The sequence below is a fragment of the Dendrobates tinctorius genome, unplaced genomic scaffold, assembly GCF_039654945.1.
Source record: "Dendrobates tinctorius isolate UK_male_01 unplaced genomic scaffold, ASM3965494v1 ptg000250l, whole genome shotgun sequence".
NCBI lineage: Eukaryota > Metazoa > Chordata > Amphibia > Anura > Dendrobatidae > Dendrobates > Dendrobates tinctorius.
Window position 1 is genome coordinate 22,216,858 of NW_027361917.1, and position 144,179 is coordinate 22,361,036.

The 144,179-nt window shown below is 44.4% G+C and overlaps 1 protein-coding gene across 2 annotated transcripts; it reads right to left on the bottom strand.

Moving 5' to 3' along the window:
* Positions 1-25,478: 25,478 nt before the first annotated feature.
* NLRC4 (NLR family CARD domain containing 4) lies at positions 25,479-118,845 on the bottom strand. Of its 2 annotated transcripts, XM_073557516.1 has the most exons (11): positions 118,731-118,838; positions 54,312-54,366; positions 46,226-46,248; positions 42,725-42,985; positions 42,517-42,570; positions 38,272-40,185; positions 37,184-37,276; positions 31,433-31,600; positions 27,354-27,446; positions 27,108-27,275; positions 25,479-26,701 (listed from the first exon to the last, which is right to left on the bottom strand). In XM_073557516.1, coding segments are annotated over exons 3-11 (3,084 nt in total). In that variant the 5' UTR covers positions 46,227-46,248; positions 54,312-54,366; positions 118,731-118,838; the 3' UTR covers positions 25,479-26,369. The 2 variants fall into 2 exon arrangements, with proteins under 2 accessions (XP_073413617.1, XP_073413616.1); XM_073557515.1 differs by lacking the exon at positions 54,312-54,366 and having other exon boundaries at positions 118,731-118,845.
* Between the last annotated feature and the right edge of the window lie 25,334 nt (positions 118,846-144,179).

Genomic DNA, 144,179 nt, shown 5'->3' on the forward strand with positions numbered 1-144,179 from the left:
TGCCCAACCCTCCACTCCACCGCCCACCACCTCTTCTGCCTCCCACATGTCCACCCATTCTGTATCTTTTTCCACACCATCACCTCTAACTGTTCCTTCCCCACCACGATCCCAGTCCTCTCTCCACACTCCCATTGTCGAAGTGTCCCGCAGCCCCTCCAGCAGTATTTCCACCCCACACTACACCGAGTTATAATGTTTTTTTTGTAATAAAAATGCCCATTTGGTTGGTTTCAAACCTTTATTAAAAAAGTTTTTTTAACTTTAAAAACAGTTTACACAAAAAATAAATATTTTAAATAAAAGTTAAATTATTGTTTACACTGGTTGTCTGTCATTTCTTTCTGCGGCGAAATATGTTTAAAAAAAAGGTTAAATACAGGGTATTTAAAAGGTAAAAAGGTATTCAAAACAAGGTATATAACTGTGGGTAAATTTTAGCTTTTTGCCACAGTTGTGTTCCTGGTTGTGTTTGAAGCAAAGTATTTCACCTGAAAAGTTGTGTTTATTGTTGGCGATTTCCTAACAATGTACACAACTTTTGTTAAAAGGTGAAATACTTTGCATAAAACACAACCAGGTACACACCTGTGGCCTAAAGGTAAAAATAGTAAGACCATGACAAGATAGCCAACTTTGGTTGGCAAAGGTATATACTGTTGGTCCAGAAGGTACACAAGTTTGGTTAGGGCACAAATCTTTCACACTCTGTCATCCTGCCAGTGTACTCTGCCTTGAGGTGACATAAAGTATAGTGCAAAATTGTCCCTCAAACCGTCACAGAACTTCTAGTGGTAATATTTCCAATGACAACATCCATCTTCGCCAGTAACTTGCTCTTCTCTCCAACCTGCACTTTCTCCTCTACAACCTGTCAAAGAAGGGCTGTAGGAACATGCTATATATAGTTTTCCAGTAGCCAATCCCGTTCGGAAGGCCACAAGGGTCAATTTTAAAAACCAGATCCGGCGTAATCCGTCGAAAAACGGATAGAAAAACGGATGAACCGGATGAGACGGATCCGGTTTTGTCTGTCAAGAGCAAGACGGATCCGGCAGAAAACCGGATCCGGCACATCAGGTTTTACAAAACATTTGCCGGATCCGGCATTCCGGCACGACGCCGGATCGCGCCTGACGCCGAAAACCTGATGTGTGAAAGTAGCCTTAACCAGCTACCTTTACAATCACCTTCAATGTCTTATAGGCCCTTTTGTATGGCTTTGCTTGCAAGATAAATTTAAGGCTGTAATGAAAATTATTTCTCCTGTATCAGAAATGTAGTACAATACTGCCACCTGCTGTTCACCTTTTATTTAAAATTTAAAGCTGCTGTTCCTACAACCTTTCTAACTTGCTTATATCATATTGCAAATATTTATTTTTACATTGCAAGTTATGGATTTACCTAGATACATTCTTGCCTATTTTCAGTATACAATAAAAACTATTGCTTAAACCAGAAATACCTCTTTAAACTTTGTCCCTTAAAAGTTAACTGGTATGTAGTGACTAGAGACTGTGGGTGCCTACCCAATCCCTTGAACTAGGGGGCACCCTAGTCTATCCCTATTACCTGGATTACTCCTGAAGGTGGAGGTGCAGGGGTCATGTGATTTGCTATGCTCCTATATTAATCCTTATGTGTTCTTTCTCCCACTCAGAGAAGTGAGAGGCCGAAATGTATAGGATAACACTAACCAGACAAATAAGAGAAGACTTTAAGGGATGAATGAAAATAATCATACAAAATATACTCACCAAGCAATAGAGTGAAATACAGGGAAGTTATAGGAAAGTTAAACCGAATAGGAGAGGATGAGGATGAACACACAAACTCCATGCCACAATCTCCTGATCAACTCTTCAAATGCCTACTCCAATCATGAACTTCACCTCCAACTCCTAACCACACATTAAGAACTATCATTGGCAATTCCTAAGTGCCAGTAACAAGCATATACAGTGGGAAAAATAAGTATTTAATACACTGCCAATATTGCAAGTTTTCCAGCTACAAAGAATGGAGAGGTCTGTAATTTTTATCATAGGCACACTTCAACTGTGAGAGACAGAATCTAAAAAATAAAAAACAGAAAATCACAATTTAAAATTTTTAAATAATAAAATTGCATTGCATTGCATGAAATCCGATGTACAATACAAAATAATATTGTGGTACCGTGTTAGCCAGAAAAAAAGATGTAAATACTTATGTCCCCCAAAAAATTGAGAAAGGTATTCAAGGAGTGATACCTTTATTGGCTAACCAGAGAAATTATATTTGCAAGCTTTCAGGGCTCAGAAGGCCCCTTCATCAGGCTAAATTCCAAGTGAATTACTGAGAAGAGATGGCAACATTTAAATAGGAATTACAACAGGACATGAGGTGATACAGGCCAAGGAAATCAAATTAAGGTTTTTGTTACACATGCAAATGAGATGGAAATGTTCGATTAGAGATCTGAAGACCTTCTTGTGGAGGTGTGAACTGTGTCCATGTAATAAGTCATGAATCCAGGTGTCAAATTCAGTCCTATTGTTAGAGATTGAAACATATTTATAAATTTGAACTCCCAAATTTTTCTTTCTCTGTCACTATTAAAATGACCTTTCAATATTAGGACTTTTAGATCTGCCAAGCTATATCCAGGTCTAGAGAAGTGTTTCCCTACAGGTGTGTCCAGCTCATTTTTTATCGTATGTCTATGCAGATTCATCCTTGTTTGAAGTTTTTGTTTAGTTTCTCCTATGTATGTCCCTGCATTGCACCTTGTACATTATATCATGTACACGACATTGGAGGAGGTACATGAAAATGTACATGGATGTACATGTCATCCTCCCTACTGGACCTAAAACCAGGCAACCCCCAAATAGGTACCTTCTACATGTTACCTAAATACACAAAGAAGGTAATCCGGGGAGACCCATCATCTCTGGTATTGGGACATTAACTGAGAATATCTCTGGCTTGGTGGAGAACATTTTGAAACCCTTGGTGAGGCAAACACCCAGCTACATCCTGGACACCACAGACATTCTCTGCAAAATGTCAGCACCATCAGGATGATCTAGATAAGACATGGGAGAAGGTCATTTGGTATTAGGCATCTGGTTCCTGTCGCTGCACAGGAGGAATCCCAAGCTTTGACTTCGGCGGTCTCCCATTCCTCTCCAGCCTCAGTGGAGCTTGCTCAGTGGACTCGTTGATCCCAGCGCTCTGCTCACACCAGCATTGTTGGTTTGGTAGCTGTTGCCACCTCTGGTCCAGCTATAGCAACACATGCTGGTCAGCAGCATATGACTCCAGGGACTGTCCTCCTTTTGGTCCACTGAGCATGCCCGTGGGATGATCTCTCATTGGAGATCGGAGGTCACATGTTCAGGTCCTTCTCTAGCTTGGATTGGACCATCAGGAAGGCCCCGCAAGGACGCTGCTATAAAAGGTTCGCATGGCTGCCCCGCCATGCGCTATGATAGACATTGAGTCTTTTGCTTTAGCGGTGTGTCTGATGATGGATGTATGATTCGGGTGACTGACACATTAAGATCCCCCTCCTCGGTTGTGTATGAGTTAGGGCCTTAGGGTTAGTCTCTGCATCTAGCACTAGTACTGCTTAGCACCGCAGTGCAGTTAGCTCTGGTTCCATTTGCGCCAGTGGGTGTCAGACAGTGCACACACCACAACTCCGCAGTTACCACAGCGGCTATCCGTGCGGTGCTGTGCGCAGTTACTAGGGCTTTCCAGCACTGTTCTCACGCTGGTAAGTGGCGACTGCCAGGGGAGTCGTAGCACCCGCTCTGTGTGGTGTACTACTCCCAGTCATGTCCTGTGAAGTTTAACAGGGCACGGTTATATGCCAGCTATTGCAGACTCTGTGAGGTAACAGAGTCCGCTCTTGCAAGCACCGGGTCAGTGGTTACCCACCAGTGCCCAGCTTCCACCTGTTATATCATATCTGTCATTGTCTTGCAGCAGTTTCCATCGCTGCATGGTGGAATCCAGGCTGCAAACGCACCTCATTAACATCTTTATTATTTGATGCGTTCCGCCAGCCTAACATCATAGCGCCAGGGTGTGGCTAGCAATGGCGGGCGATCAGCGTCTGCAGAGATATATCCAGCAGTAGGAGGACAGGTTGACGGCTCTTGAGTGGTCAACCTCAGCGGCGGGTGTCACTGCAGTCGCTGCTCAGGCAGTCGCAGAGGTTGTCTCCCATGCCTCCACTTCCATCCCTGTCCCGACATTGTCCCGTCTTCCACTGCCCGATAAGTTCTCAGGTGACAGCACCTCCTGCCGGGGTTTCATGAGCCAGTGCTCTATTCAGCTTGGGCTGCTGGCTACACGTTTTTCCTCAGAATGGGCCAAGGTGGGATTCATTATCTCCCTCCTGTCGGGCAGGGCTCTGGAGTGGGCCACTCCCCTGTGGGAGCGTGTTGACCCTGTGGTACAGAGTGCCGCCCAATTCCTGGTATCCCTGAAACAGGTCTTTCTGGGGCCATGGGTCACACATGATACCGCTCTCCAGTTGTTGGCACTGGTGCAAGGATCTTCCTCAGTCAGCCATTATGCCGTCTGGTTTCGGACACTGGCTTCCGAGTTGGAATGGCCTGACAAGACGCTTATACCAGCCTTCTGGAGGGGTTTGGCGGAACATGTCAAGGACGCTCTGGCCGCCAGGGAGGTACCATTTTCTCTGGAGGAGCTTATCACCATCTCCACCTGTATAGATCTCCGTTTCACGGAGTGGGGGTTGGAGCGCTCCCAGTCCAGATTGAGGGTTAGATTGGCTCTAACCTTCTCTAAATTCCCGGATCGAGCCTTCTGAGGCCATGGAGGTGTCTCGCACGGACTCCAAGTCTCGCTCGGTGTGCGCCCCCGTGCTTTGTTTCCAATGTCGACAGCCTGGTCACCTGGCTAACAGGTGCCCACAGTGGTCGGGAAACACCAGCATCTAGTGGTAATCGGAGGAGGCCTACTAGACACTGAAACTGTCTCCTCCAAGCTGTCCTTTAAAGGGACGTTAGAGTGTGGTTCTTCCACATTGGTGGTAGAGGTTTGCGTGGACTCCGGGGCAGAGGGCAATTTTATGTCTTCAGCCTTCACCCAACGGCATGCAGTCACATTGGTTCTGCTACTTCACACCGTTACCATCAGGGTGGTGAATGACTCGACACTACCCTCACAAATCACACATCAGACTGCTCCTCTTAGGGTCTCGCTGTCTCTGTCCCACCACGAGACCTTGTCTCTCCTCATTATGCATGAGGGCATCCATCAGGTTCTCCTAGGAGTTCCCTGGTTGCGTTGCCACTCTCCTCACATAGAGTGGTCCTCGGGGAGAATTCTTGGCTGGAGCAAGTCCTGTGAGGGTAGATGCGTGAGGGAGTGCGTTCAGGTTCAACTCCGCAGTTACCACAGTGGCTATCCGTGCAGTGCTGTGCGCAGTTACTAGTGCTTTCCAGCACTGTTCTCACGCTGGTTAGTGGCGACCGCCAGGGTAGTTGTAGCATCTGCTCTGTGTGGTGTACTACTCCCAGTCGTGTCCTGTGAAGCTTAACAGGGCACAGTTATATGCCGGCTAGTGCGGACTCTGTGAGGTAACAGAGTCCGCTCTTGCAAGCACCGGCTCAGTGGTTACCTGCTGGTGCCCGGTTTCCACCTGTTATATCGTATCCGTCATTGTCTAGCAGCAGTTTCCATCACTGCACGGTGGACCCCAGGCTGCGAGAGCACCTCATTAACATCTTTACTATTTGGTGTGTTCCGCCAGCCTAACATTTGGTCAGATGAGACCAAAATAGAACTTTTTGGTGTTAACTCCACTCACCGCGTTTGGAGGAAGAAGAATGAGTACAACCCCAATAACACCGTCCCAACTGTGAAGCATGGTGGGGAAAACATCAAACTTAGGCAAAAGGGATAGGATGACTGCACAGTATTTTAGGCATTTCAAGGTCTTGGAGTTGCCTAGCCAGACTCCAGACCTGAACCCAATAGAAAATCTTTGGAAGGAACTGAAACTCAGTGTTGCACAGTGACAGCCCTGAAACCTGAAAGATCTGTAGAACATCTGTATGAAAGAGTGGGCCAAAATCCCTGCTGCAGTGTGTGCAAACTTGTTCAAGAACTACAGGAAACATCTGACCTCTGCAATTGCAATCTGTACCAAATGTTAAGTTCTGTTTGACCATTGAATCAAACACTTATTTTGTGCAATAAAATGCAAATTAATTATGTAGAAATCACACAATGTGATTTTCTGTATTTTTTTAAAGATGCTGTCTCTCCCAGTTGAAAGGCACCTACGATAAAAATTACAGACCTCTCCATTCCTTTTAGGTGGGAAAATATGCAAAATCAGCATTGTATGAAATACTTATTTTCCCCACTGTATAGTAGAGAGGAGTCAGCAACACTGAACAAGAATCAGAAAGTAGGAGGCAACAACATCTAATGGATAACCGCATATAACAAAAACCTGACCTGCACTTCCATATAAACAGGTGCCTACAGCAGTGAAAACATAACTTGCAAAAAGGAGGAATGCAGCAGCAGTCTGTAGAGACCAATACACATGCAAACACAAAATCTGTCATAATTACTGAGTAAACTCTAATAAAAAGTAAAAAAAAATTACTTTTTATTACAGTTTACTCAGCAATTATGATAGATTTTGTGGTCTCTAGAGAGTGCTGCTGCGTTCCTCCTTTTTGCAAGTTATGTGTTCATTGCAGTAGGCACCTGTTCATACTATATGGAGGTGCAGGTCAGGTTTTTTGCTCTATGCAACTTTGCAAGTCTGTAACAGCAGGACCTGAAGTATTAAATAGAAGATTAGGAATAAATACTGGATGCAAGCCATAGTTATTAAAAAATGGGCTTTGGAATGTAGAACTGTGTTTAGAGTTATTATAGGCAAATTCTGCTGTTGGTAGATAATCCACCCAGTCATCCTGTAGGTTAGAAATAAAACAGCCAGGTATTGTTCAAGGGTTTGGTTTGTTCTTTTAGTGTGGCCACTGGATTGTGGGTGGAAGGCAGTATACAAATTGACATTAACTCCTAACACTGTACAGAAGGTTTTCCAAAATCTTGATGTAAACTGAACACCTCTGTCAGAAATGACAATGTCAGGAATTCCATGCAGCATAAATACCTCTTTGACCACTAATTTCGCGGTTTGTTCAGCAGTATGAATTCCTTTAGTCAGAATAAAATGGGCTATCTTTATGAACCAATCCACCACAACAAGGATAACAGTCATTTCTTTTGAGGGAGTTAGGTCCATAATAAAATCCATTGAGATTGATCACCAAGGCCTAGATGGAACTGGAAGAGATTGAAGAAGTCATTGAGGAGAAGATCGTGGTGTTTTGTTCCATGCAGAGCATGGCCACATGTGTAAAAGGTGTACAGAGCAGAGCCTCATGTGTACGAGGTTTACGGAGTGCAGCCATGTGTGTACTGAGTGGAGCCGTGTGTGCGAGGTATACAGAGCGGAGCCGCGTGTGTACAGAGGGGAGCAGCATGTGCACGGGGTGTACGGTGCGGAGCCGTGTGTATACGGAGTGGAGTCGTGTGTGTATGGAGTGGAGCCGCATGTGTATGAAGCAGAGCCACGTGTGTGCGAGGTGTACAGAGTGGAACCACATGTGTACGAGGTGTATGGAGCAAAGCCGCAAGTATACAAGGCTTACGGAGTGGAGCCATGTGTGTACAAGGAGTACAGAGCGTGGCCACGTGCGTAAAAGGTGTACAGAGCAGAGCCGCATTTGTACGAGGTTTACAGAGTGGAGCCATGTGTGTTATGAACGGGTACCCCAGGAGGAAATAAAAAACAAACAAGCTAAGTCTCAGAAAACTAAAGAGGTTAGTAACTATGCAGACTGCAGACCCCTGATCCTAACACGCAACTAGCAGCAGTCGTGGAGCGTTCCTACGGTGGTCCTAGACGCCTCGATGTATTGATGGTTAAACAAGATGAAAACACAAACAAAGGCAGGAAAATAGGCTGAGCAAACGATGGGGCCAAACTAACTAGAAACAGGATTAAGAATCTCCAAAATCCTATAAGGTCCAGTAAATCTTGGCTTAAATTTTGGAGATTCAACATTCATAGGAATATTCTTAGATGACAACCAAACCATATCACCCACTTTAAACCGGGGACCAATGGTCGTATGCCGGTTGGAAAAACGCTGGGCCTTTTCCTGAGAGAGTGACAATTTATCCACCACTTGGTCCCATATCTGCTGCATTCTAACAACCACAGTGTCCACACCTGGGCAGGACGAAGATTCCACTTGCCCTGAAGAGAATCGAGGATGAAACCCAAAATTACAGAAAAAGGGTGACATCAAGGTGGCAGAACTAGCTCTATTGTTCAGCGCAAATTCGGCCAAGGGCAAAAATGAGACCCAATCATCTTGATCAGCAGATATAAAACATCTTAAATAAGACTCCAGGGTCTGGTTTGTACTCTCAGTCTGTCCATTGGTCTGGGGATGAAACGCAGAGGAGAAGGATAACTGAATTCCCAGATTGGAACAAAAGGCTTTCCAAAATCTGGAAACAAACTGGACCCCTCTATCGGACACAATGTTCTCAGGAATCCCGTGTAACCGAACCACCTGTTGTAAAAACAAGGGTGCCAACTCAGCGGAAGATGGCAACTTTGGGAGTGGTACAAGATGGACCATCTTCGAAAATCTATCACAAATTACCCAGATAACAGTCATTCTCTGAGAAACAGGAAGATCAGAAATAAAATCCATTGAGATATGGGTCCATGGCCTCTTGGGCACTGGCAGGGGCATCAGCAACCCACTAGAATGAGAACAGGGTTTAGACCGAGAACAAGTCCCACAGGACTGTACAAAATTCCTGACATCACGAGATAAGGCAGGCCACCAAAACGACCGACTCACCAAATCTCTGGTACCAAAAATACCTGGATGACCAGCCAATGCGGAGCAATGGACTTCAGACATCACTCTCTTTCTCCACTGGTCAGGAACATACAATCTTCCCATAGGGCAACGCTCAGGTTTATCCTCCTGAAATTCTTCTAGGGTGCATCTCAAATCGGGCGAAATGGCAGAAAGAACTACCCCCTCACCCAGGATAGTAGTAGGCTCGGTCACATTAAGAGAATCAGCAAAGAAACTCCTAGAAAGGGCATCTGCCTTAACATTCTTAGTGCCCAGAAGAAAAGAGACCACAAAATTAAAACGCGTGAAAAACAAGGCCCATCTAGCCTGTCTAGGATTCAAGAGTTTGGCCGACTCCAGATAAGTCAGATTCTTTTGATCGGTGAGGACCACAAATTGATGTCTAGCTCCCTCCAACCAATGTCTCCACTCCTCAAATGCCCATTTCATGGCCAACAATTCCCGCTTCCCCACGTCATAGTTGCGTTCAGATGGGGAGAACTTTCGAGAAAAGAAGGCACAACGATTCATCTTATAAGTCACAGGGTTTTTTGGGACAAAACAGCTCCTGCACCAATCTCAGAATCGTCTACTCGTCTACCTCCACTTGAAATGGAAGTGAGACATCAGGTTGCCGTAAAACTGGAGCTGAAGTAAACCTCCGCTTAAGCTCCTGAAAGGCTGAAACAGCCTCAGGAGACCAATTCAGCACATCAGCTCCCTTCTTGGTCAGATCAGTCAGTGGTTTGACAATACTAGAAAAATTACCTATAAATTTACAATAGAAATTAGCAAAACCCAAAAACTTCTGAAGAGCCTTCAAAGAAGTACAGTAAGCTGAACCCAATCATAAATGGCCTGTACCTTGGCCGGGTCCATTTCAATAGTCGATGGAGATAAGATAAATCCCAAAAATGAAATCATCTATACACCAAAGAGACATTTCGATCCCTTAACAAACAGGGAATTCTCCCTCAAAATCCGAAACACAGTCTGGACATGTGCCACATGGGGATCCCAATCACTAGAAAAGATCAAAATATCATCCAGATAGATGATCAAAAACTTATCCACAAAGTCTCGGAAAATATCATTCATAAAGAACTGGAAGACAGAAGGGGCATTGGAGAGCCCAAAAGGCATCACCAGGTCCTCAAAATGTCCCTCCGGAGTATTAAATGCCGTCTTCCATTCATCCCCATGCTTGATGCGAATAAGATTATACGCCCCCTGAGGTCAAGCTTAGTAAACCAGCAGGCACTCTTAACTCTGGAGAATAAATCAGACATCAGAGGTAACGGGTACTGATATTAAACGGTCATCTTGTTAAGGGAACGATAATCAATACACGGTCTTAATGAACCATCTTTCTTGGCCACAAAAAAACCCCAGCACCTAAAGGTGACGAAGATGGTCTAATATGACCCTTCTCCAACGACTCCTTAATATAGGATCGCATAGCATCATGTTGGGGTACAGATAAGTTAAAAAGCCGACCCTTGGGAAATTTACACCCAGGCATCAACTCAATTGCACAGTAATAACTTCTATGAGGGGGCAAAGACGCAGACTTACTCACACTAAATACATCAGAGAATTCAGCCAGATAATCAGGAATATCGTGATACTGAGGAGAGGTGGAGAAAACTGGAGCGTCCCTAAGAACACACTGACAACCCCAACTCACCACAGACACAGATTTCCAATCCAAAACTGGGTTGTGAGCTTGCAACCAGGGGAACCCCAGAACAATAGTATCATGCAAATTATGCAGCACCAAAAATTTGCAATTTTCCTGGTGGTCTAGGGCAACTCGCATTATCACCTGGGTCCAAAACTGAGGTTTATTCTCCGCCAAAGGAGTGGCATCAATACCCCTCAAAGGAATAGGCTTCTGCAGAGGCGTCATGGACAAACCACATAATTTAGCAAAGTCCAAATCCATCAGATTCAGAGCTGCTCCTGAATCCACAAAAGCCTTAGTGGAAAATGTGGACAAGGAGCAGATCAGAATAATTGCCAAAAGGAACTTAGGTTGTATACTGCCCACAGCAAATGTGTGTGCAAACGTTCCTCTCATTTAGGGCAGACAGAAATAGTATGAGAGGCGTCTCCACAGAAAAAACACAGCTTATTACGCCTTCTAAACTCCCGACGTTGCGCCCTAGACAAAACCCCATCACATTGCATAAGTTCAGACATTTGTTCAAAAGGTGGCAGCGCCTCCCGTGTATTTTTACGTTCACGTAAACGCCGATCAACTTGAATGGCTAATGCCATAGAGCCATCCAGACCAGAGGGAACAGGAAATCCCACCATAACATCTTTTGCGGTCTCTGATAAACCTTTCAGAAAGAGGGCTGCCAATGCACTATCATTCCATGTAGTAAGGACTGCCCACTTTCGGAATCTTTGACAATATAACTCTGCAGGATCCTGACCCTGGTTTAATGCCAACAGGGTTCTCTCAGCTTGATCAACGGAATTAGGTTAATCATACAACAACCCCAAGGCCTGAAAAAATGCATCCACATTAGTCAGAATAGGATTTTCAGGTGTCAGAGAAAACGCCCAATCCTGGGGATCGCCGCGCAGCAAGGAGATGACAATTTTAACCTGCTGCGCAGAGCTTCCCGACGAGTTAGGCTTCAAAGCAAGAAATAATTTACAATTACTCTTAAAATTTAAAAATTTAGACCGATCCCCAGAAAACACATCAGGAGTAGGGATATTGGGTTCAACAGCATGTGACTGAGCGAGATAGGCGGAAATTCCCTGCACTTCAGCAGCGAGCTGCTCCACACGATCAGACAATTGCTTAATCTCCATTAAGAAAAAAAAATCCTCCTACGGCCCCAGAGAAAAAGAGGAAAAAATACATATAAAAAAAAAAATTCTGACACTTTTTTTTTTCCTTTTTTTTTTTCCCTGCTTTTGAGTACCCTAGAATCTGCGGTATGGCTGGTGATTCTGTTATGAACGGGTAGCCGAGGAGGAAATAAAAAACAAACAAGCTAAGTCTCAGAAAACCAAAGAGGTTGGTAACTATGCAGACTGCAGACCCCTGATCCTAACATGCAACTAGCAGCAGTCGTGGAGCGTTCCTACAGTGGTCCTAGATGCCTCAGTGTATTGACGGTTAGACAAGATGAAAACACAAACAAAGGCAGGAAAATAGGCTGAGCATACGATGGGGCCAAATTAACTAGAAAGGACAGAAAAGGAAAGATACTGCCTGCAATCTGCCAAAAAACCCTACAAAAATGTCCAACACAACTGATAGCAAAATTAACCCTGAAGTCACTAGACTTCTCCCACTATATCAGCACTCTGAAATATTCTGAGACAGAGCAAAAAGAAGCCAATCTAATAAGGGACCAAAAAGACAATTTGGCAAATAAGTGTGGAAATTCAGCATAGCCCAGCCGGGCTGGCTGACCACACAAAAAACTGAAATGACCACCAAGAGCAAGTGTGAACATTTGCAAAAAACAAACTTATCTTAAGAAGACTGGAACAGAGCTGTGTCCTAGACCTGAGAAGAGACTGAATCACCAGCACTGGGATAGGGCGTCGGCTGTCTCATATCCATTCTGATCCTCCAGAGATCCAATCGTTATCTTCCTCACCAGGTGGCAAATCACTACCACTTAAGCCAACCACTCTACCTCCTGTCACCACCAGAGGGAGAACGGAAGAAATCTCAACTGGTGGAGCAGAAAATGAGCTCATAACACATGTGTGTGCGAGGTGTACAGAGTGGAGTCACGTGTGTATGAGGTGTATGGAGCGGAGCAGCATGTGTATGGGGTGTACGGAGCAGAGCGGTGTGTGTACGGGGTGTACGGAGTGGAGCTGTGTGTGTACGGGGTGTACAGAGCAGAGCTGCGTGTGTACGGGGTGTACCGAGCAGAGCCGTGTGTGTAGGGAGTGGAGCCGTGTGCGTACAGAGTGGAGCCACATGTGTATGGAGTGGAGCTGTGTGCTGTGTGCGAAGTGTATGGAGCCGAACCGCCTGTGTACGGAGTGTATGGAGCAAAGCCGCATGTGTACAAGGTTTATGAAGCGGAGCCATGTGTGTACAAGGAGTACAGAGCGTGGCCATGTGTGTAAAAGGTGTACAGAGCAGAGCCGCATGTGTACGAGGTTTACGGAGTGGAGCCATGAGTGTACAGAGTGGAGCCACATGTGTACGAGGTGTACGGAGTGAAGCCGCGTGTGTACGAGGTGTACGGAGCGGAGTTGCGTGTATACGGGGTGTACGGAGCCGAGCCGCGTGTGTAAGGGTTGTACGAAGTGGAGCTGTGTGTGTATGGGGCGTACAAAACGGAGCCTTGCATGTAGGAAGTGTACGGAGCTGAGCCGTGTGTGTACAGAGCGGAGCAGAGCCGTGTGTGTATGGAGCGGAGCAGAGCCATGTGTACGGAGTAGAGCCACGTGTGTGGAGTGGAACCGCAAGTGTACGAGGTGTATGGAGCAAAGCCGCATGTGTACAAGCTTTATGGAGTGGAGCCATGTGTGAACAGAGTGGAGCCGTGTGTGCGAGGTGTACAGAGCAGAGCCTTGTGTGTACGAGGCATAAAAAGCGGAACCGTGTGTGTATAAGGTGTGCAGAGCCATACGTGTATAAGGTGTATGGTGGGGAGCATCCATACCTCCCAGCGGGACAGTCCCAATTTTGAGAGAGAGTCTGCCCCTCTGCCCCGGCTGGGAGCTTACTTTTCCCGTGGACACAGGAGTACACGGCGGAGCCCGAGGAGCACTATAATATTCGCACATGACGTTCCACCGGAAGTGACTTGCTAGAAGCTAACTGGAAATTAGGTAATTTCGGAAGGAGATTGTGATGGATACATGGAGGCACTTCAGGGAATGCTTCAGATCCATCAACGTGTCCTCCTCTGACAGTGTGGACAGCGGGATTGCCATGGACTCTGGGATGCCGGCCATATGAGCGGATCATGATATATCCTGCATCTGGAGGCTCAAGTGCGCACTGCAATGGAGCCGGGCTGCTGTAGTATCTTTATAGAATGTTTCTTTCTCTCTGTTCTTTCTTTCTCTGTCTAATCTTTCTTTTTTTTCTTTCTCTCTCTCTCTGTTCTTTCTTTCCTCTCTTTCTTTCACTTCTTTCTTTCTTTCCCTCTGTTCTTTCTTTCTTTGTTTCCCCTCTTCCTTTCTCTCTCTCTCCCTCTGTTCTCTCTCTCCCTCTGTTCTTTCTTTCACTCTGTTCTTTCTTTCCCCTCTTTCTTTCTCGCTCTAATCTTTCTTTCTTTTTCTCTGTTTTTTCTTTCTCTCTCTGTTCTTTCTTTCTTTCTCTCTCTGTTCTTCCTTTCTCGCTCTCTGTTCTTCCTTTTTCTCTCTGTTCTCTTTCTTTCCCCTCATTCTTTCGTTCTCTCTCTCTGCTCTTTCTTTCTTTCCCCTCTTTCTTTCTCTCTGTTCTTTCTTTCTCCTCTTTCTTTTTTTCTCTCTCCTCTTTCTTTTTTTCTCTGTCTCTGTTCTTTTTTTCTGTCCACTCTTTCTCTCTCTGTTCTTTTTCTTTCTTTCTCTCTGTTCTTTCTTTCCCCTCTTTCTTTCTCTCTCTGTTTTTTCTTTCCCCTTTCTTTCTCTTTCTCTCTGTTCTTGCTTTCGCTCTGTTCTTTCTTTCTCTTTATTTCCCCTCTTTTTTTCTCTCTGTAATCTTTCTTTCTCTCTCTAATCTTTCTTTCTCTCTCTGTTCTTTCTTTCTCTCTCTGGTTTCTTTCTTTCTTTCTTTCTTTCTTCCTATTCTCTATTCTTTCCTTCTCTCTCTCTCTGTTCTTTTTCTCTCTCTGTTCTTTCTTTATTTCTCTTTCTTTCTCTCTCTGTTCTTCATTTCTTTCTCTCTCTCTGTTCTTTCTTTCTTTCCCATCTTTCTTTCTCTCTCTCTGCTCTTTCTTTCTTTCTTTCCCCTCTTTCTTTCTCTCTCTGTTCTTTCTTTCCACTCTTTCTTTCTTTCTCTGTTTTTTTATTTTTCCCCCTTTCTTTCTCTCTCCCTCTCTGTTCTTTCTTTCTCCTCTTTCTTTTTTTTCTCTCTCTTTTCTTTTTTTCTGTCCACTCTTTCTATCTCTCTCTGTTCTTTCTTTCCCCTCTTTCTTTCTCTCCCCTTTCTTTCTCTTTTTCTCTGTTCTTTCTTTTGCTCTGTTCTTTCTTTATCTTAATTTCCCCTCTTTCTTTCTCTCTGCAATCTTTCTTTTTTTTCTCTAATCTTTCTTTCTCTCTCTCTGTTCTTTCTTTCTCTCTCTCTGTTCTTCCTTTCTTTCTGTTCTTTCTTTCTTTCTTTCTCTCTGTTCTCTTTCTTTCCCATCTTTCTTTCTTTCTCTCTCTGTTCTTTCTCTCTCTCTGTACTTTCTTTCTCTTTCTTTCTCTCTCTCTGTTCTTACCCCTCTTTCTTTTTCTCTCTGTTCTTTCTTTCCCCTTTCTTTCTCTCTCCCTCCCTGTTCTTTCTTTCCCCTTTTTTTCTCTCTCTCTGTTCTTTTTTTCTGTCCCCTCTTTCTATCTCTCTCTGTTCTGTTATTTCTGTCTGTTTCTTTCTTTCTTTCTTTCTCTCAATCTCTCTTCTTTCTTTCTTTCTTTCTTTCCCATCTTCCTTTCCCATCTTTCTTTCTCTCTCTGTTCTTTCTCTCTTTCTTCCCCCTCTTTCTTTCTCTATCTGTTCTTTTTTTCACCTGTTTCTTTCTTTCTCTCTCTGTTTTTTATTTCTTTCCCCTCTTTCTTTCTCTCTACTTTCTTTCTTCTCTTTATTTTTTTCTCTCTCCTCTTTCTTTTTTCTCTCTCTCTGTTCTTTTTTTCTGTCCACTCTTTCTTTCTCTCTCTGTTCTTTTTCTTTTTTCTTTCTCTCTGTTCTTTCTTTCCCCTCTTTCTTTCTTTCTCTCTCTCTCAGTTCTTTCTTTCCCCTTTCTTTCTCCTTCTTTCACTCTGTTCTTTCTTTCTTTCTTTCTCTTTATTTCCCCTCTTTCTTTCTCTCTGTAATCTTTCTTTCTTTCTCTCGCTAATCTTTCTTTCTCTCGCTGTTCTTTCTTTCTCTCTTTGTTCTCTTTCTTTCCCCTCTTTCTTTCTCGCTCTGTTTTTATTTCTTTCCCCTCTTTCTTTCTCTCTCCCTCTCTGTTCTTTCTTTCTCCTCTTTCTTTTTTTGTCTCTCCTCTTTCTTTTTTCTCTCTCTCTGTTCTTTTTTTCTGTCCACTCCTTTCTCTCTTTCTGTTCTTTTTCTTTCTTTTTTCATTCTCTCTTCTTTCCCCTTTCTTTCTTTCTCTCTCCGTTCTTTCTTTCCCCTCTTTCTTTCTCTCTCCCTCTCTGTTCTTTCTTTCCCCTTCTTTCTTTTTTTTCTCTCTCTCTATCTGTTCTTTTTTCTGTCCCCTCTTGTTTTCTCTATCTGTTCTTTCTTTCTTTCCTTCGCTCTCTTTATTTCTTCCTTTTGCTCAATCTCTGTTCTTTCTTTCCCATCTTTCCCCTCTTTCTTTCTTTGTTTCTTTCTTTCCTTCTTTCTCTCTCTGTTTTTTATTTCTTTCCCCTCTTTCTTTCTCTTTTCCTCTCTGTTCTTTTTTTCTCCTTTCATTTTTTCTCTCTCCTTTCTTTTTTCTCTCTCTCTCTGTTCTTTTCTTCTGTCCACTCTTTCTTTCTCTCTGTTATTTTTCTTTCTTTTTTCTTTCTCTCTGTTCTTTCTTTCCCCTCTTTCTTTCTCTCTCTCTGTTCTTTCTTTCCCCTTTCTTTCTCTTTCTCTCTGTTCGTTCTTTCACTCTGTTCTTTCTTTCTTTCTCTTTATTTCCCCTCTTTCTTTCTCTCTGCATTCTTTCTTTCTCTCTCTAATCTTTCTTTATCTATCTGTTCTTTCTTTCTCTGTTCTTCCTTTCCATTCTGTTCTTTCTTTCTCTCTGTTCGTTTTCTTTCTTTTTTCTTTCTCTCTGTTCTTTCTTTCCCCTCTTTCTCTCTCTCTGTTCTTTCTTTCCCCTTTCTTTCTCTTTCTCTCTGTTCTTTCTTTTGCTCTTTTCTTTCTTTCTCTTTATTTCCCCTCTTTCTCTCTGTTATCTTTTTTTCTCTCGCTAATCTTTCTTTCTCTCTTTGTTCTTTCTTTCTCTCTCTCTCTCTGTTCTTCCTTTCTTTCTGTTCTTTCTTTCTTTCTCTCTCTCTGTTCTCTTTCTTTCCCCTCTTTCTTTCTTTCTTTCTTTATATTCTTTCTTTCTCTCTCTCTGTTCTTTCTCTCTCTGTTCTTTCTTTCTCTTTCTTTCTCTCTCTTTGTTCTTTCTTTCCTTCCCCTCTTTCTTTCTCTCTCTGTTCTTTCTTTCCACTCTTTCTTTCACTCTCTCTGTTTTTTATTTCTTTCCCCTCTTTCTTTCTCTCTCCCTCTCTGTTCTTTCTTTCTCCTCTTTCTTTTTTTATCTCTCCTCTTTCTTTTTTTCTCTCTCTGTCCTTTTTTGTCCACTCTTTTCTCTCTCTGTTCTTTTTCTTTCTTTTATCATTCTCTCTGTTCTTTCCCCTTTCTTTCTTTCTCTCTGTTCTTTCTTTCCCCTTTTTCTTTCTCTCTCCCTCTGTTCTTTCTTTCCCCTCTTTCTTTTTTTTCTCTCTCTGTTCTCTTTTCTGTCCCCTCTTTCTTTCTCTCTGTTCTTTCTTTCTTTCTTTCTCTCTATCTCTCTGTTCTTTCTTTCCCCTTTCTTTCTCTCTCTGTTCTTTCTTTCTTTCCCCTCTTTCTTTCTTTCTTTCTCTTTCTTTCCTTCTCTTTTTTCTTTCCCCTCTTTCTCTTTCTTTCTTTCTTTCTCTCTCTGTTCTTTCTTTCCCCTCTTTCTTCCTTTTACTTTCTCTCTCTGTTCATTCTTTCTTTCCCCTCTTTCTTTCTCTCTCCCTCTCTGTTCTTTATTTCCCCTCTTTCTTTTTTCTCTCTCTCTGTTCTTTTTTCCGTCCCCTCTTTCTTTCTCTGTCTCTGTTCTTTTTTTCTGTCCACTCTTTCTCTCTCTGTTCTTTTTCTTTCTTTCTCTCTGTTCTTTCTTTCCCCTCTTTCTTTCTCTCTCTGTTTTTTCTTTCCCCTTTCTTTCTCTTTCTCTCTGTTCTTGCTTTCGCTCTGTTCTTTCTTTCTCTTTATTTCCCCTCTTTTTTTCTCTCTGTAATCTTTCTTTCTCTCTCTAATCTTTCTTTCTCTCTCTGTTCTTTCTTTCTCTCTCTGGTTTCTTTCTTTCTTTCTTTCTTTCTTCCTATTCTCTATTCTTTCCTTCTCTCTCTCTGTTCTTTTTCTCTCTCTGTTCTTTCTTTATTTCTCTTTCTTTCTCTCTCTGTTCTTCATTTCTTTCTCTCTCTCTGTTCTTTCTTTCTTTCCCATCTTTCTTTCTCTCTCTCTGCTCTTTCTTTCTTTCTTTCCCCTCTTTCTTTCTCTCTCTGTTCTTTCTTTCCACTCTTTCTTTCTTTCTCTCTGTTTTTTTATTTTTCCCCCTTTCTTTCTCTCTCCCTCTCTGTTCTTTCTTTCTCCTCTTTCTTTTTTTTCTCTCTCTTTTCTTTTTTTCTGTCCACTCTTTCTATCTCTCTCTGTTCTTTCTTTCCCCTCTTTCTTTCTCTCCCCTTTCTTTCTCTTTTTCTCTGTTCTTTCTTTTGCTCTGTTCTTTCTTTATCTTAATTTCCCCTCTTTCTTTCTCTCTGCAATCTTTCTTTTTTTTCTCTAATCTTTCTTTCTCTCTCTCTGTTCTTTCTTTCTCTCTCTCTGTTCTTCCTTTCTTTCTGTTCTTTCTTTCTTTCTTTCTCTCTGTTCTCTTTCTTTCCCATCTTTCTTTCTTTCTCTCTCTGTTCTTTCTCTCTCTCTGTACTTTCTTTCTCTTTCTTTCTCTCTCTCTGTTCTTACCCCTCTTTCTTTTTCTCTCTGTTCTTTCTTTCCCCTTTCTTTCTCTCTCCCTCCCTGTTCTTTCTTTCCCCTTTTTTTCTCTCTCTCTGTTCTTTTTTTCTGTCCCCTCTTTCTATCTCTCTCTGTTCTGTTATTTCTGTCTGTTTCTTTCTTTCTTTCTTTCTCTCAATCTCTCTTCTTTCTTTCTTTCTTTCTTTCCCATCTTCCTTTCCCATCTTTCTTTCTCTCTCTGTTCTTTCTCTCTTTCTTCCCCCTCTTTCTTTCTCTATCTGTTCTTTTTTTCACCTGTTTCTTTCTTTCTCTCTCTGTTTTTTATTTCTTTCCCCTCTTTCTTTCTCTCTACTTTCTTTCTTCTCTTTATTTTTTTCTCTCTCCTCTTTCTTTTTTCTCTCTCTCTGTTCTTTTTTTCTGTCCACTCTTTCTTTCTCTCTCTGTTCTTTTTCTTTTTTCTTTCTCTCTGTTCTTTCTTTCCCCTCTTTCTTTCTTTCTCTCTCTCTCAGTTCTTTCTTTCCCCTTTCTTTCTCCTTCTTTCACTCTGTTCTTTCTTTCTTTCTTTCTCTTTATTTCCCCTCTTTCTTTCTCTCTGTAATCTTTCTTTCTTTCTCTCGCTAATCTTTCTTTCTCTTGCTGTTCTTTCTTTCTCTCTTTGTTCTCTTTCTTTCCCCTCTTTCTTTCTCGCTCTGTTTTTATTTCTTTCCCCTCTTTCTTTCTCTCTCCCTCTCTGTTCTTTCTTTCTCCTCTTTCTTTTTTTGTCTCTCCTCTTTCTTTTTTCTCTCTCTCTGTTCTTTTTTTCTGTCCACTCCTTTCTCTCTTTCTGTTCTTTTTCTTTCTTTTTTCATTCTCTCTTCTTTCCCCTTTCTTTCTTTCTCTCTCCGTTCTTTCTTTCCCCTCTTTCTTTCTCTCTCCCTCTCTGTTCTTTCTTTCCCCTTCTTTCTTTTTTTTCTCTCTCTCTATCTGTTCTTTTTTCTGTCCCCTCTTGTTTTCTCTATCTGTTCTTTCTTTCTTTCCTTCGCTCTCTTTATTTCTTCCTTTTGCTCAATCTCTGTTCTTTCTTTCCCATCTTTCCCCTCTTTCTTTCTTTGTTTCTTTCTTTCCTTCTTTCTCTCTCTGTTTTTTATTTCTTTCCCCTCTTTCTTTCTCTTTTCCTCTCTGTTCTTTTTTTCTCCTTTCATTTTTTCTCTCTCCTTTCTTTTTTCTCTCTCTCTCTGTTCTTTTCTTCTGTCCACTCTTTCTTTCTCTCTGTTATTTTTCTTTCTTTTTTCTTTCTCTCTGTTCTTTCTTTCCCCTCTTTCTTTCTCTCTCTCTGTTCTTTCTTTCCCCTTTCTTTCTCTTTCTCTCTGTTCGTTCTTTCACTCTGTTCTTTCTTTCTTTCTCTTTATTTCCCCTCTTTCTTTCTCTCTGCATTCTTTCTTTCTCTCTCTAATCTTTCTTTATCTATCTGTTCTTTCTTTCTCTGTTCTTCCTTTCCATTCTGTTCTTTCTTTCTCTCTGTTCGTTTTCTTTCTTTTTTCTTTCTCTCTGTTCTTTCTTTCCCCTCTTTCTCTCTCTCTGTTCTTTCTTTCCCCTTTCTTTCTCTTTCTCTCTGTTCTTTCTTTTGCTCTTTTCTTTCTTTCTCTTTATTTCCCCTCTTTCTCTCTGTTATCTTTTTTTCTCTCGCTAATCTTTCTTTCTCTCTTTGTTCTTTCTTTCTCTCTCTCTCTCTGTTCTTCCTTTCTTTCTGTTCTTTCTTTCTTTCTCTCTCTCTGTTCTCTTTCTTTCCCCTCTTTCTTTCTTTCTTTCTTTATATTCTTTCTTTCTCTCTCTCTGTTCTTTCTCTCTCTGTTCTTTCTTTCTCTTTCTTTCTCTCTCTTTGTTCTTTCTTTCCTTCCCCTCTTTCTTTCTCTCTCTGTTCTTTCTTTCCACTCTTTCTTTCACTCTCTCTGTTTTTTATTTCTTTCCCCTCTTTCTTTCTCTCTCCCTCTCTGTTCTTTCTTTCTCCTCTTTCTTTTTTTATCTCTCCTCTTTCTTTTTTTCTCTCTCTGTCCTTTTTTGTCCACTCTTTTCTCTCTCTGTTCTTTTTCTTTCTTTTATCATTCTCTCTGTTCTTTCCCCTTTCTTTCTTTCTCTCTGTTCTTTCTTTCCCCTTTTTCTTTCTCTCTCCCTCTGTTCTTTCTTTCCCCTCTTTCTTTTTTTTCTCTCTCTGTTCTCTTTTCTGTCCCCTCTTTCTTTCTCTCTGTTCTTTCTTTCTTTCTTTCTCTCTATCTCTCTGTTCTTTCTTTCCCCTTTCTTTCTCTCTCTGTTCTTTCTTTCCCCTCTTTCTTTCTTTCTTTCTCTTTCTTTCCTTCTCTTTTTTCTTTCCCCTCTTTCTCTTTCTTTCTTTCTTTCTTTCTTTCTTTCTTTCTCTCTCTGTTCTTTCTTTCCCCTCTTTCTTCCTTTTTCTTTCTCTCTCTGTTCATTCTTTCTTTCCCCTCTTTCTTTCTCTCTCCCTCTCTGTTCTTTATTTCCCCTCTTTCTTTTTTCTCTCTCTCTGTTCTTTTTTCCGTCCCCTCTTTCTTTCTCTCTCTGTTCTTTTTTTCTGTCTCCTCTTTCTTTCTCTCTGTTCTTTCTTTCTCTCTGTTTCTTTCTTTCTTCTTTCTTTCTTTCTCTCCATGCATGCCCAAGCCATTACACTGCCTCTGCTGTGTTTTACAAATGATGTGGTATGCTTTGGATCATGAGCTGTACCACGCCTTTGCCATACTTTTCTCTTTCCATCATTCTGGTAGAGGTTGATCTTGGTTTCATCTGTCCAAAGAATGTTCTTCCAGAACTGTGCTGGCTTTTTTTTAGATTTTTTTAGCAAAGTCCAGTCTAGCCTTTTTATTCTTGATGCTTATGAGTGCCTTGCACCGTGCAGTGAACCCTCTGTATTTACTTTCATGCAGTCTTCTATTTATGGTAGATTTGGATATTGATACGCCTACCTCCTGGAGAGTCTTGTTCACTTGGTTAGCTGTTGTGAAGGGGTTTCTCTTCACCATGGAGACTATTCTGCGATCATCCACCACTGTTGTCTTCCGTGGGTGCCCAGGTCTTTTTGCATTGATGAGTTCATCAGTGCTTTCTTTATTTCTCAGCATGTACCAAACTGTAGATTTTGCCACTCCTAATGTTGTAGCAATTTCTCGGATGGGTTTTTTCCATTTTTGCAGCTTAAGGATGTCTTGTTTCACCTCCATGGAGAGCTCCTTTGACCGCATGTTCCTTCACAGCAAAACCTTCCAAATGGAAGCACCACACCTCAAATCAACTCCAGGCATTTTATCTGCTTAATTTAGAATGACATAACAAAGGATTGCCCACACCTGTCCATAAAATAGCCTTGGAGTCAATTGTCCAATTACTTTTGGTCCCTTTAAAAACAGGGTGGCACATGTTAAGGAGCTGAAACTCCTAAACCCTTTATCCAATTTTAATGTGGATACCCTCAAATGAAAGTTGAAAGTCTGAACTTCAACTGCATCTGAATTGTTTTGTTTAAAATTCATTGTGGTTGTCTAGAATCAAAATTAGAAAAATGTTGTCTCTGTCCAAATATATATGGACCTAACTGTATAGCAAAAATTCACTGATAGGTGCTGATGAGTGTTATAGTTTGTGGACTGGTGGGATTTGTGTGGCAGGGCTGCATTTTTGTCTCAGTCCGGCCCTGTGCAAGGTCTATTATTGCCATTAATGACCCTTGTTCTGGATACTTCTGTGTTGTTCTTGTATGTGCGTGTGATGGCGCTGACATCCTTGTGTTTGGACACCTTTTTTTCTATTTATCTAAATCAAAATGTCCACTATTGTACTCAGTTTTACAATATAGATATAAAAATTTACTTCATGTGCGGGTGGGATGTTATTTTGCTGTTCGCCTCAGGCAGCAGAGAGGCTAGGTTCACCCCTGGTCATAGTTCTCTTCTACAGATGACATGGTATGAGAAAGAAATTCACAAGGATGAAGCTGCATTCATTCTCCAACTCACTGTGATAAAATTTCTCCCACATCAGAGTCTGAGGCATCTACTTCAACAACAAATGGCAGTTCAGGATTTGGATGGACAAGTAATGGTGCAGAAGTAAAAAGTGTATTTATTTTGTCAATACCACTTGTGCCTCAGGAGACCAAAAAAAGACTTTGGTTTTCTTTGTGAGTGAAGTAATTAGTAAAATGATTTTTGAAAAGTTTTTAATGAATCTTCTGTAGAAATTGCAAATCCATAAAGCGCTGAACATCTTTTAAATTTCTTGGGGTAGACCGGTCAACTACTGCTCGGATTTTACTGGGATCCATGCTCAGACCTTCTGGGGAGATGATATTTCCCAGATATTGAGTTCTTGCTTGTTCCTATTCAAATTTTTCAAGTTTGATATAGAGATGATTTTCCTGAAGATGTTCCAGGACTAACTGGGCATGTCTTCGATGCTACTCCAAGGTATTTAAAAATATAAGAATGTCATTGAGATAAACAACAAAAAATCGATCAAACAAATCTCATAAAACATCATTGATGAAGTGCTGAAAGGTGACAGGGGCATTGCTAAGGCCGAAAGGCATAACCAGATATTCAAAATGTCTATAGTTCTAAAGGCAGTTTTCCACTCATTTCCCTGGCGGATTCATATGAGATTAAAAGCCCTCTTAGATCGAGTTTGGTAAAATTTCTAGCAGAATGCAGTCCCTCTAGCAACTGAGGGATTAAAGGGAGTGGGTAGTGATTCTTAATGGCAATTTTATTGATTTCTCTATAATCAATACATGGCTGCAGGGTTGAGTCCTTCTTTTCTACAAAAAACAAGGGAGCTCCAGCTGGCGAAGAAGAAGGTTGAATAAAGCCTTTTTCTAAATTTTCGTCTAGGTATTCCTTTAATTCTGGCTCAGAAAGATTGTAAATTCACCCAAATGGAATGGACGCTTCAGGAAACAATTCCATGGGACAGTCGTAAGGATGATGAGGAGGCAGTCGTTACTGAGGTGGTAGTTTATCAAAATTCTGATAAGAAATCTCGGAAATTTGTTTGGAAACAGATACACTAGCATGGCAATTGTTCTTACTGTATTCAGAGGGAAAGGTAATGGTCCTCGATGCTCAGTTGATAGATGGGCTATGGATTGAAAACCAGGAAATTCCTAGAATAACTGGAAATTTTGGAGGTGAAATAAGATGAAATCTAACTGCTTCATGATGATTCAGTTCAATACAGATTTCCAGATAAATTGCCTTGTAAGTAACAGGTCGATATGATAAACATAATCCATCCACAGTTTCCATATCGATTGGCTTGGATATAGTCCTATTTGCAATGTTATCATTGTTATCATCAAGTGTGAATTGTAAGTCAATGAAATTCCCTCCTGCTCCAGAATCTAACATGGCAGAACACTGCATTTTTTTGCTCCCAATTATGACTTGGATGGGAACAGCAAATTTAGATGATGGTGACTGCCTTTATGTTACACCCGGTCCCCATTGTGGCTCTGCGCCCCGGTCTGCCGCTGCCTCCCGTTCAGGCTCCCTGTGTGTCCAATGCTGCTTCTCAGCATTCTGCTCCCTCCCCTCCTCCAGCTCCTGGCGTCCGGCCAGCAGCTCTCTAAGCAAAGCTATTAGAGCACGCGCGCGTGTTCCCCTGGCTTCTTAAAGGGACAGCGTGCATTTTTCAAAATCTGGTAATTATCCAATGGCAGCACACTGGCTATGATTTCTGGCCTCTCCTCCATAGTATCTACCATTGCTTCATCAGGTTCTGTTGCTAACCTGTCTGCGCTGCGTCTGCAGTCTCTGTGCATTCTTTCATGCTATCTGTCTCCACAGATTATCTGCATCCTGATAACCCTGGCTATCTCTGCAATCATTTGTTCAAAAGCCATCCCGTTCCGCCGACAGTCATCCGAGTCCGAGGACTGTGACAAGGTTACTGGAGCCTGCTATCTACCAACTACCCAGTTCCAGGACCTGCCTCATTACGGACCATTGTTTCTGTTATCCCTTTTGGTCCCGCTGGGACAGCTGCCATGTGTCCAGGGTCTAACTGGAGGTGGCACCTGTGTCTTCCGGGTATTCCATTCTGATCCTGTCTGAGGGACTTTACTACGGGTACCCGGGGCTCACTAGTTACGCCCCCTTCGGAGCCCCCTGACCGTGGTCCTGAGGTTCCACTTTAAAAATAAAAAATGAATGTGAACCTCACCATCTCTGCCTCCGCTTCCATTCGTTACACTTTATCTTGCATTACAGATGAGATGGTCTGCATAACCAGATCTGGCCATTCAAAAAGGTCTAAATCGCTTTCAGTCTTGGCATTTGTGAAGACTATGGTTCTTTTAATAGAACAGTTGATGGCACAATAGACATATAGAGTCTCTGTCCTTCTATACGGCAGAGAGAGGTTTACGGATTACATCAATTTGCATAGGCTCAGGAACACTCTCCATTTCCGGTTGTTTTTTTAATGCTGATTGTGACAACTTGGACTGTCAGACTGGCTGACATCAAATAGCAGTGACATTAAATGGCAGCCTGCCTATCAGAGGCAGCATGCTGATGCCTGCGGCCTTTGAAAGGCAGGCGACCTTTCAATGTTACCACTGTGTGACATCAGTGCGCGGCCTGTCACAGAGCAAAGCAGCCTGTCCCTCCTGCATTCGATGGCCATTTTAACTATCATGCCAAATATGAAGCCACAACTGGACACCGGAGGAGTGCAGAAAGGTGAGAATTTTTATTTTCTATTTCTCTGTGATTGGGCAGGGTAGTAGACATAGGGACAGACATAAGGGACATTATTAAAGTGGACATAGGGGGCCATGCTGGGGCAACATAGGGAGGTAGGATGGTGATATTATAAAAAGTGGCCCAGGATGGGGACGTTATTAAATAAAGGAACCCAGGATGGGGACATTACTAAGTAAAGGGGCCCAGGATGTATAATCTCTCTGGTGATCACTGCATTACCTGAATACTGAAACTATATACTGAACTACTGTGTATAATATCACCAGTGGTAATATTAGTGTTATTAGTATTGTGGTTTTTATTAATGATCAGTATTGTAATATTCGGTCACAATGTGGTTGTAATATGTGATGTGGTCATTATGTAGTGATATTTGTTCCTTGTATGTGGTATTATTTGGTCACTATGAGGTGGTAATATGTGATCTTGTCCATAGTGTGGTGGAATTTCTTTCTTTTATGTGGTATTGTTCGGTCACTGTGTGATGGTAATATGTGGTCTGGTCATGGTGTGACTGTTTTTATCCCCTGTGTGTGATATTATTCAGTGACTGTGGGGTAGTAATATGTGGTCTGGCCATGGTGTGGTGGTATTATTTGTCCCTTGTATGTGGTATTATTAGGTCGCTATGAGGTGGTAATATGTGGTCTGGTATTTTGCGTATGTTTGGACTGTGGCTGCTGAGGCAAGAGATTAGGTGCTGCAGACAATTGAGATGACAGATGGACATGTGCTCATCCTCTCCAATTTGAAGAAAAAAAATCATGAGAGAATACAGGAAAACAAAATGAACATTCCCAGTGGCGCTATACATGATCATGGACTTGGTTCTCGCAGGGTTTTTCTTCCTTGCATCTTTCATTTTTTTTCGACAAGGAAAAAATGTTGAAATTTTTCACCTTCTCTGTGAATCAATTTCACATTCTTCATTTTACCTATGTCCATATAATCAAGCTCCCAGTTATCTAGTTTCAATGATGATAAACATGGTAGCAACTCCACTATGGAGCACAGAGTGTGGACCTCACCACCAATTGGGTTGTATATTGCCTGTGTGCTGAGATCAAAATGTTTCAAGTTCTTGAGACTTTGAAGGGCTTGAATGAGTAAGGTCCAGCCATCACTACTTGCACTGTTATGTGATAGGTCCATAAACGAAATCTGTCCAAAACCGTTCAGAAAATGTTTCGCTGTAAAGAAAAGAAGTAAAATTAGAAAAGTTATTTCAAAGTTTTATTTATACAAACACACATTTTTTTTTAGCAAATATTGCTGTTTTACCAAAGCACAGTTATGTAGTTAGCATTACACTTAAGAGGGGTCATTAACACCTTTTTTTTTTTCAAAACGGGCCAGTGTGGAGGGAGAGAGAGCGATAGATAGAGAGAGAGAGAGAGAGAGACAGACAAAGAGAAAGCTATGACTTTTGGAAGACAGAGAGGAAAAAGCCAAAAGAGCAAATGTTAATATTAATAATATTGGGAAGCTGCAAGAAGGGGTTTATGATTTTTAGCAGCGGAGACAGTTTGTTACACATTGTCATTACTGAGAAAAATCACTACACAGAAACTGTAAAAATGTTGTAGATAAACTCACCTAACTCAGTCACATCATCATCCGTCATGTACCACCTTCTAAAGCCAAGTTTGGTCAGTCTCGGGAGTCCTTTAAGGTGATTTATCAGTGTGCCCAGGCCACACTTAACATTTGTGCCTCCAGGAAGTAATAATGTTGTTAGTGATGGCAGATGAGTCAAGGTTTGACCTGTAAAAAGATTTTTTAAGTTTGGCATCACAGTTTTTCATGACTTTAAATAACAATACATGTACTGTATGTACTTACCAAAAGTTTCCAGTGATAACTCCTCATCACCTTCCAAAAAGTTATCAGACAAATCAAGTATTTCAAGGTTGGTGAACTTTGTTAGAATGTTTGCTGTAAAAATAATAGTAGTAAAATATACATATACGGTAATTTTAATTATTCCATACATTGTATGTACATCATAGATTGTCACATGTCCTTAAAATTATCATTTAGTGATTAGACCACAATACAGTTTAATTTTATCAACTTTACTGTAATTAGATAATTTAATTATAATTGTCGTTAAATAGCAGGGGGGTAGCATTAAGAAGGCAGAGGTTGCACATGAAACTGGACTATGGTTACTGACGGGGCCTAAGTCCTCTCTACCACATATAACAACACATGGTAGGGTGAAAGCTATGACAAAGTTTACATTAGAGCCTTAAAGTTATAAATTATACCTCCACTCAACAGTCTTGGAAAATTCCCAATTAAATCTATGGGGGCTGTACAAGAAATGCAGCAGGATATCAAGTGTGCATTCTTTTGGGGGAGGGTAGCTTTATACTGAGACATGTAATATAACATGGTGTGATAAAAAGTGTTTATGCCAGAAATATTCAGAGCCCTAGATCTCGAGGTTAGAGGTTGTCCCAGCTATCAGACCCCTAGCGATTGGAACATTATCCCCTACCCTACTGATAGGGAATACATTTCAAACTTGAGAATACCCCTTTAAGCTTTCTCATACATTTCCATTCCATATATTTCACTTCCAAGATTACTAAATCTTCCCTTATGTGTAAAAGAAGCATAAAGGATGTTTAACTGAAATCATCAGTGTTTTAGTCCAAGTCTTTGGCATCATCTCTCCTATGGTAGACCTTGGGTATAAGTCTGAACACTGAATCCTCATTGTTGAACTCTAGGTGGCTTCCAAATACAGATTTTTTTTCTCATACCTGAAAAATAGTCCATGTTGATTTTAGTGAGCTGGACCCATTCTCAGTCCATGTGTCAGTTTTTACAGTCCTTGTTGAATCCATTTTTATATGAAAAATCCTTGTGATATCCATATTTTTTTCACTCCATTGACTTGCCAGTTTGATCCACAACATAGATCAAAGTACGAAATGTATCCAGGTTTTTTTTGCATGGACAAATGATCAGAGACACAATTATTGTAATGGGTTTATTATCTCTCTAAAAAACGTATAGGATAGCACACCTAACAAAAAACTGATGTGTGAGACCTGCCTAAGGTACAGGTGATCTAATAATAACTAGAAATCGATATGTGCCCACTTTGATATGTGCCCATCAATATGCGCATATCGATGCAAACTGCACACTTCATGAGTCAAGGTACTCATTTTGTTTTCATTGATTACAGTTGACCATGTAACATGTCTTTAATGACAGCTTTAGAATCATAGAATGGTAGCGATGGAAGGGACCTTTTGGGCCATTTGGTCCAACTCCCTGCCCAAAGCAGGATTCACTAAATCATCCCAGACAGATGTCTGTCCAGTCTCTGTTTGAAGACTTCTATTGAAGGAGAACTCATCACCTCTCGTGGCAGCCTGTTCCACTCATTGATCACCCTAACTGTCAAAAAGTTTTTCTAATATCTAATCTGTGTTTCCTCCCATTCAGTTTCATCCCATTGCTTCTAGTCTTTCCTTGTGCAAATGAGAATAAAGATGATCCTTCTACAATGTGACTGCCCTTCAGATATTTGTAGACAGCTATTAAGTCTCCTCCCAATCTTCTCTTTTGCAAGCTAAACATTCCCAAATCCTGCAACCGTTCCTCATAGGACATGGTTTGTAGACCGGTCACCATTCTGGTCGTTCTTCTCTGAACTTGCTCCAATTTGTTGACGTCTTTTTTAAAATGTGGTGCCTAAAACTGGACACAGTATTCTAGATGAGGTCTGATCAAAGAGGAGTAGAGGGGGATAATGACTTCACGTGATCTAGACTGTATGCTTCTGTTAATACATCCTAGAATTGTATTTGCCTGTGGCGCTCCTCTGATGCAATTACGCTGCACATATACATTAGGATTTACCTTTGTTTGCCATCTAATCATGACTATGGATTCATTCGCACATGCACTTTACTAAAATATATATCCATATGCAAAGCTGGTGTTACCTACAGGATTAACCTTTAGTTGTCATTTTGACTATGACTATGAACCTATCGGTACATGCACTTTACTAATGTATATGGATTATATTTAGGTCTGCACAGTATATGTTATATAAATTTATCCTAAACACCTCTCTATATATATCTATATGGCATCACTACATCACATTTTGTATAGGACTCCTTTTGTGATTTTTGTGATTTTCTTGTGATTTCTTTGGAATCTTATTGCATGATTTTTCAGGATTTTGGGGATTCATTCATTGACCGACCGTAATCTCGGTTCATTTTCCTTTTTTTGTTTGTATTGTACATTTGACCGAGGGCCGTTGCTATATTAGATCTAGGGTGTATGTGCACATTAACATTGTTATACTATTAGATACAAAACATATAGTGTATATATATATATATATATATATATATATATACACTCACTGGCCACTTTATTAGGTACACCTGTCCAACTGTGTGTTAAGACTTAATTTCTAATCAGCCAATCACATGGCGGCAACTCAGTGCATTTAGGCATGTAGACATGGTCAAGACAGTCTCCTGCAGTTCAAACTGAGCATCAGTATGGGGAAGAAAGGTGATTTGAGTGCCTTTGAACGTGGCATGATTGTTGGTGCCAGAAGGGCTGGTCTGAGAATTTCAGAAACTGCTGATCTACTGGGATTTTCACGCACAACCATCTCTAGGGTTTACAGAGAATGGTCCGAAAAAGAAAAAAAATCCAGTGAGCGGCAGTTCTGTGGCCGGAAATGCCATGTTGATGCCAGAGGTCAGAGGAGAATGGGCAGACTGGTTCGAGCTGATAGAAAGGCAACAGTGACTCAAATTGCCACCCGTTACAACCAAGGTAGGCAGAAGAGCATCTCTGAACGCACAGTGCGTCGAACTTTGAGGCAGATGGGCTACAGCAGCAGAAGACCACACTGGGTACCACTCCTCTCAGCTAAGAACAGGAAACTGAGGCTAAAATTTGCACAAGCTCATCGAAATTGGACAGTAGAAGATTGGAAAAACGTTGCCTGGTCTGATGAGTCTCGATTTCTGCTGCGACATTCGGATGGTAGGGTCAGAATTTGGCGTAAACAACATGAAAGCATGGATCCATCCTGCCTTGTATCAACGGTTCAGGCTGGTGGTGGTGGTGTCATGGTGTGGGGAATTTTTTCTGGGCACTCTTTGGGCCCCTTGGTACCAATTGAGCATCGTTGCAACGCCACAGCCTACCTGAGTATTGTTGCTGACCATGTCCATCCCTTTATGACCACAATGTACCCAACATCTGATGGCTACTTTCAGCAGGATAATGCGCCATGTCATAAAGCTCGAATCATCTCAGATTGGTTTCTTGAACATGACAATGAGTTTACTGTACTCAAATGGCCTCCTCAGTCACCAGATCTCAATCCAATAGAGCATCTTTGGGATGTGGTGGAACGGGAGATTCGCATCAGGGATGTGCAGCCGACAAATCTGCGCCAACTGTGTGATGCCATCATGTCAATATGGTCCAAAATCTCTGAGGAATGCTTCCAGCACCTTGTTGAATCTCTGCCACGAAGAATTGAGGCAGTTCTGAAGGCAAAAGGGGGTCCAACCCCTTACTAGCATGGTGTACCTAATAAAGTGGCCAGTGAGTGTATATATATATATATATGTATTTATGCCTGGCTGTGTCTTTGTTCTTTTCTCAGTATTTTCTGACGGCTAGATAGTAGTCACACAAATCTCTTGCTTTTCAGTGTCTAAGGCGTTGCTTTTCATTAGAAAAGGCTGATGTGACATGAAGCCAGATGATAAGAGATTCGCAGGATTCATGGTTAGCCACCAGGTACCACTGACTTGGACGATGGACCGGTGTCATGCAAATCCATCCACTCATCTCCACTTATAACCAGTCCGACCTAGATGAATGAATTTGAAAGTAACATTTGTAGTACTTACAAAGAATAATCAAAGCTTTTGAAGTCAAACAACAGTTAATAAGACAAAGTTCTTTTATTTTGTCACAGTGGGAAATTGATTTTACTACATGTTCCATGGAGCTTCCGATGTTGGGTAGAACTGACAGTTTCAAGACTTCTAGATTCTTTAAATGCGAAATACCATTGGCTGCAATTTAAGTTAGAAAAATGTATCACTTCAGTATTATACAATGCAGAAAACTGAAAAACATTTGCATCATACAGCTACAATTGTCACTAAAGCCCCTTTTGTCACCATGCTAAACACTGCTATGATATACAGTACTATGCTAAACATTTTTTGTAATACTGAATACCATATCAACCTACTTTATTAATTATTTATCCAAAAATTTTAAATCTGATGCATTTATCTTGACAATAGATCAACAATATCAGATTTGTGATGTTCTGAGTTTTCACATCCATAGAAATCAGCTGTTTGAAGGGGTTACAGACACAGTTCCCTCTAAGAGTTCATCTATATTTGATGATGTGCAGGACTAAATAATCTAAAATCAGTAGCTTTGTTTGCAGGTTGATGGCCATTTAATTGCCTGTTTACACAGGCAGACGACACTTATAATGTGTACTGAATGATTTATGCCATTGCGTGTGTGGGGTCGCACGCATCCCAGAAGAAAAGCATCACAGAACCTAAGCATCAAGAAATAGCAGTTATTCCATGGCAAGGAATTAACATCCATCTTCTCTCTTCATATAGGTATCCATCTCATTCAATCCCTGCATTGATCCGGCATGTCTTCACTCTATTCTATGTCAGCAAGAGGCCTCTAATGGTATCCATCTCATTCAACAACTGCATTGATCCTGCATGTATTCACTTTATTCTATGTCAGCAAGCAGCCTCTAATGGTATCCATCTCTGCTTGCTGTCTGCTGTCTGTCATCTGCCGCTTTACCATCTAGCAAGATATCTTACTGTGCCTGCTAAATCATTGGTATAATTCATCTGCACTGTACTTAATACACACTGTTGTATATCCATGATGGGGGTCAGTCTAGATGTTATCTGGTGGAAGGTGCTATAGCATATAGATGTAGCCAGGCTTCCAATGACTTTGATCATCTAACCACCCCCTGGTGTGCTGGCCCTAGCTGCCAAATTATCTCAAACCAGCTGCCACAATCCATCTGTAGTGGGGGCAATACATTTAGAAACCTTCTAAGGGGTGCACACATGTGTGGGGTCGCATGCATCCCATAAGCAAAGTATCACAGAAGCTAAACATCAAGAAATAGCAGTTATTCCATGGCAGTTAGTCAGGACAGGAGTCAGGTAACCCACACTCTGCTCTCCCTTTTAACCATATGCTTTATGCCTACCCTTCTGTGTTTCCTTTGCTATCCACATTCACCGCCCATCCCCCCTCCATCACGACTCATACACATCAGCCCCTCTATACTCCCCTCTCCCATATACAGCTCCCATGCACTCCTCACCTTCCTGAAAAACCTCAGCCTATCTTGCCCAATCATATCGCACAAAGAATTCTTACAATTCCAAAAAATACTTGCGCTTTATCTTCCTACTCCTACTGATCTCAGGGACATGTCCCCCAACGCTGGTCCATCATCCTTCAACCTCAACCCCTACCCTACCTCATATCGAAACCATACTAATCTTATTAATATTACTTGCACTCCCTCATTTCCTTCTTTCAATTGTGCCCTCTGGGATCCACGGTCTGTATGTAACAAGCTTCCTTTCCTGCACAACTACTTTCTGAAAAACTCTCTGAATCTGTTGGCCCTCACGGAAACCTAGATCCAGGATTATGACACTGTCTCCCCTGCTGCCATTTCCCATGGTGGCTTACAATTCTCCCATTCCCCGAGACCCACAAACAGACCTAGTCATGGAGTCGGCATACTCCTGTTCCCACAATGCACTTTCCAGGTCATCCCCCCAGTTCCATGATTCTTATTCCCTTCTTTCGAGGTCCACCCCATCAGGCTCTTCCGTCCCCTCTCCCTCAAAGTAGTGGTCATATATCGCCCTCCAGGCTCACCCACCCATTTCCTTGACCATTTCTCTGCCTGGTTGCCGCACATCAGGTCCTCAGAACTACCAACCCTTATCCTGGGAGACTTCAACATCCTCATTAATAGCCCCACTTCCACATCTGCATCCCAGCTTCTATCACTAACCACTTCTTTTGGCCTCTCACAGCTCTCTACCTCTAAAACACACAAGGACGGTAACACCCTTGACCTGGTCTTTGCCTGGCTCTGTTCAATCTCCTAGCTAGATAACTCACCACTTCCCCTCTCTGACTACAACATTCTCTCCTTCGCACTCACAAATCCTCGCCCACCCCAGCACACTCCTACCTACCACATGTTCAGAAATCTACAAGCATTAACCCTCATACACTTTCAGACTCCGTACACTCATCACTGTCTCCAATGTCCTCTTTTTCCTGTCCTGATATGGCTGTACATCACTACGACACTCTTTGAATCACCCTGGACCATGTAGCTCCCCTCACCCTCAGAACCTCCAAACACAGAGTAAAACAGCCCTGACTCACATTGCAAACTCGACTTCTCCAGTGATGATTTAGGAGTGCTGAACGCTTATGGAGGAAAACTCACTCACCAGAAAACTTCTACCACTTAAATTTATGTTAAGAACCTATAACTTTGCCCTTCACCTCCCCAAACAGACCTACTACACCACCCTGATCTCCTCACTATCCAACAACCCCAAGAAACTTTTTGACACCTTTCACTCAGTCCTCAGGCCGAAAGCACAAACCAATATCACAGATATTTGTGCTGATGACCTGGCTTCCCACTTTATAGAGAAAATAGATAACATCCATCAGGAAATCTGCTCCCAACCACCAAGTGCTGTTACTCACATCCCTCCCTGCATTTCCCCTTGTTCACTCTCCACATTTGATCCCATCACAGAAGAAGTCTCCAGACTCCTCTCTTTTTCTCGTCCGACTACATGTATCACTGACCCCATTTCCTCACATCTCCTCTAGTCTCTTTCTCCAGTCATCACAATTTATCTAACTACAATCTTTAATCTCTCCCTCTTCTCAGGCATTTTTCCATTCACCTTCAAACACTCTATCGCTACTCCATTATAAGAGAAACCCGCTCTCGACCCATCCTGCACAAATAACTACAGATCAGTCTCAAATATCCCTTTCATCTCTAAACTTTTGGAGTGCCTGGTCTACTTACCCATTACCTCTCCACTCACTCCCTCCTAGATCCTTCACAGTCCAGCTTCCTCCCCCTACATTCGATAGAAACTGCCCTCATCAAAGTGACCATTGACCTTATAACATCATAATGTAATGGTGATCACTCTCTACTCATTCTTCTTGACCTTTCTGCAGCATTCAACACTGTTGACCACTGCCTCCTACTCTCTAGGCTCCAGTCACTAGGCATTAAGGACATTAACCTCTCCTGGTTCTCTTCCTATCTTTCTGACCGCTCCTTCAGTGTCTTGTTTGCTGGCTCCACTTCATCTCCTCTTCCTCTCTCTGTTGGGGTACCTCAGGGCTCAGTCCTTGGCCCCCTTCTCTTCTCTCTCTACACAGCCCCAATTGGACACACCATCAGCAGATTTGGCTTTCAGTACCATCTTGATGCTGATGACACACAACTATACATGTCATGCTCTGACCTTACCCCCACTGTACTACAGAACACCAGTGACTGTCTGTCCGCAGTCTCCAACATCAAGTCCACTCTATCTGAAACTCAACCTCTCCAAAAGTGAACTGCTTCTGCTCCCACCATCTACTAACCGCTCTAAATCTGATATTTCCCTCTCTGTGGGTGGCATCACAATAACACTCCAGCAGCAGGCGCACTGTCTGGGTGTTATGTTTGACACCAATCTCTCCTTCACATCCCATATACGCTCTTGCCGCTTACACCTAAAGAACATCTCTAGAATCCGCCCTTTTCTCAATATGGAATCATCAAAAACCCTCACTGTTGCCTTGATCCACTCCCGCCTGGAATACTGCAACGCTCTATTAATTGACCTCCCCGTTACTCGACTTTCCCCTCTCCAGTCTAGCCTTAATGCAGCAACCAGGGTCGTCCATCTAGCTAATCGGTATTCAGACGTGTCTGCTCTTCGCCAGTCATTACACTGGCTGCCCATTCATTATAGAATCCAACTCAAAGTACTTGTTCTCACCCACAAAGCTCTCCACAGTGCAGCACCCCCTTACCTCTCCTCCCTCATTTCTTTCTATTGGCCTAGCCAACAAATGCGCTCTGCAAACAACTTTCGACTAACCTCTGCACTAATCCGTACTTCCCACTCCCGACTCCAAGACTTCTCCTGCGCTGCGCTAATCCTCTGGAATGCTCTACCCCAAGAAATTAGGAACATCCACAATTTGCATAGTTTTAGGCACTCCCTCAAAACACACTTGTTCAGAGCGGCCTATAACGATCCCTAATCAAAGTCATTTTATGTGTAAGTATGTGTGTAGCCCATTCACTATCTCGATCTATCCCCCTCTCAAGATGGCTGTACCATCATTGTAAATACATCATTGCAAATACATACCTGTACTTTGTATCTCCCCCACGTCCTTGTAGATTGTAAGCTCTCACGAGCAGGGTCGTCTTATTTTGCTTTAATTATTGTATTGTTAATGTTGTTACCTATTATTATTACTCATATTATAAAAGGATCTTTTCATCTGCCAAATAAGCGTCCTACTATTTCTGTAGGTGATCAGCGGCCCATTTCGATTTGTTCGTGTTTACTATAATCTTGCAGTGTAAATGGACCTTTTAGAAGTGATAACATTAAAAAGAAATCCACGCTGCAGAGTGAAATATCTTTAATTAGGCATGGTGACCTCATTTCTTTGTTGTTTCAACTCTTTCCAGATTGATTAGCTTAGAGGGAATATTGGCCGCAGCATTCTGTTAAATGCCATGCCACCCGCATTATTTGATGGCCATGGCTTGATACTTTCAGTACCTGTTATGTCTAGTATTGCATCTCAGTTCCATTTTAATCTCGCCTATTGTATCCTTACCCATCCCTTGTTGATTGTGAGCCCTCATGGGCAGGGCCCTCTCTCCTCCTGTACCAGTCGTGACTTTTATTTTTTTAAGATTACTGTACTCGTTTATATTTTGTATAGCCCTTTTCACAGGTAAAACGCCATGGAATAAATGGAGTTATATTAATAAATAATAATAATCATTTACTTGAATGACCCAAGGATGTAGTAAGCTGTAATGCCAGGCACAGCAGCTACTAAAAGAAGGATCGTATTGTGCCTCGTAAACAACGATGGACACATTGTCTTCACTAAAATACTAAGGGTTATTCTAATATCTCGTAACTAAAGATAGGCCACCTCACAGCTATATTTTTTTTAAGTTTGACATCTTTCAGATCCTGCTATCAGATCCAGAGAAATAATTTTTTTTTTTAGCAACTATGGATAATTTTATTTCAATAGTTTTGGAATTAAGGAAAATTGCTTTCTAAGAAAGAAAATTTTATTTTTTTATTCTGTCTTTTTTATATCTTTTAGAGCACACATCAGATGAAAGACGAAATGTTACAAAAGTGTTAATTCACTATAACTAATAAATAAAATGCACATGGCAAGAAAGCAAACCGGTCCTCTGGAAAAGCATGAGCAGCGATAATGCTAATAGTAATAATATAAGAATATCTTTAGTTGTGGTAAATACATACCCAGGATTTCACCATCTTTTTCATTTATGTTGATGTTGTGCAGAATTAACTTTTCAATTTCATAAAGCTTGTATAACCCATTTAATACGATTTCTAGAATACAAAAGACAAATATGAGCTACTGCCAACATTATTTAGTTCATGAACTTACTGGGCTTATTTAAAAATGTTTCTAATAAGAGTTGCTGTGTTATGAAGAATTATGGATCATATGATTTACATAATATAATGGCATTTTTACATTTGGCAATTCTTGTATTATTCATTAGTCTCTGAGTGAAATTACCAATAACTGACCAGTGTAGATGTAAACCAGAGATAATTGCTACAATTCAGTTTCATTGAAAAGCTGCTTCTGTAGAGAAAGCATTACTGTCCAAAAAACAATATCAATCGGTTTGTCCAACAGTGTGTCGGAGCTGCAGACAACTTATTGTCGAAGGAGATGTCCAATTTCATACTGCCGATCTTATTGCTCTCCTAAAGATATCCTGCAGACAGACATGTGAGTTGGCGGCTTTCTCATAAAGAATACAGGAGTCCTTGGCCAAGCGAACGATGCTGTATATAGGAAAGTTGGCCGAGATGGCTGTTGGAAAAATAATTGGACAAAGTATATGTCAACCAACAGCCATCTAATGTATGTGGGGTCCTTTACACTAAAAATCTGTGTAAGAAAAGTACAAATGGTTGTTGTTGTGTTACCCAACACTCATGATAGCTGTTGCCAAACACTAATATTTCTCCTATGCTGTTAGGAAGAAAACTGAAAATGATCACCAGATCCTCGTTGCTTGTAGTCACCGATTGTTCATTGGTGGTTTAAAAATGTATTCTATACAAGAGAACTCTTATTCAATTCACTCATTCAACTATCCTACTAATTTGAAATAGAACTTTCAATCCTCTTCCACATGGTAGATTGGTGTTGGGACATTTTGAGTTGGTGCACATTACCTCTTCTACATGGGTCTCAATGACCAGAGTATGGTGGAACATGGAACTCACCAGAGGTTAAAGTTTCTGGCAAAACTAAAGATGTATCACAAAAAAATAAAAAAATAAATAATTACACATTTAATATTCACCTTGTCGATGCTCTTTATCCATGTTGGAGATGCTTAACGTTTTCATATTTACCATTTCCACAATTCGTGCCTCATCATCATTGGTTAGTGGAGTGTTATTGATAATAAGCTCTCTCATTCTTCTGCAATTGTCCACAATACGTGTGAGTTTCCCAGTTATTCCAGCACTTGAGCTAATATTGAGCCTTAGATGTTTAGCGCAACAACATATTTTTCCAAGAAATTTTATATCGTATTTATCCAAATGATCAAATTTTTTTATTGTAACCTCTAATGTTTGCAAATCTTGAGTCCAATCATAGAATAAGTTGACAACTTTTTTAGAAATGTATGTTTGAGGTTCAAGTACATTTAGATCATCGTGGCATCGAACATTTATGCATCTTGTCTCTGAATTATCTTCTTTGCCAAAAAGATCTAATTTGACCAGATGCAGAGCACTTAGACACCCCGGTAGGTGCTCAAAAAACTCAACATGATGAGAACCTACATTATGCATGCTAATATGCAAAGTTTTACCAGCAAAGATGGGTTCAAATTCTGCATTCATCTCTTTCTTGGTCCCACTTTCATAGAAAAGATTAATTCCAAACTCTACAAAGTCAGAGCTGGTTTCATTCATTTCCTTTTTATACACATTTCTAATATGACAAATTACTTTCTGAGTGGCAGTTTTGGATGAACCACATGCGTATAATAGCAGGTTTTTGTACTTGTTGGTCACATCATAAATGGTTTGCAATTTATTGAGATAACTTTCTCCTGCCTTTACTTGGTCAGTTTCATCTGATGATAATAGCTGAGATAATCTTCTTCCTGCTGTGTACTCCTGGAATGATGTATGAAAAAATCTATAACTCGGGATTTGTTTTTGAGCTGAATATTTATTTAGCAGCCCTATTTTAAGCAAGATATCCTCTATGATATTCTTTAACTGCTCTGTTCTAAATTCGTACTTTTGTTCAAAAAGACCTTTGAGAGCTAAGTCTCCACACAAATTGATATTCTCTTCCACAATGTTTTCTTCTATATCTTTAATTTTGCTGTAACCTCTGTCAATCATCAAATCATACAATGTACAAAACAGAGAAGTTTGAGTGTTCATTTGAAAATCTGTTTCCCCCATCCTAAGCGCACATGCAATCACTAGGAACAGTGGTGTTTTCATTAGATTTTTCATAAAATCAGAGTCATCCAACTGATTCAACAAACTGGCGGCTTCTTTTTCCTCTAAAACGTTTGTGATCAAGGTTTGGGCACTTTCAAGAGTGAAGTCACTTGTTTCAACAATCAAAGCACCATATAGTCTCACTTCTCTGAGTGATTCAGTTCTTGTAGTTACAATAACTGTGTTGTTGAATTTATGGTTTTTCTTGATAAGGTCATCTATTTCTTTGCAGCTTTCAGAATTGAATTCATCATAACCATCCAGTAAAAACAATACCTTTTCTCCAAGGTCATTTATTTTTTGCAAGAATGCTTTTTTGTTCCAGTTGTACGTAACTGGAAAAAGTTGGTCACAAAGGGTTTCGTAAAGACCTTTTCTCGTACCACGCAAAGTTATAAAAAAAACAAGTTTATAATCTTGTAATGGTTGGCACTTTTCTGATGCCCAAAGAACAGCAATTCTTTTTAACATTGTACTTTTTCCCTTTCCAGCTTCTCCCTCAATAATACAAGGGCTCTTGAGTATGTGTAACACTTCTTCAAATTTCATTTTCTCCTTCCTGCGATTGTGTATGTCTTTCTTCCATAGTAAAGGATCTGTAAAAGTTGTTTCTAGATCAAAAATGATATCAATGCCTGTTTCTTCACCCAATGGGTAAAAGTTTTGAAAACATGGGTACCGATAAAAACGCTTCAAAAACGTTTCCAGTTCATCAATATCACTTTCCGTTATGCTTGACTTAACATCTAAAAAATAAAACAAAACATATCATAGATTATTACAATAACGATATCTTATGTAAGTAGTCTTTTTATGTACTGTAGGTGTATACATAACTCATATTTTTATGATAGGGTTTATTATTTAGCAGATTATTGCGATGCACACTACACAATCTCCTTAGTTAAATTCCCGGATGGACATAACCCGGGAAATACATTGTCTATACATACATTATCTAATTTCTGCCTGCCCTGCCATATCACTGTCATCCTAATTGCCTATGTATCCACATAACAGGCAGAGGTGACCTTGCATTTCTGTTTTGAGGATCCACTTGTAAATTTGACAAAAAACTGCTTAGCCAAAGATCGCTATATGTTGCATCATGACAATAGATCACACAGAGACCTTCAAAATTCAGGAACATGCAAGTTGAAAAAAAATAAAAAACATGTTGATTTTTTCTAGTCGTGGTCATGGTATTCTAGGGGTCATAATGCAACAGCATTCACTTGCATGATGATACAATGCAGCAGCTACACCATAGCAATATTTGGCCACACAAGCTGTGTTGCTGCCAAAGTCACCATGTAGCTCTACACTTAGGGTCCCATTACACTAAACGATGCACCAGCGATCCCGAACAACGATACGACCTTGTCAGGATTGCTGGTACTTCGCTACCTGATCGCTGGTGAGCTGTCAAACAGGCAGATTTCACCAGCGATCAGGACCAGCGAGGATGCTGGTATCCAGGGTAAATATCCGGTAACTAAGCGTGCACGTCACTTAGTTACCCGCTGTGTACCTTGGATACCTGTGTGCTGGGAGCTGGCATCCAAGGTAAATATCGGGTAACTAAACACGCGTGGCGCTTAGTTACCAGCTGTGTACCTTGGATACCAGCTCCCAGTGCGAGCACATAGGTATCCAAGGTACACAGCGGGTAACTAAGCGCCGCGTGTGCTTAGTTACCCGATATTTACTTTGGATACCAGCTCGCAGCATCTGCTTACAGCGCTGGGAGCTTGCTGATCGTTGGTCTCCCGCTGCCACACATAGCGATGCGTGCTGGCCAGCGGGAGACCAACGATCAAAAAATGGCCCAGGACATTGCTGCACAATCAGCGATATTTGGCGGGGGGGCGGTCGCTGAAGCATATCACACACAGCGATATCGCTGGCAAGAGCTCTGTTGCATCACAAAATCAGCGATCTCGCTAGCAATCTCGCTGTGTGTATCGGGGCCTTTAGTCTGGGGCTTGCAACAGGAATTTTCACACAAGTTGCACAACCAAGAACATCTGTGCAGACTGCAATCACGTGACTATTCTTTAACAAAATAAAATGGACAAATTGCAGGCAAGTCACAATCCCATACAACTTGAATTGAAGTCTAGAGCAAGTAAGTCACATGTAACTTGTGACAACCGATAGCAAATCTAAGGTTGGGGTTATTTAGTTTGGAAAATCGAAGGCTTAGGGGTGATCTTATTACAATGTATAAATATATGCTGGGGCAGTACAAAGACCTTTCTAATGATCTTTTTACTCTTAAACCTTCTTTCCTCCAGATGTAGAGGATACCCCCCTGTCCCCGTCACAGGTATAAGCATAATCACAGACGCAGATTCTTTACTGTAAGAGCAGTGAGACTATGGAACTCTCTGCCATATGATGTTGTAATGAGTGATTCCCTACTAAAATTTAAGAAGGGACTGGATGCCTTTCTTGAAAAGTATAATATTACAGGGCATATACACTAGTTTCCTTAATATTGCGTTGATCCAGGGAGCTAGTCTGATTGCTGTATGTGGAGTCGGGAAGGAATTTTTTTCCCCAAGGTGAAGCTTACTGTTTGCCACATGGGTTTTTTTTGCCTTCCTCTGGATCAACATGTTAGGGCAAGTTAGGATAGGATATGGGTTGAACTAGATGGACTTAAAGTCTTCCTTCAACCTTAAAAACTATGTTACTATGTAATCCATTTGCATCCATGGGTTGCAATTATTGTGGTAGGTTGTAGGTTGCAATGCAACATCAGAGGAAATCATTATATGCAAAGTTGTTTTACATCACCACAATCCCAATTTTTCAATGCAGTCTTAGTTTGACCCGTGTTTTATTATGCATTTTTATCATGCACAAAAAATGACATAAAGCGAGAAAAAAATAACCTATTTATTTTTATGCATTTAGATCATTAAAAAAAAATCTACAAACATAATCTTTTGTGTGAATAGGAATTAATATATTGGTTTTCATTCATAGCAAATATAGCACTGTACAAAAACAGTGTTCACCCATCCTGAAACTGACATATTATAATTTAGTATTTTAGGCTATTTTCTCACATTGATGTCTTTCTCCTTCCACTTCCATTGAACTTTCAACACGACCAGGGAAAGCTTGTGACAAAGAGAAAATAGAATTTTTACATATTTAAAGTAAATTCAACTTATTAAAAGCAAACTTTCAATAGTGAAATTTCCAATTGCTTGAACCTACAACTTACAGCATGACGTAAGAGGGGTACAGGTTTGAGATATTGTAAGTACTCACTTGGTCCATAAAGATCCCGAAAAAGAAATTGATCATATGATTCAAGAAGCTGGAGAAAACAATTGCAAGATTCTTCACCTTTATTTAAAGTCATTGTAATAAGTGTCCTTGCTGCATTATCGCTTATCTTCTCAGCAAACACACAATTCATCTCTTGCATTGAAAAAATACGTTTTTCATAAAGCTTTTCCACTATTTTTGTGGAAGTTGTTATGTTAATTTTTTCTATCAAGCCTGAGAACTTTTCCTGAATAGGTTCCACTTGGGAGGAAGAACAAAATAAAAAGAGTGAATTAATAATAAATCAAATAAAGATACTTAAATTAGAAAGTATATTGCAATAACATAAATAATAAATAATATAAGTAATTCCACCATGACATGACCATTTACTACCATGAAATACCAGACAATTAAAAATTAACTCCACTGACTCAAAATTTAAAGAGGTTGTCCACTACCCTGACGCAATTAATAGTTTTGCTAGAAAAGAGTAACCGTAATTTTAATTTTTATTTAATAAATAAATAGTACACAAGAAAATAAGCAACTTTGTAATATATCTTATCAGCGAAATTTTCTTCTTTCTCTGCCAGAATTGATCAGTTATCAACATTTTCGATTGTGAGGTAAAATATGTATTCAGTTTAGACAGACTTTCCCATTGCTGAGATAGACGAGAGCTGCTACTGATAAGATTCTATCATTCTACGATGATGAGTTTTTTAAGGAACTCACAGCAGTAAGTCATAAAGAACACAGATGCATATTACACTTCAGATCTCCTCACAGTGGGAAATCCATCACTGCTCATGTTACATTTATAGAACTCAAGCAGTGGGAGATCTGTCGTTTATATAACATATGAGACATCGAAACTGCTGTATATACATCACATAGGAGACACCGAGACTGCTGTATATACATCATATAGGAGAAATTGAGACTGCCATATACATCATAGGAGACACCAAGGCGGGTGCATAGACATCACAGGATACATGAGGCCGCAGCATACACATCACAGGAGACATGAGGCTGGGGAATAGATATCACAGAAGACACTTTGGGGCTGGGGTATAGACATCACAGGAAACACTTTGGGGCTATAGTATAGACATTGCAGGAGACACTTTGGAGTTGCAGTACAGGCTTCACAGGAGACACTTTAGGTTTGCAGTATAGACATCTCAGGAGTCACGGGGACTGATGTTGCTGTCTTTTACTGTCGGACGGGAGCACATCGCACGCTAACTCTGCCCACATACTATGTCTTGACTCTGCCTCTAGCCAGTGTGAGGATGTAACCTTTCCTTGCACATGCCTCATTGGTCAGTAGTGAAAGCTGTGTGTGGTCAGAGTAAGAAGAAACTAAAGGGCTAATGGCCATCAAAATGCAGCTGCTGGCTCAAACACTGCAGTTTTGGGGAATCTGATGTGGGTCAGAGAAAAAGGTCATCCTGAGGTACTTCAAAACAGGAAAGCAGATGACGCCAAATGCTCACATTAGCTCTCTTGACTATTTTGAACTTTCAGCTATATTCTAGGGAAGCAGATACGAAAGAAGAGGATGATTGTTGGCTTGGTCCTTGCAGTGACATTGGTATTTTTTTATTGCAATGCTCTAATTACAAGCAGTCATCATGAACATACAGTACATATAATTTGTATACTGTGGTTTTCATTCATATAAATGTGACATTTCATTGAACAAAACTATGTACACCTTTGAAGAGCCCTATTATAAGTCAGTGGGGAACATCATTCACTGCTGATGTCTGTACTGCAACAGATCCAGCATATTCTCATTTTTGTTAATAATGGAAACCACAACACAGATGTGAACAAAGCCTTATAAGTACAACCCTAGTTAGTAAAAAGTTAGGATGCAGTATACAATGTAAAGAACACAAAAATCCAATGATTTTTACATCTCTTATCTCCATATTTTATTCACAGTAGAACATAGACAAGAGATCAGAGGTTGAAAGTTAGACAATTTTTCATTTCATATGAAAAATTTAACTAATTTAGAAATTGATGACAGCAACATGCATTCAAAAGTTTGGGATATGAGCCATATATATCATTGTGTAGCATCCCCTCCTATTTTTACAATCGTCTTTACATGTCTGGGAATAGAGGAGACTGATTGCTGGAGTTTTAGGAGAGGAATGTTGTCCCATTATTGTCTGATGTAGGATTCACACTGCTCAACAGTTCCAGGTCTTCTCAGGATTTTTCATTTCATAATGTGCCAAATGTTTACTATTGGTGAAAGGTCTGGACTTCAGGCCGCCAGTTTATCACCTGAACTCTTCTTCCGCAAAGACTTGTAGTCTGTTGTTTAGCATTGCCTTGCTGAAATGCAAGACCGTTCCTGAAATAAACATTGTCTGAATAGGAGCATATGTTGTTCTAAAACATCTAGATAATGCTCGATATTGAAAGCGCCTTTCAAGATATGTAAGTTCCCATGCCATAAACGCTAGTGCAACCCCATACCATCATAAATTCAGGCTTTTAAACTGTGCACTGCTAACATCTTGGTTGGTCACTCTCCTCTTGAGTTGACAACGCATGGCGGCCATGGTTTTCATGAAGAATTTACAATTTTGATCTTTTGGACCACAAAATAGTTTTCCATTTTGCCCCAGTACATTTTAAATTAGCTTTGGCTCAGATAAGATAGCAGAGTTTTTGTATTGTGTTGATATACAGCTTCTTCTTTGCATGATAGAGCTTTAACTTGCATTTGTGGTTTGTTTGGTGATCTGCATTCACAGACAATGATTTCTGAAAGTATTCCTGAGCCCTTGCAGTGATTCTCACAACTGAGTCATGCCTGGTTTTTAATGCAGTGCCATCCTAAATCACTGGCATCCAATATAGAAAGTAAGCCTTGTCCCTTGAGCACATGAATGTCTCCTCTCTGACTCTTTTGATGATATTATGTACTATAGATGGTGGAATATTCAAAGTCTTCGCACTTTTGCCCTGTGAAACATTTTTCTAAAATTGTTCACAATGTTTAGATGCAGTTGTTCACCTCTGACCATCTTTGCTTCTGAAAGACTCTGCCTCTCTAACATGCTATTTTTAAATGCATTCATGTGACTTTGTTGAAAAGTGCCCCTACAGCTGTTTTACATAAGTGCCACTTACTTTTCCAGCCTTTTGTTAAGCCTGTCCTAACTAATTTGAAATGTGTTGCTGAAATCAATTTCTAACTTAGCTAATTTTTTCAAATGAAATAGAAAACTGTCTGACTTTCAACCTCTGATCTATGTGCTATGTTCTGGACTGAATTATTGGAAATTTCCAAATCATTGCATTGTTTTCTATAAATTTTACACAGCGTCCCAATGTTTTTAAAATTTGAGATGTATAAAGTATTTAATGTAATGCGCTATTCCAGACAACAAAAATACATATTTTTTAAATATATTTTCACAAATCACTTAAATGCACTTATTTAGCACTACATGCAGTAAAACTTACTTGTTAACGTTTAACTTTTGGTTCTGTTGAGGAAAAAAACAATGCTATTAAACAAGATAATATTTACAAAAAATACACAAATATATACAAATATGCATATATATATATATATATATATATATATATATATATGTAGTAAAGACCAAAAGTTTGGACACACCTTCTCGTTCAAAAAGTTTTCTTTTTTTCATGACTATGAAAATTGTAGATTCACACTGAAAGCATCAAAACTATGAATTAACACATGTGGAATTATATAATTAACAAAAAAGTGTGAAACAACTGAAAATATGTCTTATATTCTAGGTTCTTCAAAGTAGCCACCTTTTGCTTTGATTACTGCTTTGCACACTCTTGGCATTCTCTTGATGAACTTCAAGAGGTAGTCACCGGAAATGGTTTTCACTTTACAGGTGTGCCCTGTCAGATTTAATAAATAGGATTTCTTGCCTTATAAATGGGGTTGGGACCATCTGTTGTGTTGTGCAGAAGTCTGATGGATACACAGCTGATAGTCCTACTGAATAGACTGTTTGAATTTGTATTATGGCAAGAAAAAAGCAGCTAAGTAAAGAAAAACAAGTGGCCATCATTACTTTAAGAAATGAAGGTCAGTCAGTCTGAAAAATTGGCAAAACTTTGAAAGTGTCCCCATGTGCAGTGGCAAAAACCATCAAGCGCTACAAAAAACTGGCTCACATGAGGACCGCCCAAGGAAAGGAAGACCAAGAGTCACCTCTGCTGCGGAGGATAAGTTCATCTGAGTCACCAGTCTCAGAAATTGCAGGTTAACAGCAGCTCAGATTAGAGACCAGGTCAATGCCACACAGAGTTCTAGCAGCAGACACATCTCTACAACAACTGTTAAGAGGAGACTTTGTGCAACAGGCCTTCATGGTAAAATAGCTGCTAGGAAACCACTGCTAAGGACAGGCAACAAGCAGAAGAGACTTGTTTGGGCTAAAGAACACAAGGAATGGACTTTAGACCAGTGAAAATCTGAGCTTTGGTCTGATGAGTGTATTGTAGCAATCGGATATTTTTAAAATCTAACTATTATTTGAGGATAAAATACAAGGTGCTCAAACAAACAACACATAAAATAGTTGATGTGCTATAGTGCAAACCCAACAAATACTCTCCTCTTGTTGGAACAGATACCTTATAATGAAATATGCCAATAGGCGTAGTACATATATGCCCAAACATCAGCCCTTTTCATCTTCTAGGTGTCAAATCACGCCATAAACTCATTTATCCCGGTACCTGTATATACACAAATGTATTGCAACTACCCGTAGGCATATGGTACCTCCTAGTTGTAATGGTCTATTAACCACTTCGTATTAAACTTATCACAACCAATATAGGGATGTTGCATACAAATACAAATTCAATTATAAAGTGCGGTACCAATCTAACTTGTAATCCAGTATTGCATATCATCCTCCAATGCCTATACTGAAATATATCCACCATATATTGAAACTTCACATTTATAATATACAAAAACCATAGCACAATCAGCTTGGTCCCTCATAATTCTGAGGGATTCATTGGTAAACATATACATGCGGGCCATGTTATAAACATTATGGGATGTGTCTTCTATCGTGCACACTCCTACTTACACCGCATTCCATAATAAAGGATTGTTAAACACGAGAAGACAACCCCATGATAAAAAAGGAACGGTCTCACCAGTTTTCAGGCTTCAATCATATACTGCCCATATTGCCAGCTGCGCTACCCCTTCTCCCTACGCGTTTCGTTACACTCATCAGGGGAGTCACATGGGGTTACAGGAGCCAAGCGTCATGAGTGGCCGTTTTGTACTCAGACCGTCATGGTATGAACATTGTAGTAGCGCGTCGTTCATTTATATAATCGCGCCTTGCTTACCAGTAGAAACACTTCCGGTCTCCTCATCACTTCCTGTGGTTGAACCGCTGACGTCATCCATGCGCCCGTTCCCGTGGAACGCTCGGCGCGAAGTGAGCGGACAAACATAGCAGAGCATGCGCTACATCGCGCTGCTCCTACTGTGGGAGGAGCTGGTACGCTGACATCATGTAATTTATACCTCCCGCAGGAGACATAATGTCTTCGCCCACCGTCTAGATACAGCGCATGCGCCGCACCTAGACGCTTAGAACCAGGGGAAATAGTCATTAATATACAGCAATAGTTTATCTCCCCATGAAGCCTCTCTCCAAACTTGTAAGCAAATCAGAAATATTGACCCTTACAATTTTCTTACCAATAACTATGTGCAGGTTCCAATTCAAACATAGAAAATATTTGGATATCGGAGGCCAGGGAGGTTTTTTCAGATCGTGCGTTTGTACAGAAGAGATACACCTCATACAACGCCGCATTTAAAGAGTTAACAAAGACCTATAAGGACCAGATTGCGTCGTGGTGGGAAGTGCAGAGTTTGGACAATTATATTAGAGCTGGAATAGTCCCAAGACACCTTAGAATAACTCTTGCACCAGGCTATAGATATAAGAGCCCAGGTTTAATAGCCAAGTGGGAGAAAGAAGCCACTGATAGTTCCATTAGGTTGATGAAACTGTTATTGGAAGAAGAAAAAACTACTCTAAGTAAGCTAAATGACAATTTGAAAGAACAGATTGAGGTCACAAAAAAGTTTGTGAGTGAATCCGATTTTGCAGTGAAAGAGCTGAGCTTACAAAATAGTATTGAGAGATTCCAATACCACTTGAAAGATCATAAACACAAACTTTTTAATAGAGAATTATTGGAATTCAGAGAGAATAAAGCCTATTCTGTATCTTTGGGTTGCAATTTCAAGGTCCCTGAGACCGATATCTCCTCTTCGGAGGCAGAAGTGTCTGATACAGAGACAAGACCAAGGTATCAGAGAGGGAGAGGTAGAGGGAGAGGTGGTCGGGGAGGTAATAGAGGAGGGAATAAGAGGTCACCACAAAGGGATTTTTTAGATCAAAGTTACCCTCTGAGGAATCGACAAAATACTCACAACGCCCCTTAGAACCACAGGTCCTCAATCTCCCTAAACGTCCTCTAACGGATACAGAAATGAGTGTTCTAAGTAAAGGATTGTCTTTTGTTCCCACCACGGACTATGATTGTTTTGAAGCAATAAAAGATTTATATTTGTTTGCTCGTAAACTCAAATGGCGTAAACATTTTGTTAAAGAGGACAAAAGAACCTCGAACGAATTGGGTATAGATGATAGTCTTCTGGTGGATGTGCGTTTTTTATTCAATCTGGGAGACCTGAATCCCAATGACAAAGGGGATGGTCCCTTTACCACCTTAAAAAATAAAAGCACGAGGATGCCACCAGTAACGGGAGATTTAAACTCTATCGATGTATTCATTAATTTAATATCAGAGGAGCTTTTGGAGCTGAAAGGTTCTACCAAGGTTAAATTTCATAATCTCTCAAAAAAGGAAATGAGCAGTCTTAGGCTACTTTCAAACATCAGGTTTTCGGCGTCAGGCGCGATCCGGCGTCGTGCCGGAATGCCGGATCCGGCAAATGTTTTGTAAAACCTGATGTGCCGGATCCGGTTTTCTGCCGGATCCGTCTTGTTCTTGACAGACAAAACCGGATCCGTCTCATCCGGTTCATCCGTTTTTCGACGGATTACGCCGGATCCGGTTTTTAAAATTTACCCTCAAGGCAGAGTACACTGGCAGGATGACAGAGTGTGAAATATTTGTGCCCTAACCAAACTTGTGTACCTTCTGGACGTCATGGTGTACTATTTTTAGCTTTAGGCCACAGGTGTGTACCTGGTTGTGTTTTATGCAAAGTATTTCACCTTTTAACAAAAGTTGTGTACATTGTTAGGAAATCACCAACAATAAACACAACTTTTTAGGTGAAATACTTTGCTTCAAACACAACCAGGAACACAACTGTGGCAAAAAGCTAAAATTTACCCACAGTTATATACCTGGTTTTGAATACCTTTTTACCTTTGAAATACCCTGTATTTAACCTTTTTTTTAAACATAGTTCGCCGCAGAAAGAAAAGACAGACAACCATTGTGAAACGATAATTTAACTTTTATTTAAAATTTTTTTTTTTTTGTAAAATATTTTTAAAGTGCAAAAAACTTTTTTAATAAAGGTTTTAAACCCAATGGGCATTTTTATTAAAAAAAAAAAAATTACAAATCTGTGTAGTGTGGGGTGGAAATACTGCTGGAGGGGCTGCGGGACACTTCGACACTGGGTGTGTGGAGAGAGGACTGGAATCGTGGTGGGGAAGGAACAGTTAGAGGTGAAGGTGTGGAAAAAGCTACAGAATGGGTGGACATGTTGGAGGCAGAAGAGGTGGTGGGCGGTGGAGTGGAGGGTTGGGCAGGGACTGTAGGAGCAGATGATGTTGATGGAAAGTTGTATGGGGAAGGAGTTTGGTACGGGGAAGGAGTTTGGTACGGGGAAGGAGTTTGGTACGGGGCAGGTTGCTGGAAGTGGGGAGATGTCTGGTACTGGGGAGGTTGCTGGTACTGGTGAGGTTGCTGGTATGTAATATGAGGGGGAGGATGGAAAGTGGCTGGAGGGGGTGCAGATGTAATAGGAGGGGGAGGATGGAAAGTGGCTGGAGGGGGTGCAGATGTAATAGGAGGGGGAGGATGGAAAGTGGCTGGAGGGGGTGCAGGAGGAGGAACTACAGTGGTGGGAGGTGGAGGTTGGGAGGTAACCTGCTGTAGAGCACCGTGGCACGAATGCATTACATGCATCTGCTGGGTAGGAGATAGTGTTGCCATGCGCTCCACAACAGACCTGAAAAAGGTGTGGTTTGGCGAAGTTCTTCCTTCTGAATGCATGGTTTGCAGAAGTGTCTTCACCTCCAGAATGCTGGAGTTGATCTGCTGAAAGCCTGCGGAGATTTGCTCTGACAAGACTTTTAGACAGTTCTGGAAAGATGCATTCAGATGCAAGAACTCTTGCGCATAACTCTTTTCCTGACCCCTCTGCCGCTGCCGCCCAGTACCCGCAGGTGTACTAGAGGTGGCAGGGGCAGAAGGGTGGGGTAAAGGGAAAGCGATCTCCTCACCAGCAGCTTCATGTAATGTAGGCGGCCACGATGCTCCTGTGCTGGTGGATGGGACAGATGGGTCGAATGTGTGGGAAGGCTGGGAAGGTGCAGATGTACCGGGGCGGTCGAAGTGTCCCTCGGTGCCGGTCTCCTCAGGGATCGCCTCAGAAGGGTCCAATCGTGCAGGCTCCCGAGTGCTGCTCACCATGCTGTGGAATAAAGAGAAAAAAAACAATTAAAATACTGACATGGTATGGCCCTGGCTGAAAAAAAAAAGTTACATCTAACATTTTTTTTCACATGTGGTGTGTAATATTTACCTTCTGGTGAGCATTGTTTCCCGGAGGAACGACAGGGCTTGTGCGTACTTGTACTTGCTCCTGCGTCCTCCAGATCCACTCGGGGCCCGCATCTCTTTATTGAACTCCTTCTTGAAACGATCCCTCACAGACCGCCACCGATTCACAATTCTGTTCCCTGAAACGAGAAAGGAGTGGTTAGTATACAACATCAGTGTTTCACAAACTCCAGTCCTCATGGTCCCCAGGGGTCATGTTTTCAGGATTTCCATAGTAAATAGAAATCCTGAACACATGATCCGTGGGGACCACGAGGACTGGAGTTCGGGAAACACTGGTTTACATCAAGCAACCGGTACTGTATATACTTACGCTCTTTAATCTGGGCCCGAACATCGAGGTCCTCCCAGCGGCCCACAAGGAGCGAACAGATTTCCTCCCAGAGTCGTCGGGTAACGATCAGGTCAGCGTGGCGGCGGTCAGCCATATTCCAGAGCGGCTCCCTTTCTCTGACGAGATCGATGAGGCGGTCCACATCAATCCCTCCATCCTCACCGTCAGAGTCGGGAGCACGCTGTGAAGGCTGTTAAAGAAAAAGACAAAAATAACATAATTAGCCTCCACAAAAGAAATGAAATAAAAAGTGCAAAAAAAACAAAGCAAAAATATTTATACTTACACGCTGGTGACCGCCGCGTTGCTGTCGCCGACGACCCTGGGAGGCACTGCGAGGACCTCTTGGCCGAGCACCAGATTGGGAAGACTAGAGAAAAAAACAAAAAATGTTATGTCTTTGGATGTAGGCATTTGTTTGCTGTGTGTGGTCTGCAGAACGTTGTTTTCTATGTGTTGTGTGTAGTGTGATGTTGTGTTTCTGCGTTTGATGCAAAAAACTTACCAATTGTGAGCCCACTCCAGGTGTCTGTCCACCCCTTCCTTCTTCTTCTGGGAGCTCCTCTTCATCTTGTGATTCCTGTTTTGAAATAAAAGGCAATGAATAGACATATATTACAGAGATGATGGATTTTGGAAATAAAAACTTACCGTCAAACGCTGACGATGCGAGGGAGGGCTCTCAGAAGAAGATGTGCTGTCCTGTTGATGGCCAGACTCCATGGCTGTGGGTATTGCTGCTGCTGTTGCTGCTGCCAGTGATGCCATTTCTGCTGCTGCTGCTGCTGCTGCATCTCTTTGGCGGCTGTTGAATAAAGAGAAACAAAGGGCCAATGAATATCTTGATATTCCATGGCCCTAGTTTGGAGGAATGGGGGATTTGATAATTACCGTCTCTCATCTGCTGTTGGACTCCCCTCCTCAGCATGTTCCATTTGCTGCTCCATTTGTGGTGATGCTGATGGTGCTGCTGTTGCTGCAGATGTCTGCTGCCTTCTCCTGCTCCTGGTTCTTGGCTTGGGTGGCATGTTGGGTGTGGCTGAGGGTCCCATTGTCTTGCTTTTATATATCTCCTGTGGGCAGAGCTACTGAGCATGCTCAGACCAAAAAACCGGATCCGGCGCATTGCGGCGCTCATAGGCTTTCATTGTGTGAAAAAGCCGGACGCGCCGGATCTGGCGTGTCCGGCTTTTTCGCCGGAGACAAAAAACGTTACAGTAGCCGTTTTTTCCAGACGCCAGATCGCGACACATTGCCGGATCCGGCGAAAACCGGATGAAACGCATTGCCATCCGGCGCGATCCGGCGCAAATGCAAGTCAATGGGGGGGAAACCGGATCCGGCATTGCATTTCGCCGGATCCGGTTTCTGTCAAAAGCGCCGGATCGCGCCTGACGGCGAAAACCTGATGTGTGAAAGAGGCCTTAGAGATTTGGAGTCGGACAGCAATATTACGATTAAGCCCTCCGATAAAGAGGGCAATGTAGTGGTCATGGACACTTCATTATATAGGACGATGTGCACCACTATCCTGGAAGACAAAGAAAATTATGAAATACTAACATGTAACCCAACCAGTAAGATTGTGGGTAATCTCACAAGGCTAATTTAATGATGGCTTTGATGCAGGGGTGATCGATACAAATGAAAGGGGTTTCCTTATCCCTGCATACCCCATAATGGCCACATTTTAATGTCTTCCAAAGGTCCACAAAGGGGTTAATCCCCTGAAGGGGAGACCAATTGTGGCAGGTATTGGGAGTGTGACACAGAGCCTAGGTCTATACCTAGATCAGGTATTTAGACCTTTTGTTCTTTCCCTTAAATCATATGTATGTGATACCACCGACTTCCTTGGAAAACTGGATGGGATATGCTTAGAAAATGTTATGATATTGGGGAGCATAGATGTGGAGGTATTATATTCGTCAATTCCCCATGAAGTGGGTCTGAAAGCGGTTGAAAGCTATTTACAAACTAGGGGTTTACAGTTTCATAGACACAATGAATTTTTGATCAAAGCATTGGATTTTTGTCTTACCAACAATGTTTTCCTGTTTGATAATAAATTCTTCCACCAGCTCAGGGGCACAGCGATGGGGAGCCCATGTGCTCCCACATATGCAAATTTGCTCCTGGGCTAGTGGGAAGAGAACATAGTGTTTCATGACTCTATGGCTGATTGGAGTGAGAAAATTGTATTATGGTTACGCTACATAGACGATGTGTTCGTCATATGGAGAGGTACCAGAATGGATTTTGATAACTTTGCGAGAGAACTGAATGTTAATCAGCTAGGACTCCATTTCACCCATGAGACCAGTGAATGTGAGCTGGCGTTTCTTGACACACCTTCTCGTTCAAAAAGTTTTCTTTTTTTCATGACTATGAAAATTGTAGATTCACACTGAAAGCATCAAAACTATGAATTAACACATGTGGAATTATATAATTAACAAAAAAAGTGTGAAACAACTGAAAATATGTCTTATATTCTAGGTTCTTCAAAGTAGCCACCTTTTGCTTTGATTACTGCTTTGCACACTCTTGGCATTCTCTTGATGAACTTCAAGAGGTAGTCACCGGAAATGGTTTTCACTTTACAGGTGTGCCCTGTCAGATTTAATAAATAGGATTTCTTGCCTTATAAATGGGGTTGGGACCATCTGTTGTGTTGTGCAGAAGTCTGATGGATACACAGCTGATAGTCCTACTGAATAGACTGTTTGAATTTGTATTATGGCAAGAAAAAAGCAGCTAAGTAAAGAAAAACAAGTGGCCATCATTACTTTAAGAAATGAAGGTCAGTCAGTCTGAAAAATTGGCAAAACTTTGAAAGTGTCCCCATGTGCAGTGGCAAAAACCATCAAGCGCTACAAAAAACTGGCTCACATGAGGACCGCCCAAGGAAAGGAAGACCAAGAGTCACCTCTGCTGCGGAGGGTAAGTTCATCTGAGTCACCAGTCTCAGAAATTGCAGGTTAACAGCAGCTCAGATTAGAGACCAGGTCAATGCCACACAGAGTTCTAGCAGCAGACACATCTCTACAACAACTGTTAAGAGGAGACTTTGTGCAACAGGCCTTCATGGTAAAATAGCTGCTAGGAAACCACTGCTAAGGACAGGCAACAAGCAGAAGAGACTTGTTTGGGCTAAAGAACACAAGGAATGGACTTTAGACCAGTGAAAATCTGAGCTTTGGTCTGATGAGTGTATTGTAGCAATCGGATATTTTTAAAATCTAACTATTATTTGAGGATAAAATACAAGGTGCTCAAACAAACAACACATAAAATAGTTGATGTGCTATAGTGCAAACCCAACAAATACTCTCCTCTTGTTGGAACAGATACCTTATAATGAAATATGCCAATAGGCGTAGTACATATATGCCCAAACATCAGCCCTTTTCATCTTCTAGGTGTCAAATCACGCCATAAACTCATTTATCCCGGTACCTGTATATACACAAATGTATTGCAACTACCCGTAGGCATATGGTACCTCCTAGTTGTAATGGTCTATTAACCACTTCGTATTAAACTTATCACAACCAATATAGGGATGTTGCATACAAATACAAATTCAATTATAAAGTGCGGTACCAATCTAACTTGTAATCCAGTATTGCATATCATCCTCCAATGCCTATACTGAAATATATCCACCATATATTGAAACTTCACATTTATAATATACAAAAACCATAGCACAATCAGCTTGGTCCCTCATAATTCTGAGGGATTCATTGGTAAACATATACATGCGGGCCATGTTATAAACATTATGGGATGTGTCTTCTATCGTGCACACTCCTACTTACACCGCATTCCATAATAAAGGATTGTTAAACACGAGAAGACAACCCCATGATAAAAAAGGAATGGTCTCACCAGTTTTCAGGCTTCAATCATATACTGCCCATATTGCCAGCTGCGCTACCCCTTCTCCCTACGCGTTTCGTTACACTCATCAGGGGAGTCACATGGGGTTACAGGAGCCAAGCGTCATGAGTGGCCGTTTTGTACTCAGACCGTCATGGTATGAACATTGCAGTAGCGCGTCGTTCATTTATATAATCGCGCCTTGCTTACCAGTAGAAACACTTCCGGTCTCCTCATCACTTCCTGTGGTTGAACCGCTGACGTCATCCATGCGCCCGTTCCCGTGGAACGCTCGGCGCGAAGTGAGCGGACAAACATAGCAGAGCATGCGCTACATCGCGCTGCTCCTACTGTGGGAGGAGCTGGTACGCTGACATCATGTAATTTATACCTCCCGCAGGAGACATAATGTCTTCGCCCACCGTCTAGATACAGCGCATGCGCCGCACCTAGACGCTTAGAACCAGGGGAAATAGTCATTAATATACAGCAATAGTTTATCTCCCCATGAAGCCTCTCTCCAAACTTGTAAGCAAATCAGAAATATTGACCCTTACAATTTTCTTACCAATAACTATGTGCAGGTTCCAATTCAAACATAGAAAATATTTGGATATCGGAGGCCAGGGAGGTTTTTTCAGATCGTGCGTTTGTACAGAAGAGATACACCTCATACAACGCCGCATTTAAAGAGTTAACAAAGACCTATAAGGACCAGATTGCGTCGTGGTGGGAAGTGCAGAGTTTGGACAATTATATTAGAGCTGGAATAGTCCCAAGACACCTTAGAATAACTCTTGCACCAGGCTATAGATATAAGAGCCCAGGTTTAATAGCCAAGTGGGAGAAAGAAGCCACTGATAGTTCCATTAGGTTGATGAAACTGTTATTGGAAGAAGAAAAAACTACTCTAAGTAAGCTAAATGACAATTTGAAAGAACAGATTGAGGTCACAAAAAAGTTTGTGAGTGAATCCGATTTTGCAGTGAAAGAGCTGAGCTTACAAAATAGTATTGAGAGATTCCAATACCACTTGAAAGATCATAAACACAAACTTTTTAATAGAGAATTATTGGAATTCAGAGAGAATAAAGCCTATTCTGTATCTTTGGGTTGCAATTTCAAGGTCCCTGAGACCGATATCTCCTCTTCGGAGGCAGAAGTGTCTGATACAGAGACAAGACCAAGGTATCAGAGAGGGAGAGGTAGAGGGAGAGGTGGTCGGGGAGGTAATAGAGGAGGGAATAAGAGGTCACCACAAAGGGATTTTTTAGATCAAAGTTACCCTCTGAGGAATCGACAAAATACTCACAACGCCCCTTAGAACCACAGGTCCTCAATCTCCCTAAACGTCCTCTAACGGATACAGAAATGAGTGTTCTAAGTAAAGGATTGTCTTTTGTTCCCACCACGGACTATGATTGTTTTGAAGCAATAAAAGATTTATATTTGTTTGCTCGTAAACTCAAATGGCGTAAACATTTTGTTAAAGAGGACAAAAGAACCTCGAACGAATTGGGTATAGATGATAGTCTTCTGGTGGATGTGCGTTTTTTATTCAATCTGGGAGACCTGAATCCCAATGACAAAGGGGATGGTCCCTTTACCACCTTAAAAAATAAAAGCACGAGGATGCCACCAGTAACGGGAGATTTAAACTCTATCGATGTATTCATTAATTTAATATCAGAGGAGCTTTTGGAGCTGAAAGGTTCTACCAAGGTTAAATTTCATAATCTCTCAAAAAAGGAAATGAGCAGTCTTAGGCTACTTTCAAACATCAGGTTTTCGGCGTCAGGCGCGATCCGGCGTCGTGCCGGAATGCCGGATCCGGCAAATGTTTTGTAAAACCTGATGTGCCGGATCCGGTTTTCTGCCGGATCCGTCTTGTTCTTGACAGACAAAACCGGATCCGTCTCATCCGGTTCATCCGTTTTTCGACGGATTACGCCGGATCCGGTTTTTAAAATTTACCCTCAAGGCAGAGTACACTGGCAGGATGACAGAGTGTGAAATATTTGTGCCCTAACCAAACTTGTGTACCTTCTGGACGTCATGGTGTACTATTTTTAGCTTTAGGCCACAGGTGTGTACCTGGTTGTGTTTTATGCAAAGTATTTCACCTTTTAACAAAAGTTGTGTACATTGTTAGGAAATCACCAACAATAAACACAACTTTTTAGGTGAAATACTTTGCTTCAAACACAACCAGGAACACAACTGTGGCAAAAAGCTAAAATTTACCCACAGTTATATACCTGGTTTTGAATACCTTTTTACCTTTGAAATACCCTGTATTTAACCTTTTTTTTAAACATAGTTCGCCGCAGAAAGAAAAGACAGACAACCATTGTGAAACGATAATTTAACTTTTATTTAAAATTTTTTTTTTTTTGTAAAATATTTTTAAAGTGCAAAAAACTTTTTTAATAAAGGTTTTAAACCCAATGGGCATTTTTATTAAAAAAAAAAAAATTACAAATCTGTGTAGTGTGGGGTGGAAATACTGCTGAAGGGGCTGCGGGACACTTCGACACTGGGTGTGTGGAGAGAGGACTGGGATCGTGGTGGGGAAGGAACAGTTAGAGGTGAAGGTGTGGAAAAAGCTACAGAATGGGTGGACATGTTGGAGGCAGAAGAGGTGGTGGGCGGTGGAGTGGAGGGTTGGGCAGGGACTGTAGGAGCAGATGATGTTGATGGAAAGTTGTATGGGGAAGGAGTTTGGTACGGGGAAGGAGTTTGGTACGGGGAAGGAGTTTGGTACGGGGCAGGTTGCTGGAAGTGGGGAGATGTCTGGTACTGGGGAGGTTGCTGGTACTGGTGAGGTTGCTGGTATGTAATATGAGGGGGAGGATGGAAAGTGGCTGGAGGGGGTGCAGATGTAATAGGAGGGGGAGGATGGAAAGTGGCTGGAGGGGGTGCAGATGTAATAGGAGGGGGAGGATGGAAAGTGGCTGGAGGGGGTGCAGGTGGAGGAACTACAGTGGTGGGAGGTGGAGGTTGGGAGGTAACCTGCTGTAGAGCACCGTGGCACGAATGCATTACATGCATCTGCTGGGTAGGAGATAGTGTTGCCATGCGCTCCACAACAGACCTGAAAAAGGTGTGGTTTGGCGAAGTTCTTCCTTCTGAATGCATGGTTTGCAGAAGTGTCTTCACCTCCAGAATGCTGGAGTTGATCTGCTGAAAGCCTGCGGAGATTTGCTCTGACAAGACTTTTAGACAGTTCTGGAAAGATGCATTCAGATGCAAGAACTCTTGCGCATAACTCTTTTCCTGACCCCTCTGCCGCTGCCGCCCAGTACCCGCAGGTGTACTAGAGGTGGCAGGGGCAGAAGGGTGGGGTAAAGGGAAAGCGATCTCCTCACCAGCAGCTTCATGTAATGTAGGCGGCCACGATGCTCCTGTGCTGGTGGATGGGACAGATGGGTCGAATGTGTGGGAAGGCTGGGAAGGTGCAGATGTACCGGGGCGGTCGAAGTGTCCCTCGGTGCCGGTCTCCTCAGGGATCGCCTCAGAAGGGTCCAATCGTGCAGGCTCCCGAGTGCTGCTCACCATGCTGTGGAATAAAGAGAAAAAAAACAATTAAAATACTGACATGGTATGGCCCTGGCTGAAAAAAAAAAGTTACATCTAACATTTTTTTTCACATGTGGTGTGTAATATTTACCTTCTGGTGAGCATTGTTTCCCGGAGGAACGACAGGGCTTGTGCGTACTTGTACTTGCTCCTGCGTCCTCCAGATCCACTCGGGGCCCGCATCTCTTTATTGAACTCCTTCTTGAAACGATCCCTCACAGACCGCCACCGATTCACAATTCTGTTCCCTGAAACGAGAAAGGAGTGGTTAGTATACAACATCAGTGTTTCACAAACTCCAGTCCTCATGGTCCCCAGGGGTCATGTTTTCAGGATTTCCATAGTAAATAGAAATCCTGAACACATGATCCGTGGGGACCACGAGGACTGGAGTTCGGGAAACACTGGTTTACATCAAGCAACCGGTACTGTATATACTTACGCTCTTTAATCTGGGCCCGAACATCGAGGTCCTCCCAGCGGCCCACAAGGAGCGAACAGATTTCCTCCCAGAGTCGTCGGGTAACGATCAGGTCAGCGTGGCGGCGGTCAGCCATATTCCAGAGCGGCTCCCTTTCTCTGACGAGATCGATGAGGCGGTCCACATCAATCCCTCCATCCTCACCGTCAGAGTCGGGAGCACGCTGTGAAGGCTGTTAAAGAAAAAGACAAAAATAACATAATTAGCCTCCACAAAAGAAATGAAATAAAAAGTGCAAAAAAAACAAAGCAAAAATATTTATACTTACACGCTGGTGACTGCCGCGTTGCTGTCGCCGACGACCCTGGGAGGCACTGCGAGGACCTCTTGGCCGAGCACCAGATTGGGAAGACTAGAGAAAAAAACAAAAAATGTTATGTCTTTGGATGTAGGCATTTGTTTGCTGTGTGTGGTCTGCAGAACGTTGTTTTCTATGTGTTGTGTGTAGTGTGATGTTGTGTTTCTGCGTTTGATGCAAAAAACTTACCAATTGTGAGCCCACTCCAGGTGTCTGTCCACCCCTTCCTTCTTCTTCTGGGAGCTCCTCTTCATCTTGTGATTCCTGTTTTGAAATAAAAGGCAATGAATAGACATATATTACAGAGATGATGGATTTTGGAAATAAAAACTTACCGTCAAACGCTGACGATGCGAGGGAGGGCTCTCAGAAGAAGATGTGCTGTCCTGTTGATGGCCAGACTCCATGGCTGTGGGTATTGCTGCTGCTGTTGCTGCTGCCAGTGATGCCATTTCTGCTGCTGCTGCTGCTGCATCTCTTTGGCGGCTGTTGAATAAAGAGAAACAAAGGGCCAATGAATATCTTGATATTCCATGGCCCTAGTTTGGAGGAATGGGGGATTTGATAATTACCGTCTCTCATCTGCTGTTGGACTCCCCTCCTCAGCATGTTCCATTTGCTGCTCCATTTGTGGTGATGCTGATGGTGCTGCTGTTGCTGCAGATGTCTGCTGCCTTCTCCTGCTCCTGGTTCTTGGCTTGGGTGGCATGTTGGGTGTGGCTGAGGGTCCCATTGTCTTGCTTTTATATATCTCCTGTGGGCAGAGCTACTGAGCATGCTCAGACCAAAAAACCGGATCCGGCGCATTGCGGCGCTCATAGGCTTTCATTGTGTGAAAAAGCCGGACGCGCCGGATCTGGCGTGTCCGGCTTTTTCGCCGGAGACAAAAAACGTTACAGTAGCCGTTTTTTCCAGACGCCAGATCGCGACACATTGCCGGATCCGGCGAAAACCGGATGAAACGCATTGCCATCCGGCGCGATCCGGCGCAAATGCAAGTCAATGGGGGGGAAACCGGATCCGGCATTGCATTTCGCCGGATCCGGTTTCTGTCAAAAGCGCCGGATCGCGCCTGACGGCGAAAACCTGATGTGTGAAAGAGGCCTTAGAGATTTGGAGTCGGACAGCAATATTACGATTAAGCCCTCCGATAAAGAGGGCAATGTAGTGGTCATGGACACTTCATTATATAGGACGATGTGCACCACTATCCTGGAAGACAAAGAAAATTATGAAATACTAACATGTAACCCAACCAGTAAGATTGTGGGTAATCTCACAAGGCTAATTTAATGATGGCTTTGATGCAGGGGTGATCGATACAAATGAAAGGGGTTTCCTTATCCCTGCATACCCCATAATGGCCACATTTTAATGTCTTCCAAAGGTCCACAAAGGGGTTAATCCCCTGAAGGGGAGACCAATTGTGGCAGGTATTGGGAGTGTGACACAGAGCCTAGGTCTATACCTAGATCAGGTATTTAGACCTTTTGTTCTTTCCCTTAAATCATATGTATGTGATACCACCGACTTCCTTGGAAAACTGGATGGGATATGTTTAGAAAATGTTATGATATTGGGGAGCATAGATGTGGAGGTATTATATTCGTCAATTCCCCATGAAGTGGGTCTGAAAGCGGTTGAAAACTATTTACAAACTAGGGGTTTACAGTTTCATAGACACAATGAATTTTTGATCAAAGCATTGGATTTTTGTCTTACCAACAATGTTTTCCTGTTTGATAATAAATTCTTCCACCAGCTCAGGGGCACAGCGATGGGGAGCCCATGTGCTCCCACATATGCAAATTTGCTCCTGGGCTAGTGGGAAGAGAACATAGTGTTTCATGACTCTATGGCTGATTGGAGTGAGAAAATTGTATTATGGTTACGCTACATAGACGATGTGTTCGTCATATGGAGAGGTACCAGAATGGATTTTGATAACTTTGCGAGAGAACTGAATGTTAATCAGCTAGGACTCCATTTCACCCATGAGACCAGTGAATGTGAGCTGGCGTTTCTTGACATCCTTGTCCAAAAAATTGAGAATGGTGAATTGACAACTAAAACATATCGGAAGCCCACTGCCACAAATTCCCTTCTAAGGTGGGAAAGTGGCCATCCAAAATCCCTGAAGAGAGGTATACCTAAAGGACAATACCTAAGGGTCCGCCGAAATTGCTCTGATATACGCAATTTTAAAGAGCAGGCGGACGATTTAAAAATGAGATTCCTTGAAAGGGGGTATCCAAATAGTGTTTTGAGAGAGGCATATAATACCTCTCTGGCCACAAACCGGAAAGATCTATTGAAGCCTACATTGTCCAAAAAGTTAAAGAATGTGACACGTTTTATAACAAAGTTCTCTAACGGGGCAAAAGAGATTAGAAAAATATTTGAACGTCACTGGTCTATTCTACGCATGGACATGGATGTCAGGGAAACAGTGGGCCCCACTCCTCAGATCGCCTTCCGCAGGGGTAGATCACTAAGGGACAGGCTCGTTCATAGCCACTTTCAGTCCCAAAAGAACCAAACATGGCTGAGCTCACCACCAGCAGGATGCTTTAGATGTGGCAAGTGCAAATTCTGTGTGCATGTTTCTCCTGGTAAAACCTTTGTGGGTAACAACACTGGAAGGATTCACTCCATTAGACAGTTTATTAACTGCCAGAGTGTGGGTGTTGTGTATAAGGCAACCTGTGAGTGTGGTATGGAGTACGTAGGAAAAACAAAAAGAGAGTTCTGTAGAAGGACAGGAGAACATGTAGGAGATATTGTGAACAGAAGAGACACATCAATAGCCAATCATATCAACAAGTTTCACCAGGGTGATGTCAAGATGATCACGTTCAGAGGGATTGACAGGATTAGTCAACCTGTGAGAGGTGGAAACTGGGACCAGAGGATCCTACAGAAAGAGACTAAATGGATCTTCAGGCTACAGACTGTACATCCAAAGGGCCTTAACGACCAACTTTCCTTTGTTTCCTATATGTAGTGTAGGGACTGTAGGGCTTATAGAGAGGGAGAGCCGCCGTTGAGTGGGGACGCCACTGCGCAGGTTCTAGGGTGCCAATCTCCGCGTGAGGTAGGGTTAGGTAGACTAGGGCCTGTAGGGTATAATTAGGGCATCTATCTCCTTTTCACCCCTCGGTGTTATATATTTCCAAGGAAGTGGGTGGTACATAAAATTTACCATCACTATAAGAAATGTATATTTATTTTAGATCTATGTCCGACTCCTGTGTATCTAGCTGCTCATGGACTTACATTTATATTATATGAGATTTTTTGAGACGGGTGTCTTTTTTCTGTGTTGACGTACATCTGGGATCTTTCATGATATCCAGGGTATCATAGATATTTCTATGTTTGAATTGGAACCTGCACATAGTTATTGGTAAGAAAAGTGTAAGGGTCAATATTTCTGATTTGCTTACAAGTTTGGAGAGAGGCTTCATGGGGAGATAAACTATTGCTGTATATTAATGACTATTTCCCCTGGTTCTAAGCGTCTAGGTGCGGCGCATGCGCTGTATCTAGACGGTGGGCGAAGACATTATGTCTCCTGCGGGAGGCATAAATTACATGATGTCAGCGTACCAGCCCCTCCCACAATAGGAGCAGCGCGATGTAGCGCATGCTCTGTTATGTTTGTCTGCTCACTTCGCGCCGAGCATTCCACGGGAACGGGCGCATGGATGACGTCAGCGGTTCAACCACAGGAAGTGATGAGGAGACCGAAAGTGTTTCTTCCGGTAAGCAAGGCGCGATTATATAAATGAACGACGCGCTACTACAATGTTCATACCATGACGGTCTGAGTACAAAACGGCCACTCATGACGCTTGGCTCCTGTAACCCCATGTGACTCCCCTGATGAGTGTAACGAAACGCGTAGGGAGAAGGGGTAGCGCATCTGGCAATATGGGCAGTATATGATTGAAGCCTGAAAACTGGTGAGACCGTTCCTTTTTTATCATGGGGTTGTCTTCTCGTGTTTAACAATCCTTTATTATGGAATGCGGTGTAAGTAGGAGTGTGCACGATAGAAGACACATCCCATAATGTTTATAACATGGCCCGCATGTATATGTTTACCAATGAATCCCTCTGAATTATGAGGGACCAAGCTGATTGTTCTATGGTTTTTGTATATTATAAATGTGAAGTTTCAATATATGGAGGATATATTTCAGTATAGGCATTGGAGGATGATATGCAGTACTGGATTACAAGTTAGATTGGTACTGCACTTTATAATTGAATTTGTATTTGTATGCAACATCCCTATATTGGTTGTGATAAGTTTAATACGAAGTGGTTAATAGACCATTACAACTAGGAGGTACCATAGGCCTACGGGTAGTTGCAATACATTTGTATATACAGGTACCGGGATAATTGAGTTTATGGTGTGATTTGACACCTAGAAGATGAAAAGGGCTGATGTTTGGGCATATATGTACTACGCCTATTGGCATATTTCATTATAAGGTATCTGTTCCAACAAGAGGAGAGTATTTGTTGGGTTTGCACTATAGCACATCAACTATTTTATGTGTTGTTTGTTTGTTTGTTTGTTTGTTTGAGCACCTTGTATTTTATCCTCAAATAATAAAAGTTAGATTTTAAAAATATCCGATTGCTACAATACATATATATAGAGGTGGATATTTCCATTGCTGAGTTTATGCTTTGGTCTGATGAGTCCAAATTTGAGATCTTTGGTTTCAACCACCGTGTCTTTGTGTGATGCAGAAAAGGTGAATGGATGGACTTTACAAGCCTGGTTCCCACCGTGAAGCATGGAGGAGGAGGTGTGATGGTGTGGGGGTGCTTTGCTGGTGACACTGTTGGGGATTTATTCAAAATTGAAGGCATACTGAATCAGCATGGCTACCACAGCATCTTGCAGCTGCATGCTATTCCATGCGGTTTGCGTTTAGTTGGACCACCATTTATTTTTCAAGAGGACAATGACCCCAAACACACCTCCAGGCTGTGTAAGGGCTATTTGAACAAGGAGGAGAGTGATGGGGTGCTACGCCAGATGACGTGGTCTCCACAGTCACCAGACCTGAACCCAATAGAGATGGTTTGGGGTGAGCTGGACCGCAGAGTGAAGGCAAAAGGGCCAACAAGTGCTAAGCATCTCTGGGAACTCCTTCAAGACTGTTGGAAGATCATTTCCGGTGACTACCTCTTGAAGCTCATCAAGAGAATGCCAAGAGTGTGTAAGGCAGTAATCAAAGCAAAAGGTGGCTACTTTGAAAAACCTAGAATATAAGACACATTTTCAGTTGTTTCATACTTTTTTGTTAATTATATAATTCCACATGTGTTAATTCATAGTTTTGATGCCTTCAGAGTGAATCTACAATTTTCATAGTCATGAAAATAAAGAAAACTCTTTGAATGAGAAGGTGTGTCCAAACTTTTGGTCTGTACTGTATATATATATATATATATATATATATATATCTACTACCATTCAAAAGTTTAGGGTCACTTAGAAATTTCCTTATTTTTGAAAGAAAAGCACAGTTTTTTCAAATGAAGCTAACATTAAATGATTCAGAAATACACTCTATACATTGTTAATGTGGTAAATAACTATTGTAGTTGTAAAGTTTGGTTTGTAATGCAATATCTTCATAGGTGTATAGAGGCACATTTCCAACAACCATCACTCCAGTGTTCTTATGGTACTTTGTTTTTGCTAACTGTGTAAAAAGGCTAATGAATGGTAAGAATACCCTTGAAAACCCTTGTGCAAGTATGTTAGCACAGCTGAAAACAGTTTGGCTGATTAGAGAAGCTATAAACCTGACTTTCCTTTGAGCTGGTTGAGAATCTTGAGTATTACATTTGTTGGTTCCATCAAACTCTCAAAATTGCCAGAAAAAAAGAACTTTCATGTGAAACTTGACAGTCTATTCTTGTTCTTAGAAATGAAGGCTATTCCATGCGAGAAATTGCCAAGAAACTGAAGATTTCCTACAACGATGCGTACTACTCCCTTCAGAGGAGAGCACAAACAGGCTCTCACCAGAGTAGAAAGAGAATTGGGAGGCCCCGCTGCACAACTGAGCAACAAGACAAGTACATTAGAGTCTGTAGTTTGAGAAATCGATGCCTCACAGGTCCTCAACTGGAAGCTTTATTAAATAGTACACGAAAAACACCAGTGTCATCGTCTACAGTGAAGAGGTGACTCCGGGATGCTGGCCTTCAGGGCAGTGTGGCAAAGAAAAAGCCATATCTGAGACTGGCAAATAAAAGGAAAAGATTAATATGGGCAAAAGAACACAGACATTGGACAGAAGATAGGAAATAAGTGTTATGGACAGACAAATCCAAGTTTGAGGTGTTTGGATCGCACAGAAGAACATTTGTGAGACGCAGAACAACTTAAAGCATGCTGGAAGAGTGCTTGACGTCATCTGTAAAGCATGGTGGAGGTAATGTGATGGTCTGGGGTTGCTTTGGTGCTGGTAAAGTGGCAGATTTGTACAAGGTAAAAGGGATTTTGAATAAGGAAGGCTATCACTCCATTTTGCAACGCCATGCCATACCCTGTGGACAGCGCTTTACTGGAGCCAATTTCATCCTACAACAGGACAATGTCCCAAAGCACACCTCCAAATTATGCAAGAACTATTTAGGGAAGAAGCAGGCAGCTGGTATTCTATCTGTAATGGAGTGGTCAGCGCAGCAACCAGATCTCAACCCCATTGAGCTGTTGTGGGAGCAGCTTTACCGTATGGTACGCAAAAAGTCCCCATCAAGCCAAACCAACCTGTGGGAGGGGCTTCTGGAAGCTTGGGGTGAAATTTCTCCAGATTACCTCAGCAAGTTAACTGCTAGAATGCCAAAGGTCTGTAATTGCTGCAAAGGGAGCATTCTTTGACGAAAGCAAAGTTTGAAGGAGAAAATTATTATCTCAAATAAAAATCTTTTTTTTGAACCTTGTCAATGTCTGGACTAGATTTGAAATTTATTTGGCAACTCATTTGATTAATAAAAGTATGAGTTTTCATGGAAAACACAAAATTGTCTTGGTGACCCCAAACTTTTGAACGGTAGTGTGTATATATTTATATATATATATATATATATATATATATATATACACACTATATATCCCTTCTCCCATATGTCCCTCCAGTATTGTTCAGTCACTACAATTGGTGGAGTTGCTGCCTTTGTGCTGTTGTTCTGTAGTTGGGAGTACACTTTGGATGGTCCTTTGGAGAACAGGGCATTTATCTTCTTGGCTTTGGCTTCTTTAGTGTAGTGTATGCTTGGCTCTCTACAATGTCTACAGAACCATATGAACCAGTACATGAATCTAGCTCAGAAAGGCATCGGGACCAACACCAGAGGCTCTAAGCACCAGCTCCTAGTAGATGGATCTGTGAATGCTTGGCTCTCTACAATGTCAGCAGGAATTTAAGAACCTTCCTCAGAAACTCAATGGGGCTATGGAGAACAATATTGGAAGTCAACTCAAGACAACCAGCACAAGTGACCATCAAATGCCGCATATACGCACTGTCCCCATTGCTGTTCTGCATAGGCTTGAACCCCCTCAGCCAGATATTTACAGAGTCTGGCTATGGATACAAGTTCAAGGGAGGAAGCACCATCAGCCACCTCCTCTACATGGATGATATCAAGCTGTATGCGAAAAATGAACGAGACATCGATTCACTGATCCACCTGACAAGGATCTACAGTGAAGACATCGGGATGTCCTTCGGACTGGAGAAGTGCGGCCGGTTGGTAATAAAGAGAGGCAAGGTAGTCATGACCGATGGAGTGGAATTACCAGCAGGCCAAATATCAGATGTACAGACATGCTACAAGCACCTCGGCATCCCACAAGGATACAGTAACCATGATGAGGAGGCCAGGAAAGCAGCAACATCCAAATACCATCAAAGGGTAAGACAGGTCCTGAAGAGCCAGCTCAATGGGAAGAATAAAATCGGCACCATCAATACATATGCCCTGCCAGTTATAAGATACCCTGCTGGCATAGTGTGCTGGCCAAAAGACGAGATGGAAGCTGCAGATGTGAAGACATGAAAGCTCCTCACAATGCATGGAGGTCTCCACCCTAAGTCTAGCACCCAAATATTGTATACCAACAGAAAGGAGGGTGGTCGAGGCTTGATAAGCATCCAAACCACCATCATGGATGAAACAAGGAGTATCCAGGAATACATCAGAAGAATGGCTCCAGAAGATGAAATGCTGAGAGAAAGCCTAAGGCAGCAATAACAACAGATCTGGAAGGAAGAGCAGGAACATTAAACACCATGGCAAGACATGCCGCTGCATGGGATGTACCACCGACAGATAATGGAAGTGGCTGACATGGAGAAATTCTACCAATGGCTGGAAAAAGCTGGACTTCAAGACAGCACAGAGGCACTAATCATAGTGGCACAAGAGCAAGCACTAAGTACAAGATCCATAGAAGCAGGAATCTACCACACAAGACCAGACCCAAGGTGCAGACTATACAAAGAAACCTCAGAAACAGTCCAACACATAGTGGCAGGGTGCAAAATGCAAGCAGGAACAGCATATACTGAACGCCACAACCAAGTAGCGGGAATTGTATACAGGAACATCTGTGCAGCATATGGGCTAAAAGCCCCCCTAAGTCCGGTTGGTAGACCCCAGAAAAAGTGGTGGAAAATGAAAGGGCTAAAATCCTGTGGGGTATCAAGTTACAGAAAGATTAGCAGGTGTTGGCTAACGTGGGAATCAATATGAAAAAGGTCAAAATTGAGCATCTGATTATCTACCTCCTGATGATCCGGTTAGGAGAAACGCGTTGAGGTCTTCTTATATCAACCACCAACCTTGAGTACCCTTTTATCTTCTTACTGTTATCAATATTTTTTCTGCCGCATCTGTCAAAATGATGTTGCTGGCATAATATATGCCTTCAATATTATTGTATTGCTGTGCTGCCCTTGTTAAGCATAATTAGAGATATCAGGGATTCCAAGGGACAGCCGTCGTGGAGCGGGGGCGCCATTCCGCTGACCAGTAGGGTGCCAATCTTCGCTGACAGGAAGGCTTTCAGTCACAGGGATCAGTATAGTTAGGTACTCATTTGCTTTTGCACATGTCACTTTAATGTCTGTGTCACTTGCATTCATTTTGCACTTTCTTCTTGTTGCCTACCCAACTACCTCTATCTTGGCAACCTCTATAAAGCTCCTTTCCTGGACAATTGAGTGACCGTATGTTGCACTAACCCAGGGGTATATAGGAGATTTAGGGTACAGCCGCCGTGGAGCGGGGGCGCCAATCTCAATTGTGTTTAGGGTGCCAACCTCCGCTGTAAGGTAGTTCTACAATAGGGCTCCTATCTAGGGCCATGGTAGGTGGCACGGTTGGTTGTTTCACAGTTTGGTTGTCTTGTTTTAGTTAAAAGGTTCAATAAAGGTTATAGTTTCTATAATTTATATCGGACATTAAGCTGATGTAAGGCTCCTGGATAGTACAGGTGTTGGCTAACCAACCAGACATTATCATAGTAGACAAGGATCAGAAGACAGCAATGATAATAGATGTGGCAGTGCCAAGTGACAGCAACATCAGGAAGAAGGAATATGAGAAGCTGGAGAAATACCAGGGCCTCAAAAAAGAACTGGAGAAGGTGTGGAAGGTGAAGGCAACAGTGATTCCAGTGGTGATAGGAGTACTTGGAGCAGTGACCCCTAAGTTGGAAGAATGACTACAACTAGACTTGAGCGAAACGGGTCGAAAAAATTCAAAAGTCGCCGACTTTTGGCAAAGTCGGGTTTCATGAAACGAAACCCGACCCTAGGATGAGGTCGGCCACGAGGTCGGCGACTTACGCGCCAAAGTCGCGTTTCAAAAGTTTGTTTTGCGCTCTTTTTCAGCCAATCAGGATCCACGGACACTGTGGGCAACGTGATGACCTAGGCACGGGTCACCACCATCTTTCAGAAGGGCATGCAAGTGATTGGCTTGCTTTGGTGGGCGTAACAGGGGGTATAAAAGGGCGTGCACGCCGACCGCCATCTTACTTCTGCCAATCTTAGTATAGGGAGAGGTTGCTGCTGATTCTGTAGGGAGAGCGTTAGGCAGGGAAGAAGACAAAAAAACTGCTTCTGCTGCTAGCGATTTGGCCTGCACAACACACAAGTCACTGTGTGTGCAGTGCAAGGGGAGGCTATATTGTGGTGTATCAGTGGTGTTGGTTGTTGGGCTGCCTTTTAAGGCTTCCTGACACGCTGGCATTGCTGTTTACCCACTGCTCCGCAAACTGCTTTTTTAAAAGAAATCCAATCTCCCTTATCCACTAGTCACTTTTGTCACAGCTGTGCCATCGAGCGTGTCACATAGCGCTCAGATATCAGTGGGCCTCACACAATCCACAAGTGTCCAGTGTCCAAAAGTGTGCGCAGAGATTCAAAATCTCCATTATCCTCTCGTCACTTTGGTCACAGGCAGCTGTGCCATCGAGCGTGTCACATAGCGCTCAGATATCAGTGGGCCTCACACAATCCACAAGTGTCCAGTGTCCAAAAGTGTGCGCAGAGATTCAAAATCTCCATTATCCTCTGGTCACTTTGGTCACAGGCAGCTGTGCCATCGAGCGTGTCACATAGCGCTCAGATATCAGTGGGCCTCACACAATCCACAAGTGTCCAGTGTCCAAAAGTGTGCGCAGAGATTCAAAATCTCCATTATCCTCTCGTCACTTTGGTCACAGGCAGCTGTGCCATCGAGCGTGTCACATAGCGCTCAGATATCAGTGGGCCTCACACAATCCACAAGTGTCCAGTGTCCAAAAGTGTGCGCAGAGATTCAAAATCTCCATTATCCTCTGGTCACTTTGGTCACAGGCAGCTGTGCCATCGAGCCTGTCACATAGCGCTCAGATATCAGTGGGCCTCACACAATCCACAAGTGTCCAGTGTCCAAAAGTGTGCGCAGAGATTCAAAATCTCCATTATCCTCTCGTCACTTTGGTCACAGCTGTGCCATCGAGCCTGTCACATAGCGCTCAGATATCAGTGGGCCTCACACAATCCACAAGTGTCCAGTGTCCAAAAGTGTGCGCAGAGATTCAAAATCTCCATTATCCTCTTGTCACTTTGGTCACAGGCAGCTGTGCCATCGAGCCTGTCACATAGCGCTCAGTTATCAGTGGGCCTCACACAATCCAAAAGTGTCCACTGTCCACAAGTGTGTGCAGAAATTCTAAATCTCCCCTGTCCTATAGACACCTTGTACCTTGTTTTACATTACTATATAGTTTGTTGGATTTTGTCTACATTTCTACCAAAAATGAGGAAGGCTGGTGGAAGAGGCCGTGGAATTGGGCGGGGGTTGGCAGCTGGTAATGATGGTGTTGGTGGTGGATCTGATGGTAGTGGCAAGAGCAAAATAGGACCGAATGCAGGAGGTGCTGACCCTGCGTCATCGTCTTGCTACATAAGGCCTCGAACGCTTAGTTTTCTAGGAGTTGGCAAACCGCTTTTAAAGGCAGAGCATCAGGAAAAAGTTTTGTCTTACATTGCTGACTCAGCCTCCAGCTCTATCGCCTCCTCTTCTTCAGTTGTAAAAAGTAAAAGCACTGAGTCGTCATTGGAGGCTCATGTTCATGAACCACACCTTTCCTTGTGTCCTTCACCCCAACCAAGATTGAAGGATGACGCAGGCCATACTACTGATTACTCCATGGAGCTGTTTTCACATACCATGCCTGGATTATCAAGTGAAATGGTGAATTACCCAGGCCAAGATGAATCTGACATGGAGTGCACTGATGCACAGCCGCTGATGGATGATTCTGCAGGTACATTCACTCAGAGCACTACATTGTCCTCGCAGTGTACAGAGCCAGATTTTGACCCTGATGAGACTCAGGTGCCCCTTCCCGCACACTATACCACCATACACGGTGACACAGAGAAAGGTGCACATGACATAGAAGAGGAGGTGATGGATGACCCAGTTGTTGACCCAGATTGGCATCCATTGGGGGAAGAGGGTGCTGCTTCCAATAGCTCAGATGAGGAGCATCCACAGCAGACATCGACATCGCAACAGCTGTTATCTGGCAGGCCCGGAGCACTCCAAAGACAGGTTCCAAACATCAAAAGAGTTGCTGGACAGCTTGTCCAGAGGGTCAAAAGATCACAGCGTGCTAGGCCGCAAAATGTCTGCCAAAGTAGGAAGAGTGCAGTGTGGCACTTTTTTGAACAAAATCCTCATGATCAGGCCAAGGTTATCTGTAAGAAGTGCGCAAAGACCTTTAGCCGAGGGAAAAATCTTAAAAATTTAAATACCAGTTGCATGCTTAGACATTTAACCAGCATGCACTTGCAAGCGTGGACACAACACCAAACCTCAAGTGCCACATGTGCAACTGATCACAACGAAGGTAGTCAGCAGCGCTACATTGTTTCCCCCACTGTAAGCCCACCGGTTAGCACAGCAGCAAATGTTGAGGTGTCGTTGCAAGACCACAGCAGTCAGGGAATCCCACTGTTATATCAACGAAAGACTGATTCTAGGCCATCAGAAAGAACACCAACTCCATCACCATCATCAACCCTCTCTCAGTCCGCCCTGTCCACCGCTACTTCCACCATATGCAGCTCTCAAGTCCAGCTCACCCTCCCAGACACTATGAGTAGGTCAAGAAAGTACTCAGTCTCTCATCCGCGTACACTGGGTTTGAACGCCCACATTGCCAAACTAATCTCGTTTGAGATGATGCCCTTTCGGTTGGTGGATAGCACAGCTTTCCGCGAACTCATGGCCTATGCAGTACCACGCTATGACCTACCCAGTCGCCACTTCTCTCGCAAAGCCATCCCAGCCCTCCACCATCATGTGAAAGACCGCATTGTCCATGCACTCAAGCAGTCAGTGAGCGGAAAGGTGCACCTCACAACTGATGCATGGTCCAGTCGGCATGGCCAGGGCCGTTACGTGTCCATCACTGCGCACTGGGTTAATGTGGTGGATGCAGGGTCCACAGGGGACAGCGGTGGTGGGACAGTGCTGCCTAGCCCACGGTATAGGAAACAGTTGGCTGTAGGCGTTCGACCCTCCTCCTCCTCCTCCTCAAGAAGCGAAAGCTCGTCCACAGAGCGCAGTCGTACGAGCACTCCATCTGCAGCTGCCACTGTTGCACACGATGTGTCCCCCTATCGAGCAGCTAGTGGAAAGCGTCAGCAGGCTGTGTTGCAGATGATGTGTTTGGGCGACAGACACACCGCCGAGGTGCTGGCCGAGTACTTGAAGCGACAAACTGAGTCATGGCTGGGCAGTGTACATCTTGAGGCAGGCAAGGTAGTTAGTGATAACGGTCGTAATTTTGTGGCAGCCATAGCCCTTTCAAAACTCAGCCACATACCTTGCTTGGCTCACACCTTGAATCTGGTGGTGCAGTGCTTCCTCAAAAATTATCCGGAGTTAACAGCCCTGCTCCAGAAGGTGCGAAGACTGTGCGCGCGCATCCGCCGGTCGCCTGTACACTCCGTTCGTATGCAGAAGCTGCAGCGATTGCTCCACCTTCCCAACCACCGCCTCATTATCGACATTGCAACAAGGTGGAACTCCACCCTGCACATGGTGGAGCGGCTGTGCGAGCAGAGGCAGGCCATAATGCATTTGTGGGAGGATACACGGCCAGGCACTTTGAGAGCAGACATGGAGTTGACAGGCGTGCAGTGGTCGAAGCTGAAAGACCTTTGTAAAGTCCTTCAGTGTTTTGAGGAATGCACACGGCTGGTAAGCGCAGACAACGCCATCCTAAGCATGAGCATCCCACTTATGCGTCTGCTCATGCAAACTTTGACTCACCTTAAGGAGCAGGCGTCTGCAGCCAATGTTGATGAGGAGGAAGAGGAGGAGGGAATCCTTGATGACATTCAGCCATTGTCTGCTCAGGGACCTCTCCTGGACGAGGTGGAGGAAGAAGAGGAGGAGGAGGAGGATAATGGGGATGATTACTTAGGGGAGGAGGATGCATCTCGTGGGGCAAGTGAAAATGTTGGCGTGGCAAGGTCTGGTACAGGGTTTGTGCGTGACTGGAGGGATGTGGATTTGCCAGAAAGTGCTCCTCCACCCAGCACTCGCAGTGCATCATTGACACCGGGAACATTGGCCCACATGTCAGATTATGCCTTGCGGATCCTAAAAAGGGACCCCCGCATTGCCAAAATGATGAACGATGACGACTACTGGTTGGCCAGCATCCTGGATCCACGCTATAAAGGCAAATTACAAAACATCATGCCACAGGAGAACCTTGACCTAATATTGGCTAATAAACAAGCAACTCTGGTAAATCGGTTGCTTGAGGCATTCCCAGCACACAGCAGCGGTGATGGTTCTAACACGAGCCGTACGGGCCGGGGGCAGCTTGGCAGAGGTGTTCGTGGTGCACACAGCAGAAGTGGCGTTGGAGACAGGGGTTTCATGACAATGTTGTGGACTGATTTTTCAAATACCGCTCACACAACTGGTAATACTGCATCGATGGAAAGTGACAGGAGACAGCAGTTGTCAACTATGGTTACAAACTACTTTTCCTCCCATATCGATGTTCTCCCACACAGGTCATTCCCCTTTGACTATTGGGCCGCTAAACTGGACACCTGGCCTGAATTGGCCCAATATGCCTTACAGGAGCTCGCTTGCCCAGCTGCAAGTGTGCTATCGGAAAGAGTCTTCAGTGCAGCTGGATCAATCCTGACAGAAAAAAGGACCCGTCTGTCAACCCAAAATGTGGATGATCTAACCTTCATTAAAATGAACCACGCATGGGTTTCCAAGGATTTTGTCCCACCTTCCCCTGACGACACATAGGGTGACAGAAAAATGGCTTGCTTTGGTCCACCTCTTCCTGGTACTTCACCTATTTTGCCTTTTGCATGAGCTGAATGTCCAACATCAACATATGCCACTTTCTAAAACTCCCTAACTGTGCTGCCTCCCCCCCCATGGCCGGGGTCACCACCTACCGCACGACACCGTGCGAGTGCCGCTGCCCTGGACAGGTGGGTAGGCCGACTCTTGGGCGCAGGCACTGGCACAGGGTCCCTCATAGTGCAATCAAGTGTCTCTGACGGCGGTGGTGCACACCCGCCGTCAGACACACCGCTGTACTATGAGGGGCCCAGTGCCAGTACCGACGCCCACGAGTGGGCCCCCCTTGCTTGGGCAGGGCCCCAGCATTTGCAATCTTTACCTCTCCCTGCTCCTCCGCTGTGTAATCTGGGCCGTCAAATCCATACTGTGCCTGACACCGTCTGAGCCTGCCTCCTGAGACATATATTTTGAATGTGTACGCTATCCATACATGTTATCCGGGGATACGGTACCCTTTCTAACCTTTGTGCAATCACGTGCAATCCATACTGGGCCTGACACCGTCTGAGCCTGCCTCCTGAGACATATATTTTGAATGTGTACGCTATCCATACATGTTATCCGGGGATACGGTACCCTTTCTAACCTTTGTGCAATCACGTGCAATCCATACTGGGCCTAACACCATCTGAGCCTGCCTCCTGAGACATATATTTTGAATGTGTACACTATCCATACATGTTATCCGGGGATACGGTACCCTTTCTAACCTTTGTGCAATCACGTGCAATCCATACTGTGCCTGACACCGTCTGAGCCTGCCTCCTGAGACATATATTTTGAATGTGTACGCTATCCATACATGTTATCCAGGGATACGGTACCCTTTCTAACCTTTGTGCAATCACGTGCAATCCATACTGGGCCTGACACCGTCTGAGCCTGCCTCCTGAGACATATATTTTGAATGTGTACGCTATCCATACATGTTATCCGGGGATACGGTACCCTTTCTAACCTTTGTGCAATCACGTGCAATCCATACTGGGCCTAACACCGTCTGAGCCTGCCTCCTGAGACATATATTTTGAATGTGTACGCTATCCATAAATGTTATCCAGGGATACGGTACCCTTTCTAACCTTTGTGCAATCACGTGCAATCCATACTGGGCCTGACACCGTATGAGCCTGCCTCCTGAGACATATATTTTGAATGTGTACGCTATCCATACATGTTATCCAGGGATACGGTACCCTTTCTAACCTTTGTGCAATCACGTGCAATCCATACTGGGCCTAACACCGTCTGAGCCTGCCTCCTGAGACATATATTTTGAATGTGTACGCTATCCATACATGTTATCCAGGGATACGGTACCCTTTCTAACCTTTGTGCAATCACGTGCAATCCATACTGGGCGTGAGAACGGCTGGCGAGCTGTTAAGCAAGCTACAGCACCTGTCCAGACAAGTACAGGGATTCCCTAGCGAGGAGACTTATTTGATTGTTTTCAATGTTGGGACAGCAATTTTTGGGGAGCACTATACTCTGGAGAATGATAGATGGGGCCCACCATACACTGGAACATTCCAAAGGTGGACATCAGACACTGGAGCAGCATTTACAGGGCCCATTATACACTAGAGCATTAGAAATGGGGCCCATTATGTTTGGAGCATTATTTGGGCCCATAAGACAGTGGAGCTTCATCCATGGGGACCAACATATACTGTAGCATTATGTGGAGCTCATCATATACTGTTTCAAACATTATATGGGACCAATGATTCTGTATGGAGAAATAGATGGGCCTCGTCATGAGATGTAAAAAGTGAGGTATTTTTCATTGTACTATACCGCTATTTATCTGCCGTATCGGAACATGATGAGTTGTGGTATGTGTTAAAGGGGCGCTCTTTCGCCCAGGGCACATGAAAACCTGCAGCCAGCCCTCCCCCCCCCACAACTTTAGCCAAATAACCCCCATTTTTCAGTGCGTAACTTGTATTATGAAGTTAATTAAGGTTGACAAGCTTAAGTAAGAAGAATTGATGCTTTTGGCATTCAAATGGGCACTGTAGGTGTGTTTCCTGTCCTCCTCTCACTGCCGACTTTTATTCCCCATTGACTTACATTGGGTTTCGTGTTTTGGGACGATCCCGACTTTTCCCTATAATCGGACGATCTTGCTCGACCCGACTTTTGGAAAAGTCGGGTTTCACGAAACGAAACGCGACCCTAAAAAACCAAAAGTCGCTCAACTCTAACTACAACAGATCCCAGGAGCAACATCTGAGCTCTCTGTCCAGAAAAGCGCAATACTGGGAACAACTAAGATTCTGCACAGAACCCTCAATCTCCCAGGCCTCTGGTAGAGTAACCGAGAATGAGAAAGGGCAACAAACACCACCCCCATTGAGGGGTGAGAAGGAAGTATATATATATATATATATATATATATATATATATATACTACTCTGGCAAAAATTAAGAGACAACTGCAAAATTTTCAGTTTGTCTGATTTTTCTCTTTATAGGTATATTTTTGAGTAAAATGTAAATTGGTCTTTTATTCTATAAACTACTGACATGTCTTCGAATTTCCAGGCACTACATTTTGTATTTATTTTCAGAAAATGACAAATGGTCAAAATAACAAAAAAATGCAGTGCTTGCAGACCTCAAATGATGCTAAGAAAACAAGTTCATAATCATTTAGAAAGAACAATACTAATGTTTTTACTCAGGAAGAGTTCAGAAATCAATATTTTGTGGAATAACCATGATTTTTAATCACAGCTTTCATGCGTATTGACAGGCTTTCCACCAGTCTTCACACTACTTTTTGGTGACCTTATGCCACTTCTGGTGCAAAAATTTAAGCAGTTCTTCTTTGTTTGATGGTTTGTGACTATCCATCCTCCTCTTGATTACATTCCAGAGGTTTTCAATGGGGTTCAGGTCTGGAGATTGGGCTGGCCAATGACAGGGATTTGATGTGGTGGTCTTTCATCCACACATTAATTGACCTAGCTGTGTGGCATGGCGCATTGTCCTGCTGGAAAAAAACAGTTCTCAGAGTTGGGGAACATTGCCTGAGCAGAAGGAATCAACTGTTTTTCCAGGATATCCTTGTATGCGGCTTGATTCACATGTCCTTCTCAAAGATTAACCTGCCCAATTCCAGGCTTGCTGAAGCATCCCCAGATCATCACTGATCCTCCACCAAATATCACAGTGGGTGCAAGACACTGTGGCTTGCATGCCTCTCCAGGTCTCTGTCTAACCATTAGACGACCAGGTGTTCGGCAAAGCTGAAAATTTTACCCCATAATAAGGATTGGCGATTTTCTTTTCCTTTTATGTTGTTATTCGCTATATGCTATTTAATGACTATTTGTGGGATCTCTAGTTTTAAAGTTTTTTCCGTACCTGTACAAGGTTCTTTACTTTCCATTCACTTTCCTCCCTTCCTACCCTTACCCTGTTTAATTACTAAAAACCAATAAAATTATTTGAAAAGAAAATTAGACTCTTCAGAGAAGATTACCTTACACCAGTCCTCTATGGTCCAATCCTTATGGTCTTTGGCAAACTTCAGCCTGGCTCTCCTTTGCTTCTCATTGATGAAAGGCTTATTTCTAGCTTTACATGACTTGAGCCTTGCCTTTAGGAGCCTGTTACGAACTGTTCTTGCCGTGCACTTCACCTCAGCTGCCATTTGCCATTCCTTTTGTAGGTCACTTGATGTCATCCTGCGGTTGCTGAGTAACATTCGAATAAGATGGCGATCATCCCTGTCAGTGGAGAGTTGTTTTTGCCCTCTGTCGGTCTGTAGCTTTGTTGTTCCCAATATCTGCTGCTTGACCTTGTTGTAATGGACTGCTGTCTTAGAAATTTTAAGGATGGAGGCAACACTGTATCCCTTTGCTAGTAAAGCCAGAATTGAACCCTTCTTTTCCTCACTCAAGTCTTTTCTTTTCAACTCCTTTGGCATGGTTAAAAGTTATTTTTTCATTCCTATTACTTTTGGGATATTATTATCACTTGTTTTGCCATCCAGCTTGTCCTATTGCAAGAGGATTGTGAACACCACAGCAGGGTTTTTTTTATACTTTCCTTTGCTAAATAAGATTTGGTTTCAGGTGATCACCTAATCAGAAGCACATTAAGTAGAATGAGGTGTACTCTGGTTGGAATTCAACTGACACTGGAATGGAATGGCTGTCAGACATGTAGAGAAGCTGATTTTTATAAAATTTTGCACTGGTCTCTTAATTTTTGCCAGAGCTGTATATATATATATATATATATATATATATATATATATATATACATACAGTGGGGCAAAAAAGTATTTAGTCAGTCAGCAATAGTGCAAGTTCCACCACTTAAAAAGATGAGAGGCATCTGTAATTTACATCATAGGTAGACCTCAACTATGGGAGACAAACTGAGAAAAAAAAATCCAGAAAATCACATTGTCTGTTTTTTTTTCATTTTATTTGCATATTATGGTGGAAAATAAGTATTTGGTCAGAAACAAGCAATCAAGATTTCTGGCTCTCACAGACCTGTAACTTCTTAAGAGTCTCCTCTTTCCTCCACTCATTACCTATAGTAATGGCACCTGTTTAAACTTGTTATCAGTATAAAAAGACACCTGTGCACACCCTCAAACAGTCTGACTCCAAACTCCACTATGGTGAAGACCAAAGAGCTGTCAAAGGACACCAGAAACAAAATTGTAGCCCTGCACCAGGCTGGGAAGACTGAATCTGCAATAGCCAACCAGCTTGGAGTGAAGAAATCAACTGTGGGAGCAATAATTAGAAAATGGAAGACATACAAGACCACTGATAATCTCCCTCGATCTGGTGCTCCACGCAAAATCCCACCCCGTGGGGTCAGAATGATCACAAGAACGGTGAGCAAAAATCCCAGAACCACGCGGGGGGACCTAGTGAATGAACTGCAGAGAGCTGGGACCAATGTAACAAGGCCTACCATAAGTAACACACTACGCCACCATGGACTCAGATCCTGCAGTGCCAGACGTGTCCCACTGCTTAAGCCTGTACATGTCCGAGCCCGTCTGAAGTTTGCTAGAGAGCATTTGGATGATCCAGAGGAGTTTTGGGAGAATGTCCTATGGTCTGATGAAACCAAACTGGAACTGTTTGGTAGAAACACAACTTGTCGTGTTTGGAGGAAAAAGAATACTGAGTTGCATCCATCAAACACCATACCTACTGTAAAGCATGGTAGTGGAAACATCATGCTTTGGGGCTGTTTCTCTGCAAAGGGGCCAGGACGACTGATCCGGGTACATGAAAGAATGAATGGGGCCATGTATCGTGAGATTTTGCGTGCAAACCTCCTTCCATCAGCAAGGGCATTGAAGATGAAACGTGGCTGGGTCTTTCAACATGACAATGATCCAAAGCACACCGCCAGGGCAACGAAGGAGTGGCTTCGTAAGAAGCATTTCAAGGTCCTGGAGTGGCCTAGCAAGTCTCCAGATCTCAACCCTATAGAAAACCTTTGGAGGGAGTTGAAAGTCCGTGTTGCCAAGCGAAAAGCCAAAAACATCACTGCTCTAGAGGAGATCTGCATGGAGGAATGGGCCAACATACCAACAACAGTGTGTGGCAACCTTGTGAAGACTTACAGAAAACGTTTGACCTCTGTCATTGCCAACAAAGGATATATCACAAAGTATTGAGATGAAATTTTGTTTCTGACCAAATACTTATTTTCCACCATAATATGCAAATAAAATGAAAAAAAAAGACAATGTGATTTTCTGGATTTTTTTTTCTCAGTTTGTCTCCCATAGATGAGGTCTACCTATGATGTAAATTACAGACGCCTCTCATCTTTTTAAGTGGTGGAACTTGCACTATTGCTGACTGACTAAATACTTTTTTGCCCCACTGTATATATATATTGTGATAAAACACTCCGGGATCGCCTTTGCTGGGGTCAAAGGTCACGTGCATTCAGCGTGAACTCAGGCGCAGAGCTGGGAGTCAGGTATTACTGACCCTGGGTCAGGTTTATTAACGGTGAAAGCAATGCAAAAGGAAATAAAACATAAAACAAATCCTTGCCTGTCCGGCACTAACTAAACAATGGACAACCTAACTACCAACTGGCAGGCTTCTCCCGTCCAGCCAAACCACAGTTGCAGTGGGCACTGCTTCCACTCACGTGTGTCTCTCACACAGACAGGCTCTCTGTGTTCCCAGGCTGAGACTCACACAACCACCTGGCATCCTTTTATATCCACCTCCCATTATTCATTAGCAAGCAGGTGCGATACTGACCAGACTAGGCCACATAGGAAAGGAATCTGGGCGAGATATACCTGCCCTCATCCACTATTCCCACATGATTCTCACATATCCCCCCCTCTGCTCAGACCACTCCGGTCGAGCAATGACACCCGCCAAACAGTGCACTCGGGACAGGGCATCTGCATTTCCCATCTGTACCCCTGGGCGGTGCTCCACCGTAAAAGTGTAAGCCTGCAGGGCAAGGAACCACCGGGTCACCCGGCTATTCCGTTCCTTGTTCAAGTGCATCCACTTGAGAGGGGCATGGTCAGTGATCAGCCTGAACTTTCGGCCCACCAGGTAATATTTGAGGGCCTCTAGAGCCCACTTAATGGCGAGGCACTCTTTTTCTATGACGGCATACCTTTGCTCGTGTTTATTCAGCTTCCTGCTGAGATAGAGGACTGGGTGTTCCACTCCGTCCCTCACTTGTGAGAGTACGGCCCCGAAAGCGGTATCAGAGGCATCTGTTTGTACCACAAACTCGCTGCAGAAGTCCGGAGTCACCAGTACGGGCTGAGAGCAAAGTGCCCGTTTTAGGCTATGGAAGGCTTCTTCAGCCGCTAAACTCCATTTAATCATGACGGAGTCTTTCCCTTTTGTAAGATCCGTCAGGGGGGTAGCGATGGCTGCAAAATTGGGTATGAACCGGCGATAATAGCCGGCAATCCCCAGGAAGGCTTGTACCTGCTTCTTGTTGACAGGTTGCGGCCAGTCCTGAACTGCCTGAATCTTATCAACCTGGGGTTTAACAACACCCCTTCCAATTACATACCCCAAATACCGGGCTTCTTCTAGCCCGATGTGACATTTCTTGGGGTTCGCGGTTAGACCTGCCTCCCACAGGTCGTCAATTACAGCTTGTACTTTCTGGAGATGAGTCTCCCAGTCCAAGCTGTAAATGACAATGTCGTCCAAATAGGCCGAAGCGTACCGCCTATGTGGCCTCAGGACTCGATCCATCAGTCTCTGGAAGGTCGCCGGTGCTCCGTGCAGTCCAAACGGCATATACACATACTAAAATAGACCTTCTGGGGTAGCAAATGCCGTCTTTTCTCTGGCAGCCTCCGCCAGAGGGATCTGCCAATACCCCTTTGTTAGGTCTAGGGTCGTAATATACCGGGCTTTTCCTAACCGATCTATTAACTCGTCGACCCGGGGCATAGGGTAGGCATCAAATTTTGAGACCGTATTCAGTTTCCTGAAGTCATTGCAGAACCGGATGGTGCCGTCCGGTTTAGGAATTAGCACAATCGGGCTCGACCAAGCACTGTGCGATTCCTCAATGACACCTAACTCTAACATTGCCTTCACTTCTCGGGAAACGGCTTCACGGCGCGCTTCCGGGATTCGGTAGGGCTTTACGTGAACTGTGACACCAGGTTCCGTTACAATGTCATGTTTCATTAGCGTAGTCTGCCCGGGTTTTTCTGAGAAAAACTTTTGGTTGTGAAGTAGAAACTGCCTGACCTCAGTCTTTTGCCGCTCCAAGAGAGTCTCTGCAACCCGTACCTCCGGTACGGTATGTGAGCAGACGGGACGGGCCAGCTCCGCTGACAAGGCAGACCGATCTTTCCAGGGTTTTATCAGATTTACATGATAAATCTGTTCAGGTTTCCGTTTACCTGCCTAGTATACTTTGTAGTTTACTTCACCAACTCTTTCCTTAATCTCAAAGGGGCCCTGCCACTTTGCCAGGAACTTACTGTCCACCGTGGGGACCAGGATCAACACCCTATCTCCGGGTGCAAACGTACGGATCTTGGCGCCCCTATCATAGATTCTTTTTTGGGCTCCTTGAGCCTGTATCATGTGTTCTTTGACGATAGGCATAACAGCCGCAATATGGTCCTGCATTTGTGTGACGTGATCTATCACTGTTTTAAACGGTGTGACCTGACCCTCCCAGGTTTCTTTTTCAACGTCTAACAGTCCGCGAGGACGTCGGGCGTACAATAACTCGAAAGGCGAGAATCCCGTGGAAGACTGGGGTACTTCCCTGATGGCAAAAAGCAAATAGGGAAGTAAATAGTCCCAGTTCTTCCCATCCTTGTCTATCACCTTTCTCAGCATCTGCTTCAGAGTTTTATTGAACCGTTCGACCAACCCGTCTGTTTGAGGGTGATACACGGATGTGCGTAACGGTTCGATTTGTAACAATCGGCAGAGCTCCTTCATTACCCTGGACATAAAGGGGGTCCCCTGGTCGGTGAGTATCTGTTTTGGTATACCGACCCGACTAAACACATGCACCAGTTCCTTGGCAATCGTCTTGTGGCCGTGTTATGCAAAGGGATGGCCTCCGGGTAACGAGTGGCATAATCCAAGATGACCAGGATATGTTGGTGTCCACGTGCAGACCGTGGAAGGGGCCCAACTAAATCCATCCCAATCCTCTCAAACGGGACTTCAATAATAGGTAGGGGTACCAAAGGGCTACAGAACCGGGGCTTAGGTGCAGAGGCTTGGCAATCAGGACAAGACTCACAATATACACGAATATCGTGATGCATGCCTGGCCAAACAAAACAGTGTAATATCCTTTCGGTGGTTTTCTGGACTCCCAGGTGACCTCCCATCACATGTCGGTGGGCCAGGTCCAGCACCTGCCGCCGGTAGGGTTTTGGCACGACTAATAGTTGCACCGTATCTTCCCCCTTTTTCTCTATCTGATAGAGTAAATCATTCTCCAGAACCATGTAAGGATATGCCAGCCTAGAGCCAGGTTCTACGGGTACCCCATTTATCACTTTTACATTTGTCCTAGCCTGAGAAAGGGTAGGATCCTTTATTTGCTCGCTTCGGAAGTCATCTTTCTGAACTTCTAAATCCGGCAAACGGGGAGGTGGACGGCTGTCGGCCTCCTCCTCTTCCCCGGTCTCCTCCGTATCACCCGCCATGACTGAAAACGGGAACTGCAGGTCATTTCCCGCAGACTCTTCCCCCGAGTCTTCAGGGGAGACATCTTCCAGGGGTTCGAGACCCCCACGCGCCCTGGGAGAAGAATCATGTACACTATTACCCAAAGGCATCAACTGATTCTCCCACAATTGCCAGAAGTGGGGAAAATCCCGGCCCAGGATAACATCATGCAATAACGCCGGGACGAGTCCCACTTTATGTTGCACAGACCCATAGGAAGTAGTAATGCATATGATCGTGGTGAGGTACGAACAGGTGTCTCCATGCACACACGTTACAGAAAATTTGTCTGATGGTCCAGTCGGGGCTGACACCAGACTGGTCTTCACCAGAGTCACCACACTTCCCGAGTCTAACAATGCCACCACATTTTTGCCATCAACAGTTAAATCACACAAGTGTTTCTCCACATCCTTTTGACCGGCATTCACACTCACTACCCGTGCAACCATAGACATGCGGTTTTTAGAGTCTGTGATGTCGCACTGCATGGGTTCAGTAGTGACCGGACAGTTCGCAGCAATATGTCCCATCTCTTGGCAGCGGAAACACCTAACGGGCCCCTTGCTTAGACCATAGTTCGTTACTCTCGGCCTCGCGGTGCGGGCAGTCCCGTTTTCCTCCCCCACTGTCTTAGGGATTTTTCCATCTCCCCTACTCCCTGGAACAGCCTTACTGGTTCCACGTGGAGATGATGAAGAACGAGGTGGGGTAGCGTCGTCTCGGAGTCCTTCCGCCACGGAGTAACGTTCAACCAGATCCACCAGTTGATCTGCCGTTGTAGGATTTCCATGGCTTACCCACTTCCTCAGGGCTGGTGGTAGAGCTCTCAAGTACTTGTCCCTGACGACTCTCTGGATTATCTCTGGCGCTGTCAACACCTCGGGTTGTAGCCACTTCTTCGTCACCTGGATCAGGTCGAACATCTGTGACCGCGGTGGTTTATCCGGCTGATAAGTCCATTGATGCACTCTCTGTGCACGGACAGCGGTCGTCACTCCCAGCCGGGCCAAGATCTCGGCTTTCAGTTTGTCAAAGTCCTGCGCAGCTTCAGGCTCTAAGTCATAATAAGCCTTTTGGGCCTCACCGGAAAGAAACGGGGCAATCAGGCCGGCCCATCGTGCCTTCGGCCATTTTTCCCGCACCGCCGTCCGTTCAAACGTGGTCAGGTATGCCTCGACGTCATCTTCGGTCGTCATCTTCTGCCAGTACCGACTCACGTGAATCACTCTCGACTCGGCTTCCAGGTTAACCTCAGGTAAGCTTGCCAAGCGCTGCGCCACCTGCTGGAGAAGCGAACGATCGGTAACTGTCATGTCCACCAACTCCTTCAGCTGGGCCATCATCACCCGATTAGCTTCTTGCTGGACGGCGGTGGACTGTACCAGCGCTTTCACCACGTCCTCCATGCTCATGCTTGCAACGTGATGCCCGCGTTCTCCACCACAATGTGATAAAACACTCCGGGATCGCCTTTGCTGGGGTCAAAGGTCACGTGCATTCAGCGTGAACTCAGGCGCAGAGCTGGGAGTCGGGTATAACTGACCCTGGGTCAGGTTTATTAACGGTGAAAGCAATGCAAAAGGAAATAAAACATAAAACAAATCCTTGCCTGTCCGGCACTAACTAAACAATGGACAACCTAACTACCAACTGGCGGGCTTCTCCCGTCCAGCCAAACCACAGTTGCAGTGGGCACTGCTTCCACTCACGTGTGTCTCTCACACAGACAGGCTCTCTGTGCTCCCAGGCTGAGACTCACACAACCACCTGGCATCCTTTTATATCCACCTCCCATTATTCATTAGCAAGCAGGTACGATACTGACCAGACTAGGCACATAGGAAAGGAATCTGGGCGAGATATACCTGCCCTCATCCACTATTCCCACATGATTCTCACAATATATATATATACTGTATATATATATATATATATATATATATATATAAAACTGTCTTTTTGTCTACACAGTATACACAGTAGTGTATACAATTTTGAAGACGTTTTTATTTTAAAGGGAATCTGTTAATAGGATCAACCCTCCTAAGCCATCTACATTGGCACACAGATTATAGAAAGCTAAAAATAATGATACCTCATATCTGTGATCTGATGTCTTATTCCAGTGAAATCCGCATTTTTCTTATTAATAAATAATAATAATATTTTTCATTTCTATAGAACCAACATATTTCGCAGCACTTTACATTTTAGAAGGTACTTGTATAGACAATAAATACATTACTGAATAAGACATACAGTGCCTTGCGAAAGTATTCGGCCCACTGGAAGTATTCAACCTTTTCCCACACATCATGCTTCAAACATAAAGATACCAAATGTAAATTTTTGGTGAAGAATCAACAACAAGTGGGACACAGTTGCGAAGTTGAACTAAATTTATTGGTTATTTTTAATATTTGTGGAAATTCAAAAACGGAAAAGTGGGGCATGCAATATTATTCGGCCCCTTTGACTTAATACTTTGTTGTGCCACCTTTTGCTGCGATTACAGCTGCAAGTCGCTTGGGGTATGTCTCTATCAGTTTTGTACATCGAGAGACTGAAATTCTTGCCCATTCTTCCTTGGCAAACAGCTTGAGCACAGTGAGGTGTGATGGAGATCGTTTGTGAACAGCAGTTTTCAGCTCTTTCCACAGATTCTCGATTGGATTCAGGTCTGGACTTTGACTTGGCCATTCTAACACCTGGATATGTTTATTTGTGAACCATTCCATTGTAGATTTTGCTTTATGTTTGGGATCATTGTCTTGTTGGAAAACAAATCTCCGTCCCAGTCTCAGGTCTTTTGCAGACTCCAACAGGTTTTCTTCAAGAATGGTCCTGTATTTGGCTCCATCCATCTTCACATCAATTTTAACCATCTTCCCTGTTCCTGCTGAAGAAAAGCAGGCTCAATCCAGTGGGGATGGTGTGTTCAGGGTGATGAGCTGTGTTGCCTTTACGCCAAACATATCGCTTGGCATTGTTGCCAAAAAGTTCAATTTTGGTTTCATCTGACCAGAGCATCTTCTTCCACATGTTTGGTGTGTCTCCCAGATGGCTTTAAACAACACTTTTCATGGATATCTTTGAGAAATTGATTTCTTCTTGCCACTCTTCCATAAAGGCCAGATTTGTGCAGTGTACGACTGATTGTTGTCCTATGGACAGACTGTCCCACATCAGCTGTACATCTCTGCAGTTCATCCAGAGTGATCATGGGCCTCTTGGCCGCATCTCTGATCAGTCTTCTCCTTTTTTGAGATGAAAGTTTAGAGGGACGGCTGGGTCTTGGTAGATTTGCAGTGGTATGATACTCCTTCCATTTCAATATGATCGCTTGCACAGTGCTCCTTGGGATGTGTAAAGTTTTGGAAATCATTTTGTATCCAAATCCGGCTTTAAACTTCTCTGCAACAGTATCACGGACCTGCCTGTTGTGTTCCTTGGTCTTCATGATGCTCTCTGTGCATCAAACAGAACCCTGAGACTATCACAGAGCAGGTGCATTTATACGGAGACTTGATTACACACAGGTGGATTATATTTATCATCATTAGTCATTTAGGACAACATTGGATCATTCAGAGATCCACAATGAACTTCTGGAGTGAGTTTGCTGCACTGAAAGTAAAGGGGCCGAATAATATTGCACGCCCCACTTTTCAGTTTTTGAATTTCCACAAAAATTTAAAATAACCCATAAATTTCATTCAACTTCACAACTGTGTCACACTTGTTGTTGATTCTTCACCAAAAATTTACATTTGGTATCTTTATGTTTGAATCATGATATGTGAGAAAAGGTTTAAAAGTTCCAGGGGGCCGAATACTTTCACAAGGCACTGTAACTGAACAGATACCAAGAGGCGTGAGGGTCCTGCATGCAAACTTACAATCGATGAGAAAATGTGTAAATGAACTGTTAAGATCTATGTATATGACACAACATCTAATCTTGGGCAATCTTCGCTCCCTTACTCCAACTCCCAGCTTTCTTTTTGAACCATCCCTGTTATGGATCACCTGAACAGCGGCGCAGGGGGACATTGAGGTCTACTTTGGACCTGCAGCTGCGGCCCTTCTGACGGGCACCTGCCAACTCACCTGCCTCGGCCAGCCTTTTCCATTAGCAGCAGGATCTGGATCGACCGTGGAGAATACCGGAGATGAGGGAGAGATTTCTAGGGGATTTCCTCAGGCCCTAGCGACTTAAAGCTGCAACCTCCAGCACAGAAGCGTGTGTGCCGAGGACGGTGCGGCAGAGGCTGAAAGCACTGGCGGTACTGTTGACGCTTTCCTTCTGGACTGTGCCTCTCAATAAGAGGGTGATCCCTTACCTGTAGAGTTCCGCCCCCTGCTTCCCTGGATCTTGTACTCAGCATGTGTGGAGTCTTCTTTAGTCCCCCTTGCCGCATTCCATGGGCTGGGTGTGGGGCGGGGGGTGGTGTTGCCTTCTCCAATTCCCACTGCTGGAGACCCCCTGTTTTGGGAGATAAATAGGTCCCTGACCACTCTATGCCAAAGGAACAGGAAGTCCCATAAGTAGAGATGAGCGACTTTGCCTTTTTTAGGGTCGAGTCGGGTTTCATGAAACCCGGCTTTCGCAAAAGTCGGGACAAATGAAATTGGCCGACTATAGGGAAAAGTCGGAGGCCGACTGAAACACGAAACCCAATGCAAGTCAATGGGGAAGCAAAGTCGGCAGGGAGTGGAGGACTGTAAACACACCTACAGTGCCTATTTCAATGCCAAAAACATCAATTCTTATTATTGAAGCTTGTCAACCTTAATTTACTTCATAATAATAGTTACGCATTGAAAACTGGGGGTTATTTGGCTAAAGTTGTGGGGGGTAGGGCTGGCTCCAGGTTTTTGTGTACCCTGGGCCAAAGAGTGTTAGTGCGCCCCTTTAAACACATACCACAACTCATGATGCTCCGATACGGCACAGAAATATAGGTATAGAATGACAAATACTTCACTGCTTACATGACATGACTGATCTATTTTAAGTTGTACAATAGCTCAAAAAAAGGACAGTATATTACTCCATACAGTATTATGGCCACCACATTGTGCACCATACAGAATAATGAGCCCCATATATTTCTCCATACAGAATAATTGGTCACATATAATGTTCAATACAGTATATGATGAGCTCAACATAATGCTACAGTATATGATGGTCCCTATGGACGATGCTCCAGTGTGTTATGGGCCCAAATAATGCTCCATATATAATGGGCCCCAATTCTATTGCTCCAGTGTATAATGTGCCCCATAGATGCTGCTCCAGTGTTTGATCTGCCCCATTTACAATGCTCCAGTATATGATGGGCCCCATGGATGATGCGCCAGTGTCTTATGGGCCGAAATAACGCTCCATATATAATGGGCTCAATTTCTAATGCTCAAGTATATAATGGGCCCCGTAAAGGCTGCTCCATGTCTGATGTCCCCCATTTGGAATGCTCCAGTATATGATGGGCCTCATAGGTGATTTTCCAGTGTATGATGGGCCCTAATAATGCTCCATATAAAAATAAAGATTATTATTATTATTATTATTAATGGGCTCCATTTCTGAATCTCCAGTGTATAATGGGCCGCGTAAATGCTGCTCCAGTGTCTTATGTCCCCCATTTGGAATGCTCCAGTATATGATGGGCCTGAAGGATGATGCTCCAGTGTATGATGGGCCCTAATAATGCTCCATATATAATGAGCTCCATTTCTAATTCTCCAGTGTATAATGGGCCCTGTAAATGCTGCTTCAGTGTCTGATGTCCCCCATTTGGAATGCTCCAGTATATGATGGGCCCCATTTTTAATGAACCCAGGCATGGTATGTGAAAAGAGCTCCATGGAGTAATCTGAAGTGTGTGCTGCCGCATCCTTCACTTTTGGTGTGGGTGAAGGACACAAGGAAAGGGGTTGCTCCTGACCAGAAGCCTGCACTGACGACTCAGTGCTTGCATTTTTTGAAACTTCAGAAGAGGAGCCGATAGAGCTGGAGGCTGTTTCAGCAATGTAAGCCAAAAACAGTTCCTGATGCTCCGGCTTTAAAAGCAGTCTACCTACTCCCAGAAAAGGGAGCCTTACAGGCCTTCCGGAGCTACACCATGATGCAGGCTCAACACCTCCTGCCTTAGCTGCTATTGTGTTTTTGGCACTACCAGCAGATGCACCACCACCACCATCAGTAACAGGTGGCCCCCCACGCCCACATCCGCATCCTCTTCCACCATACTTCCTCATGTTTTGGAAAATGGACCCAAAATACCAGCAGATATATGGTACTGTATCAGAAGTGTACAGCTCTATACAGTCTAGGGTTAACAGTAAATCTCCGTATATATTTCATGAGTCATACACAGATGCTTACAGGCTCAGTATGGATTACACAATAAAATAAAAAGTTGAAAAAGGGTACAGTATCACCAGATACAAGGTATATACAGTATAGTTTAAACATTCTGAATTGCTGTATATATTTTAGGAGGCAGACACAAACGCTCTCAGACCCAGTATGGATTACACAAAAATATAAAAAGCTGTAAATGGGTAATGTAACACAAGCGTACAGCTGTATACAGTGTTAATCTTAAATCTCCAAATATATTTCCGGAGTAACAGACAAATGTTCACAGGCTCACTATGGATTACACCAGAATCTAAATAGCAAAAAAGGTTACTGTATTAGAAGCTTACAGCTGTATACAGTGTTGGCCAAATTTGAAATCTCGGTATATACTTCCAGAGTCACCCTCAGACGCTCACTCAGTCTGGGTTTGACTATAATAAAAAATGTTGTAAGAAAGGTACTGGATAACAAGATAGCAAGTATATATATTATAGGGTACTATTGAAATCTCCGTATACATAGTCCCGTAGTCACTATCAGACACTTACTCAGTATGGATTTGACCGTAATACTAAATGTCGAACAAAGGTACTGTATAACAAGATACAAGCTGTATCGAGTAAAGGGTAAAAATTGGTATCTCCGATTCACCGTATATATGGAAGGCGTAAACCACACACGCTCACTCACTATGAATGATACCGTAATAAAAAATTTTGATCTAAGGTACTGTATCAGCACATACCAGGCGTATCCAGTCTAGGGGTAATTGTAAATTTCCATCTATACTTCCGGAGTCAGACACAGACACTCACAGGCTGTATTACACCAGAATTTAAAAAGTAGAAAAAGGGAAAGGTATTCGAAGTGTACACCAGTATACAGTGTTGTGGTACTTTTAAATCTTCGTATATATTTCAATCTCAGTAAGCCAGTCCAGAATCTCTGCTACTGGAAACTACATGGATACAAGTACAGACAGAAAGTCGAGTGTTTGCAGAAATTTGGGAATTACTCATCATGGGAAAACCTCCTGGTACATGTTGCAGAGGCGATGCAGACCCTCAATTACTGTGTCTGTGGAGACAGCGAAAACGGTTCTTTGTGAAGAAAGGATTGCTTCATCGCAGTAGCGTGGATCACATCACCATTACTCGTCTCCATCAAATTGTGATCACAGGGAGAGATGTAGACATGGTCCTCACTGCCTATCATGATGTGTCTGGTCATTTTGGAGTGCAAAAGAAAGAAGCCACAGGCCGTAGGCGATTATAATGGATTGGCATGAGAGGAGACATTGAAAAATGGTGGCAGGAATGTCACACGTCTGTGACTGTCACAACTGTGAAAGGTGATCATAAAGCACCACTGCATCCGCTTGTAAGTTGACGTCCATTACAAATAGTAGCCATTGATCATCTGAAGGTAGAGGCCAGAAGGACAGGCCATAGCTACATATTAACCATCATCGATCAATACACCAAATTTCTAGTGGCCGTCCCTGTGAAGGATTTAACTGCCCAGACTACAAAGCGGTGGAGCACGGAGAGGTAAGTATTGCAACTTGCAAGTGCTGTGGCCATGACCAAGCGGGGGGCACACTCCTGAGCGACGGTACTGGCACAGGGCCCCTCATAGTACGCTGGTATGACTGACCGTGAGTGGGCCCCCTCACCATCAGAGACACTGTATTGTACTATGAGGGGCCCTGTGCCACTGCCGTCGGCCATCAGTGGGCCCATCCATCTGTTCAGAGCAACGGCACTTGCCCGGGGGCGCCAGGTGTCGACCCCAGCCCTTGGGGGGGTGGGCAGCCCAGTTAGGAAGGTTTAAAAAATGGCATATGTTGATATGTAGGCTGGACATTCAGCAGCTGCAAATGGCGGAATTGGGCAAGTCCAAGGAAGAGGAGGACAAAAGCGAGGCAGTTTTCTGGCAACCTATGTATCATCAGGGGAAGGTGGGACAAAATCCTTTGAAACCCTTGCATGGTTCATTTTAATGAAGGTTAGATCATCAACATTTTGAGTCGACAGACGGGGCCTTTTTTCTGTCAGGATTGATCCAGCAGCACTGAAGACTCTTTCAGATAACACTCTAGCAGCAGGGCAAGCGAGCTCCTGTAAGGCATATTGTGCCAATTCAGGCCAGGTGTCCAGTTTAGAGGCCCAATAGTCAAAGGGGAATGACCTGTGAGGGAGAACATCGATATGGGAGGAGAAGTAGTTTGTAACCATAGTTGACAACTGCTGTCTCCTGTCACTTTTAATCGATGCAGTATTAGCAGTCGTGTGAGCGGTACTTGAGAAATCAGTCCACAACATGGTCATGAAACCCCTGTCTCCAATGCCACTTCGGCTGTGTGCACCATGAACACGTCTTCCATTGTGCCCACTATGGCTCGTGGGAGAACCAGCACTGCTGCTGTGTCCTGGGAAAGCCTCAAACAAACGGTTTACCAGAGTTGCTTGTTTGTTAGCCAATATTATCTCTAGGTCCTCCTGTGGCATGATGTTGTGTAATTTGCCTTTGTAGCATGGATCGAGGATGCTGGCCAGCCAGTAGTCATCATCCTTCATCATTTTGGCAATGCGGGGTCCCTTTTTAGGATCCGCAAGGCTTAATCGCACATGTGGGCCAATGTTCCAGGTGTCATTAATGCACTGCCACTGCTGGGTGGAGGAGCACTTTCTGGCAAATCCACATCCCTACAGTCACGCACAAACCGGGTACCTGACCTTGGAATGCCAACATTTTCTCTTGCTCCCTGAGAAGCATCCTCCTGCCCAAAATAGTCATCCCCCTCATCCTCCTCCTCTTCCTCTTCTTCCTCCACCTCGTCCAGGACAGTTCCCTGACCAGACAATGGCTGACTGTCAGCAAGGCTTCCCTCCTCCTCCTACTGTTCCTCCTCTTCTACTGCAGACGCCAGATTCTTAATGTGCATCAAACTTTGCATGAGCAGACACAGAAGAGGGATGCTCAGGCTTATGATGGCGTCGTCTGCACTTACCAGCCGTGTGCATTCTTCAAAGCACTGAAGGACTTTACAGAGGTCTTTCAGCTTTGACCACTGCACACCCGACAATTCCATGTCTTCCCTCAAACTGCCTGCCCGTGTATCCTCCCACAAATGCATTACAGCCTGCCTCTGTTTGCATAGCCTCTCAACCATGTGCATGGTGGAGTTCCACCTTGTTGCATCGTCTATGATTAGGCGGTGCTTGGGGAGGTAGAGCAATTGCTCCAGCTTCTGCATACGACTGGAGTGTACGGGCGAGCGACGGATGTGCAAGCACAGTCTTCGCACCTTATGGAGCAGGGATGTTAACTCCGGATAATTATTAAGGAAGCACTGCACCACCAGGTTCAAAGTGTGAGCCAGGCAAGGTATGTGTGTGAGTTTTGCAAGGGCTATGGCTGCCGCAAAATTATGTCATTATCACTGACTACATTGCCTGGCTCAAGATGTAGACTGCTCAGCCATGACTCAGTTTGTCACTGCAAGTAGTTGGCCAGTACCTCCGCGGTGTGTCTGTTGTCGCCTAAAGACATCATCTTTAACACAGCCTGCTGACGCTTACCACTAGCTGTTCGATAGTGGGACACCTCATGTGCAACACTGCCAGCTGCGGATGGAGTGTTCGTGCGACTGCGCTCTGTGGACGAGCTTTCACTTATGGAGGAGGAGGAGGGTCGAAAGCCTACAGCCAACTGTTTCCTATACCGTGGGCTAGGCAGCACTGTTCCATCGCCACTGTCCCCTGTGGAGCCTGCATCCAACACACTAACCCAGTGCACAGTGATGGACATGTAACGGCCCTGGCCATGGCTACTGGACCATGCATCTGTTGTGAGGTGCACATTTCCACTCACTGATTGCTTGAGTGCATGGACAATGCCGTCTTTCACTTGCAGGTGGAGGGCTGGGATGGCTTTTCGAGAGAAGTGCCGACTGGGTAGATCATAGCGTGGGACTGTGTAGGCCATGAGCTCACGGGAAGCTTCGCTTTCAACCAACCGGTAGGGCATCATCTCTAATGAGATTAGTTTGGCAATGTAGGCGTTCAAACACAGTGTACGCGGATGAGAGGATGAGTACTTTCTTGTCCTACTCAAAGTGTCAGGTAGGGTGAGCTGGACTGGAGAGCTGCATATGGAGGAAGTAACGGTGAACCGGACGGAGTGAGAGGGGGTTGGTGATGGTATTGGTGGTGATGGCCTAGATTCAGTGTTGTGTTGCAAAACCACTGTGATTCCCTAAGTGCTTTGGCCTTGCTACGACACCTCAACATTTAGTGCTGGTGGTGTGCTTAACAGTGGCTGTGGTCTTACAGTGGGGGAAGCGATGGAGCGTTGCTGGCTACCTTCAGTCGTAACAGGTGCATATGTGCTACCTGAGGTTTTGTAGACCGTCCACGCTTGCAAGTGCATGTTGGTTAAATGTCTAAGCATGCAACTGGTATTCAAATTTCTGAGTTGTTTACCTCGGCTAAAGGTCCTTCTGCACTTCTTACAGGTAACCTTTGCCTCATCAGTAGGATTTTGGACAAAGAAGTGTCACACTGCACTCTTCCTACTATGTATTAGGATGCTATTGACAATTGTCAGCATATTTGTTATGCAGAATCAATAAACTCAATAATAGTAACAACTGACAACATGGAAAAATATGGACCTCTCGCAAATACATAACAAACCATGAGCAAAAGCTCCAAAAGCATGACAAAGGGTCCAGAAAAGACTGAATAAAATTTACATTTATTAGGCCTCTTTCACACATCAGGTTTTCGCCGTCAGGCACGATCCGGCGCTTTTGACAGAAACCGGATCCGGCGAAATGCAATGCCGGATCCGGTTTCCCCCCCATTGACTTGCATTTGCGCCGGATCGCGCCGGATGGCCATGCGTTTCATCTGGTTTTCGCCGGATCCGGCAATGTGTCGCGATCCGGCGTCTGGAAAAAACGTCTACTGTAACGTTTTTTGTCTCCGGCGAAAAAGTCGGACACGCCGGATCCGGCGCGTCCGGCTTTTTCACACAATGAAAGCCTATGAGCGCCGCAATGCGCCGGATCCGGCGAAAGCCGGATCCGGTGGCCGGATCCGTTTTTTTTGGTCTGAGCATGCTCAGTAGCTCTGCCCACAAGACATATATAAAAGCAAGACAGTGGGACCCACAGCCACACCCAACATGCCACCCAAGCCAAGAACCAGGAGAAGGCAGCAGACATCTGCAGCACCATCAGCACCACCACCACCCCAAATGGAGCAGCAAATGGAACATGCTGAGGAGGGGAGTCCAGAAGCAGATGAGAGACGGTAATTATCAAATCCCCCATTCCTCCAAACTAGGGCCATGGAATATCAAGATATTCATTGGCCCTTTGTTTCTCTTTATTCAACAGCCGCCAAAGAGATGCAGCAGCAGCAGCAGCAGCAGCAGAAATGGCATCACTGGCAGCAGCAACAGCAGCAGCAATACCCACAGCCATGGAGTCTGGCCATCAACAGGACAGCACATCTTCTTCTGGGAGCCCTCCCTCGCATCGTCAGCGTTTGACGGTAAGTTTTTATTTCCAAAATCCATCATCTCTGTAATATATGTCTATTCATTGACTTTTATTTCAAAACAGGAATCACAAGATGAAGAGGAGCTCCCAGAAGAAGAAGGAAGGGGTGGACAGACACCTGGAGTGGGCTCACAATTGGTAAGTTTTTTGCATCAAACGCAGAAACACAACATCACACTACACACAACACATAGAAAACAATGTTCTGCAGACCACACACAGCAAACAAATGCCTACATCCAAAGACATAACATTTTTTGTTTTCTTCTCTAGTATTCCCAATCTGGTGCTCGGCCAAGAGGTCCTCGCAGTGCCTCCCAGGGTCGTCGGCGACAGCAACGCGGCGGTCACCAGCGTGTAAGTATAAATATTTTTGCTTTGTTTTTTTGCACTTTTTATTTCATTTCTTTTGTGGAGGCTAATTATGTTATTTTTGTCTTTTTCTTTAACAGCCTTCACAGCGTGCTCCCGACTCTGACGGTGAGGATGGAGGGATTGATGTGGACCGCCTCATCGATCTCGTCAGAGAAAGGGAGCCGCTCTGGAATATGGCTGACCGCCGCCACGCTGACCTGATCGTTACCCGACGACTCTGGGAGGAAATCTGTTCTCTCCTTGTGGGCCGCTGGGAGGACCTCGAAGCTCGGGCCCAGATTAAAGAGCGTAAGTATATACAGTACCGGTTGCTTGATGTAAACCAGTGTTTCCCGAACTCCAGTCCTCGTGGTCCCCACGGATCATGTGTTCAGGATTTCTATTTACTATGGAAATCCTGAAAACATGACCCCTGGGGACCATGAGGACTGGAGTTTGTGAAACACTGATGTTGTATACTAACCACTCCTTTCTCGTTTCAGGGAACAGAATTGTGAATCGGTGGCGGTCTGTGAGGGATCGTTTCAAGAAGGAGTTCAATAAAGAGATGCGGGCCCCGAGTGGATCTGGAGGACGCAGGAGCAAGTACAAGTACGCACAAGCCCTGTCGTTCCTCCGGGAAACAATGCTCACCAGAAGGTAAATATTACACACCACATGTGAAAAAAATGTTAGATGTAACTTTTTTTTTTCAGCCAGGGCCATACCATGTCAGTATTTTAATTGTTTTTTTTTCTCTTTATTACACAGCACGGTGAGCAGCACTCGGGAGCCTGCACGATTGGACCCTTCTGAGGCGATCCCTGAGGAGACCGGCACCGAGGGACACTTCGACCGCCCCGGTACATGTGCACCTTCCCAGCATTCCCACACATTTGACCCATCTGTCCCATCCACCAGCACAGGAGCATCGTGGCCGCCTACATTACATGAAGCTGCTGGTGAGGAGATCGCTTTCCCTTTACCCCACCCTTCTGCCCCTGCCACCTCTAGTACACCTGCGGGTACTGGGCGGCAGCGGCAGAGGGGTCAGGAAAAGAGTTATGCGCAAGAGTTCTTGCATCTGAATGCATCTTTCCAGAACAGTCTCAAAGTCTTGTCAGAGCAAATCTCCGCAGGCTTTCAGCAGATCAACTCCAGCATTCTGGAGGTGAAGACACTTCTGCAAACCATGCATTCAGAAGCAAGATCTTCGCCAAACCACACCTTTTTCAGGTCTGTTGTGGAGCGCATGGAAACGCTATCTCCTACCCAGCAGATGCATGTAATGCATTCGTGCCATGGTGCTCTACAGCAGGTTACCTCCCAACCTCCACCTCCCACCACTGTAGTTCCTCCACCTGCACCCCCTCCAGCCACTTTCCATCCTCCCCCTCCTATTACATCTGCACCCCCTCCAGCCACTTTCCATCCTCCCCCTCCTATTACATACCAGCAACCTCACCAGTACCAGCAACTTCCCCAGTACCAGACATCTCCCCACTTCCAGCAACCTGCCCCGTACCAAACTCCTTCCCCGTACCAAACTCCTTCCCCGTACCAAACTCCTTCCCCATACAACTTTCCATCAACATCATCTGCTCCTACAGTCCCTGCCCAACCCTCCACTCCACCGCCCACCACCTCTTCTGCCTCCCACATGTCCACCCATTCTGTATCTTTTTCCACACCTTCACCTCTAACTGTTCCTTCCCCACCACGATCCCAGTCCTCTCTCCACACACCCAGTGTCGAAGTGTCCCGCAGCCCCTCCAGCAGTATTTCCACCCCACAGTACACAGATTTGTAATGTGTGTTTTTTGTAATAAAAATGCCCATTGGGTTTAAAACCTTTATTAAAAAATTTTTTTGCACTTTAAAAACATTTTACAAAAAAAAAAAAAAATGTAAATAAAAGTTAAATTATCGTTTCACAATGGTTGTCTGTCATTTCTTTCTGCGGCGAACTATGTTTTAAAAAAAGGTTAAATACAGGGTATTTCAAAGGTAAAAAGGTATTCAAAACCAGGTATATAACTGTGGGTAAATTTTAACTTTTTGCCACAGTTGTGTTCCTGGTTGTGTTTGAAGCAAAGTATTTCACCTAAAAAGTTGTGTTTATTGTTGGTGATTTCCTACCAATGTACACAACTTTTGTTAAAAGGTGAAATACTTTGCATAAAACACAACCAGGTACACACCTGTGGCCTAAAGGTAAAAATAGTAAGACCATGACAAGATAGCCAACTTTGGTTGGCAAAGGTATATACTGTTGGTCCAGAAGGTACACAAGTTTGGTTAGGGCACAAATCTTTCACACTCTGTCATCCTGCCAGTGTACTCTGCCTTGAGGTGACATAAAGTATAGTGCAAAATTGTCCCTCATTACTGAAACCGTCACAGAACTTCTAGTGGTAATATTTCCAATGACAACATCCATCTTCGCCAGTAACTTGCTCTTCTCTCCAACCTGCACTTTCTTCTCTACAACCTGTCAAAGAAGGGCTGTAGGAACATGCTATATCTAGTTTTCCAGTAGCCAATCCCGTTCGGAAGGCCACAAGGGTAAATTTTAAAAACCGGATCCGGCGTAATCCGTCGAAAAACGGATATAAAAACGGATATAAAAACGGATGAACCGGATGAGACGGATCCGGTTTTGTCTGTCAAGAACAAGACGGATCCGGCAGAAAACTGGATCCGGCACTTCAGGTTTTACAAAACATTTGCCGGATCCGGCATTCCGGCACGACGCCGGATCGCGCCTGACGCCGAAAACCTGATGTGTGAAAGTAGCCTTAATGAATACACTTCAAAAAGACAGATGGCAAGTGGGGGGAATAAATGGGGGCAATGAAATGTGTCACATCCACAACCACATGAGTATAGCAAAAAAAGAGTGCTGGACCTAAAAAGGCCTGACTAGCTGATCTAATATATAGCATGGTATGTTAGAGTAAACCATGTCCTCAGGTAAAAAGTCAGTATAATACACAGCCAGTTAATCAATAGCAAATACAAGCATCACTTATTTAGAAAATCCTATGTGGCCAGATGCAAGCATCAAAATGAAAGTGAAAGTAATATAGTACACAGCCACTTAGTCAATGACAGGCACAAGCATCACATGTTAGAAAATCCTGTGTGGCCAGATGCACGCATCATAATGAAAGTGAAAGTAAGGTGGCATTTACCTGAGGAGCAGCAGCAGAGGACTTCCTAGTGTCCAGACACCCATCTGGCCACACAGGATTTTCTAACATGTGATGCTTGTGCCTGTCATTGACTAAGTGGCTGTGTACTATATTACTTTCACTTTCATTTTGATGCTTGCATCTGGCCACATAGGATGTTCTAAATAAGTGATGCTTTTATTTGCTATTCATTAACTGGCTAAGTATTATACTGACTATTTACCTGAGGACAAGGTTTACTCTACCATACCATGCTATATATTAGATCAGCTAGTCAGGCCTGTTTAGGTCCAGCACTCTTTTTTTGCTACACTCATGCGGTTGTGGATGTGACACATTTCTTTGCCCCCATTTATTCCCCCCACTTGCCATCTGTCTTTTTGAAGTGTATTAATTAATAAATGTAAATTTTATTCAATCTTTTCTGGACCCTTTGTCGTACTTTTGGAGCTTTTGCTCAAGGTTTCTTCCTACTATGGTATACATTTTCTGGCCTTGCACGCTGTGCTAAGTTGACCATCTGGCCAAGCTGTCCTGCACCTCTTTTAGTTTTTGGTCCACGTTTTTGGACAGCTACAGGCCTGCCAGATAACCGCTGCTGCGATGTCAATGCCTGCTGTGGATCCTTCTCCTTATCTGAACTATTGCCAGCGCCACCCTCCTCCCCCAATGGATGCCAATCCGGGTCAAGAACTGGGTCATCCATCACCTCCTCTTCAAAGTCATCTGCACCTTCCTCTTTACCTTCCTCTGTGTCACCGTGTAAGGTGGTATAGTATGCAGGAAGGGGCACCTGAGTTTCATCAGGGTCAGATTCTGGCTCAGTAGACTGCGAGGGCAATGTAGTGCTCTGGGTCAATGTACCAGTAGGATCATCTAGCAGTGGCTGTGCATCAGTGCACTCCATGTCAGATTCATCTTGGAGTGGGGAATTCAGGATGTGACTGGATAACCCAGGCATGGTATGTGAAAAGAGCTCCATAGAGAAATCTGAAGTGTGGGCTGCCGCATCCTTAACTTTTGGTGGGGGTGAAGGACACAAGGAAAGGTGTTTTTCCTGACCAGAACCCTGCACTGACGACTCCATGCTTGCAGGTTTCGAACGTTCAGAAGAGGAAGCAATAGAGCTGGTGGCTGTTTCGGCAATGTACGCCAAAACCTGTTCCTGATGCTCCGGCTTTAAAAGCGGTTTTCCTACTCCAAGAAAAGGTAACCTTACAGGCCTTCTTGGGCCAGATGATGACGCAGGCTCAAAACCTCCTTCCTTAGCTGCTATTGTGCTTTTGTCAGAACCAGCCGATGCACCACCACCATCAGCACCAGCTGTGCCCCCCTGCCCACATCCGCGGCCTCTTCCACCATACTTCCTCATGTTTGGGAAAATGTACCAAAAATACCAGCAGAGAGATGGTACTGTATGAGGAGCATCCAGCTGTGTAAGGTGTATTAAAAAAAATAAATCTACGTATATATTTTGTTAGTCACAGACACTCTCCCAGTATGTATTTGACCATAATCCAACCAGCAGATATATGGTACTGTATCAGAAGTGTACAGCTGTATACGTTTTTTGTGTAAGTAACAATCTCCGTATATGTATTTACGGAGTGTCACACACACGCACGCTGACTCTGTATAGATGTGAGTGTAATGCGAACAGCATATATACAATACTGTTTGAGAATCCAACAGCTCAATACGGTGTATGGAAAAATGGAAATGTTCGTATATCGTATATGTATTTACGGAGTGTCACACACACACGCTGACTCCGTATAGATGTGAAGGTAATGTGAATGGCAGATATACAATACTGTTTGAGAATCAGACAGCTCTATATGGTGTCTGTATGGAAAATTGTAAATCTATTTTTATATGGAGTGACACACGCTGTCTCTGTATAGTTTTGACCGTAATCAAACGGCAGATATACGAAACTGTTTGAAAAGCGGACAGCTCTATAAGGTGTAGGTCTGGAAAAATGGAAAATCTCCTCTTTGTTTTTCCAGAGTCACACACAGATAGCTTGTATTTGTCCGTGATACCAGCCGGTACACTGTAGTGTGTGAGGAGCGTACACCTCTATACGGTGTATGTATGGAAAATTTTAAATCTCCGTCTATTTTTATACGGAGTGACACACACTGTCTCAGTATAGTTTTGACCATAACCTGTTTGCTTTTCCAGAGTCACACACAGATAGCTTGTATTTGTCCGTGATACCAGCTGGTACACGGTAGTGTGTGAGGAGCGTACACTGCTATGCGGTGTGTGAAAAAATGAACGCTCGGTTACTGGCCAGAACAAAATAATAAAAGTTGGAGTGCTTTGAAAAAAGCAGTTTAAACAGCAGTGTGCACACAGCAATGCAGCTATCAGGTAGCCTTAAAAGGCAGCCTAATCGCCACCAGCACTGCTACACACAACAAAAATCCTCCCCTTTCACTGCACACTAACTGTACAGTGAAAAGCGCTATCAGCAGAAGCTATTTTTTTCTTCTTCCCTGCCTAAAGCTCTCCCTGTTCAGAATCAGCAGCAGCACCTCTCCCTTTTCTAAGATCGGCAAAAGTAAGATGGTGGTTGGCGGTCACAGCCTTTTATAGCCACTGTGACGCCACACAAAGCCAGCCAATCACTTCAATGCCCTTTTCTAAGATGGTGGTGGCCGCTGCCCACAGTGTGCGTCCTCCATCATTGGCTGAGAAATGGCGCTGGAAGCATTATTTGAAACGCGACTTTGGCGCTCGGGTCGGCAACCTCATTGCCGACCTCACTCTATGGTCGGGTTTCGATCGGCAAAACCCGACTTAAATTTGAATTGAATTTGACAGACCCGTTTTGCTCATCTCTACCCATAACATCTTCAGTGTCTCCATAAACACTTGAACACTCATCAAATACAAGCCTATACAGGTCAGGCCAGTAATACTTTGCTGATATCTAGTGGCCAGTCATCAGAATTGCATAATAAGCCTAGGCAATTTGCTGTTATTATTAAATCTTTGGGAATTTACACATTTATCTTCACTTTTTGACTTGAAACTACATTTGCCTATTCACACAAACTATGGCAAGCAAAAACCTTAGACTTTGGTAATGTCTTAACTAGAGTTGAGCGAAACAGGTCGGTCAATTTCAAAAGTCGCCGACTTTTGGCAAAGTCGGGTTTCATGAAACGAAACCCGACCCTAGGATGAGGTCGGCCACGAGGTCGGCGACTTACGCGCCAAAGTCGCGTTTCAAAAGTTTGTTTTGCGCTCTTTTTCAGCCAATCAGGATCCACGGACACTGTGGGCAACGTGATGACATAGGCACGGGTCACCACCATCTTTCAGAAGGGTATGCAAGTGATTGGCTTGCTTTGGTGGGCGTCACAGGGGGTATAAAAGGGCGTGCACGCCGACCGCCATCTTACTTCTGCCGATCTTAGCATAGGGAGAGGTTGCTGCTGATTCTGCAGGGAGAGCGTTAGGCAGGGAAGAAGAAAAAAAAACTGCTTCTGCTGCTAGCTGCCTGTACAACACACCAGTCACTGTGTGTGCAGTGCAAGGGGAGGCTATATTGTGGTGTATCAGTGGTGTTGGTTGTTGGGCTGCTTTCTAAGGCTTCCTGACAGCTGCATTGCTGTTTACCCACTGCTCTGCAAACTGCTTTTTTAAAAGCAATCCCAATTTTTGTTTTGTCCTGCTGAGGTACTGAGCGTGCATTTTTTCACACCATACAGCGGTGTACGCTCCTCACACAGTACCGTGTAACGGCTGTTATCACAGCCACAGTGAAGCTATCTGTGTCACTCTGTGAGAATAAGTCGAGGACATGTTCCGTTCTTACAGACCTGCACTCTAGGGAGATTCCTATTCTGCCCAATTCTACATACACCTTGTAGTTTGTGATACACTAGCCAATTTCTGCCTGTGACATAGCGCTCAGGTATTCAGTGGGCCTCACACAATCCAAAAGTGTCCAGTGTCCACAAGTGTCTTCAGAAATTCAAAATCTCCCTTATCCTCTAGTCACTTTTGTGACAGCTGTGCCATCGAGCCTGTGACATAGCGCTCAGATATTCAGTGGGCCTCACACAATCCAAAAGTGTCCAGTGTCCACAAGTGTCTGCAGAAATTCAAAATCTCCCTTATCCTCTAGTCACTTTGGTCACAGCTGTGCCATCGAGCCTGTGACATAGCGCTCAGATATTCAGTGGGCCTCACACAATCCAAAAGTGTCCAGTGTCCACAAGTGTCTGCAGAAATTCAAAATCTCCCTTATCCTCTAGTCACTTTGGTCACAGCTGTGCCATCGAGCCTGTGACATAGCGCTCAGATATTCAGTGGGCCTCACACAATCCAAAAGTGTCCAGTGTCTGCAGAAATTCAAAATCTCACTTATCCTCTAGTCACTTTGGTCACAGCTGTGCCATCGAGCCTGTGACATAGCGCTCAGATATTCAGTGGGCCTCACACAATCCAAAAGTGTCCAGTGTCTGCAGAAATTCAAAATCTCACTTATTCTCTAGTCACTTTGGTCACAGCTGTGCCATCGAGCCTGTGAAATAGCGCTCAGATATTCAGTGGGCCTCACACAATCCAAAAGTGTCCAGTGTCTGCAGAAATTCAAAATCTCACTTATCCTCTCGTCACTTTTGTCACAGCAGTGCCATCGAGCCTGTGACATAGCGCTCAGATATTCATTGGGCCTCACACAATCCAAAAGTGTCCAGTGTCCAGTAGTGTGAGCAGAAATTCAAAATCTCCCCTGTCCTATAGACACCTTGTACCTTGTTTTACATTACTATATAGTTTGTTGGATTTTGTCTACATTTCTACCAAAAATGAGGAAGGCTGGTGGAAGAGGCCGTGGAATTGGGCGGGGGTTGGCAGCTGGTAATGATGGTGTTGGTGGTGGATCTGATGGTAGTGGCAAGAGCAAAATAGGACCGAATGCAGGAGGTGTTGAGCCTGCATCATCGTCTGGCTCCATAAGGCTTCGAAGGCTTAGTTTTCTAGGAGTTGGCAAACCGCTTTTAAAGCCAGAGCATCAGGAAAAAGTTTTGTCTTACATTGCTGACTCAGCCTCCAGCTCTATCGCCTCCTCTTCTTCAGTTGTAAAAAGTAAAAGCACTGAGTCGTCATTGGAGGCTCATGTTCAAGAAACACACCTTTCCTTGTGTCCTTCACCCCAACCAAGATTGAAGGATGATGCAGGCCATACTACTGATTACTCCATGGAGCTGTTTTCACATACCATGCCTGGATTATCAAGTCAAATGGTGAATTACCCAGGTCAAGATGAATCTGACATGGAGTGCACTGATGCACAGCCGCTGATGGATGATTCTGCTGGTACATTCACTCAGAGCACTACATTGTCCTCGCAGTGTACAGAGCCAGATTCTGACCCTGATGAGACTCAGGTGCCCCTTCCCGCACACTATACCACCATACACGGTGACAAAGAGGAAGGTGCACATGACATTGAAGAGGAGGTGATGGATGACCCAGTTGTTGACCCAGATTGGCATCCATTGGGGGGGCAGAGGGTGCTGCTTCCAATAGCTCAGATGAGGAGCATCCACAGCAGACATCGACATCGCAACAGCTGTTATCCGGCAGGCCCGGAGCACTCCAAAGACAGGTTCCAAAAATCAAAAGAGTTGCTGGACAGCTTGTCCAGAGGGTCAAAACATCACAGCGTGCTAGGCCGCAAAATGTCTGCCAAAGTAGGATGAGTGCAGTGTGGCACTTTTTTGAACAAAATCCTCATGATCAGGCCAAGGTTATCTGTAAGAAGTGCGCAAAGACCTTTAGCCGAGGGAAAAATCTGAAAAATTTGAATACCAGTTGCATGCTTAGACATTTAACCACCATGCACTTGCAAGCGTGGACACAACACCAAACCTCAAGTGCCACATGTGCAACTGATCACAACGAAGGTAGTCAGCAACGCTACATTGTTTCCCCCACTGTAAGCCCACCGGTTAGCACAGCAGCAAATGTTGAGGTGTCGTTGCAAGGCCACAGCAGTCAGGGAATCCCACTGTTATATCAAGGAAAGACTGATTCTAGGCCATCAGAAAGAACACCAACTCCATCACCATCATCAACCCTCTCTCAGTCCGCCCTGCCCACCGCTACTTCCACCATATGCAGCTCTCAAGTCCAGCTCACCCTCCCAGACACTATGAGTAGGTCAAGAAAGTACTCAGTCTTTCATCCGCGTACACTGGGTTTGAACGCCCACATTGCCAAACTAATCTCGTTTGAGATGATGCCCTTTCGGTTGGTGGAAAGCACAGATTTCCGCGAACTCATGGCCTATGCAGTACCACGCTATGACCTACCCAGTCGCCACTTCTTCTCTCGCAAAGCCATCCCAGCCCTCCACCATCATGTGAAAGACCGCATTGTCCATGCACTCAAGCAGTCAGTGAGCGGAAAGGTGCACCTCACAACTGATGCATGGTCCAGTAGCCATGGCCAGGGCCGTTACGTGTCCATCACTGCGCACTGGGTTAATGTGGTGGATGCAGGGTCCACAGGGGACAGCGGTGGTGGGACAGTGCTGCCTAGCCCACGGTATAGTAAACAGTTGGCTGTAGGCGTTCGACCCTCCTCCTCCTCCTCCTCCTCCTCCTCCAGAAGCAAAAGCTCGTCCACAGAGCGCAGTCGTACGAGCACTCCATCTGCAGCTGCCACTGTTGCACACGAGGTGTCCCCCTATCGAGCAGCTAGTGGAAAGCGTCAGCAGGCTGTGTTGCAGATGATGTGTTTGGGCGACAGACACACCGCCGAGGTGCTGGCCGAGTACTTTCAGCGACAAACTGATTCATGGCTGGGCAGTGTACATCTTGAGGCAGGCAAGGTAGTTAGTGATAACGGCCGTAATTTTGTGGCAGCCATAGCCCTTTCAAAACTCAGACACATACCTTGCTTGGCTCACACCTTGAATCTGGTGGTGCAGTGCTTCCTCAAAAATTATCCGGAGTTAACAGCCCTGCTCCAGAAGGTGCGAAGACTGTGCGCGCACATCCGCCGGTCGCCTGTACACTCCGTTCGTATGCAGAAGCTGCAGCGATTGCTCCACCTTCCCAACCACCGCCTCATTATCGACATTGCAACAAGGTGGAACTCCACCCTGCACATGGTGGACCGGCTGTGCGAGCAAAGGCAGGCCATAATGCATTTGTGGGAGGATACACAGCCAGGCACTTTGAGAGCAGACATGGAGTTGACCGGTGTGCAGTGGTCGAAGCTGAAAGACCTCTGTAAAGTCCTTCAGTGTTTTGAGGAATGCACACGGCTGGTAAGTGCAGACGACGCCATCCTAAGCATGAGCATCCCACTTATGCGTCTGCTCATGCAAACTTTGACGCACCTTAAGGAGCAGGCTTCTGCAGCCAATGTTGATGAGGAGGAAGAGGAGGAGGGAATTCTTGATGACATTCAGCCATTGTCTGCTCAGGGACCTCTCCTGGACGAGGTGGAGGAAGAAGAGGAGGAGGAGGATGATGGGGATGATTACTTAGGGAGGAGGATGCATCTCGTGGGGCAAGTGAAAATGTTGGCGTGGCAAGGTCTGGTACAGGGTTTGTGCGTGACTGGAGGGATGTGGATTTGTCAGAAAGTGCTCCTCCAACCAGCACTCGCAGTGCATCATTGACACCCCGGGAACATTGGCCCACATGTCAGATTATGCCTTGCAGATCCTAAAAAGGGACCCCCGCATTGCCAAAATGATGAACGATGACGACTACTGGTTGGCCAGCATCCTGGATCCACGCTATAAAGGCAAATTACAAAACATCATGCCACAGGAGAACCTTGACCTAATATTGGCTAATAAACAAGCAACTCTGGTAAATCGGTTGCTTGAGGCATTCCCAGCACACAGCAGCGGTGATGGTTCTCACACGAGCCGTACGGGCCGGGGTCAGCTTGGCAGAGGTGTTCGTGGTGCACACAGCAGAAGTGGCGTTGGAGACAGGGGTTTCATGACAATGTTGTGGACTGATTTTTCAAGTACCGCTCACACAACTGGTAATACTGCATCGATGGAAAGTGACAGGAGACAGCAGTTGTCAACTATGGTTACAAACTACTTTTCCTCCCATATCGATGTTCTCCCACACAGGTCATTCCCCTTTGACTATTGGGCCGCTAAACTGGACACCTGGCCTGAATTGGCACAATATGCCTTACAGGAGCTCGCTTGCCCAGCTGCAAGTGTGCTATCGGAAAGAGTCTTCAGTGCAGCTGGATCAATCCTGACAGAAAAAAGGACCCGTCTGTCAACCCAAAATGTGGATGATCTAACCTTCATTAAAATTAACCACGCATGGGTTTCCAAGGATTTTGTCCCACCTTCCCCTGATGACACATAGGGTGACAGAAAAATGGCTTGCTTTGGTCCACCTCTTCCTGGGACTTGACCTATTTCACCTTTTGCATCAGCTGAATGTCCAACATCAACATATGCCACTTTCTAAAACTCCCTAACTGTGCTGCCTCCCCCCCCATGGCCGGGGTCACCACCTAGCGCACGACACCGTGCGAGTGCCGTTGCCCTGGACAGGTGGGTAGGCCAACTCTTGGGCGCGGGCACTGGCACAGGGTCCCTCATAGTGCAATCAAGTGTCTCTGACGGTGGTGGTGCACACCCGCCGTCAGACACACCGCCGTACTATGAGGGGCCCAGTGCCAGTACCGACGCCCACGAATGGGCCCCCCTTGCTTGGGCAGGGCCCCAGCATTTGCAATCTTTACCTCTCCCTGCTCCTCCGCTGTGTAGTCTGGGCCGTCAAATCCATACTGTGCCTGACACCGTTTGAGCATGCCTCCTGATGTATTGACATATATTTTGAATGTGTACGCTATCCATACATGTTATCTGGGGATACAGAACCCTTTCTCACCTTTGTGCAATCACGTGCAATCCATACTGGGCCTGACACCGTCTGAGCCTGCCTCCTGATGTATAGACATATATTTTGAATGTGTACGCTATCCATACATGTTATCTGGGGATACGGAACCCTTTCTCACCTTTGTGCAATCACGTGCAATCCATACTGGGCCTGACACCATCTGAGCCTGCCTCCTGATGTATAGACATATATTTTGAATGTGTACGCTATCCATACATGTTATCTGGGGATACGGAACCCTTTCTCACCTTTGTGCAATCACGTGCAATCCATACTGGGCCTGACACTGTCTGAGCCTGCCTCCTGATGTATAGACATATATTTTGAATGTGTACGCTATCCATACATGTTATCTGGGGATACGGTACCCTTTCTCACCTTTGTGCAATCACGTGCAATCCATACTGGGCCTGACACAGTCTGAGCCTGCCTCCTGATGTATAGACATATATTTTGAATGTGTACGCTATCCATACATGTTATCTGGGGATACGGTACCCTTTCTAACCTTTGTGCAATCACGTGCAATCCATACTGGGCCTAACACCGTCTGAGCCTGCCTCCTGATGTATAGACATATATTTTGAATGTGTACGCTATCCATACATGTTATCTGGGGATACGGTACCCTTTCTCACCTTTGTGCAATCACGTGTAATCCATACTGGGCGTGAGAACGGCTGGCGAGCTGTTAAGCAAGCTACAGCACCTGTGGTTTGCACACGTAAGTTTTTCATTTTTTCAGGAATGATGGTTAGGCCTAATTCCGGAACTGCGGTTGACCTGCACTTACTGGGAAATCATTGTTCACGGGTAATAATTGTAATCAGTGATCCCCATCACTAACGTTGTTCAGCGGGTTATCTGCACCTGTAAGCGACAAACGCTGGCCTTTTCAGTGTAGCGCACATGCAGCCACGGACATGTAAGGGCATGACACACCAGTTATTGGCCAATCTCATGTGCCAGAGCCTCACGTGTCCCTCTAGTAAGCCGGACTCGGACCGCGGGGCATGACGGAGTCTCGTTCGTTAACGGAATTAAGCTTGCAATGTGTGCATCTGTTCTGTAGCTGGCATGGTTGAGGTTTCCCAGGTGGAGTCGAATTTAACCGTAGGCTCCACTCCTGGTGGTGCCCTTCTGGACATTCCTTTAAGGTTCAGCTTTGCAACCATACTGTCCACGTAAAACAAACACTTTGCCTTCATGAACGCTGTTTGGAGGGTCATGACTCGTGGGAATAACGCCGCCCAATCAGTTAACCTGCTAGAGAGATCGTTCGTTGCTCCCAAGCATGACATCACACTCCCTAGGAAGAAGGTAATGCCACTGTGGCGACCGTACTCCTGGGGGCGACACAAGTGCACTGATGCCCAGCCACTGCTCGATGAATCTGCTGGTACATTGACCCAGACCACTACATTCCCCTCGCACGCTACATGGCCTGAATCTGACCCTGATGAAACTCAGGTTACCCTTCCCATATACAGTTCCATCTTACACAGTGACAAAGAGGAAGCTGCAGATGAAAGTGCAGGTTCGGCCCACCCGCCATCAGACACACCACCGTACTATCAGGGGCCCTGTGCCAGTGCCGTCGCCAACGAGTGGGCCCCCCCTGCTTGCTCAGGATCACAGCACTTGCAAAGTTGAAATACTGTGCAGTGAGATGGAAGATGGGGACGACGAGGAGTCCAGACAAGTACAGGGATTCCCTAGTGAGGAGACTTATTTGATTGTTTTCAATGTTGAGACAGCAATTTTTGGGGAGCACTATACTCTGGAGAATGATAGATGGGGCCCACCATACACTGGAACATTCCAAAGGTGGACATCAGACACTGGAGCAGCATTTACAGGGCCCATTATACACTAGAGCATTAGAAATGGGGCCCATTATGTTTGGAGCATTATTTGGGCCCATAAGACAGTGGAGCTTCATCCATGGGGACCAACATATACTGTAGCATTATGTGGAGCTCATCATATACTGTTTCAAACATTATATGGGACCAATGATTCTGTATGGAGAAATAGATGGGCCTCGTCATGAGATGTAAAAAGTGAAGTATTTTTCATTGTACTATACCGCTATTTCTCTGCCGTATCGGAGCATGATGAGTTGTGGTATGTGTTAAAGGGGCGCTCTTTCGCCCAGGGCACATGAAAACCTGGAGCCAGCCCCCCCCCACAACTGTAGCCAAATAACCCCCATTTTTCAGTGCGTAACTTGTATTATGAAGTTAACTAAGGTTGACAAGCTTAAGTAAGAAGAATTGATGCTTTTGGCATTCAAATGGGCACTGTTGGTGTGTTTCCTGTCCTCCTCTCACTGCCAACTTTTATTCCCCATTGACTTACATTTGGGTTTCGTGTTTCGGGACGACCCCGACTTTTCCCTATAATCGGACGATCTTGCTCGACCCGACTTTTGGAAAAGTCGGGTTTCACGAAACGAAACGCGACCCTAAAAAACCAAAAGTCGCTCAACTCTAGTGAGCACCTTGAATCCCCAGCTGCTTCACAGAAGTTTATATTGTAGAGCAGTGAAAAAAATCACATTTTTCTCACAAAAATGTAATTTCAGTCCCAATTTTGTTTATTTTCACAAAGCTAGCAGGAGAAATGGACCACAAAATTTGTTTGGCAATTCCTCCTGAGTACGCCGATTCCTCATATGTGGTCAATAATTACTTTTATGGCACAGTGCAAAGTTCAGAAGAGGAGAGGCGCCATATAGGAGTTCACATTTTGCTGGAGTGGTTTGATGGTGCCATGTCATATGAGCAGAGCCACTGATGTGCCAGAACAGCAGAACCCCCATAAAAGACCCCAATTTACAAACTACACCACTCAATGAATTAATCTATGGCTGCAGTGATAATATTGACACTATATTATACCATTGGGAAATGAAGAGAAAAATAATTATATTTTTACAACCAAACTTTTGTTTTAGCTCCAGATTTTACATTTTCATATGGGAAATGGGAAAAAATTATACCAAAATTTGTGCAAACACAGAGTAAAACAGCCCTGGCTCACATCGCAAACTCTACTTCTCCAGTGATGCTCTAGGAGTGCTGAACGCCTATGGAGAAAAACCCGCACACCAGCAGACGTCATCCACTTCAAAGACCAAATAGATATAATATTGACATTTACTTGGTGCTTCCAATAAATATAGGAAAACCGAAAAAACAATGGAAGCTCAAATACCATAAAAAATGGATTTTTATTTAGTACATGCAACAATGCAAATTTTACATATTTTCATAATAAAAGACAAATTTTATTTAATAAATGCAACAATGCCGTTTAAAAGCGGCTAACACCAATACAAAATTGCTGCACAAATATCCTATGGTATAGATGGATAATGCATTCCCTGCATAAATGTATGCCCAGATAAAGTTAAGCTTAATGAAGAATACAAAAAAGGTTATTTTACCAAAATATGTCCAAAAGACTAGCCTACATGACCAAATCCTGATGAAATGTTTATATATATATACAAAGACTTGTACCAAGTATTAGAGAGATGTCTCTATTAATAGAGCAATGCAAGCATAACAATGATGAAGTGAATAAAATGACTGTGCAAAAAGAAGAACCAATTCCAGACAAACAAGTCTACAAGAGGGACAAGTCCATGGTCCTTAAGGTATATAATTAAATTGCTATACTAGCATTGTCCAAGATGAATAAATAATCGAACCAATCAAGTCTCATTACCATAAGAAAGTACTACAATAAAACACTGGTTATGCAAAAGGTGCCCATGTAAGGAATCTATGTGTATACCTGTTAGCAGCAATGACCCCAACGCGCGTTTCGCACTTGGCTTTATCTCCCGGCAAGTCCCATTCTCAGCGATGCCTTCCGACAATGACCTCAGATGACGTAGCATCACGCAAGACCACTACATCATCACAGGTCATTGTCGCAAGGCATTACTGTGAACAGGACTTGCTGGGAGCATCGCTGAGGCCTGGGAACGCCAGAAGGTGAGACTATCACGATTTTTTATTTTAATTCTTTTTTAAAAGGGATCTGGTACCCAGAGCCTGGAGGAGAGTCTTCTCTCCTCCAGACCCTGGGTACCATACGCACATTTTCCGCTTACTTTGCGCATGTTGGGCATAGCCACATGTGGAAAGTAAGCGGAACAATGCATACCTATGTGTGCGGAATCCCTGCGATTCTGCAAAAAGAATGAGCATGTTGCGTATTTTTCCGCGATGTGATTCCGCCAAGGAAAAATACGCAGCATTAGCAAAGCATGTGCAGAATGTCATTGAACTCAATAGGTTGCTTATTATATGCGTTTTCACCGCGAAAAAACGCGGCAAAAATGCATAAAATCTGTGGCAATTCCGCACATAGCCTTAAGGAAAGCAGTTTTATACAGGAACAGTTTTATAGGTTGGGTCATTTGTCCCGGACACGGTGATACCTAATATGTGTACTTTTGTTGTGTTTAGGGATGAGCGAGTATACTCGTTAGGATTCGGTACTCGGCGAGTAATGCAGTAATCGCGGTACTCGAATCCTGGCGAGTAAATTTCACTACTTACTAATAATATTAGTGTGCGCTTGGAACACTCAAAGAAGAGGGAAATCTAAATTGGGTGGTTATAGAAAAAAAAAAAGTCCATTGGTCCCCGCCGCAACCACCAGCAAGTGAAACTAACGTGGTCATGTGTTGACTCACATCACGAAGGTCCTGTATACCTGGAGCAGCTCACAGACGCCAGGAGCACGAGAGGCCGCTCACGTCTGCTCCACAGCTGGAGGTACACTGACAGGAGGCTGCCACCGGCTGGGGCAGGCCCTGTAACTCGTCTATACCCCAGTGTACAAACCCCCCCCCTCTTTTTCCAAGCGCTGGAGCAAAAAGCGCTATTTTAACCTGCACCGCTTACTGGAGTGAGGACTTCGCATCGCATTATCTTTACAGGTATCTCACTCTGACTTGTGCATTTACTATTGCGGCTACTCTGCACAGCCATTCACAGGCTGCAATTTGACTTTGACTTTTTTTTTTTTTTTTTTTAAGCTGCTATCAGGGAGAATTACCCTGCAGTATATAACCTGTTCAGTGGTTTCAGGTTTTTACCCTCACTCATGCCTTTTTAGTTTTTAATGATTGTTCAGGTTGGAATTAAGATTGCCACCAGCATCTATATATATTTTTTCCCTTAAGCACTTCTTCTGAGGTCTTACAATTGACTATTACTAATTGCTATTTTCTCGCTATTATCCAGCTACATAAAGAGCACTTATAAGAGGTTGTTTTTTTTTTTTTTCTATAACCTCCCAATTTAGATTTCCCTCTTGTTTGAGTGTTCCAAGCGCACACTAATATTATTAGTTATTTTACCTTATTTCTTTGACACACTTGTGACGGGTGTCTTAGTGTTTGCTGCTGGAATTACACTCATACACAAGCGCCACTGAATCTCCATTTAAATTTCACTACTTGCCTCGCAATATTCGACACAGCCCGCACAGTCCCCGCACAGCCCAGCACAGTCACCGCACAGCCCAACACAGTCCCGCACAGCCTGGCACAGTCGCCGCACAGTCCCTGCACAGCCCAGCACAGTCCCCACACAGCCCAGCACAGTCCCGGCACAGTCCCCGCACAGCCCAGCACAGTCCCCGCACAGCCCGGCACAGGGCAGCACAGTCCCCGCACAGCCCGGAACAGTCCCCGCACAGCCCAGCACAGTCCCGGCACAGGGCCAGCACAGTCCCCGCACAGCCCGGCACAGTCCCCGCACAGCCCGGAAGAGTCCCCGTACAGCCCGGAAGAGTCCCCGCACAGCCCAGCACAATCCCGGCACAGTCCCCGCACAGCCCCTTCACAATCCCCGCACAGCCGAGCACAGTCCCCGCACAGCCCGGCACAGGCCCGGCACAGTCCCTGCACAGCCCGGCACACATACACACACACAGCCCATTACTCACATTTCCCATAGACTTACATTGGACTCGCTACTCATTATGAATACCCGAGTATTAGGAGCTACTCGTGACGAGTACAGCGAGTCCGAGTATTTCACTACTCGCTCATCCCTAGTTGTGTTGTTTTTATTTTTCATAATAATATTTATTTATGGGTACAATATAAATATTGTTTTTTATTATTATTTTGTGATCTTTTAAAAAATATTTTTACAACTTTCTTAGCTTTTTTTTTTTTACCAAGTCCCACTGTGGGACTTTCACTTTCTGCAGTTATAAGATATAGAAATGCAGCAGCCTTGCTATACCAAATACCAGACCTGGGCAAAGTCCAGCCTGCAGGCCACATCCGGCCCTCTGACTGTCCCATGGACCGAGACAACTTAGGGTCTGGAAAACTGTGGCCCATGGGCCGCACCGTGCCCTCCCATGTCCGCCCACTCTCTCCATCTGGGCTCACTTCATTGGTGGAGGAAGGGCCTCCGGCCACTTCCTCCACCAATCAGCATTTGAAACAGCTGACGTGATGAAGTCATTTCATTGCATCAGCTGTGTACTACCGTGAGTTAGCACGCCGGAGACACGAACAGAACCAGAGCGTCGGGCGAACAAGACCAAGGTGAGTATGTGTTTTTTTTTTTCATGTGTATGGGATGTTTGGCTGGACATGGGGATGCTATGGGAGTCTCATGCTGGACATGAGAAGCCTATGGGGACCTCATCCTGGGCATGGGGAGGCAATGGGGGCCTCATGCTGAACATGGGCAGGCTATGCGGGTCTCATCCTGGACATATGGTAACTGTGGGGCTCTTATGCTGAACATGGGGAGGCTATGGGGGTCTCATGCTGGACATGAGGAGGCTGTGTGGGGCTCATGCTAAAATACCTATTGCAAGCTATTTGTTACGGCGGCAGAACACGCTTAAAAAAAATAAATAAAACATGTTCGCCGCCCGGGGTCCACCATGCGGCAGATGTAATAACCGCTTCTAAATAGGCAGAGCACAGGGATGGAAATGTGCACAGGGAAGAACTGCACCTGGTGCACAAAAGCAAGCTCTGTTAGAATTCTCAAAGCTGCACACATGAACACAAATACAAAAACCCTGAGTCTGTATTACTGCACAGATGATCAGCGGCACACGTGCGGTAGCCAGAGATCGGAGTAGTTAAAGACGTCACTACCACCGAATGGACTTACCGTGACTGGACGTGTGCACGGCGTTGCCACTGCGGACGCCAAAAACGACTGCAAGTGCAAATTAGCAGGCGCAATGCAAGACGCTGGCTGCTGTAACAGGTGGAGCTTGAGCACGCTGGCGCGGATACTGGCTGTATCCCAATCACTCACACAATCGTATTATCAGAGGGAAGGGGATTCTTAATAAGTCATTCACCAGTCCAAGTATCCATCACCAAACACACAGCAGCAAGTATAGGAAATAATAGCGCATGGCAAAACAGCCATGCACACTTTTTATAGCGTGCGGGACCTTCCGGAAATCTCCAGAGCCCCGAGCATAACCAATGAAATCAGGAGCAGTACCTGAGCGCCTGACTCCTGAACTCCAATGAGAGCTCGTCCCTTGAGCATGCTCAGAAGCAGGGAAAAAGGACAGCCTCTGGAGACGAATGTGAGAATCTGGGTTGCTGCATAAGCATAGAATGACCCAGATTCCTAACACTATTGGAAGGATACTGATTCCTCTTCTCTTTCAGAATGGATTAACAAATCCAATAGCATATATGCATTTGAAAAAATTCACTTGATTCACCCCAACCAGGATAGGCTTCAAAAAAGATGGCGTCAATGGTCGAAATACCAAAATAAGATTAAGCTTTAACCACTTAATGACCAGGGTTGCTTTTTGTTTTGCATTTTCATTTTTTGCTACCCTTCTTCCCATAACTTTTTTATTATTTGGTCAAAATGGCCATGTGAGGGCTTGTTTTTTGCAGGACGATTTGAATTTTTGAACGACACCATTGGTTTTACCATGTCCTGCAATATAAAATGGGAAAAAATCCAAGTGCAGTAAAATTGCAAAAAAAAGTGCAATTCCACACTTGTTTTTGTTTGTCTTTTTTACTAGGTTTACTAAATGCTAAAACTAAACTGCCACTATGATTCTCCATGTCATTATGAGCTTACAAACACCAAACATGTCTAGGTTCTTTTTTATCTAAGTGGTGAAGAAAAATTTAAAAGTTTGCAATAAAACTAAAAAGTTTCCATTTTCCGAGACCTGTAGCGTCTCCATTTTTGGGGATCTGGGGCCAGGTGAAGGCTTATTTTTTTGTGCGCCAAGCTGACGATTTAAACGATACCATTTTGGTGCAGATACGATCTTTTGATCGCCCTTATTGCATTTTATTGCAATGTTGCTATTGCTATCCAGCAATGACAACCCCAGGGGTCTCATGCCAACCAATTGGTGACCCGCGGTCATGTGACACGGGCGCCCATAGGAGGAGGTAATGACGCGCTTCCTGCGCATGCATGTTAAATGCCGCTGTCAGTGTTTGACAGTCGCGGGTGAATTGCGATTCCACCCATGACTGTTCCAGTCACATGTCAGCTGATCAGATCAGCTGTCATGTTGTTAGGGCTGGCGGAACGCACCAAATAATAAAATGATGGTAATAAGGTGCGATCACAGCCCGAGGTCCACCGTGCAGAGATGGTAAACTGCTGTCTGGTAATGGCAGACGCTATATGGCGGTATAAAGGAAGAACACATACAGGTTAACATCACCCGGTGTGTACAGGGCGAACTCTGTTACCTCACAGAGCCGCACTACCGCAGAACATAAATGCTGGAGCCAGTTTAAACTCACATAGCTCGGAAAAGGAGCGCATAGAATGTGGTCACAGAACTCTGCCCCAAGGACACAAGGTTAGAGTCCCTCTAGACCTTCTGAGCGTGCGGCGTCGCACCTGCAGATGCCACTATAGACGCTGACTATGGTGGAGTGTAGAGCAAGTGCACCGTGGCGTGCAGAGCCACCGGTGGACACTGATGCCAGTCTCAGACTCTGCCTCTACCTACACCTAAGTCTGGGTGCTTAACAGGCTACGCTGCACAACACATGCATACAAAGGGTAGGGGTTTCTTAATGAGTCATTCACCAGAGATATTCATACATGCATACAACACTCACTCCACATAGTCTGATAATGCAGTCTATACTAGCGCATGGCCGTGCGACCCTTTTATAGCAGCGTCCTTCTGGGTCCTTCCTAGTGGCCAATGGGAGCAGCAATAGGACCTGAGCATGTGACCTCCGACCTCCAATGAGAGGACTTCCCACAGGCATGCTCAGTGAGCCGGAAGAAGGAATTAGTCCCAAGAGCTGCTCGCTGCTGGCTATTGCAGATTAATATCACTGAACCCTGACTGGCAGCGGAAACCAAGCCAACAGTAGTACAGTAGACTGAGCAAGACGCCGGAAACAACGTCTTTGCTGAGCAGGTTACTCTGCGGCCAGAGAAGAATGGGATACCGCAGAAAGCAAGGCTTGGGATTCCTCCTGTGCAGAGGCAGGAAACCGATGCCTAACACATGTGCTGGAAATGGTGTGGGCATATCGTCAGAGCCCGCACTAAATTGAGGGAGGTGTCCAATGATAGACTGTGTCTGTCATTGGAGGTTACCAAATATGATTATTCTATATATAACTGTATATGTCTTAATTTCTACTTTTAAGCTATGGAAATAGAGGCTATTTTTCAACAGGACTTACACCTCCACCTTTCCCTCTTGCACTCATCTGTTCTCCCTCCCTCCTCCCACTCCCTTTTTATTCCTTTCTTTCCTTTTCCCATTCCCTTAAACTTTGTATCCCTTAAAGAAAACAAATATTGATTCTTTTGTGCATCTGTGATGTTATTTTGCCTATGCCAACATACTAAAATAATTTACAAAAAAAAAAAGAAATTTAGCAAACAAATATATATTGAATAAGGACAGTACAATTTTCTTACCTTTCAAAGATGCTGGAAAGAGATAATGTAGGAAAAACCTATGTTTATTCATTGATTCTCAAAATCCAGCGCTTCATATTAAGCTTCCAAAATGCATTGTGTCTTTGTGCCTCATAATGCAGCACTAAACTGAAAGTATCTTTTCACTTCCTGGATTGCTCAAATTACTACATATAATAAGGAAGTTTACTCTGTGTGTAAAAGTCACTAATGCAGCTAGTCCCTAAGGCTGGTTTCACCCTTGCGTTTTTTTGCGCTGCTTTTTAGCGCATGCGTTTTTTCCCCTATACTTTAACATGGGTGCGCATATGTGCGCATACATATGCTCACGTACGCGTTTGTATGCGCATGCGATTTTTGCAGTGTGCGCTAGGGCGCACAAAATGCATCCTGTTGTATTTTTTGTGCGTCCGACTTGCCCCCAAAAAACGCATGCAATGCGTTTTTTACAGCAAAACACCCATTAAGTCTATGGGTGCGCATACGTGCGCAGTGTAATGCGCACGCATGCGCAAAAAAACGCATGCTTTTTTAAAAAAAAAAAATTGCACCAAAGCCCGCAAAAAAATGCATACAAACGCATGATGCGTTTTTTTCATGCGTTTGTGTGCGTAAAAAACGCGCAGCAAAAAAAACGCAAGTGTGAAAGTAGCCTAACTCATGACATTTGCATCTGTTTTTTTGTAATCTAATCTTGCATATTTTGCATCTTTTATATTAGTTACATAGTAAAATAGATTGAAAAAAGAGAAACCAGGGTATACTGGAACATGGCTGCAGCCCTCACTTGAACCACGGAGACCACCTAGAAGAGGGTGAGGGATTTGGTGATAGAAAAATAAAAACGGCAACACACAGCCAGCGGGGCAACATCCCATCTTCCGCAGGCTGCTCTGTGGTCTAGTCCGTCATGCTGCCAGAGCATCACACAGAAACTCGTCCCGATCCCCAGAAAGCGGCTGTCCATGACCGCAATATTTAACCCTCCGTCAGGAACAATATTCGCACTAACTTGTAATGGAACAATGTGCCTGTCAAGCGCAGGCTAGAAAAATGCCTAGAATATCTAATTTTCTCAATTTCAGTGATCTAAAAGTGATCAGAGACCTTCATAGGGATGTAATAAAAGAGACTACACATTATCAGGTTCAAAACAAACCTATTTACTCAACATAAAAGTAATAACTTTGATATACACAAATTTCAAAACTCCCACCAAATAGTCCCCAATGATATCAAGTAACGGTTGTTAAAAAGAGAAAATTTTGGCACAAAAACATTTTCTAGGCACCTAGAATAATATTACACACAGAATTAATCTGAATTAGATCCTGAAGGTTCCCCAGAAAAAACACATTTGCAAAGCAAAGAGCAAGAATTGCAATACATTTTTGCATGTGTCAGGCAGATTGCATGATGACATTTGAGACATTCATAATTAGAAAGCCTTCTGTTCCCGCTTTCCATGGTGCAGGTGGTGCATCTCCTTCTTTTGGGAGGTGGTACAGGTGTTGGATTTTCAGTATCGATATCTGGGCGGAATCTTTTGAGCCTAACTTGAAGGCCAGAGGGGATACCAATGGTTTTCATACTTCTCCTGCGTAGCTCTCCAAGCATTAGTTCATGGGCCAATTTTTTCAGGTACAATCGTCTACGGAGTGGTTCAAGCTGGTTTTCAAGGTAAATGATTTGTGAATTTATACCACCCAAATTTAGCATAGCGAAAGATATGACCATTGGCCAGCGCTTGGTGTTTCTGCTGACGCTGAAAGTTGAGCCCATCTGATCAGCTGTATCAACACCCCCTTTGGTTTCATTATAAAATGTAATAATCTCTCGTTTTTGTTGTGCTTCAGATTTAGGATTGATGGCATCATCATTATGAAGCGTTGAGAGAAGGAGTACATTTTTTTTTTGCGTGGTACATAGGAAACCAAAACCTTTCCATCATGGAATGCAAACATACTGCTGTACTGTTTTCTGCCTGTCACAGTAACAAGCTGTGGCGGCAATTCTTTTTTATTTTTTCTTACAGTTCCGACATATGAAAGCTTCTGCGTTTTTAGATAATCAATAAGATCACAATTTGAAAACCAATTATCAGCAGTTATATTGTGACCTAATCCAAATGAGGGCTCAGACATTCTTTTCACAACATCAGTGGGTTTGTTGCTGACACAGTAAGGACCATCTGGCTGTTTTCCAGCATAAATTTCAATGTTGTATGTGTAGGTCTTACTGGCATCAACAAGGGCATACATTTTTATTCCGTATTTGCTAGGTTTTGATGGTATGTATTGACGAAATGCGCATCTGCCACGAAAACCAGGGAGCATTTCGTCAATTGTGACATTTGCCCCAGGGCGATAGTTTATCTTACAGTTTTCCACAAATTTTTGGAATACATCACGAATTGGAGCAAGCCGGTCATATGTTTTACGTTCGGTTCGGGTAGTTCTGTCATCAAACCGAAGGCAACGAATTAGAATCTTGAATCCTTTTAGAGACATAACAAGGCTAAATTTTTCAATTCCATCACTTTCTATACCCCAAAGTTCCTCCAAACTTTGCCAATTTGCCCTATAAGCTCCTGCAAGGTATAATAATCCAAAAAATGCACGCAGTTCGATTTCATCCGTGGGCTTCAGGATTCTGTCACAGATGAACTTGTGCTTTATATTGTCTATATATTGATTAGTAAATATGACAATAGAGTCCAGAATGTCATCTGTGAAGTATTCCAGCATTCATCTGCATTTTTTGTATTACGTGCTGTTCCCATAACTGCAGGAAGGTGATAATGTTATGAGGTTCCATACGTTTCTTTATGGGTGGATTCTTGTTCCATTTGTTTTTTTTATCTTTTCCCATATAATAAGATTCTATATCTTCTTCTTCCTCATCACTGTCACCATCTTGCTCTGTTTCAGAATTTCGTTCACAGACTTTCACCTCATCATGAGAATCAATCTCACTTTCTTCAAAATCCGCATTCATTGTGGGGTCTGCATCATCATCATCATCTAACAGCATGTTTCCCACTTCCTCAACATGATGGGGTTTTGAAAGATCATACATTTTCTTCTCCATTTCAGAAGATAATCTGAAGCAAGAGAGAGAATATGCATTAGTGAACAATGTGCCTGAGAAGCACACTTTCATTTGTAAGAAAATCTGCCTTATTTATATGAAATATCCATAAACCTTTCTCTATCCATTCATAAAACAAGCTTAATAAACAATAGTAATGACTAAAAACATTACGTACCAACCTTATAAAGTGTGATGTGTTCGGGACCAATGAGCCTGAGAAGCCAGCACAGCTATATCTTCCTTCCTGAAGCTCTGCAGACCAACTGTGGTATCAGGTTTCACACAGCAGCTAGAGCCAGGAGACTATCTAGAGGGAGGGGGTTTCTTCAAAATCTGGTGAGAAGGGAGAAATGAATGTCAGATTTAACGTCCCTAAATCTGACATTTGCCTCTCTGTGGGTGGCACCATAATAACACCCCAGCAGAAGGCGCGCTGTCTGGGTATTATGTTTGACACCAATCTCTCCTTCACATCCCATATACGATCTCTTGCCAGCTCTTGCCGCTTACACCTGAAAAACATCTCTAGAATCCACCCTTTTCTCACAATGGAAACAACAAAAACCCTCACTATCACATCGACCAACTTCCGCCTGGACTACTGCAATGCTCTATTAATTGACCTCCCTGTTACTCGACTTTCCCCTCTCCAGTACATACTTAATGCAGCTGCCAGGGTCAACCATCTGGCTAATCGGTACTCAGACGCGTCCGCTCTTCGCGAGTCCTTACATTGGCTGCCCATTCATTATAGGATCCATTTCAAAGTACTTGTTCTCACCCACAAAGCTCTCCACAGTGCAGCACCACCTACATCTCCTCCCTAATTTCTGTCTATTGGCCTAACCGACCGCTGCGCTCTGCAAACGACTTTCGACTAACCTCTGCACTCCCGACTCCAAGACTTCTCCTGCACTGCGCCAATCCTCTGGAATGCTCTACCACAAGAAATTAAGACTATCCAAAATTTGCATAATTTTAGGTGCAACCGTAAAACACATTTATTCAGAGTGGCCTATCACATTAACTAATCAAAGTCATTTTATGTGTGTGCGTGGGTTGCCCATTCACGATCTCCGTCTAGCCCTCACTCCCTCATGATGGCTGGACCATCATTGTAAATACACCATTGTAAATACACACCTGTGCTTTGTATCTCCCCAACCTCATTGTAGATAGTAAGCTCTAACAAGCAGGGTCGTCTAATTTTGCTTTAATTATTGTATTGTTAATGTTGTTACTTATGACTTGTGTTTTGGAACTGTTAAACTGTAAAGCACTGCGAAATATGTTGGTGCTATATAAATAAAGATCATTATCATTTGGGTCAGTACGATTACAGCGATACCCCATTTATATCGTTTTTTATGTGTTGGCACTTTTAAGTAATAAAATCTGTTTTATAGAAAAAATAATTATTTTTGCATCGCTTTATTCTCAGAGCTAAAACTTTTTTATTTTTCGACTGATGGAGCTGTATGTTAGCTTGATTTTTGCAGGACAAGATTGTGGTTTCAGCAATACCATTTTTTTACATTAGTTTTTTTTTATTGTGTTTTATTCCACTTTTTGTAAGCCGTATGATGATAAAGCATTGTTTTTTGCCTTTTTTTTAATTGTTTTTACATGTTCACTACAGCAAATTGCAAGAGTGCTATATTTCGTAAGCACTATCTAACGTCAGTCTATGAGAATGGAAACAGCCCTTTAGACTATGTGCACACGTGTGTAAATGCTGTGGAAATTTCTGCGGCAATTCCGCAACTCCCTGCCGTGGGAAATTCGTGGGAAATCTGCATGCAGAATTCCCGCGAAAAACTTGCATTTTGCAAGCATAATTAGCTTGCAGAATGCTAGCGTTTTCCAAGCGATCTGAAGCATCTCTTGGAAAAGTGATTGACAGGTTTGTCACACTTGTCAAACATAGTGCTTGACTAGTGTGATCAACTTTTTACTGTTGAGGCTGCCTATGCAGCATCAGTAGTAAAAAGATATAATGTTAAAAATAATTAAAAAAATAAAAAATTGTGTTATTCTCACCTTCCGGCGTCCCCCTCAGAATTCCCGATCCTCGCAATGCTCCCGGCAAGTCCCATTCTCAGCGATGCCTTCCGACAATGACCTCAGATGACGTAGCATCACGCAAGACCGCTACATCATCACAGGTCATTGTCGCAAGGCATTACTGTGAACAGGACTTGCTGGGAGCATCGCTGAGGCCTGGGAACATTGCGGGGGACGCCAGAAGGTGAGACTATCACGATTTTTTATTATAATTCTTTTTTAAAAGGGATCTGGTACCCAGAGCCTGGAGGAGAATCTTCTGTCCTCCAGACCCTGGGTACCATCCGCACATTTTCCGCTTACTTTGCGCATGTGGGGCATAGCCACATGTGGAAAGTAAGCGGAACAATGCATACCTATGTGTGCGGAATCCCTGCGATTCTGCAAAAAGAATGAGCATGTTGCATATTTTTCCGCGATGTGATTCCGCCATGGAAAAATACGCAGCATTAGCAAAGCATGTGCAGAATGTCATTGAACTCAATAGGTTGCTTATTATATGCGTTTTCACCGCGAAAAAACACGGCAAAAATGCATAAAATCTGTGGCAATTCCACACTTGTGCACATAGCCTTAAGGAAAGCAGTTTTATACAGGAACAGTTTTATAGGTTGGGTCATTTGTCCCGGACACGGTGATACCTAATATGTGTACTTTTGTTGTGTTTAGGGATGAGCGAGTATACTCGTTAGGATTCGGTACTCGGTGAGTAATGCAGTAATCATGGTACTCGAATCCTGGCGAGTAAATTTCACTACTTGCCTCGCAATATTCGACACAGCCCAGTACAGTCCCACACAGCCCGACACAGTTCCCGCACAGCCCAGCACAGTCCTGCACAGCCCAGCACAGTGCCGCACAGCCTGGCACAGTCGCCGCACAGTCCCTGCACAGTCCCCACACAGCCCAACACAGTCCCTGCACAGCCCAACATAGTCCCGGCACAGTCCCTGCACAGTCCCCGCACAGCCAGGCACAGTCCCGGCCCAACCCGGCACAGTCCCCGCACAGCCCGGCACAGTCACCGCACAGCCTGGAACAGTCACCGCACAGCCCGGAACAGTCCCTGCACAGCCCAGCACAGTCCCGGCACAGTCCCCGCACAGCCCGACACAGTTCCCGCACAGCCCAGCACAGTCCCGGCACAGTCGCCGCACAGTCCCCACACAGCCCAGCACAGTCCCCGCACAGCCCAACACAGTCCCCGCACAGCCCAGGCACAGTCCCTGCACAGTCCCCGCACAGTCCCTGCACAGGCCAGCACAGCCAGGCACACACACACACAGCCCATTACTCACATTTCCCATAGACTTACATTACGAATACCCGAGTATTAGGAGCTACTCGTGACGAGTACAGCGAGTCCGAGTATTTCACTACTCGCTCATCCCTAGTTGTGTTGTTTTTATTTTTCATAATAATATTTATTTATGGGTACAATATAAATATTGTTTTTTATTATTATTTTGTGATCTTTTAAAAAATATTTTTACAACTTTCTAAGCTTATATTTTTTTACAAAGTCCCACTGTGGGACTTTCACTTTCTGCAGTTATAAGATATAGAAATGCAGGATCCTTGCTATACCAAATAACAGACCTGGGCAAAGTCCAGCCTGCAGGCCACATCCGGCCCTTTGACTGTCCCATGGACCGAGACAACTTAGGGTCTGGAAAACTGTGGCCCATGGGCCGCACCGTGCCCTCCCATGTCCGCCCACTCTCTCCATCTGGGCTCACTTCATTGGTGGAGGAAGGGCCTCCGGCCACTTCCTCCACCAATCGGCATTTGAAACAGCTGACGTGATGAAGTCATTTAATTGCATCAGCTGTGTACTACCGAGAGCTAGCGCGCCGGAGACACGAACAGAACCAGAGCGTCGGGCGAACAAGACCAAGGTGAGTATGTGGTTTTTTTTTCATGTGTATGGGATGTTTGGCTGGACATGGGGATGCTATGGGAGTCTCATGCTGGACATGAGAAGCCTATGGGGGCCTCATCCTGGGCATGGGGAGGCAATGGGGGCCTCATGCTGAACATGGGCAGGCTATGCGGGTCTCATCCTGGACATATGGTAACTGTGGGGCTCTTATGCTGAACATGGGGAGGCTATGGGGGTCTCATGCTGGACATGAGGAGGCTGTGTGGGGCTCATGCTAAAATACCTATTGCAAGCTATTTGTTACGGCGGCAGAACATGCTTAAAAAAATATAAATAAAACGTGTTCGCCGCCCGGGGTCTACCATGCAGCAGATGTAATAACCGCTGCTAAATAGGCAGAGCACAGGGATGGAAATGTGCACAGGGAAGAACTGCACCTGGTGCACAAAAGCAAGCTCTGTTAGAATTCACAAAGCTGCACACATGAACACAAATACAAAAACGCTGAGTCTGTATTACTGCACAGATGATCAGCGGCACATGTGCGGTAGCCAGAGATCGGAGTAGTTAAAGACGTCACTACCACCGAATGGACTTACCGTGACTGGACGTGTGCACGGCGTTGCCACTGCGGACGCCAAAAACCACTGCAAGCGCAAATTAGCAGGCGCAATGCAAGACGCTGGCTGCTGTAACAGGTGGAGCTTGAGCGCGCTGGCGCGGATACTGGCTGTATCCCAATCACTCACACAATCGTATTATCAGAGGGAAGGGGATTCTTAATAAGTCATTCACCAGTCCAAGCATCCATCACCAAACACACAGCAGCAAGTATAGGAAATCCTAGCGCATGGCAAAACAGCCATGAACACTTTTTATAGAGTGCGGGACCTTCCGGAAATCTCCAGAGCCCCGAGCATAACCAATGAAATCAGGAGCAGGACATGAGCACCTGACTCCTGAACTCCAATGAGAGCTCGTCCCTTGAGCATGCTCAGAAGCAGGGAAAAAGGACTTAGCCTCTGGAGACAAATGTGAGAATCTGGGTTGCTGCATAAGCATAGAATGACCCAGATTCCTAACACTATTGGAAGGATACTGATTCCTCTTCTCTTTCAGAATGGATTAACAAATCCAATAGCATATATGCATTTGAAAAAATTCACTTGATTCACCCCAACCAGGATAGGCTTCAAAAAAGATGGCGTCAATGGTCGAAATACCAAAATAAGATTAAGCTTTAACCCCTTAATGACCAGGGTTGTTTTTTGTTTTGCATTTTCATTTTTTGCTACCCTTCTTCCCATAACTTTTTTAATATTTGGTCAAAATGGCCATGTGAGGGCTTGTTTTTTGCAGGACGATTTGAACTTTTGAACGACACCATTGGTTTTACCATGTCCTGCAATATAAAATGGGAAAAAATCCAAGTGCAGTAAAATTGCAAAAAAAAGTGCAATTACACACTTGTTTTTGTTTGTCTTTTTTACTAGGTTTACTAAATGCTAAAACTAAACTGCCACTATGATTCTCCAGGTCATTATGAGTTTACAAACACCAAACATGTCTAGGTTCTTTTTTCTCTAAGTGGTGAAGAAAAATTTAAAAGTTTGCAATAAAACTAAAAAGTTTCCATTTTCCGAGACCTGTAGCGTCTCCATTTTTGGGGATCTGGGGCTTATTTTTTTGTGCGCCAAGCTGACGATTTTAATGATACCATTTTGGTGCAGATACGATCTTTTGATCGCCCTTATTGCATTTTATTGCGATGTTGCTATTGCTATCCAGCAATGACAACCCCAGGGGTCTCATGCCAACCCATTGGTGACCCGCGGTCATGTGACACGGGCGCCCATAGGAGGAGGTAATGACGCGCTTCCTGCGCATGCATGTTAAATGCCGCTGTCAGCGTTTGACAGCGGCATTTAACATATTAACAGTCGCGGGTGAATTGCGATTCCACCCGTGACTGTTCCAGTCACATGTCAGCTGATCAGATCAGCTGTCATGTTGTTAGGGCTGGCGGAACGCACCAAATAATAAAAAGATGGTAATAAGGTGCGTTCGCAGCCCAAGGTCCACCGTGCAGAGATGGTAAACTGCTGTCCGGTAATGGCAGACGCTATATGGTGGTATAAAGGAAGAACACACACGGGTTAACATCACCCGGTGTGTACAGTGCGAACTCTGTTACCGCACTACAACAGAACATAAATGCTGGAGCCAGTTTAAACTCACATAGCTCGGAAAAGGAGCGCACAGAATGTGGTCACAGAACTCTGCCCCAAGGACACAGGGTTAGAGTCCCTCTAGACCTTCTGAGCGTGCAGCATCGCACCTGCAGATGCCACTATAGACGCTGACTATGGTGGAGTGTAGAGCAAGTGCACCGTGGAGTGCAGAGCCACCGGTGGACACTGATGTCAGTCTCAGACTCTGCCTCTACCTACACCTAAGTCTGGGCACTTAACAGGCTAGGCTGCACAACACATGTATACCAAGGGTAGGGGTTTCTTAATGAGTCATTCACCAGAGATATTCATAAATGCACACAACACTCACTCCACATAGTCTGATAATGCAGTCTATACTAGCGCATGGCCGTGCGACCCTTTTATAGCAGCGTCCTTCTGGGACCTTCCTAGTGGCCAATGGGAGCAGCAATAGGACCTGAGCATGTGACCTCAGACCTCCAATGAGAGGACTTCCCACAGGCATGCTCAGTGAGCCAGAAGAAGGAATTAGTCCCAAGAGCTGCTCGCTGCTGGCTATTGCAGATTAATATCACTGAACCCTGATTGGCAGCGGAAACCAAGCCAACAGTAGTACAGTAGACTGAGCAAGACGCTGGAAACAACGTCTTTGCTGAGCTGGTTCCTCTGCGGCCAGAGAAGAATGGGATACCGCAGAAAGCAAGGCTCGGGATACCGCAGAAAGCAAGGCTCGGGATTCCTCCTGTGCAGAGGCAGGAACCCGACGCCTAACACATGTGCTGGAAATGGTGTGGGCATATCGTCGGAGCCCGCACTAAATTGAGGGAGGTGTCCAATGATAGACTGTGTCTGTCATTGGAGGTTACCAAATATGTTTATTCTATATATAACTGTATATGTCTTAATTTCTACTTTTAAGCTATGGAAATAGAGGCTATTTTTCAACAGGACTTACACCTCCACCTTTCCCTCTTGCACTCATCTGTTCTCCCTCCCTCCCTCCTCCCACTCCCTTTTGATTCCTTTCTTTTCTTTTCTCATTCCCTTAAACTTTGTATCCCTTAAAGGAAACGAATATTGATTCTTTTGTGCATCTGTGATGTTATTTTGCCTATGCCAACATGCTAAAAGAATTTACAAAAAAAAAAAAAGAAATTTAGCAAACAAATATATATTGAATAAGGACAGTACAATTTTCTTACCTTTCAAAGATGCTGGAAAGAGATAATGTAGGAAAAACCTATGTTTATTCATTGATTCTCAAAATCCAGCGCTTCATATTAAGCTTCCAAAATGCATTGTGTCTTTGTGCCTCATAATGCAGCACTAAACTGAAAGTATCTTTTCACTTCCTGGATTGTGTGTAAAAGTCACTAATGCAGCTTAATCTGTACAGAGAAAGAACATTATTGGGCATAGCTGCTAAATACAGATACAAAGAGTGCTTTAAAAACTAAGTCCCTAAGGCTGGTTTCACCCTTGCGTTTTTTTGCGCTGCTTTTTAGCGCAAAAAAACGCATGCGTTTTTTCCCCTATACTTTAACATGGGTGCGCATATGTGCGCATACATATGCTCACGTACGCGTTTGTATACGCATGCTTTTTTTTGCAGTGTGCGCTAGGGCGCACAAAATGCATCCTGTTGTATTTTTTGTGCATCCGACTTGCCCCCAAAAAACGCATGCAATGCGTTTTTTACAGCAAAACACCCATTAAGTCTATGGGTGCGCATACGTGCGCAGTGTAATGCGCACGCATGCGCAAAAAAACGCATGCTTTTTAAAAGAAAAAAAATTGCACCAAAACCCGCAAAAAAATGCATACAAACGCATGATGCGTTTTTTTCATGCGTTTGTGTGCGTAAATAACGCGCAGCAAAAAAAACGCAAGTGTGAAAGTAGCCTAACTCATGACATTTGCATCTGTTTTTTTGTAATCTAATCTTGCATATTTTGCATCTTTTATATTAGTTACATAGTAAAATAGATTGAAAAAAGAGAAACCAGGGTATACTGGAACATGGCTGCAACCCTCACTTGAACCACAGAGACCACCTAGAAGAGGGTGAGGGATTTGGTGATAGAAAAAAAAAAACGGCAACACACAGCCAGCGGGACAACATCCCATCTTCCGCAGGCTGCTCTGTGGTCTAGTCCATCATGCTGCCAGAGCATCACACAGAAACTCATCCCGATCCCCAGAAAGCGGCTGTCCATGACCACAATATTTAACCCTCTGTCAGGAACAATATTCGCACTATCTTGTAATGGAACAATGTGCCTGTCAAGCGCAGGCTAGAAAAATGCCTAGAATATCTAATTTTCTCAATTTCAGTGATCTAAAAGTGATCAGAGACCTTCATAGGGATGTAATAAAAGAGACTACACATTATCAGGTTCAAAACAAACCTATTTACTCAACATAAAAGTAATAACTTTGATATACACAAATTTCAAAACTCCCACCAAATAGTCCCCAATAATATCAAGTAACGGTTATTAAAAAGAGAAAATTTTGGCACAAAAACATTTTCTAGGCACCTAGAATAATATTACACACAGAATTAATCTGAATTAGATCCTGAAGGTTCCCCAGAAAAAACACATTTGCAAAGCAAAGAGCAAGAATTGCAATACATTTTTGCATGTGTCAGGCAGATTGCATGATGACATTTGAGACATTCATAATTAGAAAGCCTTCTGTTCCCGCTTTCCATGGTGCAGGTAGTGCATCTCCTTCTTTTGGGAGGTGGTACAGGTGTTGGATTTTCAGTATCGATATCTGGGCGGAATCTTTTGAGCCTAACTTGAAGGCCAGAGGGGATACCAATGGTTTTCATACTTCTCCTGCGTAGCTCTCCAAGCATTAGTTCATGGGCCAATTTTTTCAGGTACAATCGTCTACGGAGTGGTTCAAGCTGGTTTTCAAGGTAAATGATTTGTGAATTTATACCACCCAAATTTAGCATAGCGAAAAATATGACCATTGGCCAGCGCTTGGTGTTTCTGCTGATGCTGAAAGTTGAGCCCATCTGATCAGCTGTATCAACACCCCCTTTGGTTTCATTATAAAATGTAATAATCTCTCGTTTTTGTTGTGCTTCAGATTTAGGATCGATGGCATCATCATTATGAAGCGTTGAGAGAAGTACATTTTTTTTTGCGTGGTACATAGGAAACCAAAACCTTTCCATCATGGAATGCAAACATACTGCTGTACTGTTTTCTGCCTGTCACAGTAACAAGCTGTGGCGGCAATTCTTTTTTATTTTTTCTTACAGTTCCGACATATGAAAGCTTCTGCGTTTTTAGATAATCAATAAGATCACAATTTGAAAACCAATTATCAGCAGTTATATTGCGACCTGATCCAAATAAGGGCTCAGACATTCTTTTCACATCAGTGGGTTTGTTGCTGACACAGTAAGGACCATCTGGCTGTTTTCCAGCATAAATTTCAATGTTGTATGTGTAGGTCTTACTGGCATCAACAAGGGCATACATTTTTATTCCGTATTTGCTAGGTTTTGATGGTATGTATTGACAAAATGCGCATCTGCCACGAAAACCAGGGAGCATTTCGTCAATTGTGACATTTGCCCCAGGGCGATAGTTTATCTTACAGTTTTCCACAAATTTTTGGAATACATCACGAATTGGAGCAAGCCGGTCATATGTTTTACGTTCGGTTCGGGTAGTTCTGTCATCAAACCGAAGGCAATGAATTAGAATCTTGAATCCTTTTAGGCTGGTTTCACATTAGCGCTTTTTAAGCGCACGCACGGCCGGGGGTAGCTCCGCCCCCGAGCCGGCTCTCTGCCCGGCGTGCCCGCCCCTTGCTTGTATCGCCGCCTCCTAGCGCACAGCGGCGCCTGCGATCGGCGCACCCTATCTTTAGCATAGGGTGCGCAGATCGTGCGCAGGCCGTGCGCTAGTTGCGCTTTGACCTGCGCTGCGCACTTTTGACGGTGCGCCGTGCGCGCCAAAATCAAACTTTTCGGATTTTGGCGCGCACGGCGCACCGTCAAAAGTGCGCAGCGCAGGTCAAAGCGCAACTAGCGCACGGCCTGCGCACGATCTGCGCACCCTATGCTAAAGATAGGGTGCGCCGATCGCAGGCGCCGCTGTGCGCTAGGAGGCGGCGATACAAGCAAGGGGCGGGCACGCCGGGCAGAGAGCCGGCTCGGGGGCGGAGCTACCCCCGGCCGTGTGTGCGCTTAAAAAGCGCTAATGTGAAACCAGCCTAAGAGACATAACAAGGCTAAATTTTTCAATTCCATCACTTTCTATACCCCAAAGTTCCTCCAAACTTTGCCAATTTGCCCTATAAGCTCCTGCAAGGTATAATAATCCAAAATATGCACGCAGTTCGATTTCATCCGTGGGCTTCTGGATTCTGTCACAGATGAACTTGTGCTTTATATTGTCTATATATTGATTAGTAAATATGACAATAGAGTCCAGAATGTCATCTGTGAAGTATTCCAGCATTCAGCTGCATTTTTTGTATTACGTGCTGTTCCCATAACAGCAGGAAGGTGATTATGTTATGAGGTTCCATACGTTTTTTTATGGGTGGATTCTTGTTCCATTTGGTTTTTTTATCTTTTCCCATATAATAAGATTCTATATCTTCTTCTTCCTCATCACTGTCACCATCTTGCTCTGTTTCAGAATTTCGTTCACAGACTTCCACCTCATCATAAGAATCAATCTCACTTTCTTCAAAATCCGCATTCATTGTGGGGTCTGCATCATCATCATCTAACAGCATGTTTCCCACTTCCTCAACACGATGGGGTTTTGAAAGATCATACATTTTCTTCTCCATTTCAGAAGATAATCTGAAGCAAGAGAGAGAATATGCATTAGTGAACAATGTGCCTGAGAAGCACACTTTCATTTGTAAGAAAATCTGCCTTATTTATATGAAATATCCATAAACCTTTCTCTATCCATTCATAAAACAAGCTAAATAAACAATAGTAATGGCTAAAAACATTACATACCAACCTTATAAAGTGTGATGTGTTCGGGACCAATGAGCCTGAGAAGCCAGCACAGCTATATCTTCCTTCCTGAAGCTCTGCAGACCAACTGTGGTATCAGGTTTCACACAGCAGCTAGAGCCAGGAGACTATCTAGAGGGAGGGGGTTTCCTGAAAATCTGGTGAGAAGGGAGAAATGAAAGTAGAAGAGCTGCGCCTGTCAGATCCATTGTTCCTGACGGAGGGTTAAATGCAGGCCATATACCAACAATCACAGGGGTCAGTCTCCCACTGAAACGCGCACTCATTTTGTAATTCAACCCAATTAACCCCTTAAGAACCAAGCCACTTTGTAGGTTAACCCCTTTACTCCCAAGGGTGGTTTGCATGTTAATGACCAGCCCAATTTTTACAATTCTGACCACTGTCCCTTTATGAGGTAATAACTCTGGAACGCTTCCATGGATCCTGGTGATTCTGACATTGTTTTCTTGTGACATATTGTACTTCATGATAGTGGTAAAATTTCTTTGATATGACTTGCGTTTAATTGTGAAAAAAATGGAAATTTGGAGAAAACTTTGAAAATTTTGCAATTTTCCAACTTTGAATATTCATGCCCTTAACCCCTTCCCAACCCTTGACGCCACATAGGCATCATGAAAAGTCATGCCAATACGACCCATGATGCCTATGTGGCGTCATGAATTGATTGCCCCCCTGCGGGTCGGGTGACCGGGGTGACTGAAAGGTCACCCGACCCGCACACAGAGGACACTTTATAGTTAATCCCAAAGGGTGTGGCTTAGCCCCCATGTGTCTACGATCGTTCTGATTGGCTGTTAAAAGTGAAACAGCCAATTAGAGCGATTTGTAATATTTCACAAATGAAATTTGGTGAAATATTACAATCCAGCCATGGCCGATGCTGCAATAGCATTGGACATGGCTGGACACCGAGACCCGACCCCCCCACACCGACTGGCGGGGGCAATCGGTCCCCGCCACCGATGGATGGCAACGATCATCATCTGCTCCCCCCACCTTCCTATCCCCCCCTCACCCCCCTGGTACCTCCGATGTCCTGCTGTGGCTCCCAGTGTCCCACTGTCCCGGATCATGGGTGCCACCATCTTGGAAAATGGCAGCCACATGCGCAGTGCGCCTGCCATTTTCCAAGATGGCGGCACCCATGAATTTGCCGGCTGCCCATTCATTTTTTCATTTTGATCACTGTGATAAACTCTCACAGTGATCAAAATGAAAAAAAGTAAATATACTCCCCGTTTATCACCCCCATAGGTAGGCACAAATAATAAAATAAAAAAAATATATATTTTTCCATTAGGGTTAGGGTTACAAATAGGTTTAGGGTTAGGGTTGGGGTTGGAATTAGAGATAGGGTTGGGGGGGTAATTAGGGTTAGGGTTGGAATTAGAGTTAAGATTAGGGTTAAAGTTGGGGATTTGTTGAGGTTAGAGTTGGAGTTAGAATTGAGGGGTTTCGACTGTTTAGGCACATCACGGGGTCTCCGAACGCAACATGGCACCATGATTTATTCCAGCCAATTTTGAGTTTAAAAAGTGCTGCCTCCTATTAGGCATCAGGTTCCTGCAGCTGCACAGCAGGAATACAGAGCCTTGCATTCTGCGGTCTCCCATTCTTCTCCAACCACTCAGGAGCCTGCACAGCAATCTCGGCATCGCAGGCACTCTGCTCAGACCAGCTCTGTAGGACTGGTTGTTGCTGGCACCTCTGGGTCAGTAATAGCAGCGCAGGCTGCCCTGCAGCAAGCCTCTCCAGTGGCTAAGTCCTCTCTTCACGCTACTGGGCATGCTCACGAGACGATCTCCCATTGGAGATCGGGAGTCACGTGCTCAGGTCCTTCTCCTGATCTGATTGGTCCATCCCAGAGATCTAGAAGGTCCCGCACGGCAATAAAAGGTCTGCATGGCCGCTCGGCCATGAGCTAGTGTAGTCTCTAATTGCTACTGTGTGAATGATGATGGATGCATGAACCTGCGAATGACTCATTAAAACCCCCTCCCTCTGATATTATGTGTGTGGATTTGGATTTAGCCTTAGAGTCAGCGCCAGTCAGTGGCATGCTACAAGCTACAGTGCTCATCTCCACAGAGCTAGCATCCGACAGTGCGCCCCTCCTGGGCATTGTCGTATAGCGGCTAAGTCAGTTGCCACGCTTCGGTCAGCAGCACTTGTGGGTGTCCGTGGTAGCGACGCCGCACGCATGGTAGGTCTAGACGGGCATCGACCCTATGTCTTGGGCCCGAGTCCTGTGACCATATACCGTGCGTGCACACCGCTGAGACCTGTGAGGTCAACAGGCTCGGCATTTATGTTTATGCCTTAAGGCGACTCTGTGAATATAACAGAGTACGCCCAGTGCACACCGGGTGACGTTCAACCCGTGTGCGATATACCGCCATATTGTGCATCTCCCATTATATAGCAGCAGTCTAACACCTCTGCACGGTGGACCCCGGGTGGCGAATGCACTTTCTATTATTTTATATTTAGTGCATTCCGCCGTCCCTAACATTACACTAGCGCCAGGGTCTGGCTAGTAATGGTGGACCTGCAGCAGCTACAGCGGTACATTCGGCAGCTGGAGAGCAGGATGGCGGCTATTGAGAGCTCCACCTCAGCTGCGAATGCTACAGTGGCCGCTGCTCAGGCAGTCGCAGAGGCTGTCTCACGCGTGTCCACACCCACGCCTATGCCGACAATAACCTGCCTCCCGTTGCCCGATAAGTTTTCCGGTGACAGCACCGCCTGCAGGGGATCCGTGAGCCAGTGCTCTATCCAGCTGGAGTTACTGGCCATGCGATTTCCCACAGAGCTGGCAAAGGAGGGGTTTATTGTTTCTTTCCTAGCAGGCAGGGAGTTAGAGTGGGCTATGCCATTGTGGGAGCGTGATGACCCCGTGGTTCAGGGCGCTGCTCAGTTCCTCACGGCTCTGAAGCAGGTCTTTTTGGGACCACAGATCATGCACGACACCTCTCTCCAATTATTGGCCCTAACACAGGGGTCTCTCTCGGTCAGCCATTATGCCGTCCGATTCTGGATATTGGCTTCTGAACTGGAGTGGCCTGATAAAGCACTCATCCCGGTGTTTTGGAGAGGGTTAGCGGAGCATGTCAAAGATGCTCTAGCAACCAGAGAGGTCCCCACAAGTTTGGATCTCCGCATTGATCTCCGGTTTACGGAGCGCGGGCTGGAACGTGCGCAATCCAGACGAAGGATTAATTTGGCTCCCATTTTCTCCGAGCCACTAAAATTTCCTGCTCAGGAGCTTACACCTTCTGAACCTATGGAGGTGCCTCGCGCCGGCCCCAAGCCACGTCCGGCGCTAAGCTTCGCATGCTGTTACCAGTGCCGGCAGTTTGGTTACTCGGCTAGCATGTGTCATCTGCGATCGAAAAAATGATCACGTCCAGTGGTTGTAGGTGGTGGTTTAACTAATATGAAAACCTTATCCCCAAAACCAGTATTCTGAGGGACATTATATAGCGGTGCTTCCACCTGGGAGGTAGAGGTCACTGTGGGCTGAAGGAAACTTCATATCCTCATCCTTTGCCCAAAAGCATGCTATTCCGCCGATACTACTGCCTCATCCCTTGACCATCAGGGTGGTTGACGATGCGCCTTTACCATCTCAAGTTACACACCAGACAGCACCTCTTGGTTTCTCAATCTCACCCTCTCACCACGAGATAATGTCCCTGATCATTTTGCCAGATGGCATCGACCAGGTGCTTCTCGGACTTCCGTGGCTCCATTACCATTCCCCTCATATAGATTGGTCTTCGGGGAGTATACTGGGTTGGAGCAAGGACTGTGAGGGAAGGTGCATAAGGGGCAGTGTTCAAGTAGCATCCACGAAGGAGCCCGCGGATCTTTCCGCACTCCCTGGACACTACCGGCAGTACGCGGACGTCTTCTCCAAAAAATCTGCGGAAACGCTTCCGCTGCACCGTCCTTACGATTGCCCGATAGACCTATTGCCAGGCGCGGAGCCTCCTAGAGGCCGCGTGTACCCTCTATCTCTCCCGGAGACAGAGGCCATGTCACAATATATCCGGGAGAACCTGGCAAGAGGGTTTATCGGAAAATCGGTGTCGCCGGCTGGTGCAGGGTTCCTCTTCGTGCAGAAGAAGAGTGGGGAGTTGCGCCCCTGCATTGACTACAGAGGTCTCAATGCCATTACCGTGAAAAACAAATACCGTCTTCCTTTGATCTCTGAGTTGTTTGACAGGTTGCGAGGGGCCCGGATCTTTACAAAATTAGATCTACGGGGGGCGTACAACCTGATCCACATACGCGAAGGAGATGAGTGGAAGACAGCCTTTAATACCAGGGATGAGGATGATTGACCTCATGGAAATCAACATCCGACACTGCGGAGACACCATCACGTGTTTCTCAACGCAGTGATTCTAGAGCACTGCCCCCATCCCTTATGGGAAATATGTAAAACATACAAAAATATAAGCCGCGGAGACACCATCACATGTTTCTCAACGCAAGCAATGACTAGCCAGGTCTTTCACCGGGAAGGAACAACCACGGGAAGGGCAGTCTCCAATGAAGGAAACCACCTATGCCAAAACATGGTATCCATCCACAGACAGCTGTTTCGGGGTATTGCCCCTCATCAGTGTGGAGTAGGAAACTGGCTAGTAGGAGCAATGCCTAGTGGAAGACTATGAAAAATGAGGATGATTAACCTCATGGAGATCAACATCCGACACTGTGGAGACACCATCACGTGTTTTTCAACGCAGTGATTCTAGAGCACTGCCCCCATCCCTTATGGGAAATATGTAAAACATGCAAAAATATAAGCCGCGGAGACACCATCACATGTTTCTCAACACAAGCAATGACTAGCCAAGTCTTTCACCGGGAAGGAACAACCATGGGAAGGGCAGTTTCCAATGAAGGAAACCACCTATGCCAAAACATGGTATCCATCCACAGACAGCTGTTTCGGGGTATTGCCCCTCATCAGTGTGGAGTAGGAAACTGGCTAGTAGGAGCAATGCCTGGTGGAAGACTATGAAAAATGAGGATGATTGACCTCATCGAGATCAACATCCGACACTGCGGAGACACCATCATGTATTTCTCAGCGCAGTGATTCTAGAGCACTGCCCCCATCCCTTATGGGAAATATGTAAAACATGCAAAAATATAGGCCACGGAGACACCATCACATGTTTCTCAACGCAAGCAATGACTAGCCAGGTCTTTCACCGGGAAGGAACAACCACGGGAAGAGCAGTCTCCAATGAAGGAAACCACCTATGCCAAAACATGGTATCCATCCACAGACAGCTGTTTCAGGGTATTGCCCCTCATCAGTGCGGAGTAGGAAACTGGCTAGTAGGAGCAATGCCTAGTGGAAGACTATGAAAAATGAGGATGATTGACCTCATGGAGATCAACATCCGACACTGCGGAGACACCATCACGTGTTTCTCAACGCAGTGATTCTAGAGCACTGCCCCCATCCCTTATGGGAAATATGTAAAACATGCAAAAATATAGGGATGGGGGCTGTGCTCTAGAATCACTGCGTTGAGAAACACGTGATGGTGTCTCCGCAGTGTCGGATGCTGATCTCCATGAGGTCAATCATCCTCATTTTTCATAGTCTTCCACTAGGCATTGCTCCTATTAGCCAGTTTCCTACTCCACACTGTTGAGGGGCAATACCCCGAAACAGCTGTCTGTGGATGGATACCATGTTTTGGCATAGGTGGTTTCCTTCATTGGAGACTGCCCTTCCTGTGGTTGTTCTTTCCCGGTGAAAGACCTGGCTGTTGTGAGTTCATTTTCTCCTTCATTACTGAGGCCCGAGGAACTCCCTCTTCTGGTAAAGAAAGATAGTGAGCCTGATTGTCAAACACCTGAGGTTCATGATGAGGACTGGCTGAGTGGAGTTACGGAGTGGATATAAGGCTGCCGACGCCCTTCTGCCCTGCGGGTGATTTCTCTGTGGGATCCTTGGAGACCAGTCTGAATTCCTGCTCCTCCAAAGCTAAGTTTGCTGCTCGGCCTTTTGCTTTTGTGCTTTGACTTTGTTTTTGCTTTGTTTTTCTGGATTTCTGCCATTCCCTGCTGGGGTGTGCTGAATTCATTTAGCTCTGTCTTCTGAAGATACCTGAGTGCTGATTCAGTTTTTGAAGCCTAGCTGCTTCAGGGCCTTTTTCATATCAGCTGGTTGGCTTATGTCTTTGATAGGGTTTTGGCAGATTGCAGACAGCAGCCTTCCTGTCCTTTCCTATCTAGGTAGTTTTGGGGCCCCGTCTTTGCTCAGTCTATCTTTCTGTCTGTGTTAGTATTTTCATCTTGCTTCACCGTCATTATATGTTGGGGGCTGCCTATTGCTTTGGGGTCTGCTCTGGGGCAGTTTAGATTTCCCCTTTCTTTCTTTAGGCCTATGTATTTCTCCGGCTGTGATCGAGGGGTCTAGGGCATCGTAGGAACCCCCCACGGCTACTGCTAGTTGTGTTGATAGGTTCAGGGGTCTGCAATCTGATAGTTGCCAACCTCTCTGGTTTTCTCGACTTAGCTTGTATTTCTGCTTTTGCCTCCTACGGTGACTCATTCATAACACCTGGCTAGTCATTGCTTGCGTTGAGAAACATGTGATGGTGTCTCCGCGGCTTATATTTTTGCATGTTTTACATATTTCCCATAAGGGATGGGGGCAGTGCTCTAGAATCACTGCGTTGAGAAACACGTGATGGTGTCGCCGCAGTGTCGGATGTTGATCTCCATGAGGTCAATCATCCTCATTTTTCATAGTCTTCCACTAGGCATTGCTCCTACTAGCCAGTTTCCTACTCCACACTGATGAGGGGCAATACCCCAAAACAGCTGTCTGTGGATGGATACCATGGAATAGGTGGTTTCCTTCATTGGAGACTGCCCTTCCTGTGGTTGTTCCTTCCCGGTGAAAGACCTGGCTAGTCATTGCTTGCGTTGAGAAACATGTGATGGTGTCTCCGTGGCTTATATTTTTGCATGTTTTAATACCAGGGATGGCCTCTATGAATATCTGGTCATGCCCTTCGGCCTCTGTAATGCGCCTGCTGTCTTCCAGGACTTCGTAAATGACGTTTTTCGCGATATGCTTTCCACCTCGGTGGTGGTCTATCTGGATGACATTCTCATCTTTTCTCCAGATTTGACCTCTCACCGGAGAGACGTCTGCATGGTCTTCGACCGTTTGCGGGCAAATTCTCTCTTCGCCAAGCTGGAGGAGTGCCAGTTTGAGCAGAAGCCCTTGCCGTTCCTGGGCTATATCATCTCGGCCCAGGGGTTGGCTATGGATCCTGCCAAATTGCAAGCGGTAATGGACTGGCAGGAGCCACATTCTCTAAAAGCGGTACAGCTCTTTTTGGGGTTCGTCAACTATTACCGCCAGTTCATTCCCCACTTCACACTGGTAGCTCCTTTGGTCACTCTCACCAAGAAAGGAGCCAATCCAAAGGTTTGGTCAGAGCAGGTCTCCACGGCCTTTTCGTCCCTGAAAACCCATTTTGCTGGCACTCCCATCCTCCACCGTCCCGATGTGGATAAACCCTTTATCCTAGAGGTAGATGCCTCATCTATTGGTGCAGGAGCAGTCCTTTTTCAGAAGCATGCTCAAGGTCGGAAGCATCCCTGCTTCTTCTTCTCAAAGACCTTCTCACCGGCGGAGAGAAACTACTCCATCGGGGACAGGGAGTTGCTGGCAATGAAATTGGCCTTTTCTGAGAGGAGACATCTCCTGGAGGGAGCCCGGTTTCCCTTCCAGGTGTACAATGACCATAAAAACCTGGTCTATTTGCAAACGGCCCAGCGCTTGAACTCTCGTCAAGCTAGGTGGTTGCTCTTCTTTTCCCGCTTTCACTTCACCTTGCATTACCTGTCTGGAGAGAAGAACATCCGTGCGGACGCTCTTTCTCGCTCGGTGGTCTCAGTGGAGGAAGAGGAGGTTGTGCCTCGGCTAATTGTCCCCACGGAGAGCCAGAGGACCGTGGCTGTGGTCGCTCTTGAGGCAGTTCCGCCGTGAAAGACCTTTGTTCCTCCTCGCCTGCGGCCGGAGGTCCTCGCGTGGGCACACGCGTCCAGGGTGGGTGGTCACTTTGGCATTAAGCGGACCACAGAACTCCTAACAAGTTCTTATTAGTAGCCACACATGGGTCGGGACACTAAAGAGTACATCCAAGCTTGTGTCTCTTGTGCTCGGAACAGGTCCTCTAGGCAGAGGCCGGCTGGGTTACTGTATCCCTTGCTGGTGGCAGACAGACCCTGGGAGATGGTCGGCATGGACTTTGTGATCGGCCTGCCCAAATCTGGTGGCAGCACGGTCATCTGGGTGGTCACCGATCATTTCTCAAAAATGGTGCATCTGGTGCCACTCACGCGGCTGCCTTCCGCTCGTGGTCTCGCCGCACTGTTCATAAAACACGTATTTCGCTTGCACAGTATGTCAGACAAAATAGTCAGTGACTGAGGTCCCCAGTTTGTGTCTCGATTTTGGAGGGAGTTCTGCAGTCTACTCAGTATCGAGCTCAATTTGTCCTCCGCATATCATCCGGAGACGAACGGGTTGGTTGAGAGAGCCAATCAAACTCTGGTCACATACCTGCGACATTTTGTCTCTGCCAGGCAGGATGACTGGGCATCCTTACTACCGTGGGCTGAATTTGCACTGAATAACGCAGTGGCTGATTCCACTGGTCAGACGCCGTTCCTTCTCAATTATGGCCAGCATCTGTGCGTCCCTGTTCCGATGCCAGTGTCTTCCACTGATTCAAGGGTGTTAGACTGGACAGTGGAGGCTCACAACATTTGGGATCGCACCCAGGATGCTATTCAAGCCTCTAAAGAGAAAATGAGAGTGTCAGCCGACACACATCGGCGTCCCGTGACAACTTTTGCCCCTGGCGACTTGGTGTGGCTCTCTGCGTGTAATATCAAGCTGCAGGCCGAGTCCTCCAAGTTCGCTCCATGATACATTGGTCCCTTCAAGGTCCTCAAGCGCATCAGCTCAGTGGTCTACCGTCTGGCTCTTCCACTACACTTGGTCATCTCTGACGTCTTCCACGTGTCCCTTCTAAATCCTGTTCACATGGCTTGGTTTTCTGAGTCATCTGCCGGGACATCAGACCTGTCCCCGGATGAGTTTGAGGTCAACGCCATTGTGGGATGCAGGATTGTGCGTGGCAAAAAATTTTATTTGGTGGACTTGAAGGGTCATGGTCTGGAGGCCCAGACCTGAGAGCCAGTGGAGAACATCCACGCCCCGCTCCTGATCGCAGCTTTTGAACGTGCCGAGGCTCAGAGAAGAGGGGGCCCTAGGAGGGGGGGTAATGTTAGGCATCAGGTTCCTGCAGCTGCACAGCGGGAATCCAGAGCCTTTCATCCTGCGGTCTCCCACTGTTCTCCGACCGCTCAGGAGCCTGCACAGCAATCTCGGCGTCGCAGGCGCTCTGCTCAGACCGGCTCTGTAGGACTGGTTGTTGCTGCCACCTCTGGGTCAGCAATATCAGCGAAGGCTGCCCTGCAGCAAGCCACTCCAGTGGCTAAGTCCTCTCGTCACGCTACTGGGCATGCTCACGAGACGATCTCCCATTGGAGATAGGGAGTCACGTGCTCAGGTCCTTCTCCTGATCTGATTGGTCCATCCCAGAGATCTGGAAGGTCCCGCACGGCTATAAAAGGTCCGCTGTTATCAGTTCATTTTCCCCTTCACCATTGAGGTCTGATGAACTCCCTCTTCTGGTGAAGGAAGGTAGTGAGGCTGATTACCAAGCACCTGAGCTGGTAGAGGATGACTGGGTGACGGGGATTTCTGACTGGATATAAGGCAGCCGACGCCCTTCTGCCTCGCTGGTGATTTCTCTGAGGGATTCTAGGAGACCAGTCTGATTCCTGCTCCTCAAAAGCTAAGTTTTCTGCTTTGCCTTTTTGCATTTGTGTTTTGGTTTTATTTTGCCTTGCTTTTCTGGATTCTGCCATTCCCTGCTGGGGTGAGCTGAATTCCTTTTTGTCTGTTTGCTCTGTCATCAGAAAATACCTGAGTACTGACATAGTCTTTTTGAAGCCTAGCATCTTCAGGGCCTTTTTCCCTGTCAGTCTGTTGGCTCTTGTTTTGATAGGGTTTTTGGCGGATTGCAGACAGCAGCTTTCCTATCCTGTCCTATCTAGTTAGCTTGGGCCCCATCATTTGCTCAGTCTATCTTTCTATCTGTGTTAGTATTTTTTCATCTTGCTTCACCGTCATTATATGTTGGGGGCTGCCTATTGCTTTGGGGTCTGCTCTGGGGCAGTTTAGATTTACCTTTCTGTCTTTAGGCTAGGTAGTTCTCCGGCTGTGATCGAGGGGTCTAGGGCACCGTAGGAACCCCCCACGGCTACAGCTAGTTGTTGTTGATAGGTTCAGGGGTCTGCAATCCGATAGCTGCCAACTTCTCTGGTTTTCTGGACTTAGCTAGCATTTCTGTTTTTGCCTCCTATGGTGACTCATTCATAACAGAATCACCAGCCATACCGCAGATCCTAGGGTACTCAATAGCAGGAAAGAATTTAAAAAAAAAAAAGTGTGTATATTTTTTCCTCTATATCTCTGAGGCCGTAGGGAGAATTTTTTTTTCTCTCAATGGAGATAAAGCAATTGTCTGATCATGTGGAGCAGCTCGCTGCGGAAGTGCGGGGAATTTCCGCCTACCTTGCTCATTCACATGCTGCTAAACCAAAGATCCCTACTCCTGATGTGTTTTTTTGGGATCGGTCTAAATTTTTGAATTTCAAAAATAATTGTAAATTATTTTTTGCCTTGAAGCCTAACTCGTCAGGGAGCTCCGCGCAGCAGGTTAAAATTGTCACCTCTTTGCTGCGTGGCGATCCCCAGGATTGGGCGTTTTCTTTGAAACCAGATGATCCTAGTCTGACTAATGTGAACGCATGTTTTCAAGCTTTGGGGTTGTTGTATGACGAACCTAATGCTATTGATCAGGCTGAAAAGACCCTGTTGGCATTGAGCCAGGGTCGAGATTCTGCAGAATTGTACTGTCAAAAATTCCGAAAGTGGGCGGTCCTTACTACCTGGAATGATAATGCCTTGGCAGCTCTCTTTCGGAAGGGTTTGTCAGAAGCCGTAAAAGATACTATGGTGGGATTTCCTGTTCCTG

Coding starts and splice junctions, on each gene's coding strand:
- NLRC4 (XM_073557515.1), bottom strand. Junction 40,186..42,516: donor GGAAGGAGAAAGACATCAAT/GTGAGAAAATAG, acceptor TTTATTTTTTAG/ATGTTAAGTCAAGCATAACG. Junction 37,277..38,271: donor GGATAAAGAGCATCGACAAG/GTGAATATTAAA, acceptor TTTGTATTCTAG/AAATCGTATTAAATGGGTTA.